The 144,179-nt window shown below is 45.6% G+C and overlaps 3 protein-coding genes, 1 non-coding gene and 3 pseudogenes across 11 annotated transcripts; 4 read left to right on the forward strand and 3 right to left on the reverse strand.

Moving 5' to 3' along the window:
* Nucleotides 1-4,760: 4,760 nt before the first annotated feature.
* LOC136452396 (adenylate-forming reductase 06235-like) lies at nucleotides 4,761-22,693 on the forward strand (annotated as a pseudogene).
* Nucleotides 22,694-25,027: 2,334 nt separating this feature from the next.
* LOC136452397 (uncharacterized) lies at nucleotides 25,028-34,033 on the forward strand. Its single transcript, XM_066453011.1, has 4 exons — nucleotides 25,028-25,414; nucleotides 25,535-25,646; nucleotides 31,574-31,713; nucleotides 33,691-34,033. Exons 1-3 carry the CDS (start codon nucleotides 25,066-25,068, stop codon nucleotides 31,701-31,703), a joined length of 591 nt encoding a protein of 196 aa, XP_066309108.1. The 5' UTR covers nucleotides 25,028-25,065; the 3' UTR covers nucleotides 31,704-31,713; nucleotides 33,691-34,033.
* Nucleotides 34,034-35,048: 1,015 nt separating this feature from the next.
* On the reverse strand, nucleotides 35,049-41,026 carry LOC136452399 (uncharacterized protein YNL011C-like). Of its 6 annotated transcripts, none has more exons than XM_066453013.1 (12): nucleotides 41,008-41,026; nucleotides 40,536-40,652; nucleotides 40,286-40,418; nucleotides 39,888-40,170; nucleotides 39,501-39,658; nucleotides 39,024-39,095; nucleotides 37,690-37,756; nucleotides 37,137-37,238; nucleotides 36,409-36,456; nucleotides 35,932-36,055; nucleotides 35,696-35,788; nucleotides 35,049-35,248 (listed from the first exon to the last, which is right to left on the reverse strand). In XM_066453013.1, exons 4-11 carry the CDS (start codon nucleotides 39,966-39,968, stop codon nucleotides 35,781-35,783), a joined length of 660 nt encoding a protein of 219 aa, XP_066309110.1. In that variant the 5' UTR covers nucleotides 39,969-40,170; nucleotides 40,286-40,418; nucleotides 40,536-40,652; nucleotides 41,008-41,026; the 3' UTR covers nucleotides 35,049-35,248; nucleotides 35,696-35,780. The 6 variants fall into 6 exon arrangements, with proteins under 6 accessions (XP_066309110.1, XP_066309114.1, XP_066309109.1 ...); XM_066453017.1 differs by lacking the exon at nucleotides 41,008-41,026 and adding an exon at nucleotides 36,291-36,340 and having other exon boundaries at nucleotides 36,437-36,456; nucleotides 40,536-40,670; XM_066453012.1 differs by lacking the exon at nucleotides 41,008-41,026 and having other exon boundaries at nucleotides 40,536-40,670.
* A 131-nt stretch (nucleotides 41,027-41,157) lies between these two features.
* On the forward strand, nucleotides 41,158-44,645 carry LOC136454794 (protein trichome birefringence-like 1; annotated as a pseudogene).
* On the reverse strand, nucleotides 42,504-48,069 carry LOC136450098 (UBP1-associated protein 2C-like). Of its 3 annotated transcripts, none has more exons than XM_066450384.1 (2): nucleotides 46,597-48,069; nucleotides 42,504-42,706 (listed from the first exon to the last, which is right to left on the reverse strand). In XM_066450384.1, the coding sequence occupies exon 1, from the start codon at nucleotides 47,942-47,944 to the stop codon at nucleotides 46,598-46,600; it is 1,347 nt and encodes a 448-aa protein (XP_066306481.1). In that variant the 5' UTR covers nucleotides 47,945-48,069; the 3' UTR covers nucleotides 42,504-42,706; nucleotide 46,597. The 3 variants fall into 3 exon arrangements, with proteins under 3 accessions (XP_066306481.1, XP_066306479.1, XP_066306480.1); XM_066450382.1 differs by lacking the exon at nucleotides 42,504-42,706 and adding an exon at nucleotides 44,312-44,640; XM_066450383.1 differs by lacking the exon at nucleotides 42,504-42,706 and adding an exon at nucleotides 44,312-44,656.
* A 19,848-nt stretch (nucleotides 48,070-67,917) lies between these two features.
* Nucleotides 67,918-68,056, forward strand: LOC136455743 (small nucleolar RNA Z247). Its single transcript, XR_010759216.1, has one exon. It is a non-coding gene; the product is annotated as a small nucleolar RNA Z247 (small nucleolar RNA).
* A 41,798-nt stretch (nucleotides 68,057-109,854) lies between these two features.
* LOC136454795 (probable aldo-keto reductase 1) lies at nucleotides 109,855-117,233 on the reverse strand (annotated as a pseudogene).
* Between the last annotated feature and the right edge of the window lie 26,946 nt (nucleotides 117,234-144,179).

The raw sequence follows: 144,179 nt of genomic DNA on the forward strand, positions 1-144,179 counted from the left end.
GAGTCATAATGTCTTTCCACTAAAAGAATCCAATTAGACTCCTAGCCTGTGGTGGTGTCTAAGGATTGGAGTAGAATTTGGACCATGTCAGGGAGACCCAGGGTATATCTGCCTCGTTGTAAAATTTGTCCAAAAAAATCATGAGTAAAGCACTGTTCTGACTCTTAATGTCAATAATACCTAGCCCTCCTTTATTCTTTGGCTTACAGGCTGTTTCCCAGGCAGCAAGACAAGTTCCTCTTCTGTTGATGTTACCCTTGCTCCATAAGTAATGCTTTCTATAAATATCAATTTGCTTAATTACTTGAAGTGGAATTTTGAGACTACACATGTAAAATGTAGGGAGAGTTGAAAATACATAATTCACTAAAATGAGCCTTCCATCATAAGATAGGTGTTTGCTGACTCCACAAAGCCTTTTCTCAATCTTTGTCAAAAGAGGTGTGAATTCTTGCAGGGTAGGCTTAGTTGTTCCAAGTGATAGACCCAAATATGTGAAGGGCATAGTTCCTATGCTGCAACCAAATGTTCTTGCTAAATGTATGGCCTTTTCATCTATTAAGTTAATGGGTACCAAGAATGACTTCCTAAAGTTCATATGTAAACCACTAGAATCAGAGAATGATCTTAATAAACATTTGAGGCTAAAAAGGGTTCTAGCATCTCCAGGCAAGATGAGAAGAGTATCATCAGCATATTGCACAATTGGGAAGTCAACTCCAAATGTGTCACTAAGAGGGTGCTTGAGGATGCCCATCTGCCAAGCTTTGTTGACAACAGACTGTAGAAGATCAGCTGCTAATACAAACAACAGGTGTGAGAGTGGGTCACCCTGCCAGATCCCTCTTTTGCATTTAAATCTTTTCCTAGGAATACCATTAAGTAGAACAGAGGAAGTACCTGAGCTCAAAATGTTATGAATCCAATTTATCCATCTTGAAGAGAATCCTTTATATTTAAGAATTTGCAATATAACCTCATGCTCTAATTTGTCGAAAGCTTTCTCAAAGTCCAGTTTGAGAATTATGACTTCCTTTTTTGAGTGATGACAGAGATGAAGGAATTGGAATGCCCATGCTAGACAATCTTCGATTGTTCTTCCCTTGATGAATCCATATTGATTGGTGTGTACTAGTTGCAGGATCATAGATTGCAGCCTTCCTAAAAGTAACTTTGTGATGCACTTAAGGGTGTAATTCAGGAGAGAAATGGGCCTGTAATCATCAACTGTTTCAGGGTTGCTTTTTTTGGGATTAGGGCAATGATGGAGGAGTTCACACTCTTTAAGTCTGTATTCTGAAGATAGAAATCTCTAAAAAAATCTTAGAAAGTCACCTTTGATTATGTCCCAACTCTTTTTAATGAACAGTCCATTAAAACCATCTGGTCCAGGGGCATGGCTGTTTGACAGAGATTTGATGACAGCTTCAATTTTAGTTTGACTGAACTCAGTGTCTAGATGGTCAAGATTATGCTCTATCAATAATGTGCTGAGATCATAGTGTATGTTAGAGAATTCACAGATTCCTAACCTTTGCTTATAGGATTCCCATAGCAAATTTGCTTTTTGTTTATGCTCTGTGACAACAGTACCATCAGGTTTTGTAAGAGAAAAAAATGAAATTTCTCTTATGTGCTATAGTAGCCATAGTGTGAAAAAAGCTACTATTTTCATCCCCAAGTTTTACCCATCTAACGGTGTTTCTTTGTTTCCAATAGATCCTTTTGGATTTCAATAAGGATGCAAGGTGACCTCTGACCAGCCTTTTGAAAGCCTTTTCTAGATTTGAGAGTTGTCTTTGCTCCTCAAGACCATCCATCAGTAGGAGGACCCAATTGCAATTATAAATGAGCTTGCTTAGCTTAGAAAGGTTCTTGCTCCATTTTCTCAGACCAGCTCTGACATGTTTGAGCTTTGAAGACAGATTTTTTGAGGCATTGGCATATACTGGAGAATTATTCCAATGAAGAACCACAGTGTTTAGAAAGTCAACATGATCAACCCAATAATTTTTAAACCTGAAAATATTTGATTTTGGGATAGAGCTTCCAATGTGTAGCACATAAAGAATGTGATCTGAAATGGGCCTCGATAAAGGTTGTACATGTGTAACAGGATAGGAAAGGGTCCAGCCTGAGGAGATAAAAGCCGGGATCAGATTGCATATTGGTCCAAGTGTAGCTTCTACCATTGAAAGGTATTTCAACTAAATCCAAGTCTGAAATAATTTCATTGAACAAGTTTATTTCTGACAGATCACCTCCTGGTTTGTTCCTATTTTCAGGTTGCCTGATCAGATTGAAATCCCCAGTAAGTAGCCAGTCATCAAACTCACTGATGTCAAAGTTTATGAGCCAAGTGGCAAAAGCTAGCTTCTGATTGGACTGTGATGGGCCATATATGTTTGTAATATGAAAACTTTTGTTATCCAGCTTGTTTCTCATCTTAACAGTGATGGCATAGGAATTTGTCTCAATTACAGAGCCCTCAAAAACACTGTTGTTCCATGCTGTTAAGAGACCACCTGAAGCTCCTACTGAAGGAGAAAAAGCAAATTGATCGAAATTTCTGGGACATATTTTTTTAATGTAGAAGATGTCAAAGTTCTCCCTTTTTGTTTCCTGAATACAAATGATTTGACATGCACTCTCTGTAATTTTATCTCTTAAAGCATCCCACTTTTCCTGTGATTTAATGCCTCTGATATTCCAGAACAAAATTTCACTGTATCTTCTACTATCCATAATCACAATCTATGTAAAAGAAGGAAAGTTTGTTCATACAAATTACAAACAGGATCAGCCATCTTATATATCCCTAGAGATGTGAGTGTAACATTTGTAGATCTGTGTAGAAAACTATGCAACCAACTCTATCTTCCCTGAGGCTATTAACATGGTTACAGAAGATGGGAACAGAGGACATTGTATTTGTATCAAAACTCACATAACCAAGGTTAGAGGAAGGAATCAAGACCACAAAGAATTGCAAAGCAACATTAGCATTAAGATTAAAATGCACCATATATATATATATATATATATATATATATATATATATATATATATATATATATATATATATATATATGCCGTACTCGTCCATCCACTTCATATTGCGATCATCCTCACGCATGCCATTTCTTCAAACTACACTACGAAAATATGCACGGTTATCAATATGGTATATATAGGTCATAGGTCAATATAGTTGTAGATGTACGGGCTGCAAGTCACTGTTTTTTTTTTTTTTTTGAGAACATGGCGTGCACGTATTTCATTAAGGCCTTATTTGGCGTGCACGTTTATCAATATGCACGTATTTCATCAATATAGGAACCGCCAAACGCTGGGTTACGGACGATTACATGGCCTTAGTAGGCGACGAAGGAAGGGCCGGGCGCACCCTCAAGAACTCGCACGTGCAAGCAGCGTCGACAAGGCCGCGAAACATGCCACTATCCGGGAGTTGCCCTTCACGACGATTGTCGCAAACAGTTGCTGTGCCGTTACGGAGACGCTGTCGAAGATCCTACGATTGCGCTCTTTCCATAGCTCCACGATACCGGACCGTTATGTTATTGTAGGATGCAGCTGGCTATATATATGTAGGGAACGATTAGCGCCACATCTGGATGGGGAAGATGTTGAACGAAGTAGGTGGAGGCCACCAACAAAGAGAAGTTAGGATTAGGATTTCAAGGTGCTACAAATGGTAGGCTCGTCAAAGACTTAAAGGTCATATTCGCTTGTCTTATAATTCGTATTTTTCAGTTTGTTTTTTTTAGCTGAAACAGTATTTTTATTTCACAATAAATCAGCCGGAACAGTATTTCGACTTGTTTTTTCACCGAAGCGAACGGGACCAAAGGAGCAGGGGCAATGGGCACTCATGCCTGAATTGAGTAATGGTAGGCTCGTCAATTCCTGAATTAAGGAGTGAGGAGAATGGAGGCTGTTGTGACTGCTTCCAACAAATGAGGGCTAGTTTTTTTTTTTTTTGGAAAGAAATGAGGGCTAGTTGGGATACGTGCATGGGGTAGTATCAATTGTGTAATAATTTAAACTGATCGTCTGGCCAATATTTAGATGCTTATTTCTGTTCAAACCCATATAGTAGGATGAGGTGGTAGCTGAACCAAAAGAAATCTACTTGCTAGTTAGTAGTTAGTGATTTTGGCATGCATTTCTCTCTCGCTCCGTTCTCGAAGGATTTCTTTTGTTTCTCATCTGTGTGTTAGTCATCGAAAAATCTTGGAGATCTATCTTTTTATGTTTAGTCCAAAATGAGGATGCAATAAGGCCAGTCTCAGTGAAAGTTTTGTCTCGCTGTTTCCAAGATCCCATGTGTTGAAAACAGTATAAAAAGTTTCATCTCCACGAAAGTCGTTTCATCACTCGAAATTTTTATCATGTCTCTTCATCAATATTATGTCACATCAGATTATTTAATGCTCACGAAACTCTTATAAAATCCACATTAAGATTGGCCTCATAAAAAATACAGAATTTGAGGAACTCCCCAATTAAATATTTTCTCTACATGCCAAATTGCCAATATGAGCCTATTCCTCCGTATTGACGGCTTCAGAGCTCAAGCAATTAATGCGTAAACTAGTCAGAGCCATGCAAAGCTGGCTGCCTATAAATACGCATACATGATATTCCAGCACCCAGCACGTCGAAGAAGCCAGAAACCTTGCTAGATCACTTGCCCTAGCTCTCTCCCCCAAAGACTAGCTTGTGTAGTGCGTGGCGCCATGGATTGGCAAGACCAAGCCAAGCCCATGATGCAAACCAAGTTCTCGAGCTGTCGTGGCGTCTCTTTCGAGCTCAAGGCGTCACCGGGCAGCCCGTTCGCCCTCCAAGCCGTCGATCATTTATCCGCCCCAGCCGCCGCCGGACGCGCCGACCCCGACGAGCGCCGGGCGGTGGGTCTGGCTGCCGCAGTCTTTCAGCCGTGCCTCCTCCAGGATCTTTCCTTCCGCTTTTGGCAGGTCGACGAGCCGCGTGAGCAGCCACTTCTGCGACATCGATCTCGATGACGAGGACGCGGACGATGAGCCCGTCGTCAACGGTGCCGACGTGGAGATGGCCATCGCCGCGTCAGCTGTGGCTGTCAATGACGTGCAACCGAGAAAGAAGGCGAACGCTCCGGCTCCGGCGAAGCCGGCGGCATCGTCCGCGCGGTCGAGGCTGGGTGTCATACTGCTCGACCATGTTAGCACCAGGAACACGATCAAACGCTGTATGTGTGGATGGATCAAGAATCAAATCGCAAGAACACGAAGAACACAGAGAATGTTCAGGCAACCGCCACCATGGTGATAGGGTGGACAGCGCCCCTTTTCGCTTTCAAGTTCTCACAACACGATATGCCTAACCGGCTTACAAGACGTGATACACACACATTGATGTCTCCACACCTAATACATGGAACTAACTCCGTAATTTTACACAAAGACACCTGCTAAAATAAAGATACAAAATGCTGAAAAACACATTCTTCAGAAAACCGCCAAGTCGTGGACGCGGTCACCGCCTCAGCTCCTCCCACTGCGCGTCCAAGTTTCAAACTGAAACTTTCCCGCTCCCAGCTCACCTCCTGGCTCTGAACTCCTCTGAATGCATCAACAGCGATACATCTTATCAGGCTTACACCAACAGGCTCCCCCCTAAGCCTGACAAGCGCCGAGGTCTCTCACCCCAAGCAAGTGTCTCATCACTGTCAACTTAGCCATTGGCAGTGCTTTGGTCAGAGCATCAGCCTTCTGCTCATTTGTGCTCACTCTCTTCACAATGATCTCACCTCTCTCTATGCACTCTCTTATAAAATGGTATTTGATCTCTATATGCTTGCTTCTTCCATGAAACACTGCATTTTTCATGAGTGCAATAGCTGAGTTGTTATCAACAAAGAGTGTCACTGCTGCGGGCTTCTGCTTGAGTACTTCACTAAACAAGTTTCTCAGCCACAACGCCTGCTGTGCTGCTGCAGTGGCTGCCTTGAACTCTGATTCACATGATGACAAGGAAACTGTCTTTTGCTTGAATGAGTTCCAGGTGATCAGATTTTCTCCGAGGTAGAAAGCCATTCCACCTGTGCTTCTCCTCTGAACAGCATCAGATCCATGGTCACTGTCAGTATAGCCCACCAACTCACCTGCATTCCCACCTTGGACATAAACCAGTCCAAATTCCAGTGTTCCATGCAGATACCTCAGTATCTGTTTGACTGTCTTGACATGCATCACTGTGGGGTTCTCCATGAACCTACTAGCAACTCCAACTGAATATGAAAGATCTGGCCTTGTGTGTAACAAGTATCTGAGACAGCCAATCATCTTTCTATACTCAGTTGAGTCCACAGGCACTCCACCTTTATCAGCATCAAGTTTGTTCCCTGGTTCCATGGGTATTTTGGTAGAGTTGCAATCCTGCATACCAAATTGCCCAAGCACCTTCTTGGCATAACCTGACTGCTTCACAGTGATAAAGTCATCCCTCTGATCAACTGAAAGGATCTAGGATGTCGCCTAGAGGGGGGTGAATAGGCGTTTCTGAAAAATCAACACCTTTAAAAGCGGAAACGATTAGTAATAGGAGTTTCCACAATGGAAACTCCAAATCAAAGTAATACAACCCCTCACAAGTTAGCCACAAAGTATATAAAAGATACTAGATAAACCTAGGGAGCCAAACAGTGGCAACCAAAGAGTTGAATCAATATGCACTAGTCAGTTAATGTCGGAAGTCCCGACAGTTTAGGTCAGAACTTCCGACGTGTCAGAAGTCCCGACGTTTGGGTCAGAACTTCCGACGTGTCAGAAGTCCCAACAGTTTGGGTCAGAACTTCCAACGCAAACTGTCAGCACTTCCGACCCCTACGGGAAGTGAACTACAAGTGCTAAAATGAACTTTGTGATGCCGATAACTTACAAACCCACTTCCTAGTGGTAAAGTAAGGTGTTGGGTCACTCTCTTGACGTTGATAAGCCACCACTCCGTAGATCGAGGCCCAAATCCTAAGGAATAGCTAGAGAGAAGGAGACAACCAAATACAAGTAATTTCGAGCAAATCACAACAACAACAAGCACGCGGGAGACAAGAATTTATCCCGAGGTTCGGCAGCCCCACAAAGGAGCTCCTACGTCCTCGTTGTTGAGGTGACCACTTAGGTCGGAGTCTCTTCCACCTCCTTGCCTCACTCAAGGATACCACAAAGGTCACTTGAGTTTCTTCACTAGAAAACAAGGGTAATACAAACTTCCCAAGGCTCTTCCACAAGATGGAAGCTCTTGGGCGACGTCTAGCCGGCTAGGGGAAAATCCCCAAGAGTAACAAATGCAAATCAAACCGGCTTGACGAAGAAATCAAGTGCTCAAGCTTGCTCAAAGTGTTTTTCTCACTCAATCCACTCTCCAATCACTCAAACCCTTTAGGAATTGAAGTTGGAGGCAAAGGAGAGAAGAGTGGCGAGCCTAGAATGCTTGGGGGCTGTTTTGGCCGAGTGTTTGTTGCAATGAAATGAGTGGGCAACGGTTAGAATGGAGGAGACGGGTATATACACTCCAAGGCAAAATCTAACCGTTCAGATCTACGTCGGGAGTTCCGACGCAGATCTTGGGACTTCCGACGTATGAAGAAAACACTGTTCATGCGAGGTCAAAGTCCACTCGAGACAGCCAACGTCGGGACTTCCGACGAACGTCGGGACTTCCGACGGTCGGAACTTCCGACGAACGTCGGGACTTCCGACGTGCACAGTCAGCAGGTCAGTAGAACCATCGATGCTGGGACTCCCGGCTTGGGTCGGGACTTCCGACTGTCGGGAGTTCCGACTCACGTCGGGACTTCCGACGTCCATAGTCATCGCACAGGCAGTGACTGGGAGTCAGCACTTCCGGCAAGAGTCATGACTTCCGACTGTCGGGAGTTCCGGCTTACGTCGGGACTTCCGACACCGACAGTCACAGAAAATTATTCTTTGTGCTCGTGAAGTGCTAGAGTGTCTCTCTTTTGATTTAATTATTATGCTTGAGCACTCTATCTTCCTCAGACCACCTAAACTTGCATCCCTCTTAATAGTACGGCATACCTATTAACTCAAGATCAAAAGAAAAACGAAATTAAACCTTTTGAGTTGATCTTCTTTAAATTGATGCCGTGTCTTTCAATCTTCATCAAGTGAGGGTGCCAACATGTCAATATTGATCTTTTCACTTGAGCATAGCCATCTTGAGCATGTGACTTGATTCCATTCATCAAATATGAATAACTCCAAATGCATCAAGTCACTTTAATCAACTTGTCCAATATAGATTTGATCCTTCATATCAATATGACCATCTTAGCTTGATTAGTACCTCAACTAAATGCAAGTACTTTCTTCTTCACCCTAGCTAGGTTCTTCGGCCATCAAGCCGTCGCTTGCCCTTCACCCTTGCTTAGTACCTCGAAGCCTTTCCTTGCTATCTTCACCATCTCAAGCCATTAAGTCACATCTTGTGTTGAATCATTCATTCATATGTATTATTATCTTTTTCATTTCAATTTAGCAAGCTTCAAATATGAGACCAATCCATATGCAATCCCTTATGTCTCATTAATTAATTCTTACAAGCTTGCTTTCACATAGAACATGGAAATCCCACAATAAATAAGCCTTTGCATGAATTCTATTTGCATTGTTGTCTTGTGCTTGAACTAGATTGTTTACACAATAACACATCATTTTGGCTTTCATTAAGTACCTGTGAGATAACCTATTACCTATCCACACTTAGCAAACGGGTTAGTTCTTTAATCACGTTGTCATTCAATCATCCAAAACCCACTAAAGGGCTAGATGCACTTTCAATCTCCCCCTTTTTGGTGATTGATGACAACTTGATTAAAGCTTACAAAATGATATAAACATTTAAACTTTTGGGTTCAATGATTTATGAGAGGCTCCCCCTTAATATGTGCTTATGATTAGAATTCACAAAATGACCTCAAATGTCAATTGCACATACTAAAACATATAGGAGACTCCCCCTAAATCATTGCATCCGTGGGGTGCATGTGTGTGTGACAAAGTTAAACCGTGATGCATATGACAAGATATATCACACAAGAATAAATATAAAGGCATCACATCAAATATTTTCATTCTAGCATGCATAGTCCTTATGAAAATAAATATAACACATGTAATTCACACATAGCACTCATTACACATTTTCTCAAGTCCAGAAACCACTGATATATATAGATAAAGATCATGTCTCAAGAGATACAACAATGAAGCTCAAAAACAAGAACCGACAGCCTGCAGTACATATCTTCAGGTACAAAGATAAGCAAATGAAACTATCCTGAAGCTTTAATCAGTCTCTCTCCCCCTTTGTCATCTATCACCACAAAGGTCCAACAACGACATACTAAGGACAAAGGGGCTATAAGCTGTCACACAAAGCACAAAGGGTGCTTAAGGTTCAAACTTTGTACTAATCTCTCCCTTTGTATTAAACTCTCCCCCTTTGTCATCTTAAAGAGGTTGTATTTGTCATTTGTTTGCAATTCAAAATAGATCAAGTACATGGGTTTACTAGCTCATGAACAAACTCATACACTAACCACTAGATCATATAATCATTCAAGCAATAGTGGTAGTCTATGAATCTAAAAATTTTCATTTATAATGCATGATCCTATAAGCATGTACTATATGCACTAACCGCATACTAGTAAGGGATGAAAAATGATCATGCACAATACAATGATACCTTTGCTATATTGGAGAGGAAGATAGTCATATAGATTTCAATTCATTTCTCCAATAGCACCATAAAGTCCAATTATAAGCTTGGTGAAGACCAATAGATACCAATTCTTTGAATTCCTATTCTTCACCCATATGAATTGAGAATCACTAATGATCAAGTGCACTCTTCTTGTTGTGGTTGGCTTGCTTCTTCTTTGATCATTGCTTGCTTGAGAGAACTAAAAGATGCACCACTTGTAATACCACTTGAAATTTTATGATACCACTTGAAATTTCATGACTTGTTCTCTTTTGGGTGTTGCTTGCTTTCTAGACCAATCTCTTGATTTTCTTCAACCAAGTACCTCAAATGTCCCTTTAGATTACCACTTCAATTTTAGCCATCCAAGCCTAGGGCGAAGTGACCTCTCTCCAAAGAACCATCCTTGATACTCACTTAAAATAACTTAAAAGAAAACCACTTGAACCACTTGAAAGATTTTGTTTGATTGATCCATATTGTTGGACTTAAATTGATGAATAACTTTGAATCCTTCTTTAAGTCCTTTTCTTTCTACTTGTTTAAGTCCTCTTATTTCTATCAAAAGATCTCCAATTATCACTAGAACTTAAACTTCATCTTCATCTTGATCTTGGTCTTGATCTCTAGCTTGAGTACCAAGTATGTACCAGATACACTCTTCAAACAAATTGTCTTGTACTCATCATTTGTCATGCTTCTATCTCAAACCAAAACCAAAACATAGGTACCTCAATCACTTATAGATATGATTCTAATTTGAGGACCTTTGAATCTAAGTGACTTTTGATCAATCCAATAATTGTCACTTTCCTGGCAGATTCTGTACTCTTCAAAGAATAAATCATATCTCCCAAAGTACATATCCAAAAACCACAAAATTTGGTGAAGATGTGACACACTAAGCCTTCTAGTAGCTGTAAAAATTTTAGCTTCTTTTGACTTCTATATTGCTACCAGATTTCATATCTTTCCACACTGCTACATGCTGAAAACTGCTGCACTATAGCTGACAAGATCTACTCCAAATCCGAAGTATCACTTATCCAAATCTCATGAAATTTGCATAGCAACTAATACCATAAGTGTAGAGCATGCAGACCGGATTTCAAGTCAATACAAATAGATTTGGTTACTCAAACATGTCTATGATCACTGCTACCTCAGATTTTCAATATTGGACATATTTCAATAATTGAGCTATTTTTCTCCAATTTGAACCAAACTTGAAATCAACTTGTTTGAATACTCTCACAAGACATATGTCCATTCAAACCACTTACTAGAAGAAATCTTATGAACATATTCAATCAAACCAACTTCAAACTTGATTACTTAAGCATTTAATCCATTCAAACATCTCATAGCAAGCAACATATGCATATATATCCAATTCAATTAACTCATATGCTCCCAAATAAACTTTGATCAACAAGAGATATACCTTGATAGCTTATGATCATCTTTGCAAGCTTCAACTCCACTTATTTGTAGGCCTTCAAATATATCAATAAATTCCCACAACTTAAATATGACACTTGTATGTTGATATCATATGGACTTCACTCAATTTTGACTTGGCATTGGGATATAATTGCACTAAGCTTCAATACTTGACTCAACATAAGATGAACAATAATAATTCCATTGAATCAAGTCTCCAATGCCATGGTACCTACAAACAATCATCCACTTTTCGATGGTACCCAAACTAGTTTGGGTCCTCTCATGTTAGACGCAACATACTTAGGCATAGCCTTATTATGAATAGCGGATTTTTTTTTGCAATACTAACCAATAAGGTACCATAACAAATCTTCCTAGGCATAATATTTGCATCAATTGAAATAGGCTTATGATTCTCACTTAGGGGACATAAATTAGCCAAGAATTGATTTTCTCTTTTTCGAATATTTGGCAAATTTATGATTTTCAAAACTTGAGAGAGATTTTAGAGGGACATAGGGATTTTTATGGACTTGAGAGAACCATGTCACATGTGATTAGGCAAATAATCAACCAAGGGTAGCAATAATCACAATATGACATGACTAGGTCACAAAGACCCAAAAACCACACCACCTACACATGCTAGTTAGGGATTTTGAAAAACATCTATCCTATATCACACTAATGCACACACTAGCATATAAAGGGCCTTAGATGCACTTACAATGCATGTATGTAAATACATACCTTTGCCTTGAGCCCACAATATCACCACTGAGATAATACATGGCATGACAACATCATGTTGACCTCACTTGTCAAATAATCATACCATATATGAAATCAATTTTCATCCAAAGGACTACAGATAATACTAGATAAATTTGTTAGTCCACAGTATCACCACTGAGATAATACATGGCATTACAACATCATGTTGACCTTACTTGTCAAATAATCATACCATATATGAAATCAATTTTCATCTAAAGGACTACAAGTAATGCTAGATAAATTTGTTAGTCCACAATGGTGCAAAATAGAAACTGAGCTCCCCCTAAATAAGTACCACAAGTAATTTGAATGACTTTCAACAAGCACTTTATTCTTTTAAGAATTTGGGAGTCAATTTTCTATTTTGACCCACACAAAGTAATTTGCCATATTTAAATTTCGTTGAGACATACTCACAACCCACTTAGGTTTGATAGATCACAAGCTTCTGAGCAAATTAAGGATATATGAAATCATATGGATCAAACCTCAATTGCATCCCAATTAGTGCTCTGGTTCCTGCCATACCAGACACGTCCGGTAGACATACCGGACACGTCCGGCATATGAAGAACATAAACACTTTTCCTTTCTGCCCTGGCCATACCGGACATGGCTAGTAGGCGCAGGACAGAAACAATTGAAGCGCTGCTTGTGATTCTTCGTTTTAGCTCTAGTACTTCTTGTATGCCTGCATCTGAACAAATGCATTGCTCTACTAGAGAGCCATTAAAAGCATCACATGGCAAATATGATAATGATTAAATAAAACTAATTAGTCACTTCCAATTCTTTCACAAATATGCTTATTTGTGAGCCATTGAGCACTAAACACAAAGTGGCTATCCTATAAGGTTTTTAGGTACTTGTTACCAATGGTAGAGATGAAGTAAATGATATGGTCATTGATTTATCTTCGGGTCAACCATATATGAGATTATGATAAGAATTGATTGATAGATTGAGTGAATATTTTCAATTTACTTGCTCAACCACCCCGAAGCTTTCATCTCACCACCAAGTACCTACATTATCAACCTAAGCACATTTTGGTACCCAACTCTTGTTGGGTCCTTTTGGGTTAGTCAACAAGTGCTTAGGCACCCAAATGGCCTTAGTACTAGTTTGTGGTGAACACATCACCTTGCTAGTGCTAATTCTATTTGTGGTCTTCCTAAGCATTTTAACATAAACAAATGTGTTCGGCTTAGGGATGTTACCATTTGGGCAATCATAGCTTAGATGCCCCTTTCTTCCACAAGCATAGCATATGCGACCTTTGTTTGCTCTATGCTTGTTTTGCTTGTATGGACATCCATCAACCTTGTGGCCCATCTCATTGCATCCATAGCATCTTCTTGTTGCAACTTGGGCTTCCTTTCTTGCCTCCTTGTACATTGGGCATTTCTTGGTTGGATGCCCCAACTTCTTGCACATGAGATACGTGCTTTGTCCATCACTTTTCCTTTGGTTGGCCAACTTGTTTGAGGCCGTTTGATCGGCCACTTCACACTTGTCGGCCCAACTCTTGTGTGGACACATGGTAATCTCATGTCCATTCACTCCACAACCATAGCATAGTCTTTTTCCATGTTTCTTGCTCTTGGTTGTGTTGGCCTTGCTTGAAATGTGATTCTTTTGTTGGGATTTGGAGGAAGCAAGGTTTGAACCCTTCTCAAGCTTCTTCACCATGTTATCACGGTTATCTTGAGAAGGTTGTGCTTTCTCCTTACCCTTCAATCAAATCACATCTTTCTTTAATCTTTTCACCTCTTCTTTGAGCTCTATGTTTTCTGTAAATTTTTGCTCAATCAAAGATTGGCTTGCTTGAGAAGCACACTCATTAGCATAAGAAATATTCAATTGAGATTGTGTACAAGTGAGTGTGTGAGTAGGAGGTTGAGATGATTTTACCGTTGTAATCACAACCTCATGAGCCACCTCAAGCATGATGCTTGATTCTACTAATTCTTCATGAGAGCACTTGAGATGAACATAGTTTGCTTGTAGCACATTATATTTGCTTGAGAGTTCATCTAATTTTGCCTTGAGCTCAAAGTTTTCCTTCTCTAGTTGTGAAACACTAGAAGAGGAGTTAGTAACTAAAGCATGCTCAATTGATAATTTTTCATACCTCTCATTTATGGCCTTTAGCTCTTGCAATTTGGAGATGAGAAACTTTTCTTGATTTTGAAGTGATTGCTCTTGTTTCTCATTCTCTTCCTCTAGCTCATCATTCTTCTCAACTAGCTTCATGAGAATGAGCTTGTCTTTGTTGCTTAGATGATCAAGAGTGTAGCTATCTTCAATTTCAATATCACTCTCTTCTTGATCATCTACTCGTGCTATCTCCTTGGCTTGATCTTTCTTGCTAGCCTTCTTCTTGCTTTTCTTGGCCATGAGACACAAGTGATGAGTATCATGAGATACTGAGGTTGACTCATCACTTGGCCGCCATCGGGCTTGAGCCTCATCATCATAGACTGCCTGCTGTCCGGCTGCCTCAGCCATACCGAACGCGTCTGGTAGGGATACTGGACACGTCCGGCATGCGCTTGCAGACAGCGCAGTCACCTCGGCTTGCACCTCTTGCTTCGGCTCGGCGCTCTTGAGATCTTGTGAGGCTTCTTCACTGCATGAAGACATAATGGACATATTTTCCATTGACTCGACCTCAAGTGCATCATCGCATTTGGATTTTCCATATAACTCAATGAGTTTGGTCCAAATGAGATGAGCACTCTCCGGAGGTGGTTGTCCATTGAATATTGCCTCATCTTGAACCTCTGCACTCAATGTACTCAAAATGATATTAATAGCTTGAGCATTTAGTTGCACGCATATCTCTTCCTCTTTTGATAAATTCTTATAGTTGCTCCAATCAACTATAGGAAGAGGTATGCTTGCAACACAATATGCTCAACAAGAGGACTAATATCTCTAAAAGCATTGAGTACATGAATTGACCAAGGTAGAAAGTTTGAACCGTCATTTTGGAGAAGCATCGGCTCCAACTCGATAGGCGTCGACATCCTTTTCTCACGGCGGTGAAGCTTTAGGTGAGAACCTTGCTCCGATACCAATTGAAAGGATCTAGGATGTCGCCTAGAGGGGGGTGAATAGGCGTTTCTGAAAAATCAACACCTTTAAAAGCGGAAACGATTAGTAATAGGAGTTTCCACAATGGAAACTCCAAATCAAAGTAATACAACCCCTCATAAGTTAGCCACAAAGTATATAAAAGATACTAGATAAACCTAGGGAGCCAAACAGTGGCAACCAAAGAGTTGAATCAATATGCACTAGTCAGTTAATGTCGGAAGTCCCGACAGTTTAGGTCAGAACTTCCGACGTGTTAGAAGTCCCGACGTTTGGGTTAGAACTTCCGACGTGTCAGAAGTCCCAACAGTTTGGGTCAGAACTTCCAACGCAAACTGTCAGCACTTCCGACCCCTACGGGAAGTGAACTACAAGTGCTAAAATGAACTTTGTGATGCCGATAACTTACAAACCCACTTCCTAGTGGTAAAGTAAGGTGTTGGGTCACTCTCTTGACGTTGATAAGCCACCACTCCGTAGATCGAGGCCCAAATCCTAAGGAATAGCTAGAGAGAAGGAGACAACCAAATACAAGTAATTTCGAGCAAATCACAACAACAACAAGCACGCGGGAGACAAGAATTTATCCCGAGGTTCGGCAGCCCCATAAAGGAGCTCCTACGTCCTCGTTGTTGAGGTGACCACTTAGGTCGGAGTCTCTTCCACCTCCTTGCCTCACTCAAGGATACCACAAAGGTCACTTGAGTTTCTTCACTAGAAAACAAGGGTAATACAAACTTCCCAAGGCTCTTCCACAAGATGGAAGCTCTTGGGCGACGTCTAGCCGGCTAGGGGAAAATCCCCAAGAGTAACAAATGCAAATCAAACCGGCTTGACGAAGAAATCAAGTGCTCAAGCTTGCTCAAAGTGTTTTTCTCACTCAATCCACTCTCCAATCACTCAAACCCTTTAGGAATTGAAGTTGGAGGCAAAGGAGAGAAGAGTGGCGAGCCTAGAATGCTTGGGGGCTGTTTTGGCTGAGTGCTTGTTGCAATGAAATGAGTGGGCAACGGTTAGAATGGAGGAGACGGGTATATATACTCCAAGGCAAAATCTAACCGTTCAGATCTACGTCGGGAGTTCCGACGTAGATCTTGGGACTTCCGACGTATGAAGAAAACACTGTTCATGCGAGGTCAAAGTCCACTCGAGACAGCCAACGTCGGGACTTCCGACGAACGTCGGGACTTCCGACGTGCACAGTCAGCAGGTCAGTAGAACCATCGATGCTGGGACTCCCGGCTTGGGTCGGGACTTCCGACTGTCGAGAGTTCTGACTCACGTCGGGACTTCCGACGTCCACAGTCATCGCACAGGCAGTGACTGGGAGTCAGCACTTCCGGCAAGAGTCATGACTTCCGACTGTTGGGAGTTCCGGCTTACGTCGGGACTTCCGACACCGACAGTCACAGAAAATTATTCTTTGTGCTCGTGAAGTGCTAGAGTGTCTCTCTTTTGATTTAATTATTATGCTTGAGCACTCTATCTTCCTCAGACCACCTAAACTTGCATCCCTCTTAATAGTACGGCATACCTATTAACTCAAGATCAAAAGAAAAACGAAATTAAACCTTTTGAGTTGATCTTCTTTAAATTGATGCCGTGTCTTTCAATCTTCATCAAGTGAGGGTGCCAACATGTCAATATTGATCTTTTCACTTGAGCATAGCCATCTTGAGCATGTGACTTGATTCCATTCATCAAATATGAATAACTCCAAATGCATCAAGTCACTTTAATCAACTTGTCCAATATAGATTTGATCCTTCACATCAATATGACCATCTTAGCTTGATTAGTACCTCAACTAAATGCAAGTACTTTCTTCTTCACCCTAGCTAGGTTCTTCGGCCATCAAGCCATCGCTTGCCCTTCACCCTTGCTTAGTACCTCGAAGCCTTTCCTTGCTATCTTCACCATCTCAAGCCATTAAGTCACATCTTGTGTTGAATCATTCATTCATATGTATTATTATCTTTTTCATTTCAATTTAGCAAGCTTCAAATATGAGACCAATCCATATGCAATCCCTTATGTCTCATTAATTAATTCTTACAAGCTTGCTTTCACATAGAACATGGAAATCCCACAATAAATAAGCCTTTGCATGAATTCTATTTGCATTGTTGTCTTGTGCTTGAACTAGATTGTTTACACAATAACACATCATTTTGGCTTTCATTAAGTACCTGTGAGATAACCTATTACCTATCCACACTTAGCAAACGGGTTAGTTCTTTAATCACGTTGTCATTCAATCATCCAAAACCCACTAAAGGGCTAGATGCACTTTCATCAACCTCTATCCCCAAGTAGTAAGACAGTAAACCCAAATCTATCATCTCAAACTCAGTCATCATTTCAGTTTTGAACAACTTGACCTTGGCTAGATTTCCTCCAGTAACTATCAAGTCATCCACATAAACACCCAAGATGACTGCATCAGTTCTTGCTCCTCTGATGTACACAGCTTGCTCACTCAAACATCTGCTGAAACCAAGCTTCTTGAGGCTTTTGTCCAACTTGACATTCCAAGCCCTAGGAGCTTGTTTCAATCCGTAAAGAGCCTTGCTCAACTTGAACACATTCTGCTCTTTACCTTTCACAGCATAACCTTCTGGTTGAGTGACATAAACCTCCTCTTCTAACTCACCATGAAGGAAAGCAGACTTGACATCTAGATGGTGAACTTTCCAACCCAGATTAGCTGCTAATGCTAGGATGAATCTCACAGTGTCCAGCCTAGCCACAGGAGCAAACACCTCCTCAAAATCAACTCCTTGCTTTTGCACATATCCCTTAGCAACTAATCTTGCCTTATGCTTCACCACCTCTCCATCAGAGTTCCTTTTCAGCTTGTATACCCATTTAAGGCCAATGGGCTTCTTGCCAACTGGTAGCTTAACCAGCTCCCAGGTTTTGTTCTTTTCAATGGATTCCATCTCCATGTCCATAGCTTCTATCCACTCCTGATGACCTACTGCCTCTCTGAAACAGGTAGGCTCCCCAGTCTCAACTAGCAATGCTTGCACATCTGCATCCTCTAGTTCATCTTCTGAATCAACAAGCTCAATTTCAACAGTTTCACTGTAGACATCATTCAGATTTCTGTATCTAACAGGTCCACTGCTACTCCCTGAGCTTGGTGTGGATCCACACTCAATTGAGGCACTATTTTGTGGTGTTAATGGTTCTACACCTGCAGGTTCAGATTGATCTGTCTGAATTGAGCCTGAAACAGGTGACTGTAGCATATCTGGCAATGCACCAGAATTGCTACTGATGTCATCTACTTCCCTGCTGGTTGAACTCTCCCCTACCTACTGATCAACAACAATGTTCTCACTACCACCCATAGAAAAATTCTCTGAATCAGCTTCAGTTTCCACCACAAACTCAACTGAGTTTTCAGCTCCTGCTGACCCCCAGTTCCACACAATAGATTCTTCAAAGACAATATCTCTGCTCACTATGATCTTGTTTGTGTTAGGATCAAACAACCTATGAGCTTTGCTGCCTTCCTCAACTCCAAAATAGACTAGGGGTCTACTTCTGTCATCAAGTTTCTTCAAATGTGGTGCACTGTTCCTGGCATGTGCAGTGCAACCAAAAATCTTCAGATGCCCCAGAGATGGTTTTCTCCCTGTCCAAGACTCATGAGGAGTGACATCTCCCAACACCTTGGTAGGCAGCCTATTCAGCAAATACACAGCATGCCTAACAGCCTCCCCCTAAAATCTTCCAGGAATTTTCATGCTTTTCAGCAATGATCTGGCCATTTCCATCACAGTCCTATTTCTTCTCTCCACCACACCATTCTGTTGTGGTGTATATGGGGCTGTGAGTTGCCTCTTAATGCCTGCTTGTTCACAAACTCCTGCAAACACTCCAGCAAGAAACTCTCCTCCTCTATCTGATCTGAGAGTTTTCATTCTGCAGCCTGTGAAGTTCTCCACTTCTGCTTTGAACTTGACAAAATAATCAACAGCTTGATCCTTGGATTTTAGCAGATACACCTGCATCCATCTTGAGTGGTCATCAACAAGTAGCATGAAGTACTTGTTTCCTCCTGCAGTGGCTGGTGTCACTGGCCCACACAAATCCACATACACCAGAGAAAGCTTTTCTTCTGCATGCCAATTTGCTGATTTAGGAAATGGCATTCTAGTTTGCTTGGCTGCCAAACAGTCACTGCAAACTTGTTCAGGATGGCTTATCTTAGGCACCCCACTAGCCATCCCCTTCTTGACCAACTGATTCAAAGCTCTGAAATTCACATGCCCCAACCTGCCATGCCACAGCCAGGCTTGATCTCCAATATCTGCAATCAAGCATCTAGGTTCCACAGTTTTCAATTCTATTTTGTACAATCTATTCAGTGTTCTAGGGACTCTCATGATCATTCTTTCAGACTGCTTCTCACAAACCTCTAGCAGATCATCATCAAGGACAATTCTATGGCCAGTTTCAGTCAATTGTCCTAAACTAACTAGATTACTTCTGAGCTTAGGTATGTAATAAACATCAGAAAGTACCCAATGATCCCCTTGCTTTCCCTCAAACACAATTGTACCTCTACCTTGAATATCAACTGTAGAATCATCACCAAATCTAACTTTGCCTAGTACTGCATGATCCAGATCTCTGAATTTCAGAACATCACCCGTCATATGATTACTTGCTCCGTTGTCAAGATACCAAACACCCCCTGATGGTCCTCCCCCATCGGTCAAGTGTAACTCAGGCACCACCTTCACTTCATTCAGAAATACTCTCTGAACCCTACTGTCGGCTTGCTGAACCTGACTGCCTGCACTGGAATGTTGCTCATCCAACAACAGCATCTCTGCAAGTAACACAGTCGGCTCTTTCTCCCCAGCCTTCACCAGGTGTGCCTCCTCTTTTTTCTTTTCACCAGGACATCTATTTGCATAATGTCCATAACCATGACACTTATAGCATTTAATGTGACTTTTGTCACGCTTACCAGTGCCATCTTTGCCGGTGTCACCGCCTCCGCCACGACCGCCGTTCCCTCCGCCACGGCCACAACCCCGGCCTCGTCCACCACCATTCTTCCCTCTACTCGAAGAGTCACCTCCCACGCTCTTCTGTCTGGCCTCCCATTCGGCCTGGGTGAGCAACACCTGTGACTCCCCAGATCGTGCACTGCTGCAGCCGCGACGAGTGCGCTCCTCGAATGCCTTCAGGCGACCCACAGCTTCGTCGAACGCTATTGTCTTGAGGTCATAAAACTACTCGATCCCGGCCACGACGGTGAGGTACCGCTCAGGCACGATGTCGAACAGTTTCTTGACCAGCTCCGCGTCGCCGATGCTCCCCCCCAAGCTACTGCATCTGACTGACAGAGATGTCAGTTTCCCCACAACTTGGTCAAGTGGATCGTCCTCCTTCATCCGGACGGCGTCGAACTCGCTTTTCAGCGTCTGTAGCCGTGCGTCCCGCACGCGATCTGCGCCGATGAACCGGACCTTGAGGGAGTCCCACACCTCCTTCCCCGTCTTCTTCTTGGCGACTTGCATCAACAAATCATCAGGAATGCATTGAAGAAGGTTGGCCTTGATCTTCTTGTCCTTGGCGGTCATCTTTGCTGCCTCCGCCGCGGTCGGCGCCGTTGCCGACGCGTCCGCCTCCGGCTCCACGATCTCCCACTCCTCCCGATCCTCCATGATGGCTTGAACACGTATACACCAGCTGGTGTAGTTGGTGTTCGTCAGGGTAGGGTAGATCTGGCGTGCTTCCCCGCCGCCACGCGCTCCCTCCCCACTGCCGCCGCTGCCGCTGGCAACTATCGACATGGCTAAGATTTAAGTGGCTCCGCGAATGATCGATGGCTCTGATACCACGTGTTAGCACCAGGAACACGATCAAACGCTGTATGTGTGGATGGATCAAGAATCAAATCGCAAGAACACGAAGAACACAGAGAATGTTCAGGCAACCGCCACCATGGCGACAGGGTGGACAGCGCCCCTTTTCGCTTTCAAGTTCTCACAACACGATATGCCTAACCGGCTTACAAGACGTGATACACACACATTGATGTCTCCACACCTAATACATGGAACTAACTCCGTAATTTTACACAAAGACACCTGCTAAAATAAAGATACAAAATGCTGAAAAACACATTCTTCAGAAAACCGCCAAGTCGTGGACGCGGTCACCGCCTCAGCTCCTCCCACTGCGCGTCCAAGTTTCAAACTGAAACTTTCCTGCTCCCAGCTCACCTCCTGGCTCTGAACTCCTCTGAATGCATCAACAGCGATACATCTTATCAGGCTTACACCAACAGACCAGGGCTTGTTCACCGTGTACAAGCGCCTCTTCGTCCTGTGTGTCGCGCTGAACGCGGTGGGCCTCGTGCTCGCCGCGACGGGACACTTTCCTTACGCCAGGGCGCATGCCGCCGTCTTCGCCATGGGCAACATACTGGCGCCGACGCTGTGCCGCTCCGAGGCGGTGCTCCGAGTCGTGTTCTGGCTCGCCGTCGCGCTCTTCGGCCGGCCGTGGGTGGCATTCGTCGTGAAGACCGGAGTGACCGCGATCCTGCAGTCGCTAGGCGGCGTGCACAGTGGCTGTGGCGTGTCGTCGCTGGCGTGGCTGGTGTACGCGCTGGTGCAGGCGCTCCAGCACCGCGACGTGACGCCACGAGAGGTCGTCGGTGTCGCGTCGGCCATATTCGGCCTGCTCGCGCTCTCGTGCATGGCCGCGTTCCCGCTGGTGCGCCACCTGCACCACAACGTGTTCGAGCGCACGCACCGGTTCGCCGGCTGGACTGCGCTCGCGCTGCTGTGGGTCTTCTTCGTGCTCTCCGCCGGCTATGACCCAGCGACCGCCTCCTACCACCGGCTCACCGGCTCCGTCCTCGTGAAGCGGCAGGCGCTCGGGCTCACTGCCCGCCATTACCTTCTTCACTTTTCCTGCCATGGCTCACCGTGCGGCGCGTGCCGGTCACGGTCACCGCGCGGTCCAGCCACGCTTCCATTACCAGGGCGGCGTCAAAGGCGGCCTTCTCGGCCGCATCAGCCGCTCTCCGCTGTCCGAGTGGCACGCCTTCGGCATCATCTCCGACAACGGGGACACGCACGCGATGCTCGCCGGCGCGGTGGGCGACTTCACCCGGGCCCTCATATCGGACCCTCCGACACGCCTCTGGGTGCGCGGCGTCCACTTCGCCGGGCTTCCCTACCTCCTCAACATGTACCGGCGGGCGACCATGGTCGCGACGGGCTCCGGGATATGCGTGTTCATGTCCTTACTGATGCAGCCCGGCCCGGCCGAACTGTCGCTGGTGTGGGTGGCCAAAGGCATCGACGCCAACTATGGCGAGGAGATGAAGTCGGCGGCGTACAGCAGCGAGAGGCTCCGCGGGCGGGTGATCGTACACGACACGGCGTTGATGGGGCGGCCCAACGTGGCGGCGCTGGCCGTGGACGCGGCGCGGCGTTGGGGGTCGGAGGTGGTGGTGGTGACCAGCAACCCGGAAGGGAGCAGGGACGTCGTCGCGGGGTGTACCAAGGCCGGTATCCCAGCATTCGGGCCTATCTGGGATTCTTGATCCTACAAAAGGAATCTCGAACACAGAAATTTCTCGTTTGGCTCGATCTCGCACAAACACTGAAACAAAAACATCTATGACGGCGCTCAATCTGTAACTTAATATAGGCAATGTTCCCTTCTTTTACGATCCGTCTTTTTTAACTTGTTTTTTTAACCGAAATAGTATTTTTCTCTCATAACAAATCAGCCGAAACAGTATTTCGGTTTGTTTTTTCAGCGAAGCGAACGAGGCCATAAGCAGTTTGAAGATAAACTTGCTACTAGCTACGTGTCTGTTTGGTTGAGTTGTGGCTATAGGAAAGAGCGATTATGGATTGTGTACCGTAAAAAAACTGCTGTGGGCTGTAAGCTGTGAAAAAACTAAAAGTTGCTTGGTTGAAACAAGTATAAAGTATACCTCCTATCTTTATCTCTCTATAGAAACAACTATGAAAGAGTTCTTTATTCCATCTATTTTTAAAAAACAGAAAGCCAAAAACGAAAAGTAGGATCTAAGATGCTTTTTTCAAAAATGTATTATAAAAAACAACTACTTCTAAAAAAGTAGCCTGCAAAAGCAACCCATTTGGTTGGACTTTTGGCTTTTGGGAAGTAAAAATAGGTTAAAAAGCCCAACCAAACAGACCCTAATTTTTTGTAGAGCAAATCTCAATAGCTAGTTGCCCTAACTAAATAGATTTGGGCAAACACAGATTGTAAGATGTCAAAATTTGTTCATTTCCCGTGCGAGGCTAAAATGAATCGGCAAACTAATTCTAATTGCTACTCCGTGTGTCACGAAATATAGTGGGTTTTTAGTTATCCTAAATCAATCTATCATAAGTTTGATTAAATTTGTGAAAAAGAACAATCATAATTATAATATAAAATCAGTTTAATTAGATACATTATAAATTGTATTCTCATATATCCTCTTTAATGTCGTATAGATGCTATTACTCTCTTTATAAATTAAAATTAGAATGGCTTGACTTACAACTACTAAAAATCTATTATGTTTCATGACCGAGAGAGTACATATCGAGTCCAACCTTTAGTCACGATACACTATGTGTAACTGTGGTCAGATTGTACTAACATTATTAAATCATATATATATATATAGTCCAAGTGCAGTATGGTATAGGTTGTATGAATATGTGTAACTAATTTTAGAACTAACTAGCAAATATGTCTTTACGTTGCAACGAGAACTATAATTTACTGCATGGTGTCATGCCAATGATAATGAGATAGCTATTTCTGTTGAATTTAATTGGACTTGACCTTAAATGAAACAAATTACAAGGCCTGTAGTAAACACTAGTGCAATAATGTATTAATCTTGTATGGTAAATTGACTGGAGATTAATTCAACTTAAATAGGTAGCTATTGTGTGCATCTGTTATGAGTTTGAGAAAAGTAGAAGGTGAGTGACACACCCACACGAGCAATGCTCCACCAATGAGTTCAGATGGCTAGAACATGATATGAGTGATATAGCCAACGAAGATTTTGCAGTTCCAAACTCAAAACAAGAAGGTTGAAAGTGAGGGATCTTAGACCAAGAGATCGAAAATAAGTGAGGAACGGACATACGGGACATAGAGTGAAAGATGGAAGGAAAAATTTACATTGTTTAATATTATATAGGTATATATATTGGCATTTATATTTCGATGCCACCTATTTGTGATACCTTTATTCTCTGATTTTATTGCCGTTTCAATGAGCCAATTGGGAATAACATTTCTTGAAAAATGTATTCACGACGACTCCCGCGAGCATATATTTCGTGAATGGTTGTCGGACATATGTTCAAATAATCCAACAACGTATCTAGAAAAACATCACGCAGGCATCACTCGACTCTAACGCACGCTTACCGATCTTAACATTGGGCTCCACACGCAACTAAAGTGTGCCGGAGCCGATGCTAAGATTAGGAAGCCGTGCGCCGGAGCCGAGCAGAAGCCTGCACTGTGACTGTAGTTGTGTGCCGGAGCCCGGAGCCGAGCAAAAGCCTGCACTGTGCTTTTCTAGGCACACCGGTCGGCCAGACCAGACCTATGCGTGGTAACCATCCACGATGTACATATGTGCAGGTTTTTTAATTAGACATGTTTTATCATGCGGAGAAAAGAGTCATTAAAAAAAAAGTTACACCCGGTCGCATATTGCGAAGAACCTTTTTGTGAAGATGTCAATTGACTGTGTTTAGTTTCGACGGTTTAGACCGCGGACACTGCTGACCTCTGAACCTTTTTGTGAAGATGTCAATCGACTGTGTTTAGTTTCGACGGTTTAGACCCCGGACACTGCTGACCTCTGAACCTTTGCAACACTCAGTATTCCACTACTAGCAGGTCTAAACTAGGAAGCCAAAGAAGATGGCGTCAGCAGCACCGTTCCCCAGCAGCCTCCTCTTCCCGACCAGACCAAGCACGCCACCGCTCCCGTCGTCCTCCTCCCGACCGTCTCACACTCACTCCCGCCCCCACCTCCGCACCCCATCTCCGAACCCTAATAATCCAGCGGCCGCGCCGGCGTCCTCTCGGATGGAGGTCGCCCAGCCCCAGGCGAGCGACGCCCAGGGAGGGGTGGAGGAGCCGGCCATGAAGCTGCTGTTCGTGGAGATGGGCGTCGGCTACGATCAGCACGGCCAGGACATCACCGCCGCCGCCGTGCGCGCCTGCAAGGACGCCATCACCTCCAACTCCATCCCCGCCTTCCGCGGCGGTACGGAACAAATTCGCCGACCGCTGTCCCCTGCCTGTTGGGCATTCCGTCGAACATGTCGACGGCACGGCAGGAGATGCTGAACTGGGTTGTTTTGGTTGTGGGCTGCGCCTGCTGCAGGGTCCATTCCCGGAGTGAACACCGACCAGATGAAGCTGCAGATCAAGCTCGGGGTGCCGAGGTCGACGCAGCACTTGCTGGATGCTGAGAGAGTCAAGGCCGTCTTCCCCTAGTGAGCATTCCCTCTCTCCCTCCCTCGTTTCTTCCGTGGTGCCTGTTACAACTTTGAAATTTAGCATCCAAGTGCCGGACAGTTACAGTGCAATGGTGTGATGGGTTCGCAGTTCACAATGAAGTAGATATTTTTAGTGCCCTGGTAATTGCTGAGAATCTGAGATGATGATTTCATGAGCATACATCAGTGGTTGGGGAGCACAAATAGGGCTCTAAATTTGCAACCCTGTTTTATACTTGGCCTCTGATATAGTCACAGAAGTCATCACTTGCAGAATGTATGAGCCTAAGACAAGGATGTTTTCTTAGCACAATTGCATGAGGACCCCTACTCATTGATCTGCATAGAAAAACTTTTCTGGCTGTGGTGCTCATAAGTCATGACAGTACGGAAATTTGTTAAGAGTGGTCCTCATCAGTTGAGATTCCACAGAATGTCTTGGCACAGAGACCACAATACCAATGGTTTAGTTTAGGCAGTTGTGGGCTTTGATTAGAGATTCCATATTCATGGACAACCCTATACTAGCTCCTTGACCTATGTGACAGAATAATATTCCTTTCTCTGGCCTCATTTCCCCTAGTAACCTGGGTGGAGCTTATGGCTGTTTTCGGTCCATTACCAGATGTCGCCACGCCTCATTTCGCCTAACGTTAGCTGATGTTTGGTTCATGATGGAAGTTGCGGTATGGCACACGCTTCTTACGTGCCAGTAGTTCATTTTGCATGTCGTAGCTCGCCTAAAGTGTGGTGCTGTTTTCATGCGCCGCACTTATGGCATGGCCAAAGCTTGGCATGCGGTAAGGAGCCAAACAGACCCTAGAAACACCTGATTTTCCTGCTTTGGTCAAGCTTGTACGACATGTTTCTTTAAGAGTCCATTGAGTCAGCATCAACATCACAAATGAGAATACAACAACAACATAGCCTTTTAGTCCCAAGCAAGTTGGGGTAGGCTAGAGTTGAAACTCACCAAGAGCCCCAAGTCACGGTTCAGGCACTTCAATAGCTGTTTTCCAAGCACTCCTATTCAAACATAGATCTCTAGGTATATCCCAAGCTTTCAAATCTCTTTTTAACTCCTCCCATGTCAATTTCGGTCTTCCTCTACCTCTCTTCATATTATTAGCTTGGCTTAGGACTCCACAATGCACTGGTGCCTCTGGAGGTCTCCTTTGGACATGGTCAAACCACCTCAACCGATGTTGGACAAGGTTTTCTTCAATTGGTGCTACCCCTAGGCGATCACGTATATCATCGTTCTGAACTTGGTCTATTCTTGTGTGACCACAAATCCATCGCAACATACGCATTTCTGCAACACTCAGTTGTTGATCATGTCGAATCTTTGTAGGCCAACATTCTGCTTCATACAACATAGCCGGTTTAATCGCCGTTCTATAAAACTTGCCTTTTAGCTTTTGTGGTACTCTCTTGTCACAGAGAATGCCAGAAGCTTGTCGCCACTTGATCCACCCTGCTTTGGTTCTATGGCTAACGTCCGCATCAATATCTCCATCCCTCTGTAGCATCGATCCCAGATACCAAAAGGTATCCTTCTTAGGCACTACTTGACATTCCAAGCTCACATCTCCCTCCTTACTTTTAAGGTATCATAATTTAGTAAATATCCATTTGAGCCATCACACCACCTAAGACTGGCAAATACTTCAAATAGGACAGCAAAGAATGTGTGGTCAGTATTATACTAAAGGATGGTGTTGGAATCTTCAACATTACAATTTCTCTGGGTCCACAAACAAAGGGTAAGTCTGTCTAAAAAAATAAGGACTAAGTACGTCCTTTTTCAGTAAAAACAATATCTTTTACATCATTGATACTATAATATTTTTTGTACCAACTAGTGAGAAGAGACAAGCGTCCTAGCCTTCCATCAAATATCATGGCAGATTAGTTCATTTTATTACTGTGCATTGGGTTGTGGAATGTTTAATAGCCATACCATGTAATTTTATATAAGATGACTGTCAAGTTTGTAAAAGAAATAATTTATGTGAATTCATAATACGTACGTGTATGTGGGTGTTATATCTTACGAAAAGTTATATTTAGTTGAATCATTGTGAAAGAATGTTGTATCATTTGAAATTGCGGCCGGTACTCATGCAGTTTTCATGTTGAAGACTACACCTTTCAGTATACTAATTATTCAGTAGGCATTCAACATGATTGTCAACACAGATTGACAATGTAAAAACCTGATCAAAATCGAGTATCATGGACTAGATGGTATTTGGCAGTACAAGTATCACTAACGAAAATTAAGCAGGCATCTTCTCAAATTCAGTGGAATATATTTTGTTAGAATGACCAATATCAATGCTGCAAGCTGGCGGTAGATCCTTTTGGGGGCCAAGTTAGGCTACTCGTGGGTGGTGGACACTGATACAAGGCTGTCATGGTATGGGATGTTATGGACGTGGAGTCCGGCCCAGCATCAAGGAAGGCGCCCACGAGCAAGAGGCCAAGGAAGCCCAATCCAAGAGTATCCGGCCCAGAATGGCATAAATGAGTCCAAACCCCGCTGCGCTGGTGTACGCTGTGAGACAACAGCTGTAATCGCTATAACCGTGAGGGGAGAGAACGAATCGATTTTGACTTGGTTGTTGCCGGAGTAGTTGGCGGCGAGCTGCGGCTCGAGATGGCCGGCGGCAACCTTGCCCACCGGAGCTTGTAAACTCCATACTATCCAGTTCTAAATCAGATTCATAGTAGTACCCATAGTAGTATCGTTACAGCTGGTATCAGCTTCAGTTCGATTCTGGGAGCCACACCACCATTGTTTGAGGAGTTCATCTACCACCATGACGACGGAAGTGATGTTGGCCGAGATCCTAGCCAAGCTGGAGGAGGTGAACACCCTATTGGGGATCCGCGCTGGGCCACCGATTCCTTCATCCCCTCCATCGATCCCCACCCACATCGTTGGCAGCGGTGAGGACCAGGAGCGAGGAGACCATGCGTCGGTGGGCTTCCCCAACAGCACGCTATCAACAGCCTCCACGATGGACGCGGATTCCGGCTTCTAGTCGGGCGTCACCGAGCTCCCTGACCCACCCGTCTCCATCGACGGCCACCTCGGCATCCTCTTCGACGCCGACGGCGGGGGCGTCGACCGCCTCAGACGCCTCCCCGACTCGCTCCTACGCGACATCGTCTCTCGCCTCCCCATCAAGGACGCCGCAGGCACAGCGGTGCTCTCCCGCCGCTGGAGCCCCATCTGGCGCGCTACCCCGCTCCTCGCCTTCGACGACTTCCACCGCTTTGAGGGGGCTGTGCCCGGCGAACTCGCCGCCCAGGCCCGCTTCGGCTTCTGCTCCGTTGATTTACTTCCAGCTCGGGACCTGGCGCACAAGGTTGCGGCAAACCTCTTCGCCGTGCAGCGTGGGGCGCGGGTCATCTACGACGCCAATGCACGCAACGCCGTCCCGGGTAACCACCCCACCACCAGCACCCTGGTGACGGCTGCCTCGGCCTCACCCACCCCTTCCCTAACCTCCACTTCAAGCCAGGAAGCGACTCTTGTCTTCCAGTTTGGCACCACCAAGCTTCTCTATGCCTCGCCCACCAGGTGCTCGACGCTGGGTCTCTACGACATCGCCTGTGTTACGGTGTCTGTCATCCCACCTTACAACATTGCTACCGACACCCAAATCACCTGGAGCGAACACCTGCAGACCTTGCACGTCAGGTATCCGGTGTTATTCCCAACAGTTGGTTCTGTCTGGTTGTGTTTGGGCATTGAATCCCTTGATGCCAACAAGGCGTTGGAGATAATGTTTCATGGTTTTACTGTTTCTGATTTGGCTGCCAAAGACATATATGAATATGCCAAGGTGACAACAGTATGGTTCAGTGGCTGCTACTCTACCGACACCAGCAACATCATTGTTGAATTTGTAGCATGTGATGATCTTCAAACTACAGATGTGCTGCACAGTCACCTGCTAGATATGTTCATGGCCTCTAGCAATCCACCCAGTACTCGCAATGTCAGGCCTCAGCAAGGTAGTAAGATGTCAAAGCCTCCATAGTTTCAGTTTATTGATTTGGCTAGATCATGGTCCGAGAAGACGCTTTTGACTGATGGATTTCTGCTTGAGTCCTCACCTTGGCACACTCTCAATCTGGGTTTTAATCCATCTCATTCACCTCACAAGCTGCAGTGGTTTCAGTTTCTTCAAAGTGCTGCACATGCTGACGAGGGCAACAGAAAAGAAGCTGTTGATCTATTTCTGTCAATTTTTTTCTCAGATTTGGCTTTTCACTGAGATACTTGCTGCAGAAAATTACAGAGTTATTTCTAGACTGTACAAGCCTAATGCTCTGGCTGCTCTCAGATTATGCAAGCACTTGGTTAGCAGTTACACTTTTCAGCTAGAAGGGACCTATGCACAGCTTGATTTCAAGGAGGGCAACTTAAGTCATGGGCATTGCCAGTTGCTGAAATACGCTATTGGCTTTATGGTACTTGCAAGTCAGATGGCCTCTGAAATCATTCAAAGTGGATGGTTAATAGCACAGCTTAATCTATGGCTACTCTGGACTAATATGAGTGCATATCAGTTGTTTATGCTTGAGTGGCTGCTGTCTTCTTATAAGGAAAATGTGGAGTTAATTTTGGTTGCAAACATCAAGGAATCTCTGAATTGGGTTTGGCCATTGCTTCTGAATTTTGCTAATATCCCACTAGAGAAAGTCGAGCAATCACTCATGGCACAATTTTCTTGGAGTTATGCCGAACTTTATTCTGAATCTGGCATGTGATTGTGTTGCTTGTTTGAGAGTTATGGGTTGTACTGAGGCAGTATATGCACTTAAGACAGTGTATTCAACTTATATATCTTGTGACAGTCGTACTCCTTCAGTGCTGGTGATTCAAGTGTTTGAGGTATACACGGGTGGTCAGTTTGGTCAGTTTCTGATCATATACACAAATGGTTCTAAGTGTGCATGGGGCTGTGACCAGCTTGATCTAGAGAAAGAGCTTAAAATTTATCGGCACCTTGTTGTCTTGACACATCCTGGAGGTCATTTTGTGCATGAAAGTGTCACACTATTGCTTTGGCTTGGGATTTTCAGAGTGTTCAAAGATTCTGTTGACACATATTGCACTGCTCATGACATCAAATATGCTGCAGCTATTACATGGGTACAAATACAGCTGAGTGCTTTCAGGTCTATCAAATGTCAGTATGATGATTCTTATTTATATCTCCTGGCGGCTCTTCGCCAGAAACTGCTACAACTTCATTGTACTGCAGTCTGCTGGAGGCAGCAACAGCTCAATCTACTTGAGGTAACTGAGACAATCATTGAAGAATCAAAAGAACTGCAACTATAATGCAGATTTTGGATTTTGTTCCCATTCAGTCAACCTGACACTTTTGTGCATCTGAGAACCCCTAAGATCTACATAATGAGTGAATTTTGGCTTGAGCTCTTAGAATCCGTCTTCGACAACGGCTTGAGGACAAGCCGTGTTTCAAGGAGGGGGGAATGTCATGGTATGGGATGTTATGGACGTGGAGTCCGGCCCAGCATCAAGGAAGGCGCCCACGAGCAAGAGGCCAAGGAAGCCCAATCCAAGAGTATCCGTCCCAGAATGGCGTAAATGAGTCCAAGCCCAGCTGCGCTAGTGTACGCTGTGAGACAACAGCTGTAATCGCTATAAACGTGAGAGGAGAGAACGAATCGATTTTGACTTGGTTGTTGCCGGAGTAGTTGGCAGCGAGCTGCGGCCCGGAGCTTGTCCATACTATCCAGATCTAAATCAGATTCATAGTAGTACCCATAGTAGTATCGTTTCAAAGGCGTGCCCTGATAAAATGTGCATTGCTGCGTAATGATATGTGCGCCTTTGTGTCTGGATCTCATGTGCCGTTTCCTCGATCTTTTTGCAGCGGCAAGATAATCAGCTTCGAGGTCGTTGATGGGGGCATGATCTGTTCAAGCGGCGTGTGCCTGGAAGCAATGGGGGATAAGAACGATGACTGCTACATAGTCAACGCTGCAGTGTATGTCGGCTACTGATGTAATTCCGGTAAGAGTTGCTTTCACCTGGTACCTAAACAGTAGAGATTGGTTATGGCTCCTCAAATTTAGAAAACTGCTCCTACTAGAGATGTTTTCCTACTGCATGAGCCAATAAGCATGCTGTTGCTATCAGCATTCCCAGTTCATTTCCATGCGCGCTTGGTCATTCTTGCGATGCAGATGCGTTGGCTTGGCTATCAAAACTTCAGCAACAGCACCGCGAGTGCTGGTCATAGTTTTTTGGGGGGACGGCAATGCAGGCTCTGGTCTTCCAGACCTTTGATAGTGCTGCAGTCTGCCGCCGCCCGATGCCGACTGGCGACGGCTGCTGCTGCACCGCCGTGTCCTCAATGAACTCGTTGCCAGGTCGCCAAACAGATCGTGGCCGCAGCGTGCATCCACGCACGCAGTCCGGTTTGGCCCCAAATCCATCCAACCAACCAACAATTTCTTTCTTTTTTTGGCAATACGCTGAACGTTTTTTTGGCAATACGCTGAACGTGTTACATCTTCAACGGTTTCTAAAATATCACTATCACTTGGTAAACTAATGAGTTTTTCAAGTGACTAAAAAAAACTTGGGAGCATATTTGTTCCAACAATTTAGAAAATCTCGTTCCTAAAAGAAGGTAATTTTACATCAGAAATCTTGAACTATTTCTAAATCACCTTAACTATTTTTATACATTCTCTCTTGTACATTTGTATCAGGAATCCTGTCCTACTTCTTATTCTTTCCCACGTCCTGCCACCTTAGATCGGCGTGATTGATATGTGCGTGTATTTATCCGTGCGATGGATTTTTTTTCAAGTGCCAAAAGTTTGGGTGGTGAAATTGAGAGTTGTTGGAGATGTGTTTTTTTTATCTTGCCAAAAAGATTGTTCTGGGAACTCACACTCTTACTTGGCTAAACAAATACTATACCCATGCCCACGCCCAATTTTTTACTCTGAGATTTGTCGAAGCTAACTAGATCGGCATCCAATTCAATAAGAAAATTATTGTGATATTAGAATGTCATGAACGTATTTTTAAAAGAAAAACAAACTGCAGGCTGTCCACTACTATTATCTACAAGCCAATAAGAGTGTATTCAATCACAAGCAAATCTTGTGATCACTTAGAGTGAGGTTGCTGGCTTGCTGCCAGGGATGGACCCACAGGGTATGCAGGGTGGGCCACCGCATACCCTGGGGTCCGCCAGTCATAGAGATAGGTAGAAATTTTTAATGTAAAAAAAATAAAAAAAAGGAAATTTTTACCGAATTGCATAAGAAATTTTTTTGCTGCGCATATCCAGAGGTAAAAACCTAGGTCCGCCACTGCTCGCTGCGAAGCTCACAAAAAAACCCTCCCACAATCCCGTTAGAGCTAAATGAAGAATCCAAACCTCCCAATAAGACAGTTTCAATGAAATGTCAATATGTCAACTGCTAACATTCTCCAATTGTGATGTATTCCAACCACTTTGTATTCATCTATGACCATAAATATTCCTTTTTTAGGTGATACATAACCATCCTCCTACCTTATGGCTTCTTTTGGTCGTAGTAGCAGCACATGCATAAATGATAAACGTTAAAAATTGTCAGATCACTAAAATTTTCAAGTCACTCCTGAGATATTGAAGGCTCATGTGCATAGGATTGCCTTCCAAAAAATACAAAGGTCTTTTTTTACCATTTATATAATTTCGGTTTTCTTATGTCTTGAGTGGAAAATTATTCTTTCTGTTGTATTTTGACAACCATGATAACACCCAACCTACGAGTTTTTTGACTTATCAAACATTTAGTTACTTGCATATAAATGCATGAACTTGCATGGAAATAGTTTTTGGCAAATTCCGGATGCTTTAGTCTTCAAAGCAAGTGAAAAAGGTACATATAACTTGTTCATCAGTAAGGGAAGCGAATTTAATTACTTTATATACTAATGCTGAAACTTGCACAGCGATAATTTTTTCCCATAATGATACCTCAGGGCTACCGTTCTTTCAAGGACGGGACCGACCCGCTTGTCCCCGCACCGCGCACCCTCACCCGTACCTCGCGCCGCCCGTGCCTCGCACCTCCTACCGTGGCCGCAATCAATCTGCCTGTCAAGTGTCGACCGTGGGCGACCTCGAGCTCCGCGTCAATAAGCCTCCATTGGAGGGCAACAAGTAGATGAGCACATGTTGCAACCATATGTTTCATGCGTTTTAGATGTGTGTTGCATATGTTTTATTTGGATGTTTCAAAAGTATATTTATTGCATATGTTGCAATGGCTATACACATACGTTGTAAGTGTATGTTTCAAATATTTCAGCTGTTTCAAACGTATGTTTCAAGTGTTTTATCTGGATGTTGGATATTGCAATGCCTATAAACGTATATTGAAGTATATGTTTCAAATGTTTTAACTAAACATATATTTAAGTGTTTTATCTAGATGCTGCATATGTTGCACTGGCTATACACGTATGTTTCAAGTGTATATTTCAAATGTTTTAGTTGTTTCAAATGTATGTTGCATTGGTCTTACATATACGTTGCAAGGGTACGTTTGTAAATATTTCATCTGTTTCGAACGTACGTTGCAACAAATGCTTTATGCTGCAAGTGTTGCATGACCAGACGCCGGAAGTGGGCACGGACGAAGGTGGTCCCCTCGGCATAGCGGTCCCCGTGTGTGCTCGAGAAGCGAAGCGGGCACGGCGGCCCCACATGCATGCGCAGGCGTATGCGTACCCAGCAGCAGGCGGGCCAGGAGGTGCGGCAGCAGCAACGTGCGGCGACAATAGCAGCAGTCGGCGGGCGAGCAGGAGCTGCATGCATGCGCTGTGAGGCCCACCCAAGCAAGGTGGGAGGCAGAGTCACGATGCACGCGTCCCTTCCGTTGGCCGCATGCGTCCCATCACCTAAGCCATTTCCTACCACGTGTCCCTTCCGTTGGCCGCATACGTCCCTTCGCCTACGCCATTTCCTACTGCATGCACAAGGAGCGTCCCTTCCGTTGGCCGCATACATCCAGGGAAGTGCGTCGGCTATGTTGTTTCCTGCCACATGCACATGGAGCGCATAAGGCATGTGGGCAGGTCCAGACGTCCGGGCGCTAGTCTTTCTCATATTTTTTGGCAAATTCTGGAAGCTTTATTTAAGCTTCAATGCAGCAAAAAGGTAACCATCACAGAGCAAAGGAATTGAAATGAAACGAAATTACAGAAATTGAAAAATACATGTCTCATTTTTCATTAATCATGTCAAGTCACGGAGAATTGCAGCACTAGTGCTAGCTAAAATACAAATATGAGTACTAAAACTATGGATCGATTGGTAAAACAATAAGTTGGTAAAACAATAAATTGGTAAGGGGGGCTATACATTCAATTTTTACTTGAAAGCTCAATTTACAACTTTTACATTTTCAGTTAGATGACCACGTTCTGAGAGACACATATCCATCTGTTCAGAAATGATAATGGTTAGGGCTTGGATCAATGACCGTGCATCAAATATGACGCCAACTTTCGGGTCATGAATAGACTTCACGGTTACCTACAATATGGATTGGCATACGAAAAACAAACGTTTCAGCAAAAGTTATAGTGCGGAAACACTAGGACAAGAATAATACAATGTCTTACACAAGATTCTGTAATATCTTTTACGTAGTACAAGACTAATGTTGTTTATCTATAAACCATATTTTAAAACTAAGCTTGCTCGACTGGATTTTCTAAAACTTCAAGGCAACCCCAGTGTGCCTTTTGCGATTCAGCATCAAATATTTTTATTCAGGCAAAAAACAGAATACCATTTGATTGCATAGTGAGAGGCCCGCTGTTACCATCCCAGACAAAACAAGACTTAGGAAAGTAGCTCGCTGTTGTGTGAGGTAGTTAAAATGCAGGACAATGGAAATAGTAGGGAAAACAAGAACATTTCCTCATCCTCTTTCACATCAATAAGCACAATCATAGCCAATAAAATAGAGATACTTACGACATTAAAGATTCCCTGAGCTGCCAAATTTGCAATATCTAAAGGAACTTGGCCTCCTTCTGGAACCAATATAGCATTTACATAGTCATTGGGCTGCACACAAAGGCAGAGAAATAATCAACAGTGAATCTTAGTAGAAAAATGACACCTGTATTCCCAAAACTGTAATATCTGACTCCTCCATAGCTTCATATTCTTACAGTAAATTGTTAGCGGAACATAGAACAAACTTATACGATTCTTTAAGCTTTTGTGAGGATCACCATATGTCCGATTTAGAGAATCAGTAATTGCAGTGACAAAGCCAGAGGCAGACAGCCCAGCAGTCTCTCTGTCATGTGATCCATTCAGAAGAAGTACCTGGATTCAGCAGGATTCAGACAGAAACATATTTTTAGTAGCACCGAGAGAGATAACTAATACTAACTGCAGAAAATACCAATGAGCTCTGCAAGTTTAGAACACTTGCTTCACTTGTCAAATAACCATTGGATAGTGAAAAGGTCAATAAACCATTTAATATATAGAGTACATTTAAGCTTGCCACTTCAGAGCATCTTTCTAGCCAAGCATCAGTTAGACAAATTGCACTTACAGATTGATTTATAAATAACTAAGAGGGCACATTCGACCCAAGATGAATGGTATCAAAACATCATTGTAACCAACCATGGGAAGTTGATACCTAATCTGGTCTTAGCATAGTTAGATACCTTGGGGATGGATCTTGATGCTATAGTCTCCCCAATGCCACGTAATACCTGCATATAATAAGCTTTAATATTAGAAAGGAAGTACAAGAGGGGATGATGCAAAACAAGTGCAGAGTGAGAAGTTAAATCCAGTGTTATTCAACAAAATGTGCATTGGCAGTCAGCCTGAAGTAAATATTCCAACTCTCACATGGTTTTAAGGTAAGAGGTGGGTCAGAGTCAAGCACTTCAGCAGAGTAACTAAAAAACGAGATCACAGCCCTTGGGGGAAAGACCACCCTCCGGGTATTTAAGTGAAGAAGAGATTTTCTCACTGCAGGACATTTGTCCAGAAGCAGCCAGGACACCCTTGCAGGCCACGTATATCTCCACAACTGTGTCAGTGGAACAGCAAGAGACAAGAGCTGGTTTTTTTTAACGCAGACCCAGAAACTTGTTTTTAGCCTTTCTTTTTTCTACAGCTGGCCCATCTAACGCACTTTATCAAGCCAAGCAAGATATGTTTCTGGAAAAAAATGTACAAGAAGGTCAGTACATCCGGGTTTAGATTAGCTTAGCTAACCCACACAATTATTTTGAACATGAACAAAGGCCATGCCTATGAGTCTAGCAGTCAGGACAAAGTATCTCATAGTTTTATGGCCTCAGCTGTAAAGAGTGATATAGGTCCTTATGAACTGAAACTTATGAAGACAAAAGTAAATGGTATAGGTCCTTATGAACATTACCAGTGATGGACAGACTGATGTAAAGAGTGATCCCAAAGCATAGACAACGCAGTCCACCTTACTTAGCTGCTCCAAAACTGTATGGTTAACTTCAGGGAAAACCTAAAATGAAAGTGTAGCAGAAAACAATCAGGAATGGTGAAAGATATGAGATATCAAATATCATTTTCGGATATCATGATAGCTTATCAAGTTTATATGCCAGTAAGCCATTACTGATATTTGCTTAAATATATTTATATTCATGCAAGAAGATAAATGAGTTTTGATGATATGGGCATTTTAAAAGGATCATGCCTTCTTAGATGACACCATACAGTGACTGGCAGATGCAAGTGTGATTTTCGAAGACAAGTTCACCATTATGTCAGACATCAAGACATGTGAACCAGCCTGTTGAGTTATATTAAATGTATTTACGAGATTTGGTAAAACCCCAAGGTCAAGATATTTAAGCAGCCATTGCCTTAAAGAATAGTTTAGCACTCATAATAGACCTGAATGGCAAGGACAAGTATAAGGCCTAACAAGTCAAAATAGAATGAGTACCTACCTCATGCAATAGGTTGCTGCCTTCACTTGACATGTAAAACACACGCTTGATCCTTGAAGGAAGTGCACTGCATGAATTACAATCCTTTCCAGAAAAGGAAAGAAAACAGAAAAATCAATTAGACAAGAATAAACACAGTGAGAAATCAAGGATGCATATAGTGACGAAAAGGTTTTTTTTTTCCTGGAATGACGAAAAAGAGCATATAAAGGTCAGAAGCAATTGAAATGAATATGGAGACATAAAGCATGTCATTAACAAAGAAACTGTAACTAAGTACATAGTAGCAACTAGCAACCGACATCACAGGATAATTTAAAGCCTTAGACTAAGCACACCATCACCGACTCAAATTAGAAGGTGTTGCTGGCTTGCTCTTCAAGACATCAACTCAAGCATTTTAGTTATAATACATAGCAACTGTAATGACAAAAGCATATTGTGGACGTGATGGTTTCATCTTTAGCCTACCCCCAAGTTTCTTGGGAATAACATGCTATATTGCTATATATGATTTGACAAGAATAGGTTGTTTTTTTTCCTCGAACAGACAGAAGAGTTGCGTGTCATTTCATCAAAGACGGGAGGATTTATTATTTACATCACCACACACACCAGGAAGACTTATAGAACAAGCATGCCACAAAAAATGGGAGAAACAGCCGATAGGGCATCTAGCCTATCTAGTGACCAGACCCTGGAGGTCCTTGTGGCTCCAGTTGCACAGCACAAAGTGCCCTGCTCTCTACTGCCCTCACCGCCAAAGCCACTCAGGAGCAACTCCGTTGAATACTCGGTTTTTATTATGTTTCCAGATTTCATAAGTGACTAATGTGCTCAGCGAATTAAGCCCCCTACTAAGTTGCTTATTGGCCTGCTTTAAGGCTTGGCACCACCAGCTTGAAACGACTCCTCATCTGTATAAGCCTAGCCTGCAGTTCTATTTGCTGAAGTGTGGTAAAGCAACCTTGCATCTCAACTACTCAGAAAACCAGTAGGTCTTGGATAGTACTACCGGTTTTCTTGATCGCATAGTGGGCAAGAAAAAGGATGAGGCAAACCCCACTTAGCCAATCTATCTGCCATCCAAGACCAACTGAGAATTGCTAGCTACAGGAAGAATTTACAACAAGAACAGGTTGAAAGACATGTTACGAAAGTATGATGACACAGCCATGATGAGCTAAGTTTAGATCTACTAATATATTCCCCTTTTGTAGAATAAAAACAAGAGAACTTCAAAATACATGGAAGATGTCAAAAGTGCCTCATTTATCATGCAGGCCAAAAAACTCAGGAACTATCACCATTCAACATAGTACTCTTTCAAGTACCTTGTTGACAATTTCTCGGCGTCCATTGCTTGGATGTGATATTTCATTTTGGCCGCGAATGATAGTCCCATCCTGAAAACCGAAGGGTTTTCATTAGAGAGAGAGAGAGAACAAGAATTTGTATAAACAAAGGAATTAAGATGTTTATTTACGGTTTTATGATTAAGAGATGTGCATGCTTATATGTAGAAGTAACTTTGCAAACACAAACAACCCTGCCACATCTAAGACTCAGAATAATAAAAATGCAAGCTTATTTTTTTTAGTAGAAAAAATGGAAGCCTACAAGAACAAAGCTACTTACCTAATTGGAGTAAATGTAACAAATACATTCCAGCATCAAAAGAAAGAAGGATACAAAGTAAATAAAGATGAAGTAAAGTTTTATCCAAAGGGCATGTAACAAGGAGCAACACAGAAATATATACAGCAACTTGTATAACATGGGTAAAACTTTGGCTTGGCAAGTGAGGTTACCCATAGTTCACATCCCAGAGTAAGTCTGTCATTTGTGGATATAACAGGAAGCACAAGACTTTCTGCTGGGATCTGTGATACGCGTGAAAACAAAAAAAATTGCAGCTTCCAACGACTGGAAGAATATGCGTGCCCCAGCAAAAAAGAAATTTCCAATGCTGCAAGAATAAATAAATCTGTAGTAAGTTAAATGAAATGTAAACGACTTGGGAGGATTAATAACTTGACCTAAAGGGTCGTTCCCTGTACGAAAAGTAACATCACAGACAGCAAGGTATTATGCACACTATACCATTGAATACATCAAAATGTTGCAATATGTAAACAGTTGTCTCACAAGGAAAAGAAATGATGATTTGCAAGAATATGATCTACTGCAAATTTCACCTTAGAAGAATCACCTGCCATGGGTGAAGCAAAACATTTCAGCTGACCTTCGAAGTATCTGCACAAATATGTAGAACTCATTATGTGTCACTAAGAGAATAGGTGATGCATTGCTTAATCTTCAGCCTATGGATAACTAGGGCAGGCTTTTGACACATGTTTATGGGAGAAAAGAAAAGACATGTCACATGAGAGACAGACATCACTGTGAAAGTAGACCAAAACCCTGTATGGACGAGAGACTCCCTCCCATAAAGAGTGGTCTCCTTCTACAATCTGGTACCTATGAAATCCACAATTAAAATTGGTTATTCATAAAGAAGAAATTAATTGGACACTAGGACAGAAACTAAAAAGAGAAAATATAATGGATCTGCAAAAGAGGAACACATTGCTACCATTCCAGCTTTGCCTCTGAAGGATCAATAGGCAAACGATGCCCAAGCAATTTCCGAACAGAAAGAGCTTCTGCAGTACTTTCATCAGACAATCTCAAACATCTTGATCTTATGTCTCCCACAGCAGGTCCACCTAATACAGGGAGGCCAACACTGACCATCATAACAGATTTGACACACGCAGATATTCTAAAATATTTCTCAAGTAACAGGGGAAGTGAATTTTATTGTAAGAAACATCGGAACCTACCAAGCACACGCACAATCTCAGCCGTGCTTCCACCATCATCAGAAACAGGGAGCACATGCACAACTCGAGTAGTGACTTTCTTCAATTCTTCAACAACACCATTAAATGCTGTCCCACCTGAATCAAACTAAAAAATGCAGGGCAAATGGGCAATGTCTTAAAAAGGAAAAGAAAAGCATCACAGAATTGGAAAAAAAAAAACAGATGGCAGATATGCCTAGGAGCTAATAGAAAATGCAGGTTTCACTTTATGCAATTTTTTGACAAGTTCAGTTCTGAGCACTATGCATTTCTCTCCATAGCGTTAACCATGAATCAACTTCCTGTGGCAGGACAGTGAGGAAAGAAAAACAGAGATGACACCTGTCTGTTTGTGCCTATCAATATTTTCGTTCTCAAGCAATTCGTGCCATCCATCAACCAGACTATAGCAGATCATGAATCAGTGCATGAAAATTTACCAGCATCTCACCTAGAGAGCACAGAAATGTGCTTTGGAGCTACTTAGTTCTCTATTACAGACGCGTTAGTAATCTATTGGCAACCATAACAAGCTGAACCAATTATAAGGTTCAGCACAGTGAGTGATGGTATCCCAGTATCGATCATCCCTGACTCTGGCATGCATATGCCGGCATGCCGGTCGCCTTGTCATCGTGTTCCACACAGGCTGGGCGGCGCGGAGGCCCTGGAGCTGTGCCGGGACAAGCGGGTGGTGCTGGTGGGCGACTCGCTGAACCGCAACATGTGGGAGTCGCTCGCCTGCATCCTCTACGCGGCGGTGCCGGACCGGTCGCGGACGCGCATCGTCGACGACGCTGGCTCCGAGTACAGGATCTTCCGCGCCATGGTAAGTGACGTCTGCCTCCACGCTGTATGTACGCATGATGATATCGTGGCGGGCATGTGGGTGCGGAGATTGTTACTGTTGAGCAACCTTTTATTTATTAAAAAGTACGTAGCTAAGTACTCCGACCCTCCTTTGACAAACACACTTAATTGATGTTACCGTATTTCAAAATCAAAATACCTGATTGTTGTTATCATTCTATATTACATCCTTCCTCTGTTCCAAAATAATTATACATCTCAAGTTTTATTGATTGAAAAAATACTTACTTATTGAAAAGTATAGATTGGTAGAGCAATACTCAATCAAAGCATGGTTCTAACAAAATACTCCTTTTTAATTTCTATAAGAGGGTGACCATTGAACGTGGTCATCATTAATATATATATTTTTTTCAATATGAATATGATACCATCAATTTTGTATAAGAATATATATTAGTGCAGTAAGTATGCAAAGAAATACACCCGAATGAAGGATACATTCTTATATGTATGACATAGTGAAAGAGTGAAAATTTCTGTGCGCGTCGATCAGAACTGCGAGAGCTGTGGCTTGCGCGTGTATCCCAAAATCGGCTAGCTGAAATTTGGCTGCTGCTGATTTATGAGAAAAAGACACTATTCTTTCTGTAAAAAAAACTGCTAAATCAGTGCTGAAAAATAGGGCAAATATTGCATCACTGTAGCTCGTAGACGCATTGATTTCCGTATGTTCCCAATGTTCATTTCCGGCTGTTTTCAAATTTCTTGTCTTCTTGAGCATGTCAACAAATTAATTATCAATCATATGCTAGAACCATAACGCTCTCTACTTCTCTTTTTGATTGACTATAAGCTGATATAGTGATAATTAAAATGAACGTTAAAACCTTTTGTTCTTACAAAACCCAAATTTCTAATTTTCTAAAAAAAAACAGAATTATAATAGCTCAGTGGAGTTCTTCTGGAGCCCCTTCCTCGTGAAGCTCGAAACAAAAGACGACCGGACCAAGGCGCACATGCTGGACCAGCTGCCGCCCATGATGCAGCGGGCACTCGGTGCTGACGTCCTCATCTTCAACATCGGTCACTGGTGGACTCACACCGGCAAACTCTGGGCGTAAGTACACAAGCTCGCAGCGCCAAACTTCAGAATGTCAAATTTCTTTTGCCACGGCTTGTCCATCTACATGCAGGTGGGATCATCTCGAGTGGGGCGGAAAGATGGTGCAGATGGCAGGAGAGGACCGCCTTCGATGGAGCATTGAGGACCTGGGCTAGGTGGGTCGACTACAACATAGACCCTAGCAGAACCAGAGTATTCTTCCGAAGTGTCTCACCTGAACACAAGAGGTGCATATTTCGAACAACAGTTGAAAAGACACTTCCAACTACACTATCAATTACTCCATTCCTTCTATCATGCAGCATAAATTGGTGCTAGCTCCTATCTCCAAGGGAAACATCGCTCCATGGTTTCCAAAGAGTTTGATAAACATTATCGAGAAAAACATCAAGAAGATGAAAACGCCTATCATATATATGAACATCACTCGCCTCTCCAAGCTACGAATTGATGCACACCCATCAATTTACACAATTACTCAGAGAAGGAAAACCACTTAGCAAAGAGCAGATGCAGCAACCACTGACATATAGTGACTGCAGCCACTGGTGCCTACCAGGGCTACCTGATACATGGAACGTGCTTCCGTTTAACTTCCTGATTAGACCTCTCCCAAGTATATAATTGCTTGGGTGAAAAACATTTTTCAATGGTTCAACCCTCATGTATATTTGCTAGAGTTAAAAACATTTTTGGGCAGTCGTTTATCAATTTATTAATAAATCAAAACAGAAGAGAAACAAGATATATAGACATTACCACAAAGAATCACAATATATAGACATTGCAACATAGGTAAAATTTACATTGAACGATCAAATACAGCACAATTCTTATCGCAGGGAAAAAACACCTCAATGGCTCTTAAATCGACTAAGCAATCAAATAAATAACCAACCAATTAAGAACAAAATACTCCATTCCAAATTGTAGGTCTCTGGCTTTTCTAGATTCATAGCTTTCTACTATATATCTAGAAATAATGTATATCTAGATGCGTAGTAAAATCTATATTCTATATATCTAGAAAAACAAGAACGACTTACAACTTCGTTCCAAATTGTAAGTCATTTTCGTTCCAAATTGCAAGATGGTTATTATACTCCCTCCGTTCCAAATTGTAAGCCCTTGTAGCTATATATCTAGGTGTGTAGCAAATGTATCTAGAAAAGAAATAACAAAATTTGGAATGGAGTAATACTATATATAACAAAATATCACCAATGTCAACGCCATTGACAAGTCAGCCAACAGAATCATAAACCCTCCATAACACAATCCAGTCATTGTGCCTTTTAAAGCAAAACTAACCCCCTCCACAACACAAACTAAAAATTTCATAGCAGGAAATGCCAAACCTAGCTTCAAACAAACAAAAGAAAATTTATTAAACTTGTAACAATGGAGCAGATCAGATTAAACCTATCTATAAATACAAAATAGTAACAAAAAGTTGTTGAACTAACAATGACAGATACATGGACTAAACAAAGTAAACATTAAATATTTTCAACCAACTTCAGGTTTAAATACGAGCTGGAATCTCCAGTTACCGAAAAGTACAAAAGATTAACAGTAACAAGGTGTAGTTCATGTTTCCAATCCGATAATAAAAATATTAATATTAAAACTGTAATGAGATATCTGCAGTCTCAAGGAAGGGATATAACTATAGATTGGAACTTGTTAACTTATTTTGAAATGGATCTACAACTGTTTGGGAAAAGTGCATTACAGTCACCAATCATACATATAAACTGCCCTCGGCTCACCAAAAGTATAGACAAATAGAAAGCCATATACGATTAAACACATCATCAGACCATGAAAATAAAAGGATTTCATATGATAATACGACAATAATCAAAACAACATACACTTAACGCAACGTCGCTTATCTATATAGAAAATCAAACTGCAAAGCAGTCATAAGAAAGTACATGTGAAGCATTATCACAGCTAAGCATTATCACAACTAACTAGCTTCATGTATCCCTTAACAGCGAAAATTGAGAGTGCAAACTCATTCCACATTCCACATTCCAGATCAGAAGTAGCCAGAATATGCAAGCATCCATGTAAGCAGACAACACTTCTGAATTCAGCACAACCATTTCAAAGGATATGCTCCCAAGAGTTGTCACACACCTGAGTCACACATTCACTAGAATTCAATCAATAATAATTCAGCTGAGTATACATATATAAATACAAAAATATAAACAATACAACATTAGAAAAATAGATATATGATGTTTAATACATTAAGCATATAAACTATTAAACTTAGAGACTATATTCTTTTTCAGAGTAGCAATATCAAGTATAACAGTTTTGATAACTGCACACTGATCTTGCAAACCTTTAAGTGCAAATATATCGCATAATTATTTGGTTCAGCAAGAAGATTGCAAAATATTATTGTAGCATGATTAAATATATGTAGGCAATAAAAAATGGGCCAAACCATAGTTCTGATGATAAAAAAAAATTATCCAAAAAAAAAGCTCAAAAGATTTCATGAAACATCACCACCAGTCAAAAAGAGAGCCAGTCAAAAAGAGAGTAAGCACAATGTCAAGTGGATCAAGGTTAGATTTGTTTTTTAAAAGCATTTTACATTGGCCATGATATATATGCAATGTTAATAGAAGAAATAGAACTTTATGAAAGCTTACGAAGTCGTCATCCCTAACATTGCAGCAAAACTTAGATCAAGCAGAACATCTCTAGCATTCTAATACACATTTGAGGGCTGTAGGTGTATGCAACTAGTAATTTTATAGTATGAAACGAGGAAAGAAAATATTTGGGATCAATGCCTCAAGCACTATATGCAATATGAGATAGGGAAACAACTTGAATTCTACAAAAGGGGTTCCTTTACAAAAATGTGCCAATGCTCATGCCCAGGTACCAAATAGGAATGAAGGTACTTGTATCAATGACATGAATACTGAAAAACATGCATGGATAAATATAGGTTATTCTACACACCAGTAATAACAATGAAGACTCAATGATAATAAGAACAAGTAAAAAAAGATGCAAATAAAAAGGACCGACCAACTAGCGAAGAAGATCCAAATGCATCTGTTGACAAAGCAATCAAAGCAAACCAAGGCTTCTAACAAAAAAAATATATAGGTACACATTTTACCAGATACCATATTTACTGCAACAATTCCCATATGCAACGTACATCCTAAACATGTCATCATACCAATCTCAAATCTCAGATGTCAACGAACATCTAGCATCAAGTGCAAACCAGCAAGGTGAAATACTAAGATCTAGTAAATAACCAAGATAGATACACATTATTGGTCATCATCATGATAAAACTTATCAGGAATACCAAATCTTGGTGATCCCAAGCATCAGGAAAAGTAAGACAACAAATTAGAATCCAACATGCGCAAGAAACTAACAAGGGCAAAGGAATGAACTCTTGTCACATAAACAACCATAGAAATTCCATGGTAAAAATGATGGGTGGTGCCTCAGACTGACCACCAAAGCATTATGCTATGCTCTGAGAGTACCTTCCACACTAAAAAGGCAAGTCCAAGGATAGACCCATACACCCAAAGAGAAGTTTTCAAACAGGAAAACACATTACAAAATAATGTCAACTACAGTATGGAAATTAAGGTCTACTACGCTGACACATTCACAGTTATCATCCTTGAAGCCCACCAATCAACTTCATAAGTACTATAATTATCTCAAGTCTTTTACAAAGCATCATCAGAACTTCAGTCACCAAGAAAACCAATAAAATCTGGACAAATAAACAATATTCAGCCAATCACTACTTGTTAGTGTGGCAATGGCCTTAAATCTCTTACAAATCATTGGAACTCAATCAATGAAAATATTTGATTTCCAAGCCAATCAACAAAATCAAAGAAAAACACTCTGCCAACATAATTTGCAAACACATTAGTCAAGGACTCAAGTTTATCCAAGAGAAGCTAAAGAAAATCATCTACCAAACAATGCATGTTTCACTACACATCGAGGTTTCAAAAGCAACATACTGGAACAGTAACTAAGCTATAAATAAAATAAAGAACATATGGAAGCGGTGTAAATGAATACCTTAGAAATAAGGCGGCACATTGGGATACATAGGAGGAGCCCTGGCACCTGGACCAGGAGGAGACATTCCACCTTGAGGATCCTGGCCGCGGAAACCAGAACCTGGAAGAGGGTAGTTGCCTCCTTCTCCAAATGCACCTGCAGGAAGGCCACCTGCTCCCTGATGCATGCGGTACATGGAGCCTCCACCCATTCCAAGGCCACCATATGCCCCCATCCCAGCAGCACCAAACTGAGATGATCCCCCAAATGAGCCGCCACCCAATCCCCCAGGCCCAAATGCACCAGCCCCAGCACCAGCCAACCCAGTGGGCACCTGGCCTCCCATCGACCCTAAACCACCTGCGCCTCCTCCACCCATGGAAGATGGCATGTTACCATAAGGGTTTGGACCCCCAAACCCGCCGCCAACACCACCAAAACCAAACGAAGGCATACCGCTCCCAGGGCCACCATACTGTGCTCCCATTTGTGACCCAAGCCCAAGCCCTCCCTGAATGTCTTGCGGACCACCCGGCAGCATCTGCTGCTGCTGCTGCTGGTTGCCAGGTCCAGATTGCTGTGATTGCCCCTGCTTCCCCTTCTTCCCCTCTATGGCAAGCTTGCATACAAGCTGGTGGCCGTCAATTACCTTCACCGTGTCTACTAGGGAGGCCTGCGCACCCTCAGGTGTCTTGTATACGAAAAGTGCAAAGCCCCGGAACTTGCCCGTCTGCTTGTCAAACCCCAGCGGCCCCTCCTCAATCTCGCCATAGGCAGCGAAGTGCGCAAGGAGACGCTCCGACGGCATGTCTGCGGGGACGTTCCCAACGAAGATCTTCCGGAGCGACACATCAGCCACAGGAGCACCGCCACTGCCGGCGGCCCCACCGGATGGCCCGCCCGCCGAGCCGGCGGCGGCGAGCTGCGTGACAGTCATGCGCCCGTCGATCTTCTTGGATGGCTCCTTGAGTGCGAGGACGGCGGAATCGGCGTGGCGGAAGGTGACGAACCCGTAGCCCTTGGACCGCCCCGTGGCTTTGTCAGTGATGACGACGGCCTCCTCGAGGTCCCCGTAGGCGGAGAAGATGGCGCGGAGCGAGTCGGATGTGGTCTCCCACCCGAGCCCCCGAACGAAGAGCTTGCGGAGGGCCGGGTCGCGGTCGGCGGCTGCTCGCACGGCGTCGAGCGCGTGCGCCGAGACGAGCGCGGCGGCGGCCACGATGTCCGCAAGCTGGTCCCGGGAGAGCGGCTCGAGGAGGCGGAGGACGTCGTCGCGGGTGAGGCCCAGCGTGGCAGCCCCACCGGCGGGAGAGGCGGTGACGGCGCCGTTCTCGTCGGGCTTGCGCTTCTTGGAAAAGGGATCCATGGGGGCGAGGGGAGGGAAGGGGAAGGTTTGGCAAAACCCTAGATAGGGTTTGGCGATGTAGCGGCGACCGGGGTTGGAACCTGGGGCGAAGACCGAGGAGGGAGGACGGGAAGCAAGAGGGGTCAGCGAGCTTTTATTGACCTTGCACAAACAGGATTTCTTGATTGGGGAGGAATCTAAAAATAGACATGGGCCGGGCTCCGACCAGAATTTCACAAACAAAAGCCTCTCCGTAAATTTTCCTTCTGATGAAAGGGGCCCAAACTCCTACCGTCCCAATCTGAAGTCCCATAGGCCTTCAGAAATCAGAATTACAAAATCGTATAGAACTACAGTCTTTCTGTAGAGAACATATACTGTTTCAATCAAAATAGAGAAAAAAATAGTTCCATAAAAGTATTTTATCGCATTAATCTTATTTTGTGAACATATTTAACTTTTAATCTATATTAAATAATATTAAAGCCAAGGATTGAATTTTTATCCATCAAAAGCGCCATTGCCATCACTGACATGTGGCCCCCACTTAGATGCGGTCTTACCGTCCACTCTTGAAGTGTAAGCGGGTGTTTGGGACATTGTGTTCGGGAAGCTAGGATGAATTTGGATTGGATTCTTATGCAACAGAATCTGGATAGCATTAATAGCATTATTTACCATATTTTATGGATATAGATCTTTATGTCTCGAATTTAGATTCACATTTGGATATCTACTTGATTTCGAGGATAACAAGTAAAATTCCTTATAACAACAATATTAGCATAGATAGATAACATACATATAATAAATATTTCAATAATCAAATATATAAAAATCAATAAAAGTGTAGATAAATAGTAAATATGTACCTATAAATTAATTCAAGTATATAAAAAACTAAGTTAATTAAATTTAAGCTTTATATATTATTGTTTAAATATCAAATTATCATAAATATATTTTTAATATAGTTTTAAATTATTATAAACACGAGTTTTAGAATTATCATCATATAAACTTAACCAATACTCCCTCTGTCCATAAATGTTGGTCGCCACGATTTGCATGCCGATAACTTTGACTCAATTTATAGAAAATGCACGCAACATTTCTATCTTCAAATAAATTTATTAAAAAACTAGATTCAAATATCTATTCAATGATACTAATTATGTATCATAAACATTAATATTTTTTAATATATATTTAGTCAAAGTTGTTTCTCGGGAAGCGAAAACGACATACATTTAGGGACGGAGGGAGTATGTTTAGCCATACAGATAATTTTTAAATAGTTTAAAAGAGTTATACTAAAAGAATTATCGTTTACATTGTTAATTACTCATAAATACTCCCTCCATTCCAAATTAATCCGATCTAGCTTTTCTAGATTCATAACTTATATTTTTACTACATATCTAGAAAAGCTAGAACAACTTATAATTTAGAACCGAGTTTTAGATGCTACTTTGTTCTTCACGGATACTAATAATGTCAGAAAGTTCATACTTTTCCCCGAATATGAATCTTGAATCAGATAAAAAAGAATCACAAAAGATAAATTCAAATACATCCATTTAACATCCATATTAAAGTCAAGTACAAATATAGATATCCATATTGACAATAAAACTGACACGGTTATCAAATTTTTTTTTGATGTTTAAGATATTTGGATTCATTTCTAATAGAAGCACATCCAGTACATGTCCAGCTATATCATGTCACATCTGGCAAAGAGAAGTGGAAGGGAAATCGGATAAATATAAAAAGGAAATGCGTAGAAGATGAATCAAATCAAAATTCAATCCAATAGTTAAATCGACCTACATCTTAGATTTTCAAAATCATAAACATGCTATCTTGGGGATTTTCTAGTCCAAATTGTTGATGTTCCTATTTCTTCTTGTTAAGATGACGTGTTAGTCTGTGTCTAGGTTCATTGTATAGTACCTAGATTATTGTACAAGGTAAGTTAGTTGGATCTAGATAGATTAGATAGATACTTTCTGTTGTAAACAACCACCTTGTACATGCCACCACGGGAGCTGCTCCCGTGTATATCGTGGCAGAACCGTCTAATCTAATTCTCTCTTAAAAGTATTTGTCTTCCATTAGACATTGAGTACCCAAGTGAGGACACTAAACTATGCAGTTCTGTCGAGCACACTCTGAGGGAGAGCTCGAAACTCTATATTTTTTTAATAAACTCTACATCAGCAACATTTATATAATTTCTGCTCTCATAAGCAAGTATGTGCTCAGGATAACAAGTCTGTGACCTGATTACCATCCGCAGCAACAGACGATCCTCAATCGATACAGACGGAATAAATGCAACCCGAGCCTCGCTCAAATGCCTAACCAAGTACAGATTCAAGTACCATTCCACCCGGTCTCCGATTATCATCTTGATATATATTCCATGTGATAGTAATATGATAATAACAAGAATAATATCTTTCCTATGTCTTGCGAGTGACATGTAATCACTCGACTTCTACTGAACCTATAGCATAGCAATCTACACGATCCTGATATACTGACAGGACTCATATATATATAGTCCTGCCAGCATATCAGGATCGTGTAATATATATATATATATATATATATATATATATATATATATATATATATATATATATATATATATATATATATATATCCTTATCCTATGAGTCATGCCAATATATCAGGATCGTGTAGATTGCTATGCTATAGGTTCAGTATATCAGGATCGTGTGTATATATATACACAAGTGGGTTTCATTCAACTCCTCAAAACTTAATGCACAAGTATAAAATAAAGTACAGAATATTAGAGGTTATGTACGGGGGCTTGCCTGGGTAAGATATAACGAAAGGTTAGCACTCCATCATGGTCACACGATTATCAAGGCACCATCTTTTTTCTACTCCAGATGACTCCGTGATCCATCATTGTTCCTATTATGACATATGTGGATGCAACACAGAAAACATAATTAACCAACGGCAACCGCAACTCTTAAAATACATTGACGCCTCTCAAGCTAACGAGCTAGCTCTAACGACTAACGTACTAGGCTACGTATCCACGTTGTCGAGTAAGGCGTCGTTTCTCGAAAAATGTTCTAGTTTCCTAGGTTGTTTTGACATTTTATCGATTAAACACACACACACACACACACATATATATATATACATATATATATATATATATATATATATATATATTTGAACTGGAACTCATTTAGCTATCTTAGCAAACTGATTATTATGGAGCTATAAAAATTACAGTGAACACCTAATAATGTTAGAAATTTACTGTGAAAGTTTCAGAGCCAACGCTATCACCAATTTATCACAACAATTCCTACAAGTTTATATTTTAACAATATTAAGCATCTTAATTTAATTAGATAACTCCTGAAAATACTATGAAACTATGTGAACAAGTTATACTAGCAGATAGATCATGATTTTAGAAACCTAACAAAATTAGTTTCACATTTTTTTGTCAACTACACAAATTTATATTAAATTTACAAATTTGCCTTAGAAACTAAATTAGAAAATACTTAGAAAAGGAAAAGGGCTGGTGGCAACCAATTCGGCCCGGCAACCCAGTGGCCACGCGCGGGGCGTGGCCCACGCGCGAGACAGCCCACGACGGGGAGCCCGCGTGCTGGAACTTTAGCAAATGAGCCCTCGGACTTTTCTCGAACCACGACTAAATCCTAATACTATTTCTTCCTTTCTCTGGCAAATTCACTTAACCCCCTAGATTTTTCCAAATTTTCCCACCCTCGGCCACCCCCATGCATGGTGGCGTGGCGAGCGATAGCACCGGGCGTCCACGCCAGTCACCAGGGGCCTACGTGGACCAATTTAGAGGGTCGGTCGCCATCTATGGCTAAACACGCCAAGATGGGTGGCAGTTAGGGGCTCGGAGGCACACCAGTGCGAGCTGCAGTGGCGAGCGACTATCCGCAGCAGTGGCGTGATTGTTCGGATGAGAGAGGAGGATGGAGGGGGAGAAAAAGTGGTGCGCAAGCATCAGTGACATACCATGAGTACAACCAACGCATCCGTGAAGTGGGAGACACCCCATGCGGTGTTGGCCACGTATGACCGAGCAGGACAGTGGCGCTCCGCGATGGACACCGATGCATCACCACGCTGTCGACGAGCATCCTGGCCAAAATAGCGTGAGCACCAGATGGAGGGAGTCAAGGCGAGCTCAGGGTCATGAGCAATTGAACTGCTACCACTCCAACATGCCTTACCTCCCAACCTACCGATTCGGTGGCGTCCATGACCGGCGATGAGCAAAAGGCCAAATTGCCGGTCGGTAGGGCAAATGACCGAGCTTGAGGTGGAAGAGACGGCTAGCCTACTTCCTAAGCTACCTGCTAGAGCGAGAAATTATATGGCGAAGCCACTGGCGCTAGGAGGAAAGGAGCAGCGGTGGCTCATCACACCGTGCGGTCATAGAGAGGGCACACGAGTGAACCTGAGCAAGTTAAGGTGGGTGGCTCCGCTTGATGGTGGTAGCAGTACGAGCCTGTGTGTACCAACGATGAGACATCGAGGCTTGGCACAAAGCGCTCGGAATGGCATGGCTAGACCTGAGCAGGGCTCCGCAGCATCAGCTAGCGAGGGCAAGTGAGGCAGGGAGGTATCCCATCGCCGCTGTGACTAGGGTCATCGACCTAGACGCGGAGGGCAGCGGCACATGCTCAGAGACTCGACACGGTAGGTAAAATGAAGGGCCACGATGGCAAGGCGATGATAGTGGCAGCTCCATCTCGACCATGCACGTAGCTCGACGGTTGGATGTTGGTGCGCGCACACCGTGGTAGTGGGACCAGACCGTAGCCAGCCAGGTCGGCCAACACAAGGCTATGTCATAGCGCGGCATCAGCCTAGCCCACGAGCTAGCCAGCGACCGCAACTCGGTCATGACATGAGCCTGGCGCCAACAGCGCTGTGCCCACGATGACCATGAACTCAGACCGAGCGACTGCTATTGGTGATGTGCATGCATTTTAAAGCGAAGAAAAAGCTACTAACGATCATAATTGAGGCCCAACTAATTCCCATATCCTAAAGTCAACATTACCAGCGACCTAGCAAAGCCATCACCATGGTTAGAGAGCAACCAGAGAGGGGGATAGAAGGATGCCAACATGAGCTCGTCACACTGAACGCTAGTTCACGAACAGAGCGTCAACAACATGGTTACAACACGTTCCAATAAAGTTTGGAGAATTTTTAAGGGAGCAACACGACACCCAACGCAACTACGACCTACCCCATACCCAAGAGCTTACTTAGATGCAACCAACAATACAAGAATATGAAACTAGTGCTTAAACATTTTAGTTAGAATTTAAACGCCAAAATGGCATTGTCTACTACTCTTTCAAACTTAGAAAAGACAAGAGTTCAGTTTGAACTTAACAACCATGAACACTTTTTGCCACAATTTTTAAAAGGCCAAATCTTGATTAACTTCAACCAACAAATACTCCATGCAATAGTCCATACTTTATACTAAACCATAGGAATAAAATATTTAAGCACTATTTAATTACTTTGCTCAATATAACTCGCCAAAAATAATACTTTAACATAAGTTCATATCTTTGCCGACTTAACGAAAAGGTTGATTTTAATTCCCAATTTTATTTTTGGAGCTCCCAAGAACATTAATTAACACGTTTATTTTTCAAAAAAATAAAGTTGCATTTTCACCTACACCACTTGCTCATCATCTTTACATAAGCACTATACACAAGTTATATATTTTTTTTGTTTATATAAATTGTTTTTTACCTTAACCTAGGTGCTAAGCAAGCTCATAACACCAGAGGTGTTACATATATAAAGACATAGCTGAGAACCCTAAAGGGTATCTCGTTCCACCCAAATTCACATGGTATCTAGAGCCTCTTTCCTCACGGAATTGATCCATGGCTCAATCCTCCTCCGCTGCGTCTGTATCTCTCTCGCTTGGGTTTCTTCCCGTGATGGAGAAACTCAGCCGTAGCAACTACGCCATGTGGCGCACCTAGGTCGAATTGGCCATCAAGGGCGCTCACCTTGGCCGCTTCATCAAGCCTTCATCGAAGCTGCCGATGGAGTTCCTCCAGACCGATGACAAGATGGACAAGGCTGGCAAGCCCATCTATCTGTTGCCGAACCCCGAGTATGAGGACTGGATGACCAAGGACTAGACGATCCTTAGCTATCTGTTAGGCTCCCTCACCAAGGAGATCTTTGCCCATGTCTCATCTACTACAACTACGGCCAAGCTCTGGGCCGCCATTGAGGGCTTGAATGCCTCTTAGTCCCATGCACGTGCGATCAACACGTGCATTGTAACACCTCTAGTGTTACGAGCATGCTTAGCACCAAGATTTAGACCTAAGAGGATTTACTGAAATAATTTTCTTGGATTTTAAAATTTAACTTATGTTTGAAAGTGTCATTTTGGTAAATTATATTGAACAACGGGTAAATTAGTTCCTAGATGTTTTGTTTCTCCGAGTTAGTATGACGTATGGACTAGTGTATGGAATGTGCAGTGGTTGGAATTAATCAGGTTTAGGCATATTAAAAATTGCGGCAAAAGCGCTAAAGGATGTTATTTCTAGCCAAGTTATTATTATCTAAGTCCGAAATGATATAGTAGACAATGCCGATTTGACATTCGATTTCCAACCAAAATGGTTAAGCACTGCATCTATGTTCTCACACGATCGGTTGTAGTTAGGGGTATACTAGGACGTGGTGCAGGTTATGGTTATGTTAGCGTTATGATGCTCACGCAAAAATTGGCCGAGCTTCGCTAGAACGCATTGCACCATGTCATTGGCGCTCTGTTCGTGAACCGGCACCTGTAGCGAGCGATCCCAGCCGCTCACCTCAACTACCTGGCCTGCTCTGCTTGGTGCCGCTACCGCACTGAATGAGCACAGTAGGTGCCATGTGCGAATGCTCCCTTGTGTTCTTGTTCGAGAGCATTTTAATGGATGATTTGTCGAGCTGGCTGCCTTCACGTTCTGCCAAGTTCGAATCGTCCTGTCTATTCGCTGGTGCGACGATGGTGGTGCGTTCCCCCTGGTGTGAATCAGTCATTTGATTTATGGCGTCACGTCGCATTGCTCCTACCGGCCACGTCGTGCCATGCCACCTGCCCCTGCCCCACGCTGCATTTATGAGGTTGGTGACGAACCGCGTGGCTCCTTGCTCTCTCTCATGTGCGCGCCTGCTTTTCCTTGCCTGCTATGGCTGTCTGCCTTTGTGCCGAGTAGGCCGCATCACCTCTGAGCTACTGCTGCTGCTCCAACTCTACACCACTGCCCCTCCTTTTTTCCTTCCTACAGCGCCAGCCGAGCCATCCAGCCATAGCTGACACCTTCTCCGCCACCTACTACTACCATGCTCGGTGCCCTAGCATCCGCGCCCCTTGCCCCTGCACACCCACACCCCACCATGGCCACACCCGCCTTACCACGTCACCTGCCTGTCGCCTCTCTAGGTTTCCCTCACGCGCGTGAGCATCCACGGCACCGTCCTAGCTTTGCCTCGCGCTGGTCCATAGCTTCCCCAACGCTGCCCCTCCCTTCCCCACATCGCACACCCATGATCGCAGTCGCTACTGACCATGCTACCCTAAACCACATTCCTGCCGTGGCAGCACCAGCGTTACCTTGGCTTGCTCCCCGCGCTCTATCCACACTGGTGCCGGCCCTCCCCCGCGTGAGCCCCTCAGCCCGCTCTAGACCGCTGTTGTGCTCGTGTGCCCACAGTGCTGCCCCTTTCCCTCCCTCATGAGCGTGCTAAGCCACATTGTTCTACCCCGCACCCTGCTGCTCGTCCCTTAGCGATCTCCCACACTCCTCCACATGTAGCGCCGGCGTCCCCTCCTGTTCGACTGCTGCTGCTATTCGCGGCTGCTGCTGCCCCATAGCTCACGCCATGGCCATGCCCACCGTTGGCCCACCCCCCCCCCCCCTCATGTGCATGCGTGAGCTCCTTAGTCTACGCTGGACCTGCGGCTCCTCGGCACGCCCGAGCCACAGCACCCCACCGTCGTCCGCACCGGGCTACTCCTGCTGCGATGCCACCGTGGGGCTCTGCTCCACAAACCGCTTTGCTCCATCCCGTGCCTCCTCTGTTCATTGAAGAAGAAAAGAAGGGTGAGAATCCAAGTAGAAATTTTGTACAGGGTTCTAGGTGTAAAATACATGACTCACATGAATAGTGTGTTTGTACTGTGGGTTGATTTGAGGAAAGCTCGGGGGCCCTCGTGCAATTTTTCCATCGCACCTGTGGGCTCATCCGCATTGGGCGGGCTGCCTGCTTGGGCCATCCGCGCCGCCTGCCCGCACCTGGGCTGCCGTTCGCACCACACGCTGGGCCGGTCTGTCATCGCCATGCCTGGGTCACTCGTGCCCACGCTGCTTGGACCATGCTCACCCATCTGGGCTGGTCTCGTGCTGCCTGTTGGGCCGCTGCTTGCGCCTGGGCCGCGCATCCGCTAGGTCGATCTAATGGCTGCTGGCCTTTAGTTTCTAAAGTAATTGCTAAATTAGTTTTGGAAATAAACTTGTAAAATCAATATAAATTTGTGTAGTTGTCTAAAAGTTATGAAACTAATTTTGTTAAGTTTCTAAAATCATGATCTATCTAATAGTGTATTTTGTTCATATAGGTTCTGTCGGGTTCATAAACTCAGGGTCCCTCATGGACCGGCTTCCCCACAAAGGCTGGACCTAGCAGACAACGTTGTAAACAGCGCTCAACTCATGGGCTGGCCCAAGTTCCTAAACAACAGGCCAAAAGGGCGATTCAATCACCGATCAGAAGGCCTGGCTAAGGAGGACCGGCAGCCGCCTCTCCGACCGGAGCGCTTGCTTCGGTCTTCAGCCCACCTCTGGACAACCTCTCCGACCAAAAGGCCTAGCCGAACACCGCTTCCGACTCTGACCCACATCTCCAACTGGGGATGCACCAAACCTCTGCTCACCGCTCTTCTCCAACTGGCGCAGTCAGTGCCGACTAGGGCCAACCGACCGAGGACACCCGCTCGGTAAGGACTAGGGAACGGATGGAGAAAGTAAGGCAGGGCACACAAGTCAAACCATAATACCAGGGACCGTACCCTGTGCACCTACCAGGTAGTACCCTATGACCCTCCTGGTACGACAGAACTCAAGCAGTGTTGTAGGTGCCAACATTTTCCCCTATTGTGTTGTGGGCACCATTAACTCCCATACCAGACAGATACGGTAAGGCTTCCCCATATGCCTCTGGACATCGATAGTATTGTGGGTATCGACATTTACCGTACCAGGGGAACATGGTAAAACCTCTTAAATGCCTCTAGGGTATCAACAGTGTGGCAGGCACCGACGTCTGCCATACCTAAAGAAGACAACACAACCTCCCACGTGCATCTGACATTCAATAGTATTGTGGGCGTCTACCATCATCCTGTACCCGCCAGCGTGGGCAACAAGACTTAGTAGCATACGTACTCTCTCCCTCTTACTTGTAAGGCCATCCCCTGCATCTATAAAAGGGGATGCGCTCTCTCCAACACAACCATATTTCATTCAGACCGATCAAGTTCACATAGCACATAGCGGAGCTCCCGTCACTCTCGGCCCCTCTTACCGGAGTCCGACCGGACCTCTTGTACACCCCATCTTTCTCCCTTCCATTTGTAACCCCACTGCAAACTTCGAGCACCTGGGTTTAGAAATAAAGTCACCGATCGACTCAAATTGGACATAGGGCACGTTGCCTGAACCAATATAAATCCTATGTCATTGAGTGCTAGGCCACCTCCGATCACAACGTACTGCAAAACTATAAATATTTACGTGTTGGTCACTTTCTGCACCGATAGGTTCGGTATGTTTTTAGGATTTCTCTAATTATTTTAACAGGCTTAATATTGTTAAAATGTGAACTTGTAGGAATTTCCGTGATAAATCAGTGATAGTGTTGGCTCTAAAATTTTTATAGTAAATTACTAACATTATTAGTTGCTCAATGTATTTTTTGTAGCACTAGGATAATTAGGTTGCTAGATAGATAACGATGCCCTATTTCAAATAAAAATTAAATTGATATAATGGAATAATGAAACAACTTGGGTTTGTATAACTAAAACATTTGTTGAGAAATAATGCCTTATTCGACAACATGGATATGTAGCCTAAGTACGGTCATCGTTAGAACTAGCTCGTTAACTTGAAAGGCGTAAATTGTTTTTTACAAGTCACGGTTGTAGTTGATTAATTATGTCTTTGCATTGCATCACATTGCATATCATAATAGGGATGTTGATGGATCACGGAGTCATCGGGAGTTGCTGGAGAAATGGTGCTTTTGGAGATCGTGTCGCTATGATGGAATGCTACTTCTGATTAAATCTTACCTAGGCAAGCCCTGGTGCATAACCCCTACTTTTCTATACTTTAAATTATATTTGTGCATTAAGTTTTAAGGAGTTGAATGAAACCCACTTGCATATATATATCTTTATCCTATGAGTCTTACTAGTATGATAGGATCATGGAGATTGCTATGCTATAGGACTCCGGTAGAAGTCGAGTAATCACCTGTCGCTCACGAGAGATAGGAAATATATTACTGTATTATGATCACTTGGAAAATATAAACGGTGAAAAGGAAAAATGGTGACCGGGCAGGAATATGATTTGGGTATTGGTGGGTGTAAGAGGTTGTGTCCTGTGGCCAATGGGGCATGGCTTGGTTACACCATTTTCCCTGTCTATGTCAGTTAAGAACCAGCTGTTACATAAGACTCTAGACAAGTCACAGACTTATTATCCCGAGCACATACTTGGGTATGGGCGCTTGGAAGACATGTAACTCTCTTGTCATGGGTTTTGGCTTTTTTGGACCGACTGTCAGGGTGGTTTTTGGGTTAGAAGGTCCTTGCACCGCACTGAGTCCAGAACTCATAGGCGAGGGCTTTGAGTCCCACTTTGGATGAGGACCTGGACTCCATAACAGGAGGGTAGTGGGTTGGTCCTGCCTGTGCTTGGGGTACAAGCAGGGCGTGTGTTTTTGGGGTACCCAGCTGGGGGCATTGATTCATGAATCACTGGTGTTTCAGTACGGCTTGTCTGTGGCCTAGCACCATAGTAAGAACTAGAAGATGAAAGATGGTAAAAGGAAATCTGATTGCTTACCACCTACTTGAAAGTAGCACAGGTGCTTACATAGAATGGTTGGTTAATGAACTAATGCGGTTGTTAATAAAAATCAAATATAAGGACGCACGCTTAATAATGCTTCCTGCAGATGCAATAAACCCACAAGCCAGATAGCCTTGCATATCCTTGGAGTCTTTTCTTTCCTCCTATCGGGTAAGTCTTGCTGAGTACAACTGAGTACTCAGGGTTTTATTTCCCCCCTATTGTAGGTGATAGGTGATGGCTAGAGCTGACCTTTGTGTGTGGATTCTTCCTGGTGGGCTCAGAGAGGTTTCCTTTACACTGTGATTATAGTCTTTATTTATAACTCTTACCAAATGTTTTAATAAATGAAAGTTTTATAATATGTTGTCATAGTTTATAATCAATATGTCATCACGTCATAAATAGATGTTTAATTCTGCTATAATTCTGTTCACATGTTTATATTCCGCTATTCAATTAAATTGTTCATAACCCTGCTAATATGATTACATTCCGCTGTTATAATAATAAATATTATACTCTGATGTGGTATTAAAAGTGATGTAAGAAGTGGTTAAGAAATATTGTAAGCTTTATTCTCTCATTTGTGATCCTAATGGGAAAAATGTGGATTTTTGGGTTCTCACCTAGGGTGTGCCCGATGAAACTATGTAATTTAGTATTCTCCCTTGAGTACTTAGTGTCTAATGGAAGACAAGTACTCCTGGGAGGCATTAGATTATGTGGTTCTACCACAGGTGGTATCAGAGCCATAAATGAGGAAATAAAGCTTTAAAAACCTTTTCTAAAATAAAATTTGACAACAAATTCTTTTCAAAAGAATAGGATATCTTTATGCGAAGTTATATAAGTAGCCCTATTACTATGGTTATGTATCTAGGATAGATGGCACTCTGCTGACTTAGGTAGACTTAATCAATTTTTCTACAGGTACACTAACCCCGAGCATAGTCCGATAGTATCGACTAGCTATAGGGAGAGAACGATGTGCCAAAAATCTAAGAACGGTTGCCCTATATGTTGGCAATAGTGGAAGGACGTATAGGATGTGCATTCATGCATATCCTATTTGTGCATTGTCACGCTCGTGTTGCTTGCAGATACGCCACCCATAGGTGTCACGTGTGTCGTATTGTGCACGACTGACTCGTTCCTATTCTAGAGTTATTTTTGAACTATGGCTTCGTGTTTCACGTTCACCCGTGGTTCACGCCTATCGTGACCCACGTCTCCCCGTACCTCTTTTCTACGCTCTTGTCAGACCCTTGCCCTACAGTCATACTAGTTAGTAATGGCCTCGGACATCGCTCGCCTCGAACGTGCGAAGGATTTGGTCGATTCATTCGTAGTGACCCTACGTAGGAACCTGGTGGACCACGCAAGGATCACTAGCCACTCTACCTTTATAAGTAGAGTCTGGCTTAGCCATTGGTACCACCACTCAGCGCACTTTAGCTAGTCTAGCTTTTCCTTTGAGCAAGCTTTTCGCTTAGTCCTTCCTCACCACCACCGCTACGGATTGTAGGAGCCTGGGTTAGTAGTTACTGCCTGAATGTTGATGGTTTTCCCAGAATCCTGCATGCCACCCTGCAAAAGCTCAAAGTCAAAGATCATCCCGAGTATGAGGGCCATGAGTATGAGAAGCATGGCACCGAGCGGTGTGAGGTTATCATCTATATTGGGAAGAGTGAAGAGTTCCCTGACATCACTAAAGCCTAGAGTGTGACCGCAACCAGGTTTTGCTTCGTCGACACCTATCAGGTTGTGGCCCACCAAGCCTTGCGGTACCTCTACCAGATCTATGAAGAGCCCAATGCCCGTACCCCATGAGGTTCTTTCCACCTTTGGGCAAGAATCGGTGGGCATGGAGGGCTCGCATGGAGGCTTTGCAAGGGCAGGATGCGCAAGAAGATAGCCCAACCATGGTGCACTTGACCACGTACCTACTTGCTCTAGATGAGCAGTGTGACTAGCAAGCCTTGGAGATGAGGACGTGCCTCCAGCGAGCCGAGGAAGCCAAGATCTTCTCTAGGATGTTCTAGGTGCAGCTCGCCAAAGTGCATGCTAGTGCGGCAGCTGCTGAGAGCCGGGAAACTACCATGTCGGAAGCTCTGAAGGAGGCTAAAGATCGACATGTCCATCAATTGGGAGGGGCCTATCTTGTCACTAGGGCCAAGTGGAGGATGCTAGCTACTGAAAGGCAGGATTCCTTGATCTTGGAGGGGATCCCTGTCCACCCGCTAGAAAGGAGAACCAGTGTTGCAGTACCGCCAGCACCCCCACCCTCTAAAGTGTCAAAAGTAGAACCCTTGGTTCCTCTCACTAGCCACTACCAAGAGAAGAGGCAGATCCATAGCCAGGGCAATAGAAGAAATCTACCGAGCCTGGGAATGAAGATGCGTGGTCTAGAGTAGCTTAGTTGCCTTGGATGCTATACCCGTAGTAGTAGTGCCTTTCGTTGCTGCCCTCCGGTGTTGTACTCTTGCCGTTGTTTTTCGTCCATAGTTGTTGAGATCGTCCGACCATAGGTGAATGATGTGCCATGAATGAGAGACTAGATGCCTATATGATGTACCTGTATAAGACCATTGGAATGTGTATTTGGTTTATTTCGTTGTGTTTATTATGTCCATCTACTCTTAAGTTTCGTTAGACGTGATTAATGTTTTCAAGGGTGATGTTAAGTGAGTTACAAGGGAAGTTACCATTCTGACACCAGCAGACCCAGCTATGATTGGAAAAACCTAGGACATTGTATCGACTAATTGTGGATGTCCCAGCAGAACACTTAAATCTCTTTAAAACAAATCTATCATTGGATTTGAATTCCTTGTCCCTTATTGTGAAGGGAACCCTTGTTGTTTGAATCTTTCCTTGCAATACTCCTCTGATTCTGTGGTCTATGACCCCACCGCCTTCATAGCGTGTAAGTTGGTAATAGTTGCTTGGTTAATAGCTTATGGCGCCATGATGAAACTGAGGGCTCTCTGTGGAACAGCTGCCTCATGTGATGTTGCTCGGCATGTGCTGGTATCGAGGTTGTTGACCAAGTACCTTTACCAAGTTACACCACCATACCGCTTTTGCTACAAAATATTCTCCTTGGAAATGTTCAGGTGTTCAAACGGAAAATCCACAACGGGTTGATGAAATAGTGTCCTCTCAAAGTAAACAAGAGGAGGTGGTTTTAGAGGAAGAACGTATGGCATGGTTTTAGTTTATATGAAAGACGGATGTGGTCAAGGAAGGGAAAGAAAAGAAGAGTAGTAAGGAAAGTTAGTCGTGGATAGTCAGGAGTAATTGTAAAAGCCTGAGTGGACGTCATGTTCCATGCCCTATGTTGAGTTGACCATGCTACGCATGCTGGGGTATATCGCTGTGTGCCCTATGGATGTCGTCTATGTTGGGCCGTTTAGCTCCCAATTCTCGCGTGGCTGCAGCATCGTGCTGCACTCGCCGTCCTTGTGCACTGTGCGCTTTTCCTATTTCCTGGCATCCGGTCAGCTCTCGACCCCCATGCCTCATCCCCCATACTAGACCTCCCCCTCGCTTATCCCTCCCTTCTTTCTTCTTTTGGGGACATGGCCGCCCGCACGCTTGCCTCGTCGAGCGGACCCCCTCTCCTCTCCTCTCCCTTATCCTCTGCCCGCTTTCACAGGAAGCGCACTATGGCTGAGTTTATCCCCACAGCATGAACCATTTGTGTATCCCATCCATGCCGCCTCCACTTCTAGTGTGTTGCACACCACCTCCGTTCACCACTATAAGATGCCCTTGGTCCTTGCTCCTCTTCTTCATCCCTATTCCCCTCGCATTCGGAGTAGAGCTACGAGATCTAGTCATCGTTCGGGGAACTAGGTTCGTCAGTCTGAGGTGATGGTGTAATCTAAGAAGAAAGGCTTTGGTGTCCAAAGAAGTTCAAGTCCACTGTTGGTTAGTTTGATCTTAGGGTTCACGATGTTTGAGTTCTTAGTCTCTAGTTTCTGGATCTGTTGGACCTACACCATGATTTGGATAATCATCTTCCTATTGTTTCTCCATTGTCCTCGTCTATCTCGACTTCTTGATTAAGCTTTGGTTGTATTAGGTTGCTCTTAACCATATATCCCTAAATCCCCATGTGGTTTAGCATTCAAAGTCATGTAATCCCTGATCTACGAAATGTAATCGCGTTTCCCCTCCTCTGGTTCTTGCTTCGAATCTCAGGACGAGATTCTTTTTAATGGGGGTTGGTTGTAACACCTCTAGTGTTATGAGCTTGCTTAGCACCGAGATTTAGACCTAAGAGGATTTACCAAAATGATTTTCTCAGATTTTAAAATTTAACTTATGTTTGAAAGTGTCATTTTGGTGAATTATATTGAACAACGGGTTAATTAGTTCCTAGATGTTTTGTTTCTCTGAGTTAGTATGACATATGGACTAGTGTATGGAATGCGTAGTGGTTGAAATTAATCAGGTTTAGGCATATTAAAAATTACGGCAAAAGCGTTAAAGGCTGTTAGTTCTAGCCAAGTTATTATTATCTAAGTCAAAAACTATATAGTAGACAATGCCGATTTGACATTCGATTTTCAACAAAAATGGTTAAGCACTGCATCTATGTTCTCGCACAATTGGTTGCAGTTAGGGGTATACTAGGACGTGGTGCAGGTCGTGGTTACGTTAGCGTTATGACGCTCATGCAAAAATTTGGCCAAGCTTCGCTAGAATGCATTGCACCGTGTCGTTGGTGCTCTGTTTGTGAATCGGCACCTGGAGCGAGCGATCCTAGCCGCTCACCTCAACTACCTCGCCTGCTCTACTTGGTGTCGTTGCCGCACTGAATGAGCGAAGTAGGCGCCATGTGCGAATGCTCCCTCGCGTTCTTATTCGGGAGCGTTTTAATGGATGACTTACCAAGCTGGCTGCCTTCGCATTCCGCCAAGTTCGAGTCGTCCTGTTTATTTGCTGGTGCGATGATGGTGGTGCGTTCCCCTGCTATGAATCAGTCATTTGATTCATGGCGTCGCATCGCATTGCTCCTGCCGGCCATGTCATGCCAGGCCACCTTCCCCTGCCCCAAGCCACATTTATGAGGTTGGTGACAAACCGCATGGCTCCTCACTCTCTTGCTCTCTCATGCGCCAGCTTTTCCTTGCCTACCATGACTGTCTGCCTCTGTGTTGAGCAGGCCGGGTCACCTCTGAGCTGCTGGTGCTGCTCCCACTCTACACAGCTGCCCCTCCTTTTTCCTTCCCACAGTGCCAGCTGAGCCATCCAGCGGCAGCTAGCACCTTCTCCCTCTCCTACTACTACCATGCTCGGTGCCCTGGCATCCATGCCCCTTGCCCCTACACGCCCACACCCCATCATGGCCACGCTCGCCTTACCGCGCTACCCGCCCGTTGCCTCTCCAGGTTTCCCTCACACGCACACGAGCATCCACGGCACCATCCTAGCTTTGCCTCACGCTAGTCCACAGTTTCCCCAGCGCCACCCCTCCCTTCCCCGCATCGCGCACCCATGGCCACAGTCACTGCTGACCGCGCTTCCCTGCGCCACGTTCCCGCCGTGGCAGCGCCCGCGTTACCTTGGCCTGCTCCCCATGCTCCGTCCGCACTGGTGCCGGCCCTCCCCCACGCGAGCCCTCAGCCCACTCTGGACCGCTACCATGCCCGTGTGCCCACAGTGCCGCCCCCCTTTTCCCTCCCTCGCATGCACGCCGAGCCACGCTATTCTGCCCTGCTCCCTGCTGCTCGTCCCTTAGCGATCTCCCCCGCTCCTTCGCGTGTAGCGTCGATGTCCCCTCCTGTTCGACTGCTGCTACTGTTCACGGCTGCCGCTACCCCATAGCTCACGCCATGGTCGCGCCCACCGTTGCCCTGCCCCCTCGTGTGCGTGCATGAGCTCCTCGGTCCACACTAGACCTGCGGCCCCTCGGCACGCCCGAGCCATAGCAGCCCACCGTCGTCCGCGCGGGGCTACTCCTGCTGCGATTCCGTCGTGGGGCTCCGCTCCACGAACCACTCTACGCCGTCCCGTGCCTCCTCTGTTCATTGAAGAAGAAGAGAAGGGTGAGAATCCAAGTAGAAATTTTGTACAGGGTTCTAGGTGTAAAATATGTGACTCACATGGATAGTGCGTTTGTACTGCGGTTTGATTTGAGGAAAGGTCGGGGGCCCTCATGCAAATTTGCCATCGCACCTGTGGGCTCATCCACGCTGGGTGGCCTGCCTGCCTAGGCCGTCCGTGCTATCTACCCGCGCTGAGGCCGCCGTTCGTGTCGCACGCTGGGCCGATCTGCCATCGACATGCCTAGGCCGCTCGTGCCCCCACCACTTGGGCCATGGTTGCCCGTCTGGGCCGGTCTTGTGCCACCTGGCTGGGCCACTGCCTGTGCCTAGGCCACGCACTGTGCACTTGGGTCGCGCATCCGCTGGGCCGATTTGATGGCCGCTGGCCTTTAATTTCTAAAGCAATTGCTAAATTAGTTTCTAAAATAAACTTGTAAAATCAATATAAATTTGTGTAGTTGTCCAAAAATTATGAAACTAATTTTGTTAAGTTTCTAAAATCATGATCTATCTAATAGTGTATTTTGTTCGCATAGGTTTGGTATGTTTTTAGGATTTCTCTAATTACTTTAATAGGCTTAATATTGTTAAAATGTGAACTTGTAGGAATTTCCGCGATAAATCAGTGATAGTGTTGACTCTGAAAATTTTATAGTAAATTACTAACATTATTAGTTGCTCAATGTAATTTTTGTAGCACCAGGATAATTAGGTTGCTAGACAGATAACGATGCCCTATTTCGAATAAAGATTAAATTGATATAATGGAATAAAGAAACAACTTGGGTTTGTATAACTAAAACATTTGTTGGGAAACAACACCTTATTCGACAACATGGATATGTAGCCTAAGTACGGTCATCATTAGAACTAGCTTGTTAACTTGAAAGGCGTAAATCGTATTTTACGAGTCACGATTGTAGTTGATTAATTATGTCTTTGCACTGCATCGTATTGCATATCATAATAGGGACGTCGATGGATCGCGGAGTCATCGGGAGTTGCTGGAGAAATGGTGCTTTTGGAGATCATGTCGCCATGATGGAATGCTAACTTCTAATTAAATCTTACCCAAGCAAGCCCCGATGCATAACCCCTACTTTTCTACACTTTAAATTATATTTGTGCATTAAGTTTTAAGGAGTTGAATGAAACCCACTTGCATATATATATCTTTATCCTTTGAGTCTTACTAGTATGACAGGATCATGGAGATTGCTATGCTACAGGACTCCAGTAGAAGTCGAATGATTGCCTGTCACCCACGAGAGATAGGAAATATATTACTATATTATGATCACTTAGAAAATATAAACGGTGGAAAGGAAAAATGGTGACCGGACAGAGATTTGGTTTGGGTATTGGTGGGTATAAGAGGTTGTGTCCTACGGTCAACGGGGCATGGCTTGGTTACACCGTTTTCCCCTGTCTATGTCAGTTAAGGATCGGCCGTTGCATAAGACTCTAGGCAAATCACAGACTTATTATCCCAGGCACATACTTGGGTATGGGCGCTTGGAAGACTTGTTACTCTCTTGTCATGGGTTCCAGCTCTTTTTGGACCGATTGCCAGGGTGGTTTTTGGGTTATGAGGTCCTTGCACCGCATTGAGTCTGGGACTCAGGGACGGGGGCTTAGAGTCCTAGTTTGGACAGGGATCTAGACCCCATGATAGGAGGGTAGTGGGTTGGTCCTGCTTGTGCCTAGGGTACAAGCAGGGTATTTGTTTTTTAGGTACCCCACTGGGGGCATTGATTTGTGAATCGCCGGCGTTCCGGTACAGCTTATCTACGACCTAGCACCGTAGTAAGAACAGGAAGATGAAAGATGGTAAAAGGAAATCTGGTTCCTTACCACCTGCTTGAAAGTAGCACAGGTGCTTACATAGAATGGTTAGTTAATGAACTAATGTGACTGTTAATAAAAATCAAATATAAGGACGCACGCTTAGTAATGCTTCCTGCAGATGCAATAAATCCACAAGTCAGATAGCTTTGCATATCCTTGTAGTCTTTTCTTTTCTTCTGTCGGGTAAGTCTTGCTGAGTACAATTGAGTACTCAGGGTTTTATTTCCCCCTATTGTAGGTGACAACTGACAGGTGAAGGCTAGAGCTGACCTTTGTGTGTGGATTCCTCCTGGTGGGCTTAGAGAGGATTCCTTTACGCTGTGATTATAGTCTTTATTTATAACTCTCACCAAATGTTTTAACAAATGAAAGTTTTATAATCTATTATCGTAGTTTATATATCAATATGTCATCACGTCATAAATAGATGTTTAATTCCGCTGTAACTCTATTCACATGTTTATATTCTGTTGTTTAATTAAATTATTCATACCCTGCTAATATGATTACATTCCGCTGTTATAACAATAAATATTATACTCTGATGTGGTATTAAAAGTGATGTAAGAAATGGTTAAGAAATGGTGTAAGCTTTATTCTCTTATTTGTGATCCTGATAGAAAAAATGTGGATTTACGGGTTCTCGCCTGCGGTGTGCCCGACGAAACTGTGTAATTTAGTGTTCTCCCTTGAGTACTTAGTGTCTAATGGAAGACAAGTACTCCTAGAAGGCATTAGATTAGGCGGTTCTACCACACGCATGGCCCTAGCGACCGCGACCAAGGGGACGTCTTCAATCACCGACTACTTCACCAAAATGAAGGGCCTTGCTGAGGAGATGGCATCGGCGGGCTGGAATCTAGAAGATGAGGAGCTCATGTCGTACATCCTCACCGGCCTCGACCTCGAGTTCAACCCCTTTGTCTCCGCCATCATCGCAAGGGTCGAACCCATTACTATTGGTGAGCTTTACACTTAACTAGTTAGTTTTGAACAGCACATGGAGCTGCATGGCGGGGGACCTCATTCCTCAGCCAACATGGTGGCCAAAGGAGGCCGTGGAGGTGGCAACCCTAACGGTGGCCGTGGCCGTGGCCATGGCCGCGGTGGTTTTGGACGTGGCCAGAAGGGTGGCCATGATGGTAGCCATGGTGGAGGACCGACTGTTACTTGCTAGTTGTGCGGCAAGGATGGTCACACGGTGATGAAGTGCTACAAACGTTTTGATGCATCGTTCACTGGTCTGCCCTAGAAGAGTGCGTCCTTGGCCATGACTTCATATGGAGTTGACACGAACTGGTATGTCGACTCGGGCGCCACCGATCACGTGACCAGCGAGCTCGAGAAGCTCACTGTCCACGACAAGTATGGCAGGCACGATCGGGTCCATTCCACTAGCAGTTTTAGGTATGGAGATTGATCGCATTGGTTCTAGCATTTTGCGTACCCCAACTAGTAATATTCATCTTCATAAAATTCTTCATGTTTCTCAAGCTAACAAAAGTTTGCTTTCTGTTCATCGTCTTACATGTGACAATAATGCCTTCCTAGAGTTTCATCCAAATCAATTTTTTTATCAAGGAACAGGGAATGAGGAAGTCCCTTCTCAGAGGCAAATGTGAAGGAGGTCTTTACCCGTTGAAGTCGAGTCCAAATAAGCAAGCGCTTGGCATCATCAAGTCGTCTGCCACCTTGTGGCATCATAGATTAGGCCATGCATCTACTCCTGTAGTTCAGCAGGTCCTTAATCGCCATAAGCTTCCTTTTGTCAAGAGTTCCAATAAAAACAATATCTGTGATGCATGTCAGATGGGCAAAAGTCACCAATTGCTCTATCCAAGGTCAACTAGTGTGTCTACTAGTCCCTTGGATCTTGTTTATCAGATGTTTGGGGCCCTTCACCTTCTTCCATTGGACACAATTCATATTATGTTAGCTTTATCGATGATTATAGCAAATTTACATGGATATATTTTCTACGTCACAAATTTGAAGTCTTTCAATGTTTTCGTGATTTTCAGCACCTTGCTGAGTGCCAATTTAGCCGCAAAATCCTTACCATGCAAACCGATTGGGGGCGATATCAATCGTTAAATACCTTTTTCAATCGGGTTGGCATAACACATCACGTCTCATGCCCTCATGCTTACCAGCAAAACGGATCGGCCAAGTGGAAACACCGTCACATAGTAGAAGTTGGGTTGTCTTTGTTTGCTCATGCTTCCATGCCTCTCAAAATTTGGGACGAGGCCTTTGCTACCGCTGTGTTTCTTATCAATAGGCTTCCTTCTAGAGTAATTCATAATGAAACCCCACATTAGCGCCTCCTTCATCAACAGCCTGACTACTCTTTTCTACGCACGTTTGGCTACGCCTACTGGCCGAACTTGAGACCATACAACACAAGAAAATTAGCCTTCTAATCTAAACAATGCGTTTTTCTTGGTTATAGCAATTTACACAAGGGCTTTAAGTGCCTAGATCCGTCTGCTGGCCGGGTGTATATCTCCCGTGATGTTGTTTTTGATGAGCATGTTTTCCCTTTTGCCAAACTTCATCCAAATGCTGGTGCTCGTCTCCGAGTTGAGTTGTCTATTCTTCCTGATGCATTAGTCAATCCCAATGCTAGGTTTGGGGATGCAACTTTGCTAAATCGATGTGATAATGCTCCAACTGATGACAATGGAGCCAGCCAAAGTATTTTTGTGGATGATGCAGGCATACATGGTGATTCTGTTAGTGAACATCCGGGTTCATTTGGTGCAAATCCGGGTTCATTTGGTCGTCATTTCATGTGTCACCTCCTGGCGACAACCACGGCGTGGGTCTTGAAGCGGATTCGTTGCACGCCGACACGTCGGCGTCCTCCGCATCAGCCCCGGGATCCACGTGGATTTCTTCTCAGCGTCGCGTGGCGTCAACGACCGATCAGGCGGGATCTTCTGCATCTTCTTTCCCGCTGCACATGACTCCTACCTCGTCGCCACAGCCGTAGATGGATCCGAGCGCCAGGGGGCAGGATCAGTTGTCGCTTGAGTCCGTGTCGCCTGGGTCGTCTGCGGCTGATGCTCCTGTTGTTGATCCTACGACCTCCACCGCAAGTGATGCTCCTTCTCACCCTGCCACACAACTCCAGCACGGTATACATAAACCAAAAATTTACACTGATGGCACTGTTAGATGGGGTATGTTTGCAGTGTCTGCAGGTGAACCAAATACTATTGATGAGGCTTTGCAAGATCAGAAGTGGGTAGCGGCTATGAATAGTGAACATAGTGCCTTGTTACAAAATAGAACTTGGCACCTTGTTCCTCCTCCCAAAGGCAAGAATATTATTGACTGTAAGTGGGTCTACAAGATCAAGAGGAAGGCTGACGGCGCGATAGACTGATATAAAGCACGCTTAGTAGCCAAGGGTTACACACAACTCTATGGCATTGACTATGAAGACACTTTCAGTCCGGTAGTCAAAACTGCTACTATAAGACTCATACTTTCCATTGCAGTTTCCAGGGGTTGGTCACTGAGACAACTTGACGTTCAGAATGCCTTTCTTCATGGAGTTCTAGAAGAAGTGTATATGCGGCAACCACCGGGATATGCAGATAAGTCTCATCCAAATTTTGTTTGCAAGCTGGATAAGGCCATCTATGGTCTCAAGCAAGCACCACGTGCTTGGTACGCACGGTTGTGTAGTAAGCTTGAAGCTCTGGGATTCGTGTCTTCCAAGGTAGACACATCTTTATTTTACTACAATGAAGGAAGGCATATAATATTTATTCTAGTCTATGTAGATGACATCATTGTGGCAAGTTCCTCACCAGAAGCCACAAATGCTCTACTCAAGGACTTGGAGAAAGAGTTTTCCTTGAAGGACCTTGGTGAGTTGCACTATTTTCTGGGAATTGAAGTAAAGAAAAATTCGGATGGGTTAGTCTTGTCACAAGGAAAGTATGCTGAAGACATTATCAAGCGAGCCGGTATGAATCATAGCAAGTCAGTCTCCCTTGTCTACTGTCGACAAGCTCAGCGCCACCGAAGGAGAGAAACTTGGGCCTGAGGATTCTACAAGGTATAGAAGCATTGTTGGGGCTTTACAATATCTAACGCTTACTCAGCCAGATATCTCCTTTGCAGTAAATAAAGTGTGCCAATTCCTTCATGCTCCCACTACCTTGCATTGAAGTGCGGTGAAAAGAATACTTCGGTATATACATGGCACACTGAAACTTGGGTTGAATATCAGACGCTCAAGCTCTATGATGGTGAGTGCATTTTCAGATGCTGATTGGGCAGGTTGTGTTGATGACCTCCGCTCGACTGGAGGTTTTGCTGTGTTTCTTGGTTGCAATCTGATTTCATGGTGTGCAAGGAAACAAGCAATAGTGTCTCGCTCAAGTACTGGAGCCGAATACAAAGCTCTTGCTAATGCCACTGCAGAGATGATGTGGGTTCAGAAGTTGTTGACTGAGTTGAAGATCCAACATCCTCCTGCAGCGCGATTGTGGTGTGATAATCTAGGGGCTACTTATCTCTATGCTAATCATGTTTTTCATGCAAGAACAAAACACATAGAGATTGATTTTCATTTTATCGGAGAAAGGGCAGCTTAGAAGTTGCTAAGTATTCGGTTCATAAACTCAGCAGATCAATTAGCAGATGGTTTTACTAAACCATTGACATTGGCGAAGTTGATCCAGTTTAGAAGCAATCTCAACCTAGTGGCTGGTTAAGATTGAGAGGGGGTGTTAAGATGACGTGTTAGTCTGTGTCTAGGTTCATTGTATAGTACCTAGATTATTGTACAAGGTAAGTTAGTTGGATCTAGATAGATTGGATATATACTTTCTGTTGTAAACAATGACCTTGTACATGCCACCATGGGGATTGTTCCCGTGTATATAAACACGTAGCCGAGAGCCCCAAAGGGTATCTCGTTCCACCCAAATTCACACTTCCTTCCCCTTATCTTCTCGGCACGCCAAAGTCCCTTCAAAGTTTGTCCAGAATCTGCATGACATTGACTTAACCTCATACCAAGCAGGGGATATAAACTTCCTCTTCAACTCACTCTCTTATGTTTCATTCACAAACCAATAAGATATTACGATTAAAAATCAAACTGGCACTTTAGTTCCCTCCCTCAACTCTCGTCACTGAGTACGCAATTTATCGAACACGCCGCAAAGGTTATACACCCAACAGTGATGTGACTGGTGTCGATGCAAAGGTCATACCGCAACAGTGGTGTCGACGCGGTCCTGATAGTAGAGGTAGAATGCGTAGCCGACGTCCATGCAGGCGCACACGATGATACGAACACGGCCGCAACAGGCTGCCATGAATACTTGTCGCCCAGTGATGATGACAGTTGATACGGGTTCTAGCTCAAAATCTGCGGCCGCCTCGTTTATATCCAGTCTTGCCAATCACCTTTGGGGCTGCGGTAAGGTGTAGTAATTCCGTTCCAGTCATTCTGTCAAGTAATGGAACTATCTACGTGTAAATGTGTAATAAAGTATGGATTATTGTTAGTAAAATAGTTCACGGTATCTTGTAAAGTTTGGGTGATTATTAGATACTTCTTTCATTTCAAATTATAAGACGTTTGACTTTTTTTTACCCTAAGTTTGACTACTCGTCTTATTCAAAAAATTTATGCAAATTTTTGAATAAGATGAGGGGTCAAATTTAGTGTAAAAAAAGTCAAACGTCTTATAATTTGAGATGGAGGAAGTAGTAAAATAGTTGCTTCTAATTGAGCCAGATTGTTGTCATACATGTTCCTATACGCTCTAGTTTCAGGCTCTTCTTCTACATTTCCCTGCAATCTGCGGTGTAGAATTTTTTTTTAATTTTAACACTTTTTGTAAACTAATTTTAAATCTAACATTGACTATTTTTTATTTTCAAATCTAACACTTTTAGCCGTGCCTATTGTCATGGCGTGGCCAAAGGCCTGTGCCGCGCCATGCATGGTGGCGCGGCAGGGGGCTGACGTGCGACGACCGGATGAGCTGACCATTGACGTGGCGGGGCCTGCCGCGCCACCGATCTTGGCGCGGCATCGACGCGCAGTGATCGTCTGGCCCTGGCCTGCCCGCGTGAGACTCGATGAGCTGCTCCTCGGAAACCACGGCGCCCAAAAACACGTGGGAGACGTGCCTGCGGCCTGCCGTCTGGGTCTGGCTCTGGCACTGCCGCTCCACTTCTCCCGTCCCTGTGCCCCACAGGGCACGGGCGCCGAGGCTGCGTGTCGAGCGTGCACACCGTATGAACCACACTGCCGTGCCCGGTTGGCCCTGCTGCACCTGCACGCCTCCCCCGTCGCTGTCTGGCCTCTGGCACTCGCCGAAAGTTTATGCGGGTGTCTGGTCAGCATTAGGACGAGGGACTTGGACAGCAGGAACAAGAGCAAGGAGCACGAGTTTCTCAGCTTCTGGAACACGGTCATGTCCTTGGCCAGTCGCCACATGGATCGACAGGCTAAAGGCGTACAAGATTGTTCCTTGATGCCTTTCATTTACATGTTCCTTGTGGTTCTCCGTCCTGATTGTCATAAAACCGACCAATATATAAGAGCACAAGTACAAAAAAAAAACAATCGCCGAAACGATCAAATTCTCGCACTTGAGCCCATATAAATCCGGTAGTCAACTGAAACCACGAAGGATTTCAAACTAACTTGCATACAACCAAGATCACAGTAATTTAACATAACATATCATACGTTACAACATTTCACAGACAGTTTGCAAATAGATTACATCACCTCAGAGTCATCGTTATTACAAAACAAGTGTTGTAAAGTATGCGGAAGCAAATAGTTTAACTTACACACCCGAGTTCAAATACAAATACTGGTTTGCTGATCACAACCCGCAAAAGCATTCGGATAAGAGAAATAGAGATCATGCCCGTGATCTAGTCTTCGTCACCCGTCGGGTGAAGACAATATTTACAAAAGCCCAGATATAGAAGGTCATCTGCAACAAGAGGGAATAAACCCTGAGTACGAGAATGTACTCAGCTAGACTTACCCATCGGAAACCAAAACAAATGACACCAAGGATCATGCATAGCTTAATTTAGTGGATCTGACTGACACTTTCTTTTTGCGGAAAAGCATAAGTAATAATGATCAACTCTTAACCTGAACTAGCAGTGACTTTTAGCCATTAACCTGTTATCTATATTAGCACCTGTACTAGGCAATCATTTGATTAAGATGCAAACATTAATAACCATAGTAGATATAAATCGTGGCAACATTCTCATCATCATCCATTTAACCATATCGTTAGATTAATTGAATCTACGTTGCTGCTGCTCAGTCAAGTTCTCACTATCCAAGAGAGACGACAATTTGAATCGATTCCTATCTAGCTAGAGGGGTATTCCTAAACACAAACCCTGCTTCTCCCGTCAGGGTCGCAACAAGTCACCTTTGGTACAATTCAGGAGTCGCGAGTCCGATCAGTGCCGCAAAATTAGAGAACCACTCTGCCATGAGTGCTCGGTGACTTAACCCACCCTTGGGCTTACGCCAATGGCTCTCCGCACATCCTTACTACCATCTAGATTGCGACCCCTGCTCGCTTCCCGGCCTAAATCGAGCTACTAGGCTTCGTGGTCGGAACGAGTTATCCGGCCAGCTAAGTGTTAGGCTACGTTCAACATGACATGAGAACGTACAGCGTATCGGTCCTTAAACGACACAGATGGAGTCACTATGTCCAAACCTACACAAGACTCCACCCGGTATTCATTCATTATTAACATGGTTCTTTTCCACGATAGCAAATATAGCCAACCGTGATCCACCTCACCCTAAAGCTCGTAGGTGACAGGAAATCACCTGACTTCTACCGCTCTAAGCATGGCTAAGCATTTAACCCATTCCTAAACTTAAATAGGATTCAAGTGTGATATCTGGACAAGGCTGAACATATATAATGCAACAATTGGTTCCAACCATTTTCTATACTTAATGCACCATCAACAATAAGAGAGACTCAAGATATTTATAAAAACATAGGAGACTTAATATGCTCCGGGGCTTGCCTTCCAGGAAAGAGGACGGTTGGTGGTTAGTGCACTCGGGCAACTCCTCCTCGGTGGCCGCTTCGTCGATTTCCTGCACCTCGGGCTCCTCCTCCTGGCTCGCTTCCTCGAATTTCAGCAGTGTCACTCCCTCCGGCATACCTATTGTATGTATGCGCACGATAAATATCATGGATGCACATGAACGAAGTTAGAAATGCTCGGGGAATGCACATGCTTACCGCAGTCCGCATTTTCTGACTTAAGCTCTATTCAAATCACTTTAACTTACCAAGTTTATACAATCTAATGTACAATTGCTCATCTTCAGTTAAGGACCTAGCACCTGCACCTAAGCATGTTCTCAAGTTAGGCTAGCACCTAAACAATCAACAAGAACATCACAACTGATCACCCACAATTATTCGTATTTCAGCAAAACAGGAAATATATAGCGATATCATAAACTAACCAAAACTGGAGATCTACAAATCAAAATGATAGGCAACAAGACAATTTGGAAATCTTATGAAATTGTCTACAATTCATCTTCAGACCTCAAGGCATGATTCCAACCTTTACCAGGTCGAATTTACAGAACCACATAATCAGGTCCCACAGGACAGAGAGCAAGCAAAACTGTGATCTAACTTTGAATGACTGTAGCTCCTAAACTACTAGGCCAAATGCCACCAAATTTTGACAGGAGCTAGATACATAAGTTATCTACAACTTTTGTATTCATCACATTCCCAGCAAACCAAAATATCATGGGGAACTTTGTAAAGTCTCGAAAACTATCCAGAAAGACATAATACCAGGAAATATTTATTAACTTACGTTGCAAACAAATAATTAGATAAAACCAACTCTACTCACTTATCATACATGTCACAAGAACACCAGAAAGTATAGTGTTCACCACCAATTCATTTCTATTAATGCCTTTCTTTATTTATTTAATTAATTAGGGGAAATGGTAAACATATATTAAAACTACACCATTTAATCTATAAAAATTACAGTAGGTACCACATGCTCCAAGTAGACTACTACAAAAATTTCACATCATTTGAGCAAGTATAACATCCTATGCAAAAATGACAAGGCATAAAGGCTTAAAATGACATAATTAGGAAACCCTAGTTAAAAGTGTCAAGCAACAGATTTTATATTTTTCCTAGCATCCTTATGGTACTAGGACATTCCCCACAAAATGTCATGGTCATTGGATTCATAGATAAATTACAAAAATTCACACAAGGATCATTCAATGATAAAAGGAAAATCTATAACTTAAAAACCATACATGCAATGACCCTCAAGTTTTTACCAGAGCTTCTACTAAGCAAGAATACCTCACCAACAAAATTTCATAATTTTTGGAGCACTGGAACTCAATATATAATTTAAACAAGTTTGCATGCATTTAAAAACACATTTCAAGTTTCAATTTAATTCATCCAAAACTTCGACTACAAGTGTTCATGCATATTTTTCCTAAATACTACACTTTACTATGATCCTAACAAAATTAGAACCACCCAATTTGGATCTTCAAAACTCTAGATATAGATTTTACAAAATAGCATCAAAATCAGAACAAATGAACTAGCTTTCTATAGCATAGTGACTGACAGCAGGGACCTGCATGTCAGTAGGCCCCGCCTGTCATCGACACAAAATAGGGGACGACGCTTGCGACGGCGTGGAAACGGCGTAGCTCGCTAGTGGTGAGGACTCCGGCGATGGGGAGGGTACCTCCGCGTTCGCCATGACTTCCCGCACCGATTGAACCCCTAAACCTAGAAGCTAGGGAACCCTAGGCTCGTCGGCCACGGCGCACGGTGGCTCGGCCATGGCGCACGGCGACGCTTGGCCGTGTTCCGGCGCGGCTGGTCCAGTAATGGTGATAACATCATCACCAGAGCATCTACTTGTGATGGCGAAGGCTAGGCGAGGGCTAGGGAAGGATGAGAGAGGCTGTGCTGTGCTAGCCACGGTGAGCTCCAACTCCGACGAGGTACGGCAGCGGCAGAAACAAAAAATGTGGCCACTACCTTGGTTCATCGGCACAACAGCAAGGTGGAAGAGCTAAAGGAGGCTACGGTGGAGCTTCGGGCTAGCTGGAGGCAGCATTTTCATGGTGGCGAGGGAGCTAGGTGACAGTGCGTGCTCAGCGGCAATGGCGGAGCCAGCGCGCTGCTGCTGCTGCTGCGAGCAGGGAAGGCGACGGAGGGTGAAGGAGAGTGAGCAGAGAGGCAGGATTACGCGACTTCAAGCAGAGGACACCGGGCAGCGGTGTCAGGCTGGCTACGGCATGTGGTGGCCATGCGGCAGCAGCGGCTGTTGCCAGTCGACCCTGTAGCGCAAAGCTGATTTAGTTATCAGAGCGAAGGAACTGGCCTAACAGCGAGTTTTTGTCCCTTCCAAACTCCAAATCGGTGGTGAGTTAGCAGGATCTCCTTGAATCAAAGTTGTAGAGCTATAATAGGTCTACAATTGTTCTATAGAAACCTTTAGCTAATTCGCAACGAATCACGACTTACATTAATCCAAAGTCAGCTCCAACAAACTGTAAATGCAACTATGACTTAGAAATTTTTCTAAGTGTAGAATCAGCACCCAAACCTGACTTGTGGGCCATGTTTGAGACCGTTCCACACATTTTCATGACTTGGCCTCTAAACAAAGTTTGTTCCATATATAATTTTCTACAGCTTTGCTTTAGGTTGCTTAGACATGCAAACACTCTAAGCTACACTTTTTAAACAGTCAAACCCAGGAGCTCTAGGGGTCTAAAATTGTCAAACCCTGACATGGAAACCTAATTAGGCAAAATGATCAACATGAGCATTGTTCCTAATGACATTCTAAGTATAACTAAATTGCTTAAGAGGATAATTAGCCACACCACACATTGGTCACACCAAAATCAAGCATCACATGTATTGAAACAAGGAAAACAAGTGACTTTGTTACTTCTGTTTCAAAACCCTATTTCATATGTTTCATGAGTTTGTGGCATTGTACTAGCTAACCTTGTTTCACTAAAGTGTGTTGCACATGTTGCACTTGAGTGTTACACACTATGCATTTCCTAAAACAATCACATATAGAATGTAACAATATGTTGCAATGTTTCAAAAGCATGTTTCAGACAATTCCAAACTCATGAATGGATGAATGATGCTCATGTTTATGGAATGCAAGTGCAAATGTGGAAGCCAAACACCTGGGGTGTTACAGCCCTCCCCCTTATAAAAATCTCATCCTAAGATTTGACAAGCATACCATTATTGATAGAATTCTTTATAACCGTCCCTCAAATAATCTTCTCTTTCCCACGTTGCATCGCGTTCACTACCCTGATTACTCCACATGACTTTGTAAAACTTGACCACCCAACTCTGAGTCACTCGTTCACGAGTGTCAATTACTCGGACTGGCTTTTCTTCAAAGGTCAAATCAAATTTTAACTCGATATCCCCCAGTGGAACTCTCTCTTTAGGGACGCGAAGACATTTCTTCAATTGGGATACGTGAAAGACATTGATGATAGCACTCATCTCATGAGGTAATTGGATCTTGTTTGCTACCTTACCACTTTGTCCAATGATTTCAAACAGACCGACATATCTCAGCGCAAGCTTTCGCTTCACACCAAAGCGTTGGACACTCTTCATGGGTGAGACTTTTAGATAAATGAAGTCTCCAACTTCGAACTCAATAGGTTTCCTACGACGATCAGCATAACTTTTCTACCTAGCTTGAGCTGTGGCCATATGGGTTTGGATAGTATGGACTTGTTCTTCAGCTTCTTGAACAAAATCAATTCCATAATATCTCCTTTCACTGGCTTCAACCCAATTCATCGGGGTTCTACACTTCCGACCGTACAAAGCTTCAAATGGTGCCATCTTGATAACTATTATTGTAAGAGAATTCAACTAGGGGCAACCACTTTTCCCATGAACCCTTAGCCGAGATGACACATGCTCTCAGCATATCTTCTAAGATTTGATTAACTCATTCAGTTTGCCCATTGGTTTACGGATGATAGGCAGAGCTTCTTACTAATTTAGTTCCTAATAATCCATGTAAGTGCTCCCAAAAGCGAGTAGTGAACTGTGGTCCTCTATCAGAGATAATAGTGCGAGGTATCCCATGAAGTCGGACTATGTGATTAAAGTACAACTCCACATAGTCAGTTGGACAAAAATCTATGCGGACAGGAATGAAGTGTGCAGACTTGGTTAGACGGTCTACAATCACCCAAATGGAGTTAAAATTCCTGTAAGTAGTAGGGAGTCCAACAATAAAATCCATACTTATCTCCTCCCATTTCCAACCTGGAATAGAGAGTGGCTGAAGCAATCCAGCTTTCATGTGCACCGCTTTGACTCGACAACAAGTGTCACACCTAGCCACATAAGCGGCTATCTCTTTCTTCATTTTGGTCCACCAAAAGCAAGGCTTCAAATCATGATACATTTTGCTACTACCAAGATGAATAGACAATTTCGAGGAATGTGCTTCGGATAGGATTTGATTTCTAAGCTCTCTATCTTTTGGAACCACTAACCTATCCTTAAACCATAACACGTCATTCTCATCTACCTAAAAATGCTTGGTTTCTTGCTCTTTCATCTTGCGCTTGATGTGGAACACACCTGAATCTGTCTTCTGTAGCTCGATAATTCGACTCTATAGAGTACAACTGACAGTGATGTTGTGAAGGACTACAGGATGTAGGAGTTTTGACAAATGGAAGTTAGTTTCAATCAAAGAGTGGCAATGAGATTTCCTGCTTAAGGCATCCGCAATGACGTTTGCCTTGCCAGGATGATAGTGCACTTGGAGGTTATAATCCTTGATCAACTCGAGCCATCTTCTCTGACGCATATTCAACTCTGGTTGAGTGAAGATGTACTTAAGACTTTTATGATCAGTGTAGATATTGCACACATTGCCAAGCAAATAATGTCTCTAGGCCTTCAAAGTATGAACAACTACAGTGAGTTCTAAGTCATGCATAGGGTAGTTCACCTCATGCTTCCGAAGTTGGCAAGAGGTATAAGCAATGACTCTACCCTCCTACATAAGAGCACCTCCTAAACCTATACCTGATGCATCGCAGAACACATCACAAGGTTTCTTGATATCCAGTTGCGCCAAAACCGAAGCCGAGGTTAGAAGAGTTCGCAGGGTGTGAAAAGCCACATCACACTCAAAAGTCTAGACAAACCTCATGTCTTTTTGCAGCAACCAAATCATAGGCTTGGTGATTTTAGAGAAATCTGGGATGAAGCGACAATAATAGCCAGCCAATCCTAGAAAACTCCGAACCTCGTGCACCGAGATGGGAGCCTTCAAGTCCAACACTTCTTGCACCTTGGTGGGATCCACCATAATTCCACCATTGGACAACACGTGTCCAAGAAAAGGTACCTCACAAAGCCAGAATTCACACTTGCTGAACTTTGCATAAAGCTTGTGTTCCCCCAATCTAGTGAGAACCACTCGCAAATGTTCAACATGATCTTCTTCATTCTCAGAATAGACCAAGATATCATCTATAAATACCACCACAAATTTGTCCAACTCAGGCATAAACACCGAAGTCATCAAACATGAAGTGTGCGGGGGGCATTAGTCAATCCAAAAGACATAATGAGATACTCATATAGCCCATATCTTGTAGAGAATGCAGTTTTTGGAACATCCTCAGGCCAAGTTTTGATTTGATGATAACTAGATCTCAAATCAATCTTGGAAAAGACTTTTGCTTTAGACAACTGATCAAATAAGATATCTATGCGTGGCAGAGGGTACTTATTCTTGATTGTAACTGCATTCAAAGGCCTATAATCTACACACATGCATAGTGATTGATTCTTCTTCTTTACAAAGATAGCTAGGCATCCCCACGGAGACGAACTAGGATGAATAAGGCCTTTCTTTAAAAGTTCATTCAACTGGGTCTTAAGTTTGGCTAGTTCATTGGGAGGCATCCTATAAGGCCTTCTAGAGATGGGCGCTGTACCGGGTAGCAACTCTATCCTAAACTCCACATCTCGATCCGGGGGCAATCCGGGCAAATCATCAGGAAAAACATCCAGAAAATCACATACTACTGGGATATCTGCCATATCCTTTGCTTGCACCGCATTAGCCGTACAAGAAAGATTGATGTCCCTAGGTAGCTGTACTAGAAAACCCTCCTGATTACAAGGATCTCTGAGCATGACTACCCTAGTCGATGTATCAATAAGCACTCCATGACTGCTCATCCAGTTCATTCCCAATATCACATCGATACCTAGCCCCGGTAAAACTACCAGATAAACCTGATAACTTTGCCCCTCTATCTCAAATTGTACATCCCCAACTACAAGCTTGGTTGGGATAGTACCACTGGTAGCCCTAATACAATAACCCTCACCCTCAATAGTGTATGTTTTCTGTATAAACTTGGATGCAAATGCGGGACTAATAAAAGAATGCGAAGCACCCGAATCAAATAGTACAACTGCGGGGTATTGATCAACTAGGAACTTACCAGCAGTTACTACCTCTCCTGACGGAATATTAGCAATATTAGTGTGGTTCACCTATCCCTGATGGCCACCTTGGTAGTTATTCTTCTTAGGGTAAGGACACTTCCTCGCCCAGTGACCTGGCTTGTTGCAGTTCCAGCACGGCATGTTGCTTGGTGGAACATTGGAACTATCTTGACTGGTAGTGCCCTTAGGAAGAGCAACTGTAAAAGCCTTGTGAAACCCAGTCTTGCCTGGATTCTTCTTCAGCAGTGGCGGAACTTAGCAGCTGATGCCGGGGGACGGAATGGAGCCCTTTAGGTGACTAGAGCCTTGGATTGTGAGGCACCCGCCTCATAGGCCCTCTTACGATTCTTCGAAGCAGCATATACAACATTGTTGTTCTCTTGAGATAGAGCATCACTCACAAACTCATTAAAATGGGCACACTTGTAATTTCCCATGGTCTTCATCAATTTGGGGCTAAGTCCTCACTTGAAACTAGCGATCTTCTTGGCATCAGTGTCAACAAACTCAGTAGCATACCTTGTGAGGTTATTAAAAGCCTGTAGGTATTCATTCAAGCTCTTGTTCCCCTGGGTCAGCTTCATGAACTCCGTATGTTTGATTGTCATGAGACCAGGAGGAATATAATTTCCCCTAAAAGCAGACTTGAACTAATCCCAAGTGATTTGGGCATTAGCGGGTATAGTGGACTGATGATGACTCCACTAAATACCAGCTGGCCCATGCAGTTGGTGAGATGCATACTCAGTCTTCAGCACCTCAGTCAAGTGAAGTAGATAGAATTTCTGCTCGAGAGTGTTCAACCACTCATCAGCTTGGAGGGGCTCTTCAGCCTCCTTGAAGATTGGTGGTTTAGTGTCAAGGAAATCTTTGAAGTCGCTATACTAATTTGGTTCTGGTCCTTGGCGTGCACCACGACCATCACGATTTGCAATCATGCGGAGAGCCTCAGCCATAGTGCGCTGTCCTTCTGCAAGAATTGCCATCAATTCCGCTGGCGTGGGTGGTGGTGGCGGTGGAAGATCATCATCATCACCAGCCACACCAATGGAACAAGTGCGAGGCATCTACAATAATGCGCAACCAGCAATTATTGGTGATGTTAGCACATTGGAGAGGAACAATGTAATTATGCCAAATTGAATTTACTAGAGAGAATAAAAACTTCATACAATAAACAGAGGCAATAATTCATTCTCCAATCACCACATCATCAATTAGATTACTAGCGCCATACGCAGTGCATTCCAACATGACAAGTTTTAAACTTAACCAACAAGGTACGCATCCAGAAGGGAGAGGATTTAAGTACATTACATGCCAAGTTTGAATTAAAAGGTACATCCCACATCAGTCATAGTACAAAGTCCATTACACCAATTACTACAAAAGCTTAAACTAGTGAGACTTGCTAACTAACTACTCATCAAAGTGATCGCTGTCCACATTGGAGATGCCTTGGACTTCTTTTGGATCTTCCTCTTCTTGTTCATTTGCAGGTTCAGCTGCATTGTCATCCATCTGCACGTTCTCTTCTTCTTCATCGGCCTCAATCACTTGAGGTCCACCCACATTAGGATACCTTGGTATGGGGTGAGGAATAGGAAATAGATGGTTGTTCAGTTGATGGTGTTCAACCTGAAGCTCTTCAAGCTGCTCTTGGAGCTCATGCTCCCTTTGAAAAGCGTTGTGGTTCACCATGATCCAGCCCTGACGTCTTTCTTCTGCCAACTCTAAGGCTACATCTCTATGACAGGTCACACAATCCAACTCTTGTACTACCTCATCTCTCTCTATGGTGAGGTTTGTCAGCTGGTTATGAAGCTCGTCTCTCTTGCGTGCTGTTTGACCCCACTGCTGCAGGCGATAATTTGTAATACCCCGAATCTCATCTACTTCTTGCTGAGCTCACCCACATGCATCCGCCCTACGGCGATATTTGTGGGCACACAACCTGAACTTGTGTTGGGCTGCCATTGCCTTTCCAGCTTCTTCTAACACACTAGAAAGGGTGTCCTACCCAACTCAACAAAGCTTCAAGACGGCCATCATAGCACTCATTCCAGCATTGTCGCTCTGAACATGTTCACCATGGCCTCCAACCAAGGCCTAGCCAACTTCTTGAGTCCACTCAGCCTCAGTAGGAGCCACTTGAGGAATGGATGAAGCTGGTCCACCCACTAACTCATCCCCGAAGCTCTGTGCTATATCCATAAGCACATCAAGGGTAGCAACTTGAGCGGCTTCCCATGGGCTTTGCCCATCAGTCTCAATGCTCCACCCATGCCACAACGGTCTTGTGGGGTTCTACGGTACTATAAAGGTCACAACATACCAAGGTACATCTCCCAATGGCACCGCCTACCTCCATGTGTAGCGGGGTGCCTCCGGGTACCCAACTGAACTGAGCACCCTCTAGAGCAAGGTGGGCATACCGAGCTGGTCCAAAAAGTTGCTGCTACCAGTAGGAAACACGAACGCGGCCATCTATATCAAAAAGGGATGCAACTCACGTGAGAGGATTATTTTGTTGAGAGATTGAACTTAATACTTGGGATAAGCAATTATAAGGGAGATAGTAATGCAATATGAATGACATGTGTGAATATGATGCATGCTCGTTTCGTACGTCCTCACAAACCTAAGAAAAGTTAAGTTTTAGCGAAATATACGGTGGCATACATACATTCTCTTAATTAGTGGTAACTAGTCGATCTGCATGGTGCGTTGTTAGCGTACCTGCAGAAAACTTTATTGCAGCCCAACTCGACAAGATATAATGCTAATAATGAAAGTAGTAACTAAGATACTCTCCATATATACATCCCCAGATATATATACTTTGGTATTCAAACTACCCGATAGATGTACCCACAATTAAGTACCTTCATATATACATGTATGCAACATGTAAATACTCTAGTAACCACAACTAACTCTCCCCTAGACCGACGGTTGGACGGTCATGCTCTCACAACTCACACTTACCTTAGCGTAGAGGCAATTGATCCATACATTACCATTCAAATGAATGGCACCCATGCAATAGCATGCCGCATGGATGATGAAATAGAAACAATCAATTTTCCCCAAGTTAGTAATTATATATAAGCCACCTAGAAGTCCTTAAGTGGGCTACAAGGGATGTGATCACCAGTACACCATAAAATTTTTGATTTTTGAACACTTATATATAACTATAAGTTGAAAAACCATATTCACAACAAAAGCTTTTATTTTTAAATACCCGTATGACATGTTTAGTGTTGAATCTAGCTCTGATGCTAGCTGTCATAGAACCGACCAATTTATAAGAGCACAAGTACAAAAAAAACAATCGCCGAAATGATCAAATTCTCGCACTTGAGCCCATATAAACCCGGTAGTCAACTGAAACCACGAAGGATTTCAAACCAACTTGCATACAACCAAGATCACAGTAATTCAACATAACATATCATACGTTACAATATTTCATAGACAGTTTGCAAATAGATTACATCACCTCAGAGTCATCATTATTACAAAACAAGTGTTGTAAAGTACGCAGAAGGAAATAGTTTAACTTACATACCCGAGTTCCAATACAAATACTGGTTTGCTGATCACAACCCGTAAAAGCATTCGGATAAGAGAAATAGAGATCATGCCCATGATCTAGTCTTCGTCACCCATCGGGTGGAGACAATACTTACAGAAGCCCTGATATAGAAGGTCATCTGCAACAAGAGGGAATAAATCCCGAGTATGAGAATGTACTCAGCTAGACTTACCCATCGGAAATGAAAACAAATGACACCAAAGATCATGCATAGCTTAATTTAGTGGATCTAGCTGACACTTTCTTTTTGCGGAAAAGCATAAGTAATAATGATCAACTCTTAACCTGAACTAGCAGTGACTTTTAGCCATTAACCTGTCATCTATATTAGCACCTGTACTAAGCAATCATTTGATTAAGATGCAAACATTAATAACCATAGTAGGTATAAATTGTGGCAACATTCTCATCATCATCCATTTAACCATATCATTAGATTAATTGAATCTACATTGCCGCTGCTCAGTCAAGTTCTCACTATCCGGGAGAGACGACGATTCGAATCGATTCCTATCTAGCTGGAGAGGTATTCCTAAACACAAACCCTACTTCCCCCATCAGGGTCACAACAAGTCACCTTTGGTACAATTCAGGAGTCACGAGTCCGATCAGTGCCGCAAAATCAGAGAACCACTCTGCCATGAGTGCTCAGTGACTTAACCCGCCCTTGGGCTTACGCCAATGGCTCTCCACACATCCTTACTACCATCCAGATTGCGACCCCTGCTCACATCCCCGCCCTGAATCGAGCTCCTAGGCATCGCGGTCAGAACGAGTTATCCGGCCAGCTAAGTGTTAGGCTACATTCAACATGACATGAGGACGTACAACATATCGGTCCTTAAACGACACAGACAGAGTCACTATGTCCAAACCTACACAAGACTCCGCCCAGTCTTCATTCATTATTAACATGGTTCTTTTCCACGATAGCAAATATAGCCAACCATGATCCACCTCACCCTAAAGCTCGTAGGTGATAGGAAATCACCTGACTTCTACCGCTCTAAGCATGGCTAAGCATTTAACCTGTTCCTAAACTTAAATAGGATTTGTTGGGGACCTAATACCGGGGTACCCCAGAAGGTGGAACTAATAACCACCGAACGTTAAAAACTTCTGGACGCATAAGGGCGCCATTTCGTCCCTTGTTCAAATGACAGGAGTTTGGTTCCGCCTCGCCCGACGCCTTTTGAGATAGCTCTGCCTCGCCTGAGGGCTCAGGGTTAGTCTCCGTCTCGCCAGACGCCTTTGGGGCGGGCTCGGTCTCGCCCGAGGGCCGAGGGGTAGACTCAGCCTCGCCTGACCCCAGAGGGGCAGGGTCGGTCTCGCCCAAGAGATAGGGATTAGCCTCCATTTCGCTCGACGACAAGGAATGAGCTTCACCCTGCTCGATATCCAATACTGGTTTCATCTTACCTAAACAACTTCTCCCCATTCCCTCAAGATGATGGGTACAGGGCAAGACAAGATGTTCAGGTCAACCATGGCTCCAAGGACCATACCCTGCGCCCTGGCAGGAAAAGTGCTGCCAGGGAACGACGGGACAGGTGCTTTAGACCCTTCTAGGTGCCACAGAGCTTGAAAGGTATTACAGGTGCGAACTCCTCACCCTGTAGAGTTGTAGGCGCCGCCTTTAGCCCTGGGACATGGAACCCGACGAAGATATACGACAACCGCTACGCTCCAGAAAAGGATTTGCTATATCCACGAACGATGGATATTCCGTCACCACGCCATGGACCCGAGGGAGCGGCGCCCGCTTCCCGACCCCTCAGGTCCACCAAGTCAGAAGACCTTGACCACGACGTTACTCCGGACCCCGACCCCTCGTCCCTCCGACAAAGACTCATAGGAACCAGAAGGCGTGCGGAGCAAGGCTGGGAGAGGCTAATAAGTCAAAACCACTGTACTACAGCCCATACCCTGCGCAGGGCAGCATTCTGTAATCAACCTGACATTCTACAGAGACATCAACAGTATTGTAGGCGCTTATCTTCCTTCGTACTCATTAGAATGAAGAACCAGGCCAGGTAGACGTGAGCCGCAAGACTAAGTAGAGTACACATCCTAAAGCCCTCACCCTTGTAAAAGCCAGCCCCTTCCTCTATAAAAGGGGATGCGCTTCCTCCATCAAAGGGATGGACTTTTGACCGAACAATTCAAGACACACACACACAGTCAGGCTGCTACCAAGCTCTTGACCTCCTTTCAACCCTTCCATCAGAGACTTAGGACCAGTCCCTCTCTCAATCGTTTGTACCCCCTGCTACAACCGTTCATGGTGCTAATAACATGAGCAGCAACCAACTGGACGTAGGGACATTCGGCCCGAACCAGTATAAATCTTGTGTCCTTTAGCGCACCATCCGAGCCTAACGCGCATTACTATAAATTTACTTGCCGGTGTTTATACAAAACACCGACAGTTGGCGCGCCAGGTAGGGGTCTTGCGCGTTCCAAAAAGGCCTCGGATGGCCACCCACACAATCAGTTGGGCCCCGAGCGCACACGTGTGTTTCGGTGACCTAGATTTCATCATCACACTAGGAGGAGAGCTGGCGCTAACTCACACAGCCACCCCGTCTCTCCCTTCCACCGACCTCAGCCGTCTTAGGCTTGAGGGCCCGCCGGACAACTCCCTTGGACCCTAGTCATCAAGGGAGGCCATGCACAATGTCACTCTATGTCTAGAAGGTCCCATATGGAGCGCCCCGATAGCGTTTCTGTTCAGTCTCCGCAATGCTGCAGCGACCGCTGGCCACCTCCTAGCACTATGTGTGGTTCAGTCACCCACAGACATCGAGTTCGTGGGGGCGATTGAGCATGATACGGAGACCCTCTATGGGCTCCTCAACGAGGAGCCAGGGTCGTTCTCCAGCTCAAATTCTAGTAGGGGGAGCCACCACCCTTCCCGGGAATGCTTCATGACGTAGACCCCCGAGGGTCACGTCGAAAGTATCTCTGAGGAAGAGGTCACCCCTACAAACAACCCTGACGGTAGATCTGGGGAAGAGACAACAGCCCCATCTCACCTAAGGATGGAGCAGCTGAGGGCCCGTCAGCAAGAGATCGATGAGGCTAGGCAAGGGCTCATCCGGGAGTATGTGGACATCAATCGTGAGATTGAACACCACAAAGACGGGGGGCGTGCGCGCGCCATGGCCTGCACCGTACACCAAAGGATCCTCACCGATGATGGGACCCTTCCTCACTTTGCCTGAGCCAGCCAGAACATCACCGCAGCAACTGCCTTGCTGCATGGCCTTCCGGAGGCCGCGATGTTCGAGGATCGCCGCGCCCGCCAAGAAATTTGCACGTTGCTCGAGTGTGCGGCGGTGCAGCAGGCAGAAAGTTCATTGTCCCGACGACGCAAACTCGACACTAGCCAGCGCACACCCTTAGTGCGTCCCACCAAGGACGCATCTGTTCACCAAACACCGCTAGGCGGCAGGCAGCCCTCTGCCGTCCTAGTGCATCAACGCCACGGCCATGACCGCGACGTACGCAGCATCATCGACGCTCGTAAACGCGCCCATGGCGACCTAGGTGAGGCAGCACACCACGGCTACCATCCCCAATGTGGCGGATGCTACGACAGCAACGAGGACCGAAGCCCGATCCTCGGCCTACCAGTCCCTCAAGCCTTTGGCCGACACATCCTCAATGCTGCGTTCCCCCTAAGGTATCGACCACCTACCAACATCCCTAAATATTTTGGTGAAACAAATCCCGGGCTTTGGCTCGAAGACTATCGACTTGCATGTCAGGCTGGTGGTGTGAGTGATGATGATTTCATTATTCACAATCTCCCACTGTTCTTGGCTGATTCGGCGCGAGCATGGCTGGAGCACCTACCGTCCAATACCATTCAGAGTTGGGCGGATCTAACGGAGATCTTCGTGGGTAACTTCCAGGGCACATACAAACGCCCTAGAAACCCATGGGACCTCAAGAACTGCCGCTAGAAGGCCAATGAAACCCTTCGCGGGTACATCCGGCGCTTCTCTCGGCAGTGCAACGAGCTCCCCAACGTCGCCGACATCGACGTGATAGGAGCCTTTCTGTCCAGGACAACCTGCGAATCCCTAGTCCACAAGCTAGGACGCAGGGGCCCGTGGACTACCAAGGAACTCCTGGACATCGCCACCAGTCACGCCTTCGGAGAGGAGGCGATCGGAGCCATCTTTGATCGCTCCGATGGAAAGACGAGGCGGGACAAGGACGCCGGCGAAGGCACCTCCAACCATCCTGCCAAAAGGAAAAATAAGAAGCAATGGCGCGACAACTCGCTCGTGGCCGCTGCCGACCGCAAAGGTGGCCGGAAGCCCATGGAGGGCACTCTGAACCACTTCGAGAAAATGCTCGAGGGGCCATGCCCAAACCACGCCTTCCTGGCCAAGCATCTATACAAGGATTGCGGCCTCATGCGCAAATACTTGGCCGGGGGCCTTAACAAAGGGGAGTAGGGGAAGGAACCTATTCCCACCATAGACGACGCAGAGGAGAAGGACGACGCCTTCCCAACGCCAATCGGTGCCCTCATGATCTTCGGAGGATCAATGGCCTATGACTCCAAGTGCCGCTAGAAGGTCACGCGCCGCGAGGTCTACACGGCCGGGCCGGTCATACCTGCCTTCCTCCGATGGTCGGAATCTGCCATAACCTTCGACCAGACTGACCATCCGGATGCTGTCCCACACCCGAGAAGGTACCCACTTGTCATCGATCCAATCGTCGATCCAAAGTGGCTCATGAAAGTACTGATGGACGGAGGCAGCGGCCTCAACATCATGTACGCCAAGATGCTCGACGAGATGGGTGTCGACCGAACGAACCTCCGTCCCATCCGAGCACCTTTCCATGGTGTCATGCCTAGTAGGCAAGCCGTGCCACTGGGGCAGATCGATCTACCCATCACTTTTGGGGATTGGTCCAATTACTGGACTGAGACCCTCACCTTCAACGTAGTGGGGTTCCCGGGGACTTTCCACGCCATTCTGGGACGACCATGCTACGTGAAGTTCATGGCCATCCCCAATTATGCATACCTTAAGCTGAAGATGCTGGGCCCCCGCGGGGTCATCACCATCGGCACCTCCTTCCGGTGCGCTTACGAGTGCGAGGTCGAATGCTGTGGACACGCATCCGTAGTCATCGCCTCTGAAGAACTCTCCACCCTCAAGGAAGAGGTCGTTGAAGAGGCACCCGACGCGAAGAAATCAACCGGGTCGTTCGAATCCGTAGAAGGCTCCAAGGAGGTCCTCTTGGACCCCAGCAGCTCTGAGGGCAAAAAAGTCCGTATTGGGACCACGCTCTCCTCCAAATAGGAAAGCGCGCTCGTCGACTTCCTCTGCGACAACAAAGACATCTTTGCGTGGAAACCTTCGGATATGCCAGGCATCCCGAGGGAGGTCGCCGAGCATACTCTCCAGATCCTCCCGGGCTCCAAGCTGGTGAAGCAACGCCAGTGCCGCTTCGATGAGGAGAAACGTAGGGCCATCGGCGAGGAGATAGCCAAACTACTGGCCGCAAGATTCATTAAGGAAGTATACCACCCAAAGTGGTTAGCAAATCCCGTTCTTGTGCGAAAGAAGAGCGGGAAATGGAGAATGTGTGTCGATTATACCGGCCTCAACAAAGCATGTCCAAAGGATTCGTTTCCTTTGCAATGAATAGACCAAATAGTCGATTCCACCTCAGGGTGCGAAACCCTCTGCTTCCTTGACGCATACTCCGGCTACCACCAAATTGCGATGAAAGAGTCCGACCAACTCGCGACATCTTTTATCACCCCCTTCGGATCATTTTGCTACATTTCAATGCCGTTCGGTCTGAAGAATGCTAGGGCGACTTACCAGCGCTGTATGCTCAATTGCTTCGGAGACTTCATCGGGCGAACCGTTGAGGCCTATGTTGATGACATCGTAGTCAAGTCCAAGCAAGCTGACCACCTTGTCGCCGACCTTGAACAAACCTTTGCGAAACTCTGGGCAAACAGCATCAAACTCAATACCGAAAAATGTGTTTTCGGGGTCTCGAGGGGCATGCTTCTTGGCTTCATCATCTCCGAGCGTGGCATCGAAGCCAACCCAGAGAAGATATCAGCCATCACAAGGATGGGCCTGATCCAAAGCATAAAGGGGGTTCAGCAGATCACAGGGTGCCTTGCCACCCTTAGCCGATTCATTTCGCGCCTCAGTGAACGAGGACTCCCCCTTTATCGACTCCTGAAGAAATCTGACCGCTTCGAGTGGACAACCGAGGCTCAGGAAGCGCTTGACATGGTTAAACGATTTTTAACTAAACCTCCGGTCCTAGTGCCTCCATGCAACGGAGAATCCCTCCTACTATATATATTGGCCACCACCCAAGTGGTTAGCTCCGCCTTAGTAGTAGAGCGAGAGGAAGAGGGGTGCGCCTTCAAGGTGCAGCGCCCTGTATATTTCATTAGTGAGGTGTTATCCAACTCCAAAACCTACTACTCCCAAATCCAGAAACTCCTCTACACCGTTTTCATCACCAAAAGGAAGCTACGCCACTACTTTGAGTCACACCCCGTGATAGTAGTGACATCATTCCCCCTCGGCGAGGTCGTCCATAGCCACGACGCTACGGGAAGAACCACAAAGTGGGCACTTGAGCTGATGGATTAGGGCATTTCTTATGCCCCCCAAATAGCGATCAAATCTCAGGTACTGGCTGACTTCATCATGGATTGGACCGAGGTCTAGATGCCACCAGCAGCCGTTGATCAAGAGTACTGGACAATGTACTTCGATGGATCGCTGATGAAGAAGGGCGCCAGAGCAGGACTAGTTTTTGTATCTCCCCTCGGGGTCCACATGAGGTACATGGTTTGGCTCCATTTCCCCTCATCAAACAATACTGCAGAATACGAAGCGCTCATCAACGGCCTACGAATCGCCATCGAGCTGGGCATCCGACGCCTCGACATCAGGGGCGACTCTCAGCTGGTCGTCAACTAGGTCATGAAAGAGTCATGCTACCATGATGCCAAGATGGAGGCATACTATCAAGAAGTCCGATGGCTGGAGGACAAATTCGATAGTCTCAAACTCAATCACATCCCAAGGTGCCTCAACGACGCAGCCGACACGCTTGCAAAAGTAGTGTCCGGCCGAGAGCCAGTCCTGACAGGCGTCTTTGCCAGTGATCAACACAAACCCTCGGTACGCTATGCAGGGTCAGAACGAGCCGATGATGGCCCATCTAGTCCGACCCCAGGGGCCAATCCGCCAGCTGCTCCGCCCGACCCCGAGGTCATGGAGCTTGAAGAGGACCTAGTAGTGGAGTCTGACCCTCCTGATGACTGGAGAACGCTTTACCTCGACTACCTCCTCCACGACATACTACCGGCAGACAAGATGGAAGCCCGACGGCTTGCACGACGCGCCAAGTCCTTCGTTCTTGTAGAGGGCAAACTCTACAAACGGAGTCACATTGGGATTCTGCAACTCTGTATCCCTGGCGAACAGGGAAAACTCCTACTGGGCGACATCCATGGTGGAGTCTGCAGTCATCATGCTGCACCAAGAACCTTGGTTGGGAATGCATTCCGACAAGGTTTCTACTGGCCCACCGCAGTAGCCGATGCCGAGCAAATTGTACGCACCTACGAAGGGTGCCAGTACTATGCTCGGCAAACACACCTCCTAGCCCAGGCTCTCTAGATGATCCCCATCACGTGGCCCTTCGCGGTCTGGGGGCTCGACCTGGTTGGGCCACTCAAAAAGGCGCCCGGGGGCTTCACCCACCTGCTTATCACCACAGACAAGTTTACAAAATGGATTGAAGCTCGACCAATATCCACGATCAAATCCAAGCAAGCAGTGCTGTTCTTCCTCGACATCACCCATCGCTTTGGAGTACCGAACTCCATCATCACAGACAACGGCACGCAGTTCACCGGTAGGAAATTCGTTCGATTCTGTGATGAACAACACATCCGAATCGATTGGGCAGCCATCGCACACCCCTAGACAAATGGGCAGGTCGAGCACGCAAACGGCATGCTCCTTCAAGGCCTCAAACCTAGAATTTTCAATCGGTTGAACAAGTTCGGCGCACGCTGGCTTGCTGAGCTCCTGGCCATGCTCTGGAGCCTAAGGACAACTCCTAGCCAGGCCACCAGCTACACACCCTTCTTCATGGTCTACGGTTCTGAGGCCGTTCTTCCAATGGACCTTGACTATGGAGCGCCAAGAATCAGGGCATACGACGAACAGGGGGCCGAGGCATCCCACCAAGATGCCATGGACCAGCTAGAAGAAGCCCGTGACATCGCCCTCCTCCGTTCGGCTAAGTACCAGCAGGCGTTGCGATGGTACCACAGCCGACGGGTGTAGGGTCGAGCCTTCAACGTCGGAGACCTCGTCCTCCATCGTGTGTAGAGCAACAAGGACCACCACAAACTCTCCCCACCCAGGGAAGGGCCCTACATCGTCACGGAAGTACTTCACCCAGGCGCCTACCGGCTAAAAACCATCAACAGCGAGGTCTTCACCAACGCCTAGAACATTGAGCAGCTACGTCGTTTTTACCCTTAAAATAAGCATACACTCTTCCTTATCAGTTTTTGTCATAACAAAACCCCGATCCTTAGTGATTTCCGACCCCTGCAAATCATGAGGGGTCAGACCTCACTCAGGGGCTGGCATGTGATCATAACATGTTCCAGGCATTGGTGAAGACCTCGCCGTTGATGGTTTTCAGCCGGTAGGCGCCTGGGCGAAGTACTTCCACGATGACGTAGGGCCCTTCCCAGGGTGGGGAGAGTTTGTGGCGGTCCTTGTTGCTCTACACAAGATGGAGGACGAGGTCTCCAATGTTGAAGGCTCGACCCCGCACCCGTCGGCTGTGGTACCATCGCAACGCCTGCTGGTACTTAGCCGAACAGAGGAGGGCGACGTCGCGGGCTTCTTCTAGCTGGTCCATGGTGTCTTGGTGGGATGCCTCGGCCCCCTATTCATCATATGACATATGTAATACAAGTATTACGCTTGCAAAAACCTCCTATATTGTATTTACAAACATTCTCTAAAGTTTTCCATTCGTCTCATAAACGAGTCCTAAGGGCTAAGATTTTGGGAACCAATTCTGAATACAACTGGTAGGACTGCAGGACACCCACGCCCCAACAGCTGCAACCTCTTTGCTCACCAGCTCAATTAGAATTAGTTCACCCACGTTCCTAGTTTCTTATGACTTAGACCATGAGAAGGGTCGGAAAGCATTAAAATCATTTCTACGAAAAGGAGAAAGATAAAAAATTACTTGTCATAAGCAAAAGTGTAAATTTGTTCATTTTTTGCACAAATTTGCCACTTACAAAGTGATTTCATTACAAAAAGGGATAATATACTTATAAATTCAGAGGACTGTTTACTCGGGGGCTTCCCCACAATGTTATTCAATTACAGTCTCTGCTTAGCTTTACTACAAGTACTGCTGCGGTCGCCGTGCCACGCTCTCCATCGGCGATGCTCGGGGCATGTACACGGGCCAGCTCGTCTACTGCGGTTGCCGCGCCACGCTCTCCATCGGCGACGCCCGGGGCTTGTACATAGGCCAGCTCGCCTACTGCGGTCGTCGCACCATGCTCTCCATCGGCGACACCCAGGGCGTGTACACAGGCCAGCTCATCTACTGCGGTCGCCGCGCCACACTCTCCATCGGTGATACCCTGCCGCTTCGTGGGATCCTCGAAGGCGCTGTCATCTGCAACGCCTCCACCGGGGCATCCGAGGACTACGCCATCATCGTCAGCCGCAACCCCAACAGTGACGCCTCCGCCAAGGCATCCGGGGACTATGCCATCGTCACTAGCCACAACCCTGACAACGGCGTAAGGGTAGGAAACGGCTCCCACCAAAGGAGGAACACAGTGAACGACGGCGCAGTCAACGACGTACGGCGCCCACCGATGCCTCTTCTCCTTCGGCAGCAGCGACTCCTCAGCAAGGGCAGCACGCACCATCTCATCTATGCTAGATAACCTCCGGCTCGACATCACACTCTAGATTCACAAGCGAATTTGTGAGTTTTCTCTATCTCTGGCATTACTCTTCCTCACTCAGGAACCACCACGACGCACGGACGCATTCGGCGGAAAGGAAGAAGAAGGAGAGATAGCGGCTCAGAGGTAGAAGAGGAGGTGGGATGAGAACTCTCCCCCCTCCCTATTTAAAGAGGAGGCGCTGTAGCTAAGGAAAGGTGAAAGGTTGGATGAAAAATCCTCTCTCTTCCCCTCCTTAAATATGAAATTAATGCTGATAGATACCTGAGGGGACGCGTCGGAACTGACGGGACACGCCCCGGTCAACGAGGCATCCCCCCTTGGTCAAACTGGACACTGCCTTGGTATGGCCCACCACTGACCCGCTCCGGACGCAGCAATTAAGGTGCCCACATAGGCAGACAACCCTTTGCCTCCCCATGTAGGATCATGGGATGATTCGACGACAAGACCTCTATGAAGCAGAGCCCCAACGGATCTCCTAGGCCAGCCATTCGGCCCAGAAGAGACGACAAATGAACGTCCAAAGAAAGATAAGCATCTCTGCCTTCTTACTTTACGCGTTAAAATTCATTCTCGAGCTTCTGACCCCATCAAACGGCGGGGATGCGAACATCACTCGAGGGCTGCCGAGGATGTCTACCAGTCTAGACATCCTCCTCACCCAAACCCCCCCCCCCCCCCGTACGCTTGAAACGAAGGGTGCGAAATACGAGCATAAAACTTTGAGTAAAACTGGACGAACTAGCAGACCCTACGCCTCGGTAGCTACGGTGTTTCTGTTCACCAAAAAAATCATGCTCAACGCCCCTCGCGTCTCTAGCTTCGACGTCTGCCTTCTCAAGAAGGGTTCGGAGGGGTCTGTCTATAGAATCTCCCCCAAAGGAGAAGCTGTCAGGTTGCCCAAGTTAATTAAACGGCTCGGACCGCCACCGAGATATGAAAAACAAAGAATAGCAATTCTTATGCAGGTTACTCCAACCTCATCGTGAACATCAGGGCCCAAACCTTGCACGGACACATCTAGTAGGAGCTTTTCATCACTCATACCGCCAAGGTAACGTTACCGACCCCGCCTTCATTTCGATTATATTATGCATATGCAAAACATCCCAATGCTTCGTGTCGCATCACGAAACGACCGTCGCCTCATTCGATATAGGCGGCCGTAGGCCAAGGTTTGAAGGTCAGCCCGCAAAGGGCTTGAGGCCACCTCATGCCGAATAGAGCCAGGGAGAAATAACTGAGACAAGCCCCAGCAGCCCTGCCCGACCCCACTTAGAAGCGGATAGGGATGTCTCAACCTTTTCTCATTCGATTCTAACCCTAAGCCAAACCCAAAGAATCTCCATCGAGGAGAGGCCATCGGGCCGCCTGAGCCTATTGAACGGCTCGAGCATCTGCCGGGAGGCAGGTTAAGAAGTTGTGGAGTGCCACCAGAGGGCTCTGCCGACCCCATAAGCAAATGATGGACCCAGATTCCACACGAACATACCCGTTAGTGAGCTCGTTGAGCGCGATACTCAAGCCATCGAGGCAAGTGTCGTTTACTCAGCCCCTCCGATTGCGAAAATCGAGGACGGGGTAACACGCAAATTACGACCGACCCCTATTAGACCCTGACCAAGCCCGAGGGCTCGAGCCAATCAATATAGGGACACAGGTTCGAAGGCCCTACCTTGCCGAGCCCATAGAGTCCCTAGTTGAGGATTTCTATTGGAAGACAGGGCAGGGAATATCGCAATGCCATCCAAGGACTTCATCGACCCTATCACCAAAACCATGGTTCCGGTCTCCAGTAACCCCCGACCCTAGCAAATGCAGGGGGTCAGACCTTACTCGGGGGCTGGTTAAGGTATGCCTACCTTCTTTCTTTCTTTCAAAACAATCTCCTCGCATCAAGACCAGCGGCAAGATTCGGGGGAATAGATTGGTAAGATCGCAAAAAATCAAACAAAATGAGATTATGAAGCAAAATCATGAAACCGCGTCCAGACTCGAAAATACCGACACTTGTCCACATATTACATATAAGTTGTTCTCAAAATTATTCGACTAACTACTCCCGCGGAGGGAGGACCATCTCTTTCAGATTATCCGCTAGGTTTTTCACAAGGGGAGCAACCATCTTCTCCATTGCCTCCAGCTCATCATCCTCGTAGATGGATGGGAAACCTTCACTCATCACCTTTAGGTTGATTTCCTTCTCGTAATGGGCATGGGTGATGGTGAAGGCCTGAGTGATCTTGGCGTGAAAAGCACTCTCCTCAAGCTGGCCCACCCGAGCCGTGATACCTGCGGCACGAGCCGCGAGCGGGCTAGTCTCCGCTAGCTCCACCACCTTTAGGGCATCAAGGACCACCCCGACCATAGCTTGCAAAAGATCGTGCTCATCGCTCTCAACCTGAAGGGCCCTTCGTGCATGGGCAACCTCTTTTTCCAGCTTAACGGAGATGTTTTCGGTGCTCAACCTTCGGCTCACCGCGTCACCGAGATCTGCCTGGAGAGAGAGGACCACCTCGACATCCTCATCCACCTTCTGCTGAAGGGCTGTGGCCCTACTCTTGGCCTTCCACCGGAGGTCCCGCTCCATCTCCAGCTCCTTCAGGACCTCGCTGACCTTCTCATTAGCCACGGCATTCCTCTACAGTAGCTCGTCTCGCTCCTTTTGGAGCCTGGCGATCTCCTCCCCATCTAGCTTGGACCTCGCCGACAAATCCTCGAACATCCCATGGGCCTCCTCCGCGTCTTGACGCGCCTGGGCCTCCCGCTCCTAGGCGGCAGCAGGCTGTGCGGCCATGTCTACTCGTAGTTGGGCCTCCTCGGAGAGGCGATCCCACTCCACCTTCTGCTCATGGAGGAATCAGGATTTATTCCAGCTATGAGCAACAAGAACCTGAAGAGGAAGAAGACTGGTATCAAAAATGCAAAAACACAAAAACATGCGAAGAAAGAAGAAAATCAAGCGAATACCTGGGTAGTAGGAACAACAATTTCACGTAGGGCTCCTCTGGCCTGGTCCAGGGCCTCCAGCATGGTCGAAATTCTGATGTCAAGCACCTCCCGCTCCATGCTCTCGAAATGATCATCGAGCGAGAAAAGAGCCAATGTCGGGTCCTGAGTGGCCATCCACTGAAGCGGCGCCTCCCCCCACGTGGGGGAGCGGCTTCCTCCCAACAAAGGGGCTAGGGGCGGCTCCCTCCTAACCCTATGCGGCACCACCGCCGCACTCGAGGACCCTCCAACTGGACCCTCCTCCATCTAGGCTGCTTCGAGCGCCACGAGCGGATCCACCTGGGCCCCTGGTGGCGTGGATTGCACTATGCCCTCGAGCGCCACCACGGCTGTGCCCGGCTGATCCTAGCTTGGTGCGGTCATGACCACCTCCACTGGTGGTATGCGGCCCTCGGCCAGCTGTACCACGTCCGCCATGGAGGAAGCCGCCTGCTCAGTAACCTCCGTGGGCGTGGGCACCACCACAGATGCCGTCGGGTTGGCCAACGTAGATCCAATGTCGGCACCACCCCTACCCGAAACAGGGGTGATGCCAGGCGACGCCATCTGTCCCACTTGAATGGCGAGACTCTTCTTGGGCGCCAGCCCTAGGGGGTGACCCGTCCGCAAGAACCTACACAAAGGTAATAGCCATTAGATCAAAATAGAAATGGAAAAAGGATGAAAACAGGGGAATCAGCAGCTCACGTTGACGTCCTCGGCCAGCGGAAGCGTTTTGGGGACAGATCCCCAGATCCCTGCCCTAACTCATTTGGGCAGGACCGTTTCGAGCCTGCCCCTGCTCTAGGGTAGGGGGGCTCACCTCGTGGGGCATGGCACCAGAGCCGCTCCCCTCCATCGTCTCATGGGGCATGGCACCAGAGCCACTCCCCTCCACCATCACCTCGTGGTCGACAGCGGCAGGCCCGCTTTCCTCCATCCACCGATCCTCGGCCAGCACGCCGTGCGAAACGGTAGACTCGTTGGCCTCCACCGACCTCACCGATTCACTTCCCTCCACGTGGAACGGGAAGGGTCCCTGCACGGACGGGTGGCCACTTGTCAGCGTGTCCTCGTCCTCCAGGATGTCCCAATCCATGCCGATGGCTACCTCGTTGTCATCGTCATCATCGTCGTCGTCATCCTCACTGCTCATGTCCTCTCCCCGATCTTGTGCCTCCTGCTTCAGTCGTTTTGCCTTCTTCATCTGCTCCCTTGCTTCCTTGTCCTGCTCGGCCGCGAGTCGATTCATCGCCACCATGGCCTTGTACTTTGGCAGTAGAACCAGACTATCCTTGAAGACTAGCCCCCTCGGCTGGTCCCAACATCACAAAAGCAAGTATTAAAAAATGGAGATTCAGGAAAAAGAAAAGAGCACGGGAGAAGAGGGCTTATGAATTTGAAGAACCTAGGTTCTGGCCGCATTGGGGGATGTCCAGGCACCGGATACACAATGTCGAGGACACTACCTTTGGAATCCTTCGTCGGCTCTGTCACCTCCTTAATGCGCTGCACCACTTCTGAAAAAGGGAGTGCCTCATCAACAAGCACCGTCCCCTCGAACAACATTTTAGGCATCATCCGATGCAGGGGAACCATGCACGCCATTAGCGGTGCCACCCTCCTCGCATGATAGGCGTCGATAATCCCCATCCCCTTTATGCCCCGATCCTTCAGGGCTTGAAGGGCGGAAAGAAGGTCAGAGAGGTGTTTCTTGTCTTTGGACTGGACGCCCCAGCTCCACGACTCCGGAGCCTCTTCGATAAGGCATCCAGTGTACTTCGGTAGGGTGGCACTCGCATCATCCCTAACATAAAACCACTGCGAGTGCCATCCCTTATTGGATGTTGCCAGATGCATGTATGGGTAACCCCTCGACCGGGTATGGTGCAGATGAATGCTGGCACATCCCATTGGCGCATTCACATCTTTCCCCCCCAATCTTCCTCTTCGACAAACTAATGTTAAAGAAATACTGCCACAGATCAAAATGGGGATCGATCCCTAGGAAACCCTCGCACAGGGCAACAAACGCCGCCATATGTTGAACCCCATTGGGAGTTAGATGCTGTAGCTCCACCTCATAATAATCCAGCAGCCCCCGAAGGAATCTATGCGTGGGTACCACAAATCCCCGCTCATGGAAGATGGCGAAAGAAATGACATACCCTTCGAGCAGCACTAGCTCACCCTCGTTGCTAGGTAGCAGCCACTCCTGGATGGCGGATAGTGGGCGGAGAAGGCCACGGTGGACGAGGCCCTCCAAACACCGTGGGGTGATGCTAGATCTACCCCACAACTCCATCAAAGCAATTGGGGAGAAAGGTGGGTGCGAGCTCGACGGTGGCTACGGGGCAGGCGCAAGCTTGACGGCGGCTGCAACATGGATGCAAGCTAGCTGACAGTGGCGGCACGGGCATAGGAGGCTGGGGCGATTGGTGGTGGGTGTCTCGAGACGCAGAGGCAAGGGAGCGAAATACGGAACCATGGGGGTGAACCCTGTGGTTTTATAGGGGCAACGGACGCAAGAAGGGCAACCGTCCGCCTTGATCTCTAGGCCTGCCATGCACCCCACTACGTCACAGCGCAAGACACGCGCCTGCAGTCCCTATCCTCTCCCACCAAAAAATCGTGGTGGACGGTTCGCCTTCCCCAGGCGAATCCGGACTCTACCCGTCTAGAAAACGTAGGTCATGGAGATTTTTTCTCTCTTTGGCCCACCTAAGGTCCAGAAGCTCAGTGACCGGCCCAACTAGGGATGGGTCCGTGAACAATCCAAAATCAAGGGCACAAGCATTACTGAGGTCTCGATCCATGGTCGAGCCCTGGCTAGGTCGGCCCTGAATAAAATCCCCACGAACGGGATACCATGACCCCCTCGAAAAATATCCAGTTGATAAAAAACTAAGTCCTTCAGCCTTACCTGCGAAGGATCCGATACAACCCCCCGGGCGACTCTACTCGAAACACCCGAGGGCTCGGGGGCTACACCCATCGGGTGCACTCGCGCACACCCTCTGGCAAAGTAACTTTGACAAAATCAAAAAACACCCTCCAGGCGGTTCTACTCGAATCACCTAGAGGCTTAGGGGCTACTATCGGGGACCTAATACCAGGGTATCCCAAAAGGTGGAACCAATAACCATCGAACGTTAAAAACTTCTGGACGCATAAGGACGCCATTTCGTCCCTTGTTTGAATGACAGGAGTTTGGTTCCGCCTCGCCTGATGCCTTTTGAGATAGCTCTGCCTTGCTCAAGGGCTCAGGGTTAGTCTCCGTCTCACCTGATGCCTTTAGGGCGGGCTTGGTCTTGCCCGAGGGCCGAGGGGTAGACTCCGCCTCGCCCGACCCCAGAGGGGCAGGGTCGGTCTCGCCCAAGAGATAGGGATTGGTCTCCGTTTTGCCCGACGACAAGGAACGAGCTTCGCCCTGCTCGATATCCAATACTGGTTTCATCTTACCTAAACAACTTCTCCCCATTCCCTCAAGATGATGGGTATAGGGCAAGACAAGATGTTCGGGTCAACCATGGCTCCAAGGACCATACCCTGTGCCCTGGCAGGAAAAGTGCTGCTAGGGAACGACATGACAGGTGCTTTAGACCCTTTCGGGTGCCACAGAGCCCAAAAGGTATTACAGGTGTGAACTCCTCACCCTATAGAGTTGTAAGCGCCGCCTTCAGCCCTAGGACATAGAACCCAACGAAGATATACGACAACCGCTATGCTCTAGAAAAGGATTTGCTATATCCACGAACGATGGATATTTCGTCACCATGCCATGGACCCGAGGGAGCGGCGCCCGCTTCCCGACCCCTCAGGTCCACCAAGTCAGAAGACCTTGACCACGGCGTTACTCCGGACCCCGACCCCTCGTCCCTCCGACGAAGACTCACAGGAACCAGAAGGAGTGCGGAGCAAGGCTGGGAGAGGCTAATAAGTCAAAACCACTGTACTACAGCCCATACCCTGCGTAGGGCAGCATTCTATAATCAACCTGACATTCTACAGAGACATCAATAGTATTGTAGGCGCTTATCTTCCTTCGTACTCATCAGAATGAAGAACCAGGCCAGGTAGACGTGAGCCACAAGACTAAGTAGAGTACGCATCCTAAAGCCCTCACCCTTGTAAAAGCCAGCCCCTTCCTCTATAAAAGGGGATGCGCTTCCTCCATCAAAGGGACGGACTTTTGACCGAACAATTCAAGACACACACACACATAGTCAGGCTGCTACCAAGCTCTTGACCTCCTTTCAACCCTTCCATCAGAGACTTGGGACCAGTCCCTCTCTCGATCGTTTGTACCCCCTGCTACAACCGTTCACGATGCTAATAACACGAGTAGCAACCAACTGGACATAGGGACATTCGGCCCAAACAAATATAAATCTTATGTCCTTTAGCGCACCATCCGAGCCTAACGCGCATTACTATAAATTTACTTGCCGGTGTTCGTACGAAACACCGACATGATTCAATTGCGATATCTGGACAAGGCTGAATATATATAATGCAACAATTGGTTCCAACCAATTCCTATACTTAATGCACCATCAACAATAAGAGAGACTCAAGATATTTATAAAAACATGGGAGACTTAATATGCTCCGGGGCTTGCCTTTCAGGAAAGAGGACGGTTGGTGGTCAGGGCACTCGGGCAACTCCTCCTCGGCGGCCGCTTTGTCGATTTCCTGCACCTCGGGCTCCTCCTCCTGGCTCGCTTCCTCGAATTCCAGCAGTGTCACTCCCTCCGGCACACCTATTGCATGTATGCGCATAATAAATATCATGGATGCACATGAACGAAGTTAGAAATGCTTGGAGAATGCACATGCTTACTGCAGTCCGCATTTTCCGACTTAAGCTCTATTCAAATCACTTTAACTTACCAAGTTTATACAATCTAATGTACAATTGCTCATCTTCAGTTAAGGACCTAGCACCTGCACCTAAGCATGTTCTCAAGTTAGGCTAGCACCTAAACAATCAACAAGAACATCACAACTGATCACCCACAATTATTCGTATTTCAGCAAAATAGAAACTTATATAGCGGTACCGTAAACTGACCAAAACTGGAGATCTACAAATCGAAATGATAGGCAACAAGACAATTTGGAAACCTTGTGAAATTGGCTACAATTCATCTTCATACCTCAAGGCATGATTCCAACCTTTACCAGGTCGAATTTACAAAACCACATAATCAGGCCCCACAAGATAGAGAGCAAGCAAAACTGTGATCTAACTTTGAACGACTATAGCTCCTAAACTACTGAGCCAAATATAACCAAATTTTGATAGGAGCTAGATACATAAGTTATCTACAACTTTTGTATTCACCACATTCCTAGCAAACCAAAATATCATGGGGAACTTTGTAAAGTCCCAAAAACTATCCAGAAAAACATAATACCAGGAAATATTTATTAGCTTATGTTGTAAACAAATAATTGGACAAAACTAACTCTACTCACTTATCACACATATCACAAGAACACCAGAAAGTACACTGTTCACCACCAATTCATTTCTATTAATGCCTTTCTTTATTTTATTTAATTAATTAGGGGAAATGGTAAACATATATGGAAACTACACCATTTAATCTACAAAAATTATAGTAGGTACCACATGCTCCAAGTAGACTACTATAGATATTTCACATCATTTGAGCAAGTATGACATCCTATACAAAAATAACAAGGCATAAAGGCTTAAAATGACATAATTAGGAAACCCTAGTGAAAAGTGTCAAGCAACAGATTTTATATTTTTTCTAGCATCCTTAAGGTACTAGGACATTCCCCACAAAATTTCATGGTCATTGGATTCATAGATAAATTACAAAAATTCACACAAGGATCATTCAATGATAAAAGGAAAATCTATAACTCAAAAACCATACATGCAATGACTCTCAAGTTTTAACCAGTGCTTCTACTAAGCGAGAATACCTCACCAACAAAATTTCATAATTTTTGGAGCATAGGAACTCAAGATATAGTTTAAACAAGTTTGCATGCATTTAAAAACACATTTCAAGTTTCAATTTAATTCATCCAAAACTTCCACTACAAGTGTTCATGTCATATTTTTTCTAAATACTACACGTCACTGTGATCCTAACAAAATTAGAACCACCAAATTTGGATCTACAAAACTCAAGATATAGATTTTACAAAATATCATCAAAATCAGAACAAATGAACTAGCTTTCTATAGCATAGTGACTGATAGCAGGGACCCGCATGTCAGTAGGCCCCACCTATCATCAACACAAAATAGGGGATGACGCTTGCGACGGCGCAGAAATGGCGTAGCTCGCCAGCGGTGAGGACTCCGGCGATGGGGAGGGTACCTCCGCGTTCGCCATGACTTCCCGCATCGATTAAACCCCTAAACCTAGACGCTAGGGAACCCTAGGCACGTCAGCCACGGCGCATGGCGGCTCACCATGGCGCACGGCGGTGCTTGGCTGTGTTCCAGCGTGGCTGGTCCGGTAATGGCGGTAGCGTCATCACCGGAGCATCTACTTGCGATGGTGAAGGCTAGGCGAGGGCTAGGGAAGAACGAGAGAGGTTGTGCTATGCTAGCCATGGTGAGCTCCAACGACTCCGGTGAGGTACGACGGCGACGGAAACCAAAAATGTGGCCACTACCTTGGTTTGCCGGCCCAACGGCGAGGTGGAAGAGCTAAAGGAGGCTACGGTGGAGCTTCGGGCTAGCTGGAGGCAGCGTTTTCACGGTGGTGAGGGAGCTAGGTGATGGCACGTGCTCGGTGGCAATGGCGGAGCCGATGCGCTGCTGCTGCTGCTACGAGCGGGGAAGGCGACGGAGGGTGAAGGAGAGTGAGCAGAGAGGCAGGAGGACGTGGCTTCAATCGGACAACACCGGGCAACGGTGTTTGGCCAGCCACGGCGTGTGGCGACCACACGGTGGCAGCGGCCTATTGCCAGTTGGCCCTGTAGCGCGAAGCTGATTCAGTTATCAGAGCGAAGGAACTGGCCTGACAGCGAGTTTTTGTCCCTTCCAAATTCCAAATCGGTGGCGAGTTAGCAGGATCTCCTTGAATCAAAGTTGCATAGCTACAATAGGTCTACAATTGTTCTATAGAAACCTTCAGCTAATTCGCAATGAATCACGAGTTACATTAATCCAAAGTCAGCTCCAACAAACTGTAAATGCAACTATGACTTAGAAATTTTTCTAAGTGTAGAATCAGCACCCAAACCTGACTTGTGGGCCATGTTTGAGACTGTTCCACACATTTTCATGACTTGGCCTCTAAACAAAGTTTGTTCCATATATACTTTGCTACAACTTTGCTTTAGGTTGCTTAGACATGCAAACACTCTAAGCTACACTTTTTAAACAGTCAAACCCAGGAGCTCTAGGGGTCTAAAATAATCAAACCCTAACTTGGAAACCCAATTAGGCAAAATGATCAACATGAGCATTGTTCCTAATGACATTCTAAGTATAACTAAGTTGCTTAAGAGGATAATTAGCCACACCACACATTGGTCACACCAAAATCAAGCATCACATGTATTGAAACAAGGAAAACAAGTGACTTTGTTACTTCTGTTTCAAAACCATGTTTTATGTGTTTCATGAGTTTGTGGCATTGTACTTGCTAACCTTGTTTCACTAAAGTGTGTTGCACATGTTGCACTTGAGCGTTACACACTATGCATTTCCTAAAACAATCACACATAGAATGTAACAATATGTTACAATGTTTCAAAAGTATGTTTCAGACAATTCCAAACTCATGAATGGATGAATGATGCTCATGTTTATGGAATGCAAGTGCAAATGTGGAAGCCAAACACCTGGGGTGTTACACTGATGCTGTATTATACATCACGTCAAGTGATTAACATCTTTTACCTATCGTTGTTGATTTACCTGTCAAAAATCTTGTTTTACTACTGTAGCACTGTACAGAGCTTCAAGCAAAATTTATATACATACAGAAGCACACAGATTTGACATAAGACTTGTGAACTAAGAGCACCAACTATCTATGATTCATCCATTCATCTCTAACAGTCGAATTAAAATCATAAAAAGAGCATGACCAATCTAAAAATTATCTCTAAAATAAAAAAATAGAAAAAAGAAAGGTGGACCAAAAAATTCATCTCAAAACAACAAAAGAAATAATCCAAAAAAAACCCTACAAAAATACAAATTACAATTCTGAAATGTGCTGGACAAGTTCCATTTAACCAATCCAGCGAGGAACATCTGGATATAAAACAACTTATCATGCTGGTTCATGTGGAATACAGGCAGCACACATATATACTTTTATTTACACCAATTCTTCTTTCATATATACTAGCAAGGAGGTACGTACTCCTAGCAGATATAGCATAGGAGCTTAAAAAAATATGAAATTAGTCAGGTTAAAAATTATTCAAGGCACATTAGGGTAAAATGAAACCCAAAAGTACTTGATGCAAATATCAGGTAATCAAGAAAAGAATGCACATCATGTAATTCTATTTTGGAATAGAATGAGCTGCAACTCTGCTGATAAATATAGCCATGTATGTGGGAGCATTCAACAGCAAATGTTCAACTGTTGAATGCTCCCACATACATGGCTATATTTATCAGCAGAGTTGCAGCTCATTCTATTCCAAAATAGAATTATATGATGTGCATTCTTTTCTTGATTACCTGATATTTGCATCAAGTACTTTTGGGTTTCATTTTACCCTAATGTGCCTTGAATAATTTTTAACCTGACTAATTTCATATTTTTTAAGCTCCTATGCTATATCTGCTAGGAGTACGTACCTCCTTGCTAGTACATATGAAAGAAGAATTGATGTAAATAAAAGTACATGTGTGCTGCTTGTATTCCGCATGAACCAGCATGATAAGTTGTTTTATATCCAGATGTTCCTCGCTGGATTGGTTAAATGAAGCTTGTCCAGCACATTTCAGACTTGTAATTTGTATTTTTGCAGGTTTTTTTGGATTATTTCTTTTGTTGTTTTGAGATGAATTTTTTGGTCCACCTTTCTATTTTCTATTTTTTTATTTTAGAGATAATTTTTAGATTGATCATGCTCTTTTTATGATTTTAATTTGACTGTTAGAGATGAATGGGTGAATCATAGATAGTTGGTGCTCTTAGTTCACAAGTCTTATGTCAAATCTGTGTGCTTCTGTATGTATATAAATTTTGCTTGAAGCTCTATATAGTGCTACAGTAATAAGACAAGATTTCTGACAGGTAAATCTACAACGATAGGTAAAAGATGTTAATCACTTGACGTGATGTATAATACAACATCAGGACGAAGAACCACAAGGAACATGTAAATGAAAGGCATCAAGGAACAATCTTGTACGCCTTTAGCTTGTCGATCCATGTGGCGACTCGCCAAGGACTTGACCATGTTCCGGAAGTCGAGAAACCCGTGCTCCTTGCTCTTGTTCCTACTGTCCAAGTCCCTCGTCTTGATGCTGACCAGACACCCGCATAAACTTTCGGCGAGTGCCAGAGGCCAGACGGCGACGGGGAGGCGTGCAGGTGCAGCAGGGCCAACCGGGCACGACAGCGTGGTTCATACGGTGCGCACACGCGACACACAGCCTCGGCGCCTGTGCCCTATGTGGCACAGGGACGGGAGAAGTTGTGGAGCGGCGGTGCCAGAGCCAGACCCATACGGCAGGCCGCGGGCGCGTCTCTCGCGTGTCTTTGGGCGCCGCGGTTTCCGAGGAGCAGCGCATGGAGCCTCGCGCGGGTAGGCCAGGGCCAAGCGATCACGGCGCGGCAGGCCCCGCTATGTCAATGGTCAGCCCATCCGGTCGTCGCCACGTCAGCCCCCTGCTGCGCCACCATGCATGACGTGGCACAGACCTTTGGCCGCGCCATGGCAATAGGCGCAGCCAAAAGTGTTAGATTTGAAAATAAAAAACAGTTAGTGTTAGATTTAAAATTATTTTATAAAAAGTGTTAAAATTAAAAAAAATTACAGTGTAAGTCTTAGAAAGCATAAAGAGGAGCAAGATGCTTATATAGTAGCTCCAGCCCTCCATGATCCTGCAGTAGTACTTGCCTTCTGGTAGGTACATGCGCTGCTCGGAAGCATGGTGTTACGACGGGCGTCAGGTACCAGCGCAGGGGCCGAGCAAGTGGCTAGGACGGGCGGCAGCAACGAGTCCCAGGCGCCCAGGATTTGTTATCTATAGATATTCACTGTTCGTTTGAGTTATTTTTCAATTATGAAATATTGTTTTTCTCTCATAACATTTCAGCGTAAACCAAATTTTGACGTAGATTATTCTTATTTCCTTAATTATAGGATCTATAAGATTGAGTTGCTTGTAAACGCTGAGTGTGTGTGTATATATATATATGGTCCCTTTGGAAATTAGTCAAGCAAGGCAAATATTGTTGCCTGGCATCAAGGGCCATCTACCATGACTCAGCCTCCCCCACGTTCTCCTCCTCGAGCACGCCTAGGGCAGCCACGGCTGCATCCCTGCTCAAGCCATGGCGCCCCAACGCCGTCAACCTCGCCCTCGACCTCCAATCTCCTATCCCTACACTCTTCATAGCCACGGCAGGATAAGGATCCTATCACATGGTTTTCTCATGGGCGCTAAAGAGTGATGCAGATTAAACCAAACGAATAGTTTGGTACTAGCAAAAACTAACCCACCTTTCATCCTCTCTAGAAATCAGAACCATGATTCTTTACTTCAATTTGATGGTGAATTCGTCAACGGGTAGAAGCAATGTAGAAGCTTCGGCATTCCCTTTTCTAACGCTCTGTTCGCTTGGCTTATAAGCCGTACTTTTTCAGCCAACGAACAATATTTTTCTCTCACGACAAATTAGCCTACAGTACTTTCAGCCATATCTTATCAGCCAAACGAACAAGTCATCCAAAGCCCCCTTTGAAATCTAGAAAAGTTTCCCGATTCTGTGTTTTTCTTGTGAAATTGAAAGTTTTCTTAATCTTACATTTTTCCAATGAAACTAAACTAATTCCTATAACTCTTGTAAAATTAAACTGATTCGTATAAAATTTCTGCACGATTCTTGTGGTCAAGTGAGACCTAAAGTAAAACTCTTGCATCCGTAAGATACCACAACATATTTCACATTTCTTGGCGCAGTCTCAGCAAAATTGTTTTTGGTTTTTCCTTCTTTCGCCTTCTCATGTCCTAATGCCGATTAAAAGTGAGAATACATATGTACTGTACTAAAGATGGTGGCATATTTTTCTGCCTAGATGCTGATTGAGCTCGCACGCATTACTCTAACTTTATGGTAGGTTTACACAATTCATGCGACAACATACAACCATGAGCAAACTATACACTCGAGTCTTAGCTTCATACAAGTACACAGCAAATCAAATTCCTGCTCGTACATCCAATGACTTCATTGTTCTTTCTCATACATTATTTAGCACGGACCATTCACGAAGACACATCCACAATGTTACTGATCAAATCTGCAGGGAGAGTGCCACACCAACCGCATGCATCTTTGTTGCTTTGATGTATTTTTAGCTCTGTTTCTTTGGTGTATCAGCATACTTCCAGGAGGCAAGTGCAGATGAAGTGAAATGTCTTCCACCAGCCACATCTTCTTCACGTATGTGGCTCCCGATTTCTTTCAGATCTTCGTCTGTCAGTCTCACCTTTAAGGAGTCAATGTTGGTGTTAAGGACCTGAGCGCCTAGAGTTGGAGGCCCCTGACTTCTCAGCTCATAACTCGAACCAGATAATGGAGATGTCAGGGTGCCTGACTACCTTAGCAGGAGGTGAGATTAAGAATAGTAGAGAAAAGGGAAGATTACGGAATAACTTCTTTCTTACTTCCTTCAACGAGTACAGGGGTACATATAGGAGCTCTGCTCCATTGCTACTTGCGCCAGCCATTAACTACTAGCTGGCTAATTAATTTCTTAATCTCTTCAACTTCTACTTAATTACCTTAGAGACTGCAGCCCCACCAGCCGCCTAAACCTCCTTGGGTTCTTCCAGGCCATGCGTCCCCTTGGGGACTGCCCCGGCTGCACCTTGTGTTCGAGGCCAGCAGCTGTACTGTCGACCCCACATGCCATCTCTCCCCCCCTCGATGAGCAGCTCGTCCTCGAGCTAGAAGCTTGGGTAACGCTCGGTGAAGCTGTCAATGTCCTCCCAGGTAGCGGAGGCCGAGGGCTCGCCTTGCCAATGGATCAGGACTTGGCGGACGCCTCGGGCCAGCCTAGATCGTGAGGCACATTCTGGAACCGGCTATGTGGCGCCATGATGCATAGGAGGCAGAGCCGGGGGGGGGGGGGTGGCCGGAGGAGTACCCACGAACTTCTTCAGGAGCCCAACGTGGAAGACATCGTGCAGCCGGGCGCGGGGAGGGAGCTCGAGGCGGTAGGCGACGTCGTTGATGATGGCAGAGATGCAGTACGGCCCATAGTATCGGGGTCGCAGCTTCCCTTTGGTGACGCCGTGGAGGGAGGCAGGGGCGCGATGGCGGAGACAAAGCCAGACCCAATCACCCACGCTGTAGTGAACGCCGTGGTGATGCTTGTCGTAGAACCGCTTGTAGACGTCCTAGGCTTGCTCCAGCCGGGCCCGGGCATCAGCCAACATTTCATCGCGTTTAGCCATGGTCTTGGCCACCGTAGCCACCCTAGTTTCGCCAGGTTCATGGGAGCGGATGGAGGGTGGCTCACAGGCCGTAGACGAGCTGAAATGGCGTGGTCTTGAGCGCGGACTGAAAAGCGGCGTTGTAGATGTATTCCGCCCATGGCAGCCAGCGTAGCCACTGACGGGGGCAGTCGCTAGTCAGGCAGCACAAATACATGATGATCACCTTGTTGGTTGCCTCTGTCTGGCCATCAGACTGTGGGTGGAATGCTGTCATCATGTGTAGCTTGACTCCGGCGAGGTGCAGCAGCTCTTTCTAGAAGATGGAGGTGAACACGGGGTCCCTGTCCGAGACAATGGACTGTGGGATACCGTGCAGGCGCACGATGTCGGAGAAGAAAGCCTGCACCATAGACTCCGTGGAGTAAGGATGGGCCAGCAGAATAAAGTGGCAGTATTTGCTGAACCGATCAACAATGGTGAGGATAACGGATTTGCCGCCCACGCGCGGCAAAGCTTCAATGAAATCCATCCCGATGTTCGCCCAAACTGCTGTTGGCACAGGCAGGGAAAGAAGAAGGCCTGCTGGGTGCAGGTGCTTGGACTTGTAGCATTGACAGGTGGCGCACACACGCACATAGTCCTGGACCACGGCACGCAGGTTCGGCGAGTGGAAGTCGCGGCGGAGGTGTTGGAGTGTGCGTTGGACTCCTTCGTGGCCGTCAACGTGAATGGCAGCGAGGAGTTCCTAGAGGAGGGGGCGCCAGGCGGGATGTAGAGGCGCCCCTAGAACACGACCAGCCCGTCGACGAGGGACCAAGGAGCCGCACGCTGGGAGGAACTGATCTCCTCCTTGATGGCGACCAGCGTGAGGTCCTGAATATTAGCTTGTTGTAGGCGCTCGATGAAGTCAAAGCGCGGTTCCGATAGTGCCAAGATAGCTGCCTCCTCCGTGTCACGGCGGGACAGGGCATCGGCTACCGTATTGGTGCTGCCCGCCTTGTATTCCACGAAGAAGTCGAAGCCCAACAGCTTGCCCATCCAATGGTGCTGGGGAATGGTGGCCAGCCGCTGATCCAAAAGAAATTTGAGGCTGAAATGGTCAGTACGTACCAGGAAGCGGTGTCCCCAAAGGTACAGCCTCCAGTGGCGGATCACCAGCACCAATCCAATTAGCTCCCGCTCATATGCCGCCAAGGATTGATGTCGAGGGGTAGCAGGGTAGCTGAAGAAGGCGATGGGGTGCAGATCTTGAAGGAGAATGGCCCCAAAGCCATGTGTCGAAGCGTCGCACTCCACGATGAATGGCTGCTCGAAGTAGGGCAGGGCTAGTATCGGTGCTGTAGTGATGGCCGTCTTGAGGACGACGAAGGCTACGGCTGTTGCCTCATTCTAGGTGAACCCCTCCTTCTTCAGTAGGCCCGTCAGGGGTGCTGCTATGGCACCAAAATCCTTGAGGAACTTACGGTAGTACCCCGCAAGCCCAAGGAAACCCTAGACCGCGCACGTCGATCGGGGCTACAGCCAATCAGCGATAGCCTAGACTTTATCAGGATCCATGGGCACCCCATGTGTTGAAATGATGTGCCCTAGATACGTGATGGAGTCAACATTGAAGGCACACTTGGATCTTTTGACGAACAACTAGTGTTGATGCAGCACGGTGAGGACAGCACGCACATGGCAAAGGTGTTCAGCCAGGGAGGCGTTGTAGATTAGTATGTCATCGAAGAAGACGAGGACAAAGCGGCGCAGGAAGAGGCAGAGAACGTCATTCATTAATGCTTGGAATGTTGCTAGGGCATTGCATAGCCCGAATGGCATGACGAGGAACTCATAGAGCCCATCATGGGTTCTGAACGTCGTCTTCTCCACGTCGGCTGGGTTCATGCGAACCTGATGATAGCCGGAGCGGAGGTCTAACTTGGTGAAGAACCGGGCGCCATTCAACTCATCCAAGAGCCTGTAGACCACTGGAATGGGGTAGGCATCCTTGACTATAATAGCGTTGAGGGCCCGGTAGTCGACGTAGAAATGCCATGTCCCATCGGCCTTCTTGACCAGCAAGACCGAGGAGGAGAACGCTGATGTGCTACGCTAGATAAGCCCCTGTTCCAGCATGGTGGTGCATTGGCGCTCCAACTCATCCTTGTGTGAAGCGGGATAGTGGTAGGGCCAGACCGCCTTCGGCAAGGACCCCGGGATAAGGTTGATGCAGTGATCCCGAGATCGAGGTGGAGGCATGCCGGTCGGCTCGGTGAAGACCGCAGCGAACTCGTCCAGCAGGGCTGTTAAGAGATCAGCCACGCTGCACGCTCGTTGGGAAGGGCCGGTGCCCCCGACAATGCCTGTCCAGCACACCCTATGATCTCGGTGCCAAAAGGACATGGTGAGTGTGCCGAAATCCCAGAGGATTGGGCCAAGGGAGGCCAGCCACTCGGTGTCGAGGACGACGTCATAACCAGCCAGCGGTAGTGCGAAGAAGTCGGTGGAGAATGGTTCGCCGGCGATGGAGAAGGGAACAACACGGTAGACATCGGGGCATGGCACCTGTTTCCCATTTGCCACCGTGACCTTCATGTTGCCGCAGGGTTGAAGCTTGAGGGAGGTGCATGCCGCTGCTTCCTCAGACACGAAGTTGTGGGTGGAGCCTGAGTCCAGCAGGGCCAGTAAGGATGCCCTGCCCAGCTGGATGCGGAACTGCATGGTCTCACTGGAGCGAACGCCTGCCATGGCTAGAAGTGAGATGATCGGGCTGTCAACCGCAGCGTTGGTCTGCTCAGGGTTGTCGTCATCATCGGCCTTGGCCAGACCAAGGAGGAAGATGTGATTCCAGACGCGGTTGTGACCCCTGCCAAATTTCTCGTTGCAGTTGAAACAGAGGCCCAATCGGCGCCGCTCCTCCATCTCTGATTGGGACAACCGCTTCACTTGGCGGCCCTCGACGGTGAGGGAAGGGGCGGCTGCATGGGATGGGGGTTGGCAAGGCCAGCTATGGTGGTGGCCCCATCAAGAGGCCGCGCGTGGCCTGCCGTGGCGCAGGCAGAGCTGGAACAGTAGCGGTGTAGTACTGCTCGCGCAGCTCCAGCTTGCGCGCGAGGCTCATGGCGATGATGAGGGACTTCGGATTGTGGACTTCCATGTCGAGGCTGAGCGGCGGTTGCAGTCCGACCATAAACGCTTGTACGCGCTTTGCCTCCGTGAGCGTGCCGACGCGAGGAAGCAACGCCTCAAAGCGGTTCTGGTACTCTGCTACCAAGCTCGTCCGCTTGCACGCCATCAGCTCACCAAGGGGATTGGAGCGGATCGGTGGCCCAAAGCGAAGGTTGATGAGCTCGGAGAAGCGGCGCCAGGACGGCGTACCCTCATCCTGCTGCACTTGGATGAACCACATCTAGGCGCCGTCTTCCAGGTTGTATGATGCCATCCAAACTTGCTCCTCAGCTACAATACGTTGTTGATGGAAATACGACTCACATCGGTTAAGGAAGGCCAATAGATCAGATTTCCCATCGAACTTGGGAAAGTCCAGCTTCTGGAACCGAGGTGGACGGTCCCCGTGGTGGTCACCGTGGCCTGAGCCGCGTGATCCTGAGCCGGAGAACGCCTGTGGCTGCGCCTGTGGCTGCGCCTGTGGCTGCGCCTGCTGAAGAGCGGCGACCTGCCGTTGAAGGTCGCTAATGGAGGCGTTCATGGTGGTGGTGAGGGCCTGGATCATCTTGGCCAGGTCGGCGGTGGACGGCTCAGCCATTGGCAAGGATGTGGAGGCTGCTGAGGCAGTGGGTGAAGCAGGGGTTTATGGCGAGGTGGCTGCAGGGTTGGAGTGTGGGCTGGAGGTGGAAGAAGATCGCTGGCTAGCTGATACCAAGTTGTCAAGGACCTGGGCGCCTAGAGTTGGAGGCCCCTGACTTCTCAGCTCATAACTCGAACCAGGTAATGGAGGTGCCAGGGTTTTTGCCTGACTACCCTAGCAGGAGGCGAGATTAAGAATAGCAGAGAAAGGGGAAGATTAGGGAATAACTTCTTTCTTACTTCCTTCAACGAGTACAGGGGTACATATAGGAGCTCTGCTCCATTGCTACTTGCGCCAGCCATTAACTGCTAGCTGGCTAATTAATTCCTTAATCTCTTCAACTTCTACTTAATTGCCTTAGAGACTGCATCCCCTCCAGCCGCCTAAACCTCCTTGGGTTCTTCCCGGCCATGCGTCCCCTTGGGGACTGCCCCGGCTACACCTTGTGTTCGAGGCCGGCGGCTGTACTGTCGGCCCCACATGACAGTTGGAATCTAGATTCTTGATTTTGGTTGTCCCTGAGAAATTGTAGAAAGCATCTGTCAGTGACTAAATGTAGGACTATAATAGTATAGCCATTAAGCATGACTTCCTTATTACTTGCTTTGAACTTGCAAAGGAATAGTAAGTGCAACACTCGAGAATAAGTCTGTTAAATCGCACTATGTTTCAAACGAATGAAAGTATTTGACAGCTCAGTAAAAGAGAATAAGAGATCATATGGCACAGACTATTCAACAAACTATCATGCACACACAATTGGAAGGAGGTTGCTTCCCTTCAAGACAAGGAAAGGTCGTTTGAACTGGATGTGTTCCTCTACATTGTTGTGCTTCTCTGCCAAAGTAGATTATATCATAACTGAAAAGGGTTACTCCCAAATGATGCCATTTAAACTATTTCCAATCATTAATGATCTATGAATATGTTGCAATACACTTTTCTCTGAAAGTGTATACAAGAAAAAAGTGTTTGAAAATGCATCTTTGGGTGATCAACTCGTTGAGTCATCAGTTTGGAAGCACTGACCATCGCCAATGGTAAGAGAATGAGATTATAAGGTCACACCTGGTATAGGAACCACATCATCTCCTTGATGCAGAACCCATGCTAAAGCTAGCTGAGCAGGGCTGCACTGGTGCTTATTGGCCAGTTCTTCCATTCGCAGATAAATTTGCTTGTTCCTCTCCAAATTTTCTGCAGCAAACCTTGGAATCCCATGCTGACAAGTCAAAGTTAAATCTGTAAGTGAACTAAGAAAAAGATTTTGATGCAGACCAAGAAATGATTTTTTTTGGCAACAAAAGAAAGAAATGATATTCTGAGCTAGAATGTATCAATACCAGAACAGAATCAGCGGGCACTTGTTCTCTCACTCCTCTTCCACCGAAAAACCCACGGCCGATAGGACTGTATGTCTCAATTCCAATGCCCAATTCTCTGAAGTCCACAGAGCAAAAATAATCTTATTACATGATAATATCGGGCAAGACCAGAGAGAATTTGCAATCCATGAATCACCTGCAGAGTGGCACAATCTCGGGCTCAATGTCGCGAGACCAGAGAGACCACTCCATCTGCACCGCGGTGATCAGGTGCACGTAGGGATGAAAACGGATTGGATACGGACGGATATCACCGATATTATATTTGTTTTTATATTTTTGTCCGGATTCAGATTCGAATACGGATAGTGTCAACTATGTCGGATAGGATACGATTGGATATCGACATCATAAATATGCGATTTGAGTATTTGGATACGGATACGGTATCGGATGTTGGATATCCGGACTCGGATACGGACAGATCTCAACCCCTCTAAACAGATTCGGTTTTAAATACGGTCGAAAAATCCGTACTGTTTTCATCCTAGGTGCACGGCATGTGCACGCCTGATGGTGTCCGGGCTCGCCTCCGACAATCCGATGTACTTGACCTTCCCCTCCACCAACTTCTTGAGCTCGCCAATCTGCAATAATTTCGAACAAAGAATTCACATGAGCAAACACACCAACCAACAGCTGCTTGAAGGCAGGTAGAATGTGTCAACCGTGTCCTCGATGGAAACTGTGGTGTCAACGCGGTGTTGGTAGTAGAGGTCGATGCAGGCGGCGGAGGCTGGCCTCGCAGCAGGCGCGAACGTACTCCGGCCGCCCGCACACGGTCCGCGCGCCGCTCTCGTCACGCCGGAGCCCGAACTTGGTGGCCACCTGCACCTGCTCCCGCGGCAGTGTGCGCAGCGATCGATGTCTTCCGCGGGTCAGTAAAACTCGCTCACGCTCACAACTCTCCAGGAAAAAAAAAAGAAAAGAAAGGGCGGACCATGCCGAGGAGGATTTCGTTGGTGAAGGGCCCGCCGTATTCGTCGGCGGTGTCGAAGAAGGTGACCCCGCGGCGGAAAGCGTGCATGATCACGGCAATGCCGGCCTCGTCGTCCAGCGCGGAGCTGTACCCGCCCGTCAGCCCCATGCACCCGAACCCCAGCTTGGACACCTGCATCTAAGGGCAGACTCCGTCTCGCCTCGTCGTCCAGCGCGGAGCTGTACTTGCTCAACGTCTAAGGGCAGACTCCGTCTCGCCCGACCTCGCCCCGCCTTCCTCGATGTCCGGGGCTGACTCCGCCTCTCGCACGACGTCTAGGGACTGGCTCCGCCTCGCCCGACGTCCGGGGGCTGGCTCCGTCTCGCCCGACGTCTGAGGGCAGACTCCACCTCGCCCGACGTCCGGGGGCTGGCTCCGCCTTACCCGATGTCTCAGGGCAGACTCTGCCTCGCCCAACGTCTGTGCACTGCTCCTTCATAACTACGCGCACAGATAAGGCAGGGCACTCAAGTCAACCGTAATACCGAAAATCATACCCTGCACGCCTGTAGGAAAGTATCGTCAGAATACGACAAGACAGACACTTTAAGCCCTTCCAGGCATGTCAAAGCCCTAACAGTGCTGTAGGCATCGACATTTGTCTTAGAGCGTTGTGGGCGTCGCCATTTGCTCTCGGGCGCGGATCCTGATGGAAGCATACGATAACCACTACGGTCCAGGAGAAAACTCGCATCATCTATAGTAATGGGCGTGTGATCACTGTGCCGTCTTGTAACACCCCTGGTGTTACGAGCCTGTTTAGCACCACGATTTAGGCCTAAGAAAAATTTCCAAAACAGTTTTCTCGGATTTTAAAATTTGACTTAAGTTTAAAAATGTCTGATAGCAAATAAAAGGGGCGAATGGCTTGTTTATTTGATTAAGCATGAAAAATAATTTTTATAAACAAAAATTGTTGAAAGTAAAATTTGCTAAATAATAACGAAAGTGCCGCGGGCCACTCGGCTTACCCATCTCGCCGGTACGACGCACACTCTGCACCTCGGCATGTCCGTTCGCCTACGCCGTGTCCTTCTCTCCCTCTCTTGCGTCGTGTCCGAATTTTTAATGTGAGCGCCAGTAGAGCAGGTAACTTACAGCACCGCCGAGTAGCCACTGCCTCCGTTGTTCTGTCGCTCTGCAACGCTACCGAAGCACGTCGCGTTGTCCCTGCATTAATGAAGTTGGCTGAACCCTTGCGTTGTTTGCTTGCCTCTGTCTCTGATTGTCCTTGCCTGTCGCTGTTGTCTGCCTCTGCTCGTCCTTGTCGCCTCCGCTACGCCAAGCCGTCCAGCTCCGCTGCTCATTTGCTTCTCTCAAATCAAGTTCTCTGTTCTTGCCATGAAGCCGAGCATCGTTGTTGTATCGCCCAGTCCTTTTCTGATTCGGCGACCGGACCATGTGCTTGGGCGAGTTCGCTCAGGCACGCCACTGCCGGCCGCGTGGTGCCATGCTGCCCTGTCCCCACCCCCGTCGCGCCTATGAAGCTGGTGGCGAACCCGCACACGACGCTTAGCTCTCCCTTGCGCGTCTACTCTTCCTTGCCTCCATCCGCTCCCCTCTCTTCGCCGGGCAGCCACCGTGGTTACGCCCCGCCGCACCACGCCTCACGCCATCTGTTCGCCACACGCCACGGACCGCGTTGGTCCTGCTGCCCCATGGCCGTCACCGCAGTTCTTCCCGGCGTTGCCTGCTGCATTGCCCTCTCCCGAACCCGCGCGCAACTCTGCCTTGCCTCGCCATTGTCGCGCCCGTGGCTCCTTCCGTGCCCGCAGCGCCATCCCCTCTCAGTCACCTCCTCCGCACGCCGCAGCTCCATGGTGCCCGTGTCGCTGGTTCGTTCGTGCCTCGCCGTGGCCGGCCATCTCTCTCGGCCGGGTCTGACACGCCATTTCCCTACTCCCTGTTGTCTCTCGAGAGCACTCGCTTGACTGCGCCGCCGTCGTCGGACGTCGCCTTGGCCTACTCCCCGCGCGCGAGCTCCTTGGTCTTGCGCTAGAGCCAAAGCCAGCGCAGCTCCACGCCGTCGCTCTCTGCTGCTCATTCCGCGTGTAGCACCGGTGGCTGTGCTCTCGCTGCTTTCTGCCGGCACCTGCGGCGGCTCCCGAAGCCAGTCGTTGCATGCGCTAGTGCGCCCGGTCTCCGTGCCGCGCGTGGCTGTCTTGGCCACGCACCACTCCGCGTCGAACCGGTGGCTCCACAGCGCTCCACCTCCAGTCGCTGGCCGCCATGCCTGCAGCCACCTTGAGGCACCCTCTGTCATGCGCCGTGCGGCTGGCTGCTTTGGTCAAGTGCTACACCACGGCCACCACCGCGCATGCCCTCGGTCCACGCCGCGCCTCCACGTGACGCACCACCGTAGTGTCGTTGCCGTGGCCCGCACGATGTCGAGCTACTCCGTGCATCGCCCCAAAGCCGCACCACCGCCGACGAGCCGCTTCCTTGGCCGGTGGATGGTCTCCTTTGCTCCTTTGAATGTAGCAGACGAAGAGAAGGGTAAGAATCCAAGCCAAAATTTTATACAGGGTCCTCGGTGCAAAATACATGACACAAGTGAATAGTGCATATGTCCTGTGGATTGATTTAAGAAAAGTATAGGGACCTCACAGCAAAAGGATCGCCGCTGCCCTGCCCTGGCCGAGTGGGCTGGCATGGCTGGGCCATCCGTGTCTGCGCGCTTGGACCGGCCTTGGGCCGCTGCGGCGAGCGTATCATTGGGCCGCCTGTCCGGCTAGCTGGGCCGCTGGCCACGCGCCCACCTAGGCCTTTGGCCTGCTCGCACTACCGGCCTGCTTCCGACCATGACTGGACCACTCGCGCCAGCGCGCGCCTGGTTCTCCTGGGCTTGTCAGTTGGGCTGGTCGGTGGGCCACGCCGCGTCTGCTGGGCCGAGATGGGTTGCCGCCAGCTCTTTTCATTTTATAAATGCTTTCTAATATAGGTCTCTATTTAACTTATAAAATCGATATAAAATGGTGTAGGAATAAAAAAATAGTGAAACCAGTTTTGTTGAGTCCCTAAAATCATGATCTATCTGTTAGTATATTTTGTTCACATAGTTTGATAATATTCTTGGAGGCTATATAATTAATTTAAGGTACTTAATATTGTAAAAATATAAACTTGTAGAAATTGTTGTGATAAATCGGTAATATTGTTGAATCTGAAATTTGTACAGTAGCCACCTAGCAATATTAGGTACTCACTGTAATTTTTATAGCTCCGGAATAATTAGCTTGCTACATAGATAAAGATGTCCTATTGTGAATAAAAGATTAAATTGATAGAATAGAAATAAAAAAACAACTCGGGTTTATATAACTAAAATAATTGTTGGGACATAACGCCTTATTCGACAACATGGATACGTAGACCAGCGTTAGAGTTATCTCGTTAGCTTGTGAGGCGTGATTGGATTTCTAAGCGTTTCAGTGGTCGTTGATTATTTACATCTATGTATTTGCATCAATGCATATCATATAGGTACGATGATGGATCAACGGATCAAGTGAAGGATGAGTGGAAATCTGCAGATGGTGTAATGGTATTCTCTCCAATAGATGATGCAATGGGCTTTCTATCCAGTTGATGGTGGATGATCTGAAGATGCAGATACTAACTTTTAATATATATCTTACCTAGGCAAGCCCCGGTGCATAACCCCTACTCTTCTGCAGTTTAAATTATATTTGTGCATTAAGTTCTAAGGAGTTGGTTGAAACCCACTTGCATATATATCTTTATCCTATAAGTCTTACTAGTATAATAGGATCGTGTAGATTGCTATGCTACAGGACTCCGGTACAAGTCGAGTGATGGCTGTCACTCGTGAGAGATTAGAAATATATTATTGGATTATTATCACTTGGAAAATATAAATGGTGGAAAGGAAAAATGGTGACCGGGTAGGGATATGGTTTGGGTATTGGTGGGTGTAAGAGGTTGTGTCGCTATGGATGCAGGGCATGGCTTGGTTACACTGCTTTCCCTGTCTGTGTCGGTTAAGGACCGGCCGTTGCATAAGGCTCTAGGCAAGTCACAGACTTATTATCCCGAGCACATACTCGGGTATGGGCGCTTGGAAGACTTGTTGCTCTCTTATCGTGGGTTCTAGCTCTTTCTGGACTGACTGTTAGGGTTTTCTTTTTGGTAGAGGTGGTCCTTGTACCGCACTAAGTCCGGGACTTAGGGGCGGGGGCTTGGAGTCCTAGTTTGGACGGGGACCTAGGACCCTAGGATAGGAGGGTGATGGGTTGGTCCTGCTTGTGCCTTGGGTACAAGTGGGGCATGTGTTTTTGGGGTACCCAACTAGGAGCATTGATTCACGAATCGTCGGGCGATCCGGTACGATTTGTCTACGGTTTAGCATCGTAGGAACAACTGAAAGATGAAAGATGGAAGATGGAAAAAGGAAATCTGATTGCTTACCACCTGCTTGAAAGTAGCACAGGTGCTTACATAGAATGGTTAGTTAATGAACCAATGCGGCTATTAATAAAAATTAAATATAAGGACGCACGCTTAGTAATGCTTCCTACAAATGCAATAAACCCACAAGCCAGATAGCCTTGCATATCCTTGGAGTCTTTTCTTTCCTCCTGTCGAGTAAGTCTTGCTGAGTACAATTGAGTACTCAGGGTTTTATTCCCCCTGTTGCAGGTGACAGATGGAGGCTAGAGCTGACCTTTGTGCGTGGATCCCTCCTGGTGGGCTCAGAGAGCATTTCCTTAACGCTGCGATCATAGTTTTTATTTATAACTCTGACCAAATGTTTTATAAAGAAAAGTTTTATAATATGTTGTCATAGTTCACATATCAATGTTTCATCATGCCATGAATAGATAATTATTCCGCTGTAATTCTGATCATATGTTTACATTCCGCTGTTACATGAAACTGTTCATAACTATGATAATATGATTATATTCCGTTGTTATAATAATAAATGTTATACTCTGATGTACATGTAAAGTGATGTAAGAAATTGTTAAGAATGATGTAAGCTTTATTCTCTCACTTGTGATCCTGATGAAAAATGTGGATTTTTGGGTTCTCCCCTGGGGTGTGCCCGATGGAACCGAGTAATTTAGTATTCTCCTTTGGATGCTTAGTGTCTAATGGAAGACGAGCACTCCTGGGAGGCCTTAGATTAGACGGTTCTGCCACAGGTGGTATCAGAGCGCAAATGAGGAAATAAGGCTTCGAAAACCTTTTCTAAACTAAAATTTGACAACAAATTCTTTTCAAAAAGTTAGGACGTTTGAATGCGAAGTTATATAAGTAGCCCTACTACTATGGTTATGTACCCATGATAGATGGCACTCTGCTAACTTAGGTAGGCTTAATCAATTTTTCTGTAGGTACACTGACTCAAGCATAGTCCGATAGTATCAACTAGCTACAGGGAGAGAACGATATGCTAAAAATTTGAGGACGATTGCCCTATATGTTGGCAATAGTGAAAGGACATATAGGACGTGCATTCATGCATATCCTGTTTGTGCATTGTAGTGCCGTATTGCTTGCAGATATGCCAACCATAGGTGTCACGCATGTCGTATTATGCACAACTGCCTCGTTCCTGTCTAGAGTTAGGTCTGCACTGGGGCTTCATGCTCCGCGTTCGCCCATGGTTCACGTCGGTCGTGACCCACGTCTCCCCGTACCTCTTGTCGGAGCTGTGCCCTACAGTCATACTAGTCAGTAATGGCATCGCACATCGCTCGCCTTGAACGCATGGAATTTGGTCGATTCATTCATAGTAATCCCGCGCGGGAACCCTAGTGGACCACGCTAGGACCACTGAATGCTCCGCCTTTATAAGCAGAGCCTGACTTAGCCCTTGGTACCACCACTCGGCGCACTTTAGCTCGCTTAGCTTTTCCTTTGAGCCAGTTTTTTGCTTAGCCTTCCTCACAACCACTGCTAGAAATGGCAGGAGCCTGGGTTAGTAGTTACTACCTAAACGTTGAGGGTTTTCCTAGAATCCTATATGCCACCCTGTAAAAGCTCAGAGTCAAAGACGTCCCGAGTATGAGGGCCATGAGTATGAGGAGCATGGCACCAAGTGGTGTGAGGTTACCGTCTACATCGGGAAGAGTGAAGAGTTCCCTGACCTCACTGAAGCCTAGAGTGTGACCGCAACCGAGTTTAGCTTCATCGACACCTACCAGGTTGAGGCCCAAAAGCCTTACGGTACCTCTACCAAATCTATGAGGAGCCCATTGCCCATACCCCCATGAGGTTCTTTCCACCTTTGGACAAGAATCAACGGGCATGGAGGGCTCGCATGGAGGCTTTGCAAGGGCAGGATGCGCAAAAAGATAGTCCTACCGTGGTGCACTTGACCACGTACCTGCTTGCTCTAGATGAGCAGTATGATCGGCAAGCCTTGGAGCTGAGGGCGTGCCTTCGGCGTGCCGAGGAAGCTAAGATCTTCAACCGGATGCTCTAGGTGCAACTTGCCGAGGCACATGCTAGTGCCACAGCTGCTGAGAGCTAGGAGACTACCATGTCGGAAGCTCTACAGGAGGCTAAAGACTGGCATGTTCATCAGCTGCGTGCGGCCTATCTTGTCACCAGGGCCAAGTGGAGGACGCTGGCTGCTGAAAGGTAGGATGCCCTGATCTTGGAAGGGATCCCTATCCACCCGCCAGAAAGAAGAAGAATGGGTGTTGCCGCACCGCCAGCACCTCCACCTTCGAAAGTGTCAGATGTGGAACCCTTGGTTCCTCTCACTCAGCCAGTGCTTAGAGAAGAGGTAGATCCCTAGCCAAGACAGTGGAAGAATCCACCATGCCCGGGAATGAAGATGTGTGGCTAGAGTAGCTTAGTTGCCTTGGAATGCTGTACCTGTAGAGTAGTGCTTTTCATCGCTGTCCTTCGGTATTGTACTCTCGCCGTTATTTTTTGTCCGTAGCTATTGAGATCGTCTGACCGTAGGTGAATGCTATGTCAGGAATGAGATACTAGATGCCTATATGATGTACCTGTATGAGACTGTTGGAATATGCATTTTATTTATTTCGCTATGTGATTGCGTCCATCTACCTTTAGGTCTCAGTAGACGTGCTTAAAGTTTTCAAGGCGATATTAAGCGGGGTATAAGAGAAGTTGCCATTTAGATGACAGCAGATCAGCCATGATTGGAGAACATAGGACACTGTATCAACTAATTGTGAATGTCCCAGCAGAACACTTGAATCACTTTAAAACAAATCCGCCGTTGGATTTGAATTCCTTGTCCCTTGTTGTGAAGGGAACATTTGTTGTTTGAATTTTCCCTTGCAATACTCCTCTCACTCTGTGGTCTATGACCCCACCGCCTTTAGGACATGTAAGTTGGTAACAGTTGCCTGGTTAATAGCTTATGGTGCCATGATAAAACCGAGGGCTCCCTGTGGAACAGCTGCCACATGGTGACGCCGCTCGGCACGCGCTAGTATTGAGGTTGTTAACCAAGTACCTTTGCCAAGTTACACCACCCTACTGTTTTTGCTACAAAATATTTTTCTTGTAAATATTCGAGTGTTTAAACAGGAAATCCACAACAGGTTGATGACATAGTGTTCTCTCAAGGTAAGCAAGAGAAGGTGGTTTTGGAGGAAGAAAGTGTGACATGGTCTCAGTCTACATGAAAGACGGATGTGGTTGAGGAAAGGAAAGAAAAAGAAGAGTGGTAAGAAAAGTTAGCCTCGGGTAGTCGAGAGTGATTGTAAAAGCCTAAGTGGATGTCATATCCCAAGCCTTGTGTTTAGTTGACCGTGCTGGGTCATTTTGCTATGTGCCCTATGAACACTGTCTGTATCGGGTCCTTTTGCACCCCGTTCTCACATGGCCGCGGCATCGTGCCACACTCGCAGTCTTTGTGCACTATGCATTTCTCCTTTTTCCAGCATCCGGTCGGCTCTCGACTCTCGCGCCTCGTCACCGTACCGGACCCCCTTCCTTTTCTCTTTTCTCTTTTCTCTTGGAAACATGGTCACCCGCACACCTGCCTCATCGAGCGAACCCCCTCTCCTCTCCTCTCCTCTCCTCCCCCTTATCTTCTGCCCGCTTGTGCAGGAGGCACACCATGTCTGACCTGATCTCCACAGCATGACCCATCTATGTACCCTATCCATGTCACCTCCACCTCTAGTGTGTTGCGCTCCACCTCCGTTCACCACTATAAGATACCCTTGGTCCTTGCTCTTCTTCTTCTTCATCCCATTCCCTCGCATTCGGACTAGATCTATGAGATTCAGTCATCATCTGTGGAACTAGGCTCATTAGTCTGAGGTGATGGTGTAATCTGAGAGGAAAGGATCTGGTTTCTGAAGAAGTTCAAGTTCCCTTGGTTAGTTTGGTCTTAGGGTTCACAATGTTTGAGTTATGGGAGTCCTGTTTCTGGATCTATTGGTGCTACGCCATATTTTGGATATTTATTATCCTGTTGTTTCTCCATTGCCCTCATCTATCTCAACTTCTGGATTAAGTCTCGGTTGTATTAAGTTGCTCTTAACAATGTATCCCTAGATCCAGTGTGGTTTAGTATTCGAAGTCATGTAATCTTTCGTGTAATCCCTAATCAACAGAAAGGTAATCATGTTTCCCCTTTTCTAATCCTTGCTTGGAATCTTGGGATGAGATTCTTTTTAAGGGGGTTGGTTGTAACACCCCTGGTGTTACGAGCCTGTTTAGCACCGTGATTTAGTCCTAAGAAAAATTTCCGAAATGATTTTCTTGGATTTTAAAATTTGACTTAAGTTTAAAAATGTCTGATAGCAAATAAAAGGGGTGAATGGCTTGTTTATTTGATTAAGCATGAAAAATAATTTTTATAAACAAAAATTGTTGAAAGTAAAATTTGCTAAATAATAATGAAAGTGTCGTGGGCCACTCGGCTTACCTATCTCGCTGGTACGACGCGCGCTCTGCACCCCGGCATGTCCGTTCGCCTACGCCATGTCATTCTCTCCCTCTTGCGTTGTGTCTGAATTTTAATGTGAGAGCCAGTAGAGCAGGTAACTTACAGCACCGCCGAGTAGCCACTGCCTCCATTGTTCCATCGCTCTGCAATGCTACTGAAGCACACCGCGCTGTCCATGCATTAATGAAGTTGGTTGAACCCTCGTGTTGTTTGCTTGCCTCTGTCTCTAATTGTCCTTGCCTGTCGCTGTTGTCTGCCTCTGCTCATCCTTGTCGCCTCTACTATGCCAAGTCGTCTAGCTCCGCTGCTCATTTGCTTCTCTCAAATCAAGTTCTCTATTCTTGCCATGAAGCCAAGCATCGTTCCTGTATCGCCCAGTCCTTTTCTGATTCACCGACCAGACCATGTGCTCGGGCGAGTTCGCTCAGGCACGCCACTGCCGGCTGCGTGGTGCCATGCTGCCCTGTCCCCTCCCCCGTCCGCCTATGAAGCTGGTGGCGAACCCGTGCATGACGCCTAGCTCTCCCTCACGCGTCTGCTCTTCCTTGCCTCCATCCACTCCCCTCTCTCTATCAGGCAGCCACCATGGTTACGCGCCGCTGCACCGCGCCTCATGCCGTCCGTTCGCCGCACACCACGGACCGCGTTGGTCCTACTGCCGCACGATCGTCACCGTAGTTCTTCCCGACGTTGCCTGCTGCATTGCCCCCTCCCAAACCCACGTGCGACTCTACCTTGCCTCGCCATTATCACGCCCGTGGCTCCTTTCATGCCCACAGCATCGTCCCCACTCAGTCGCCTCCTCCACACATCATAGCTCCACGGTGCCTGTGTCTCCGGTTCGTCTGTGCCTCGCCATGGTCGGCCATCTCTCTCACCTAGGTCTGGCATGCCATTTCCTTGCTCCCTGTTGTCTCTCGAGAGCACTCGCCTGACTGCGCCGTCATCGTCGGACATCGCCTTGGGCTACTCCCCACACGTGAGCTCCTTGGTCTCACGCTGGAGCCAAAGCCAGTGTAGCTCCACACCACCTCTCTCTGCTGCTCATTCTGCGTGTAGCACTGGCGGCTGCACTCTTGCTGCTTTTCCGCTGGCACCTGCGGTGGCTCCCGAAGCCGGTCGTTGCACGTGCTGGTGCGCCCAGTCTCCGCGCCATGCGTGACCGTCTTGGCCGTGCACCACTCCACGTCGGACCGGCGGCTCCACAGCGCTCCACCTCCAGTCATCGGCCGCCATGCCCGCAGCCACCTCGAGGCGCCCTCGGTTACGAGCCAAGCTACTGGTGGCTTTGGTCAAGTGCTACGCCAGGACCACCACCGTGCATGAGCACGTGCGTGCCCTCGGTCCACACCGTGTTTCCACATGACACACCACTGTAGTGTCATTGCCGCAGCCCACACGATGTCGAGCTACTCCACGCATCACCCCACAGCCACACCGCCGCCGGTGAGCCGCTTCCTTGGCCGGCGGATGGTCTCCTCTGCTCCTCTGAATGTAGCAGACAAAGAGAAGGGTAAGAATCCAAGCCAAAATTTTATATAGGGTCCTTGGTGCAAAATACGTGACACACATGAATAGTGCATATGTCCTGCGGATTGATTTAAGAAAAGTGTAGGGACCTCACTGCAAATGGACCATCACCGTCCTGCCCTGGCCGAGTGGGCTGGCATTGCTAGGCCGTCCATGTCTGCGCGCTCGGACTAACCTTGGGCCGCTGTGGCGAGCGTATCATTGGGCCGTCTGTCCGGCTAGCAGGGCCGCTGGCCACGCGCCCGCCTAGGCCTCTGGCATGCTTCGGACCGTGACTGGACCGCTCACGCCAACGCGCGCCTAGTCCGCCTCGGCTTGTCAGTTAGGCTAGTCAGAGGGCCATGCCACATCTGCTGGGCCAAGATGGGTTGCCGCCGGCCCTTTTCATTTTATAAATGCTTTCTAATATAGGTGCCTATTTAACTTGTAAAATCGATATAAAATGGTGTAGGAATCCAAAAATAGTGAAACTAGTTTTGTTGAGTCCCTAAAATTATGATCTACCTGTTAGTATATTTTGTTCACATAGTTTGATAATATTCTTGGAAGATATATAATTAATTTAAGGTACTTAATATTGTAAAAATGTAAATTTGTAGGAATTGTTGTGATAAATCGGTAATATTGTTGAATCTAAAATTTGTATAGTAGGCTCCTAGCAATATTAGGTACTCACGGTAATTTTCGTAGCTCTGGAATAATTAGCTTGCTAAATAGATAAAGTTGTCCTATTGCGAATAAAAGATTAAATTGATCGAATAGAAATAAAGAAACAACTCGGGTTTATATAACTAAAATAATTGTTAGGACATAACGCCTTATTCGACAACATAGATACGTAGACCAGCATTAGAGTTATCTCGTTAGCTTGTGAGGCATGTTTAGATTTCTAAGCATTTCGATGGTCATTGATTATTTACATCTATGCATTTGCATCAATGCATATCATATAGGTACGATGATGGATCAATGGATCAAGTGAAGGATGAGTGGGAATTTGTAGATGGTGTAGTGGTATTCTCTCTAGGAGATGATGTAATGGGCTTTTTATCCAGTTGATGGTGGATGATCTGAAGATGCAGATACTAACTTTTAATATATATCTTACCTAGGCAAGCCCCGGTGTATAACCCCTACTCTTCTGCAATTTAAATTATATTTGTGCATTAAGTTCTAAGGAGTTGGTTGAAACCCACTTGCATATATATCTTTATCCTATGAGTCTTACTAATATGATAGGATCGTGTATATTGCTATGCTACAGGACTCCGGTATAAGTCGAGTCATGGCTATCACTCGCGAGAGATTGGAAATATATTATTGGATTATTATCACTTGGAAAATATAAATGGTGGAAAGGAAAAATGGTGACCGGATAGGGATATGGTTTGGGTATTGGTGGGTGTAAGAGGTTGTGTCGCCATGGATGTAGGGCATGGCTTGGTTACACTGCTTTCCCTATCTGTGTCAGTTAAGGACTGGCCGTTGCATAAGGCTCTAGGCAAGTCATAGACTTATTATTCCGAGCACATACTTGGGTATGGGCGCTTGGAAGACTTATTGCCCTCTTCTCTTGGGTTCTGGCTCTTTTCGGACCGACTATTAGGGTTTCTTTTTTGTGGAGGAGGTCCTTGCACCGCACTGAGTCCGGGACTCAGGGGTGGGGGCTTGGAGTCCCAGTTTGGATGGGGACCTAGGACCCTAGGACAGAAGGGTGATGGGTTGGTCCTGCTTATGCCTTGGGTACAAGCGGGGTGATAGGTACTGGACTATTTCAGTACGGGAATTGGCCCGATCTTCACGACAGTAGGTCACAATCAAGATAACTTGCAACAAGGCAGTAGGGATAAAAGGATAACTTGTTGAGGAACAGCGGAGTAACTAGCTTTATACCTGACCAAGGTTGGATGCGACCAGGCGACGGGGGAGAGACACCGAAACCACGAAGACTTCGACTCGATCTCCGAATGACCACAGAACCACAACCGGAGCAAATCCACACAAGGCGGGGCAGCCTTACTGGAACCCGCAAAGCATGAAATAGTGGATTCCAGAGGAATCTCTTCACAAGTCTAGGAAGAACAAGGAAGAACAAGGGTTTGAGTAAAGCACTTGGCAGCTCGGCTGCAATATCACTTGAATTATCAAATCATCCAAAAGTGTTTTTTCTAGTAGCCTCGAGGTGGAATTTATACTACGAGAAGTTTCTAAGATAGATGTGAACTGAAGAAACCACGTTGGAAGGTGGAAGGTCAACTGGCTAGAGCTTTTATGAGGTGATCTTCAGTTCCCGCGCGTCTTCTGGGCTTCTATACAATCTACATTATTTTGGTCATAACTCCTTCAGTTTTGCATAGGATCTTTAGCTTCATGTAGACTGTTGAGCTTCGAAGCAGTCTTCACTAAAACTGGTCAGACGCCACGCTAGATTGACTCGAACGTAGCTCTTCTCTTTGATCCATCCTTGATGTATCCTTGTCTTCCTTCTCGAATAACCTGAGTAATAACAACATGCACGACTTAGGTAGCTCGAAATTAGTATCAATGTTTAATTGGAATTCACAAAGTAGCGCATGCACCTCTTGTTGTATCTTTTTGGTGCGACTACGAGTGATTGGTCTAGTAGGAACTTGGAGTGGTGTATCAGCTGGTGAGGTGGTCGGAGAGGTCACCGAGGTCAGTGAAGTGGTCGGGGAGGTCACCGATGTGGTCTGAGAGCTCACTGAGGTGGTCGAAGAGATCGCCGAGGTGGTCGGAGAGATCGCCGAGGTGGTCGGAGAGATCGCCGAGGTGGTCGGAGAGATTGCCGAGGTGGTCGGAAAGATCCCCGACACTGGCGTGGTCACATCATCCTCCCCCCTTAAAAAGGAGTCGTCCTCGACTCTTCCAATCCAAAGAATGGAGATAGGTCAGCCACATTAAAACTGGTACTCACACCATAAGTACTAGGTAGATCAATTTCATAAGCATTGTCGTTGATCTTGCGTAGCACTTTGAATGGACCATCAGCTCAGGCTTGCAACTTGCTTTTGTGTTGTTTAGGAAATCTATCCTTACATAGATGCACCCAAACCAAGTCTCCTGGTTCGAATAACACCTTCTTTCGACCTTTATTGGTGTGCTTCTCATACAGCTTTGTCATCTTTTCAATGTTTGTCCGAGCTCTATCATGAAGGTTCTTGACAAACTCGGCTCACTTGCTTGCATCGAAGTTTACATGTTCCTGCATAGGTAAAGGCAAAAGATCTATGGGAGCAGTGGGTTTAAACCCATATACAATTTCAAATGGACAAAATTTAGTGGTCGAGTGTATTGCCCTGTTGTATGCAAACTCGACATGTGGCAAACTTTCTTCCCAAAGTTTCAAGTTCTTCTTGAGGATAGCTCGTAGTAGCATTGATAGAGTACGGTTCACAACTTTAGTTTGTCCATCCGTTTATGGATGACACATCGTAGAGAACAGCAACCGTGTTCCAAGTTTTCCCCACAAAGTTTTCCAAAAGTAACTAAAAAATTTGGTGTCACGATCAGAAACAATGGTTCGTGGCACTCCATGTAGTCATACAATTTCTTTGAAAAACAATTCAGCGATATGTGAAGCATCATCGCTCTTGTGGCATGGGATAAAATGTGCCATTTTGCTAAAACAATCAACCACAACAAAGATGGAATCCCTTCCCCGCTTGGTTCGAGGTAAACCAAGAACAAAATCCATGGAGATATCTTCCCAAGGCACAGTAGGGATAGGTAGAGGAGTGTATAATCCATGAGGGTTCACACGAGACTTAGCTTTGTGGCATGATTCACAGCGAAGAACATGTCTCTCCACATCTCTTCTTATCTTTGGCCAAAAGAAGTGGTCGGTAAGGACTTGTTCTATCTTCTTGGTGCCAAAATGGCCCATGAGTCCTCCTTCGTGGGCTTCCTGCATAAGTAAAATTTGAACAGAGCACTCTGGAATACATAGTTTGTTAGCTCGAAACAAAAACCCATTATGCACATGAAATTTTTTCCATCCTTTGTCATCTCGACACTTGGAATATGGTTCAACAAAATATGAATCAGTTGTATATAAACCTTTTATGTTTTCTAACCCAAGAATCTTAGTGTCAAGTTGGGTTAACAAAGTGTGACGTCAAGACAACGCATCTGCTACAACATTCTCTTTTCCTTTCTTGTACTTGATAATATAGGGAAATGATTCAATGAATTCACACCATTTTGCATGTCTTCTATTCAGTTTTAGTTGTCCTTTAAGGTGTTTCATTGATTCATGATCTGAATGTATCACAAATTCTTTAGGAAAAAGGTAATGTTGCTAAGTTTCCAAGCTCCGAACAAGAGCATATAATTCTTTATCATAAACTGAATAATTTTGAGTTGGACCACTTAGCTTTTCACTGAAGTATGCAATTGGCCTTTGTCCTTGCATGAGCACACCTCCAATTCCATCTCCACTTGCATCACATTCTATTTCAAATGACTTACCAAAATCTGGGAGTGCAAGGACTGGGGCTGTTGTTAACTTCATCTTCAATTCTTCAAATGCCTTCTATTGTGCTTCTCCCCACTTGAAAAGCACTTCTTTCTTTGTCAGTTCATTGATTGGTGCAGCAATAGTGCTGAAATCCTTCACGAACCACTGATAGAAACCAGCAAGTCCAAGGAAGCTTCTTACTTGGCTCACGTTCTATGGAGGCGCCCAGTCCCATATAGCCTTGATCTTCTCTTCATCTACCTCCACTCCTTGTCCTGTTACAACAAATCCAAGAAAGGCTACCTTGTCAGTGCAAAAGGTGCACTTTTCAAGGTTAGCATACAATTTCTGTTCACGTAGGACAGCAAGCACACATTGGATATGTTCAACATGTTCATCAGAGACTTGCTATAAATTAAGATGTCATCAAAGTAAACGACAACAAATTTGCCAATGAAAGCTCTAAGCACATGATTCATCAATCTCATAAATGTACTTGGTGCATTGGTTAACCTGAAAGGCATTACCAACCATTCATACAACCCAAATTTTGTTTTAAAGGCTGTTTTCCATTCATCTCCTTCTTTCATACGAATCTGGTGGTATCCACTTCTTAAATCAATTTTAGTGAATATGATAGCACCACTAAGTTCATCAAGCATATCATCCAGCCTAGGGATGGGGTGTCTATACCTTATGGTAATGTTATTTATTGCTCGGCAATCCACACACATCTGCCATGACCCATCTTTCTTAGGTACTAAAAGGACAGGAACAGCACAAGGTGATAGACTTTCTTGTACGTACCCTTTTCTCATCAATTCTTCCACTTGTCGCTAATTCTCCTTGGTTTCTTCCGGGTTGGCGTGGTAAGCAGCACGATTTGGGAGTGAAGCATCGGTCACAAGATCAATTTGATGTTCGATTCCTCTCTTAGGTGGTAGTCCTGGTGGCACTTCATCTGGAAACACATCTTCATATTCCTATAACACATCAAAAACAACACTAGGCAAAGTAGAGGGTAAGTCGTTAGTGATAAGAAAATTATCCTTGTACAGGAGTACATAGAACATAGCATTGGGTTCACTCAATTCTTTTAAATCCCCCTTCCTAGCCATCATCATTAAACCCTCTTTTCCCTTTGGCTCGGTTCTATGCAGCTGTGGAGTTTTATTTGGCTTTGGAAATACTCCTTCACTATGTTTGTGTCACTCGTAAGTGGTTCTCGCTCTCTCGCTGTTTCTTCTTAAGATCATCCTTCAAAATTTCCTCCGGTGTTAAAGGAAGCAAAGAAATTCGCTCTCCTTTGTACATGAAGGACATCTTGTTGGTTCTTCCAAAGATCTAAACATCACGATCAAATAACCAAGGCCTCCCTAACAGCAATTGTCATGCTTCCATTGGAACCACGTCACACTCCACTTGATCATTGTACCGCCCAATGGAGAAGGAAACGGTCACAATATTAGTTACACGTAGCGCACCACAATCATTTAACCATTGCATCTTGTATGGAGAAGGGTGGCACCGCTATTTCAGTCCCAATCTTTCAACTAATTCTCGACTTGCAATATTGTTGCAGCTACCATTGTCAACGATGATGCGACATAGCTTGTCCTTAATCATGCCTCTGGTATGAAAAAGATTATGCCACTGGCCATTCTCTTCTTTTCTAGCAGTAATACTAAGCACACGAAGAGAAATGAAGCAATTGTTGTCTCCATCATCAGGTTGAATTTCATCACCTTTATCTTGCATAATTTCTTCATCATATATTGGAGCTTCTTCCTCAGGTTCGCTTTCATATTCCCATTCACCTTGCTCATTTATAATCATGGTCCTTCGACTAGGACATTGAGTAGCAATATGTCCTCGACCTTGGCACTTGTGACAAACAATGCCTCGGGTATGGGAAGAAGAAGCAGCAGCTGATGCAACAGAAGGGGTTGCTGTGCTTGCAGCAGGACGTCGATGTTCTTGCTGAATTACAGGTGAAGAAGTAGAAGAAACCGTGGTCTTTGCAGCACCAATGGATGGAGAAGGCCTAGTAGCAACTCCTTGTGATCTTCCCCCACCAACAGAGGTACCGGGTGTCATAGAACCGACCAATTTATAAGAGCACAAGTACAAAAACAATCGCCGAAATGATCAAATTCTCGAACTTGAGCCCATATAAACCCGGTAGTCAACTGAAATCTCGAAGCATTTCAAACCAACTTGCACACAACCAAGATCACAGTAATTCAACATAACATATCGTACGTTACAACATTTCACAAACGTTTGCAAATAGATTACATCATCACAGAGTCATCATTATTACAAAACAAGTCTTGTAAAGTACGCGGAAGCAAATAGTTTAACTTACACACCCGAATTCAAATACAAATACTAGTTCACTGATCACAACCTACAAAAGCATCCAGATAAGAGAAACAGAGATCATGCCCATGACCTAGTCTTCATCACCCGTCGAGTGGAGACAATACTTACAGAATCCCTGATATAGAAGGTCATCTGCAACAAGAGGGAATAAACTCTGAGTATGAGAATGTACTCAGCTAGACTTACCCATCGAAAACCAAAACAAATGACACTGAGGCTTATGCAAAGCTTAATTTGGTGGATCTGGCTGACACTTTCTTTTTGCGAAAAAGCATAAGTAATAATGATCAACTCTTAACCTAAACTAGCAGTGACTTTTAGCCATTAACCTGTCTTCTATATTAGCACCTGTACTAAGCAATCATTTTATTAGGTGCAAACATTAATAACCATATCAGGTATAAATCATGGCAACATTATCATCATCATCCATTTAACCATATCGTTAAATTAATTGAATCTACGTTGCCGCTGCTCAGTCAAGTTCTCACTATCCAGGAGAGACGATGATTTGAATCGATTCCTATCCAGCTAGAGGGTATTCCTAACACAAACCCTGCTTCCCCCATCAGGGTCGCAAACGAGTCACCTTTGGTACAACTTAGGAGAAAAATAAAAGAAAAGATGCGGGTTTGGGCCGCCCTGCATTCTCAGAGAACCACTCTGCTAGGAAGTGTAGGATTTTAAGCACCTGACTCCCCTTGGACTTATGCCAATGGCTCTCCGCACATCTTACTTCCTCCAAAATGCATCCAACCCCCATGGATCCCGGCCTAAGTTGAGCTACTCAGCTTCGCGGTCGGAACAACTTATCTGGCCAGCTAAGTGCTAGGCTGCGTTCAACATGACATGAGGACATATAGCATATTGGTCCTTAAACGACGCAAACGGAGTCACTATGTTCAAACCTACACAAGACTCCGCCCGGTCTTAATTCATTATTCACATGGTTCTTTTCCACAATAGCAAATATAGCCAACCGTGATCCACCTCATCCTAAAGCTTGCAGGTGATAGGAAATCACCTGACTTCTACCGCACTAAGCATGGCTAAGCATTTAACATGTTCCTGAACTTAAATAGGATTCCAGTGCGATATCTGGACAAGGATGGATATATAATGCAACAATTGGTTCCAACCAATTCCTATACTTAATGCATCATCAACGAATAAAAGGTACTCAATGTATTTGTAAAAACATGGGAGGCTTAATATGCTCCGGGGCTTGCCTTTCAAGAAAGAGGAAGGCTGGTAGTCAAGGCACTCGGGCAACTCCTCAGTGGCGGCTGCTTCGTCGGCTTCCTGCACCTCGGGCTCCTCCTCCTGGTTGGCTCCCTCGAACTCCAGCAACGTCACTTCCTCCGGCACACCTATTGTATGTATGCGCACGATAAATATCATGGATGCACATGAATGAAGTTAGGGATGCTCGGGGAATGCACATGCTCACTGTAGTCCGCATATTCCAACTTAAGCCCTATTCGAATTACATTAACTTACCAAGTTTATACAACCTAATGTATAATTGCTTGTCTTCAGTTAAGGACCTAGCACCTGCACCTAAGCATGTTCTCAAGTTAGGCTAGCTCCTAAACAATCAACGAGAACATTGAAACAAGCATACACTCAAGGATTTGTATTTTAGCAAAGTAGAGACTATATAGTGGTACAGTAATTTGACAATAACTGAAGATCTATAATTCCAAATGGCATGAAACAAGACAATTTGGAAAGCTTATAAAATTGTCTACAATTCATTTTTAGACCTCAAAGCATGATTCCCACCTTTACCAGGTCGAACTCTGTAATCAACAGATCTTTGTCTTAACAAGGCAGAGAATAGGCAAAAACTGGAACCTAACTTTAAACGACTGTAACTCCTAAACTACTTGGCCCAATGCCATCAAATTTTGACAGGAGATAGATACATAAATTATCTACAACTTTTGTATTCATCACATTCACAGCAAACCAAATTATCATGGGGAACTTTATAAAGTCCCCAGATCTGTCCAGAAGGACATAATGCAAACAAAATAATTATTAACTTATGATGTAAACACATAATTGGACAAAATTAACTCTACTCACTCATTACACATATCACAAGAACACTAGAAAGTAAGGTGTTCATCACCAAAACATTTCTTTTAATACCTTTCTTAATTTATTTAATTAATTAGGGGAAATGGTAAACTTATATGAAAACTACACCATTAAATCTACAAAATTTACAGTAGGTACTACATGCTCTAAGTAGGCTACCATAAAAATTTCATACCATTTGAGCAAGTATAACAGCCTACACAAAAATGATAAGACATAATGACTTAAAATGACATAATTAGGAAACCTTAGTGAAAAGTGTCAAGCAACAGATTTCATATTTTTCCTAGCATCTTTAAGGTACTAGGACACTCCCCACAAATTTTCATGGTCATAGGATTCATAGATAATTTACAAAAATTCACACAAGTATCAATCAATGATAAAAGGAAAATCTATAACTCAAAAACCATACATGCAATGACTTTTAAATTTTTACCAGAGCTTCTACTAAGCACAAATATCTTACCCACAAAATTTCATAAGTTTTGGAGCTTAGAAACTCAAGATATAATTTAAACAAGTTTTCATGCATTTAAAAACACATTTCAAGTTCCTATTTAATTCATCCAAAATTTCTACTTCAGGTGCTCATGTAATATTTTTCTTAAATACTAGACTTTATTGTGATTCTACCAAAACTTGAATCACACCATTTGGATCTACCAACAAGGAGATACAAAATTCACAAAACAGCATAGAAATCTATAAATTTGAACTATCCTACAACTGAACTGTCACTGACGCGTGGGACCCGCATGTCAGCCGGGCCCGCTGGTCAGCGACACGGAACAGGGGAGATGGCATGCGATGGCGCGGCAGTGGTCTAGCTCGCCAATGACGAGGACTCCGGTGACACCGAGGACACCTACGTGATCTTCATGATGAGGTGAGTCGATTGGTGCTACCGGCAAGACTCAAGGTTCTTCGGAGATGGCTCGTCGTCGGTGAAGGCGGCACGGCAGAGCTCCAGCGCGAGGCACCGACGATGGTGAGCCCTTGCTGCCTCATCCGAGCTCGGTATGAGCTCCACGAGGTCACTATGGTGCTATCCAAGCAGAGAGAGGAGGACGAGGAGGTCTTGGTGGTGGTTGGCCGCGGTGAGCTCTGCTCCGGCGAGGCGTGGCCATGGAGACGGTGACGGAAAAAACGGCCACTGGCCCTCACATAAGGCATGGATGGCTCGGCTAGGCGGTTGACGAGGTAGAGGAGGACACGGCGGAGCTGTGGTTGAGCTATGGTTCATGTTTTTGCAGCGGCGATGGAGCTAGGCGACGGTGGAGCTGCTCGGCAATGGCGGAGCTGGCGGTGCTGAGTTGCTGTGCGCGGTGGAGGCGAAGGAAATGAAAATTGAACTGGCGAGCTGGTTGAGCAGGTGCGTGGGGGGTTCAAGTCATGGCCTACAATGCCAGGACGGCCGTGGCGCATGGCTGCATGGTCAGGCGGCCGACGACGAGTGTCCTCCATGCGGTCGTCGATTTCTGAAATCGGTCAGACACTGTAGCTCGCCATTCAGTTAACCTTCGACGCTTGACAGTGATGATTGATGATCATGAAACTCCAAATCCATTGATCATCAGCGAAAACAGTCAAGATGAAAGTTGTAGCCCGTACTCCCATCTTCAATTTCTATTTAAGCACCAAGGACTAATTCTCAACAGATATAGAGGAAAATCACGCCAAAGTTGAGTTCATGAAACCGAAACTCAGTTATCACACTTAGAAAATTTTCAAGTGTTGAATCAGCCTTCAATACTGACTTGTGGGACCTTTTTGAGCATGTTGTGCACATTTTCATGACTTGGCTTCTAAACAAAGTTTGTTCCTTATAAAATTTGCTACAACTTTGCTTTAGGTTGCTCAGACATGCAAACACTCTAAGCTACATTTTTTAAATAGTCAATCAAAAGGGTTTAGGAGTCAAAACAAGTCAAACCACTATTTGAAATCATAATTAAGCAACATGATCAACATGAACAATGTTCCAAATGACCTTCTAAGTATCACTAAGTTGTTCAAGAGAATTATTAGCCACACCACACCTTGGTCACACAAGAATCAAGCATTGTATGTACTGAAACATTGAAAAACACATGAAATGTTACATTTGTTTCATAGTCATGTTGCACATGTTTCATGATCTTGTTGCATCATACTAACTAACCATGTTTCACTAAAGTGAGTTGCACATGTTGCACTTGAGTGTTGTACACTACTTATTTCATAAAACAACACACATGAAATATGCAATATGTTGCAATGTTTTGAAAACATGTTTCATGTGATATAAGCTTACGAATGGATGAATGATGCTCATGTTCATGAAATGCAAGTGCAAAATGTGGAAGCCAAACACCAAGGGTGTTATAGCCCTCCCCCTTATAAAAATCTTGTCCTAAGATTTGAAAAGCATACCATTGTTGATAGAATTCCTTATAACCGTCCCTCAAATAATCTTCTCTTTCCCATGTTGCATCGCGTTCACTACCCTGATTACTCCACATGACTTTGTAAAACTTGACCACTTGACTCCGAGTCACTCGCTCATGAGTGTCAATCACTCGGACCGGCTTTTCTTCAAAGGTCAAATCTGATTTTAACTCGATATCCCCCAAAGGAACTCTCTCTTCGGGGACGCGAAGACATTTCTTCAATTGGGATACATGAAAGACATTGAAGATAGCACTCATCTCAAGAGGTAATTGAATCTTGTACGCCACCTTACCACTTTGTCCAATGATTTCAAACGGACCAACATATCTCGGTGCAAGCTTTCGCTTCACACCAAAGCGTTGGACACTCTTCATGGGTGAGACTTTTAGATAAATGAAGTCTCCAACTTCAAACTCAATAGGTTTTCTACGTCGATCAGCATAACTTTTCTGCCTAGCTTGAGCTGCGGCCATGTGGGTTTGGATAATACAGACTTGTTCTTCGGCTTCTTGAACAAAATCAATTCCATAATACCTTCTTTCACTGGCTTCTACCCAATTCAATGGGGTTCTACACTTTCGGCCATACAAAGCGTCAAACGGTGCCATCTTGATGCTCTCTTGATAACTATTATTGTACGAGAATTCAGCTAGGGGCAACCATTTTTCCCATGAGCCCTTAGCTGAGATGACACATGCTCTCAATATATCTTCTAAGATTTGATTCACTCGTTCAGTTTGCCCATTGGTTTGCGGATGATAGGCAGAACTTCTTATTAACTTAGTTCCTAATAATCCGTGTAAGTGCTCCCAAAAGCGAGTAGTGAACTATGGTCCTCTATCAGAGATAATAATACAAGGGATCCCATGAAGTCGGACTATCTGATTAAAGTACAATTCCGCATAGTCGGTTGGACGGAAATCTATGCGGATAGGAATGAAGTGTGCAGACTTGGTCAGACGGTCTATAATCACCCAAATGGAGTTAAAATTCTTCTGAGTAGTAGGGAGTCTAACTATAAAATCCATACTTATCTCCTCCCATTTCCAACCTGGAATAGAGAGTGGCTGAAGTAATCCCGCTTTCATGTGCACAGCTTTGACTCGACAACAAGTGTCACACCTAGCCACATAAGCGGCTATCTCTTTCTTCATTTTGGTCCACTAAAATCGAGGCTTCATATCATGATACATTTTGCTACTACCAGGATGAATAGATAGTTTAGAGGAATGGGCTTCAGATATGATTTGATTTCTAAGCTCTCTATCCTTCGGAACTACCAACCTATCCTTGAACCATAACACGCCATCCTCATCTACTCGAAAATGTTTGGTTTATTGCTCTTTCATCTTGCGCTTAATGTGGAACACACCTGGATCTGTCTTCTATAGCTCGATAATTCGACTCTATAGAGTACAACTGACAGTGATGTTGTATAGGACTGTAGGATGAAGGAGTTTTGACAAATGGACATCACTCTCGATCAATGAGTGACAATGAGATTTCCTACTTAAGGCATCCGCTACAGCGTTTGCCTTGCCCGGGTGATAGTGCATTTGGAGGTTATAATCCTTGATTAACTTGAGCCATCTTCTCTAACGCATATTCAACTCTGGTTGAGTGAAGATATACTTGAGACTTTTATGATCAGTGTAGATGTTGCACACATTGCCGAGCAAATAATGTCTCCAGGCCTTCAAAGCATGAACAACTGCAGCGAGTTCCAAGTCATGCATTGGATAATTCACTTCATGCTTCTGAAGTTGGGGAGAGGTATAAGCAATGACTCTACCCTCTTGCATAAGAACACCTCCTAACCCAATACTTGATGCATCGCAGAACACATCAAAAGGTTTCTCAATATCCGGTTGTGCCAAAACCGGAGCCAAAGTTAGAAGAGTTCGCAGGGTGTGGAAAGCCGCATCACACTCGGGAGTCCAGACAAACTTCATGTCTTTTTGCAGCAACCGAGTCATAGGCTTGGCTATTTTAGAGAAATCTGGGATGAAATGACGATAATAGCTAGCCAACCCCAGAAAACTCCGAACCTCGTGCACCGAGATTGGAGCCTTCTAGTTCAACACTTCTTGCACCTTGGTGGGATCAACCATAATTCCACCATCGAACAACACGTGTCCAAGAAAAGGTACCTCATGAAGCTAGAATTTACATTTGCTGAACTTTGCATAAAGTTGGTGTTCTCGCAACCTAGTGAGAACCACTCGCAAATGTTCAACATGGTCTTCTTCGTTTTTTGAATAAACCAGGATATCATCTATAAATACCATCACAAATTTGTCCAATTCGGGCATAAACACCGAATTCATCAGATACATAAAATGTGCAGGGGCATGGGTCAATCCAAAAGACATAACAAGGTACTCATACAGACCATATCTTGTAGAGAATGCAGTTTTTAGAACATCCTCAGGCCGAATTTTGATTTGATGATAACCAGATCTCAAATCAATCTTAGAAAAGACTTTTGCTTTAGACAACTGATCAAATAAGATATCTATGCATGGCAAAGGGTACTTATTCTTGATTGTAACTGCATTCAAGGGCCTATAATCTACACACATGCGTAGGGATTGATCCTTCTTTAGAAGCTCATTCAACTAGGTCTTAAGTTTGGCTAGTTCATTGGGAGGCATCCTATACGGCCTTCTAAAAATGGGCACTGTACCAGGAAGCAACTCTATCTTGAACTCCACTTCTTGATCCGGGGGCAATCCAGGCAAATCATTGGGAAAAACATCCAGAAAGTCACACAACAGGGATATCTACTAGAGACTTTGCTTGCACTGCATTAGTCATGCAAGAAAGATTGATGTCCCTGGGTAACTGTACAAGAAAACCCTCCTAATTACCAGGATCTCTGAGCATGACTACCCTAGTCGATGTATCAATAAGCACTCCATGCCTGCTCATCCAGTTCATTCCCAATATCACATCGATACCTAGCCCCGGCAAAACTACCAGATCAACTCGATAACTCCGCCCCTCTATCTCAAATTGTATGTCCCCAACTACTAGCTTGGTTGGGATAGTACCACTAGCAGCCCTAATACAATAACCCTCTCCTTCAACAGTGTATGTTTTCTACACAAACTTGGATGCAAATGCTAGACTAATAAAAGAATGCGAAGCACCCAAATCAAATAGTACAACTACGGGGTGTTGATCAACCAGAAACTTACCAGCAGTTACTACCTCTCTTGAAGCAATATCAGTAATATTAGTGTGGTTCACCTGCCCCTGACGGCCACCTTGGTAGTTATTCTTCTTAGGGTAAGGATACTTCCTTGCCCAGTGACCGGTCTTGTTGCATTTCCAGCACGGCATGTGTGGCAGAACCTCCTAAGTTATAGGGCCCACATGCACCTGTCACTGTCCGACGACCTTTGACATTTATGCATATGTTTCCATTAACTTAAAAAGACTGTCGGGTGTCCTCAGGAAACCCCGAATCATCCACGATTTCCGAGCAGGATCACGTTACAGAGTCATTGCAGTATTACAACATTTATTCAAATATCAAAACCAGAGTAAAAACAGCGGAAGTCTTACGATAACATAGTTTACAAACCAGTTATTTCAAACCTTACAAACTAAGTTCTTTAATTATTACAAACCATAGTAGTAGTGGAGTGGCATAATTAATATATATACATAACACACAAAATAAACATCCTGCCCAAGGATCACACATTTACTTCTCGTCGTCAGAACGAACGATAGTCATGCAGCACGATCCAAAACAGATCTGCTCATGAGGCTCACCTGTAACAAGGGGTCAACGAACCCTGAGTACGAAAGTACTCCACAAGACTTATCTGAAATAATAACTGATAAACTCAGTAATGCAGGCTCAGGGATTCAAGGTATAGCTTTAACAATGATCAAAGTTCTTTTGCATAAAAGCTCTTTTAACAACATTCTTTATATAGAAATCTTCTCAAGAATTATATACAAAGCTGACACGATCCGCACTGAGATCATGAAACTTCATATTCAGCACCTTTACAAGCCTTATTCAAGTTCTGGTTATTAATTCTACGATGATGAACAGTGAGTTGAGTCTCCATAACCGAGGAGCAACGACGATTCGAACCGATTAAGCCCAGCTGGGGATTCCAGACCACACGACATATGCAGGTCCCTGACTCACATATATCAACCTACCCTTGGATCCTCTAAAACAAGAATGGGTCCGCGCCACCCGAGAATACAGCACACCTCAAATCCGGCCACATTCCAGCCACGAGGGTACACGCTATTCCCGCCATCTCTCCACTCCCAGTGCGCGAGTAGCCATTCTCTTAATAGAATTTCCATGTTCAGGCTTACCGGAGTATGTGGTTAGTACTACAAATTCTCACCTCATACAATTCAACAACGGACGTGCCTTAATCGACACAGGCGGAAAGAACCCGCTCACAAGACCTCCATGTCTTGTGGCTCACACACATCGAGTCCGCCCGGTCTAGATTTATTACTCCACATTCCCATATCACATGCTAACAATATTGACCAATGTCCCATTTAAAACTTGCAGGTGGCAGGTAGTCACCCGACTTTCATCGTTCTACGCATAGCTAAGCAAAACTAGACATATACGAGTTTAAAACTGGTAATATGGTAAACATGGAATAACAAGGGTGGTGATGCAACAATTAGGCTTTTACTTAACTCCTAATCACTTAATGCAGTAACGGAAAGCAAAAGTGAAATTAATTTATAAAACACAAGGTAGGGTTGTATGCATCCGGGGCTTGCCTTCGTTGACGGAAAAGTCCGATTCCTGCGACGTTACACAAGTATTCGATCCGACCTCAACAGACGGATAAACTTCTTCCACGACTTGGTTAACTACCACGTGTTCACCTTCGTTCACTACACGTAATAGCAATGCCATGTTTAACATGATGCGGAATACGAAATATGATGCTCGATGATGGATGCAAAGTTAATAATTTGAATACAACTTTCCTTCGCGGTACAGTTGCAAGTCAAACAAACTAAATCTTTTTCGTAACACATACATCAACTGCCAAGGATCATTAACAACAAATGACCCGAGGTCATCACTCAATCCAAAAGTCCAAACAAAAACCTAAATCATTAAAGGTTACTATTTCCTTTTATGAATTAATTATTTAATTCAAAATTATGAAATAAATCAACTTATTCTATTTGAGCTCAAAATTTTAGTACATGTTCATTACATGTTAACTAAGTG

Source organism: Miscanthus floridulus, chromosome 5 (genome assembly GCF_019320115.1).
Source record: "Miscanthus floridulus cultivar M001 chromosome 5, ASM1932011v1, whole genome shotgun sequence".
Classification (NCBI taxonomy): domain Eukaryota; kingdom Viridiplantae; phylum Streptophyta; class Magnoliopsida; order Poales; family Poaceae; genus Miscanthus; species Miscanthus floridulus.

Bases quoted from the DNA above. Each gene is read 5' to 3' on its own strand.
- LOC136452397 (XM_066453011.1), top strand. From the start codon at position 25,066: ATGGCGTCAGCAGCACCGTTCCCCAGCAGCCTCCTCTTCCCGACCAGA. The intron at 25,415-25,534 runs GTACGGAACAAA...CGCCTGCTGCAG, and splicing joins CATCCCCGCCTTCCGCGGCG to GGTCCATTCCCGGAGTGAAC. The intron at 25,647-31,573 runs GTGAGCATTCCC...ATCTTTTTGCAG, and splicing joins GTCAAGGCCGTCTTCCCCTA to CGGCAAGATAATCAGCTTCG.
- LOC136452399 (XM_066453013.1), bottom strand. From the start codon at position 39,968: ATGAGTTCTACATATTTGTGCAGATACTTCGAAGGTCAGCTGAAATGT. The intron at 37,757-39,023 runs GTACTTGAAAGA...TAATTCATGCAG, and splicing joins GCCGAGAAATTGTCAACAAG to TGCACTTCCTTCAAGGATCA. The intron at 36,457-37,136 runs GTAATGTTCATA...TATTATATGCAG, and splicing joins CATCAGTCTGTCCATCACTG to GTATTACGTGGCATTGGGGA.
- LOC136450098 (XM_066450384.1), bottom strand. From the start codon at position 47,944: ATGGATCCCTTTTCCAAGAAGCGCAAGCCCGACGAGAACGGCGCCGTC.